This window comes from Oncorhynchus clarkii, chromosome 8 (assembly GCF_045791955.1).
Source record: "Oncorhynchus clarkii lewisi isolate Uvic-CL-2024 chromosome 8, UVic_Ocla_1.0, whole genome shotgun sequence".
Taxonomy (NCBI): Eukaryota; Metazoa; Chordata; class Actinopteri; order Salmoniformes; family Salmonidae; genus Oncorhynchus; species Oncorhynchus clarkii.
In genome coordinates this window covers 19,358,587-19,480,482 of record NC_092154.1, presented here as the reverse complement: position 1 = coordinate 19,480,482, position 121,896 = coordinate 19,358,587, and the positions used below count along the sequence as shown (strand labels likewise).

Below are 121,896 nucleotides of genomic sequence, written 5' to 3'. Positions count from 1 at the left end.
TGGACAGTTCTGACTTAGAATATGTGCACAACTACAAATACCTAGGCTTCTGGTTAGACTGTAAACTCTCCTTCCATACTCACATTAAACATCTCCAATCCAAAATTAAATCTAGAATCGGCTCCCTATTTCACAACAAAGCATCCTTCACTCATGCTGCCAAACATACCCTCGTAAAACTGACCATCCTACCAATCCTCGACTTCGGCGATGTCATTTACAAAATAGCCTCTAACACTCTACTCAACAAATTGGATGCAGTCTAAAAGCCCCATATGCTACCCACCACTGCGACCTGTATGCTCTCGTTGGCTGGCCTTCGCATCATACTCATCGCCAATCCCACTGGCTCCAGGTCATCTTCAAGAACCTGCTAGGTAAAGTCCCGCCTTATCTCAGCTCACTGATCACCATAGCAGCACCCACCCATAGCATGCGCTCCAGCAGGTATATATCACTGGTCATCCCCAACGCCAATTCTTACTTTGGCCGCCTCTCCTTCCAGTTCTCTGCTGCCAATGACTGGAACGAACTGCAAAAATCTCTGAAGCTGGAGACTCTTACGTCCCTCACTAGCTTTTAAGCACTGGCTTTCAAAGCAGCTCACAGATCACTGCACCTGTACATAGCTCATCTGTAAATAGCCCATCCAATCTACCTCATGCCCATACTGTATTTATTTATTTTTCTTGCTCCTTTGCACCCCAGTATCTCTATCCTACCGTTATTGTAATGTGAGAGGTTAGCATGTCTTGGGGGTATGATATTTGTGTGTTTGTAACTTTCTCATACATTAGTAAGAACCGAAAACCATCAGGCTCTAGACCTCGTAGGGCAGCGTTTCCAAAACTCTGTCCAGGGGATCCCAAATGGTGCACTTTGTAGTTTTTGCTAGATGATAAGTTGATTATTTGAATCAGCTATGTAGTGCTAGTGCAAGAAACAAAATGTGCACCTCTTGGGGTCCCCAGGACCGAGTTTGGGAAACCATGTCATAGGGTAAGAGCTGAATACCCCTGCTGTACACTCATGCTTGAGCAGAGAATATCACTTCTGTAAAAAAAAAAATCACATATACTGTCTCAATATAGAGCATGTGTGTAGTGTAAACAAACATGTTCATCTAAAATGTGTCAGTGGGTTCAAATCAGTTTTAACCGTACAAAGTTTAAGAATAAAGCACAGATGAATCTAATGTGAATGTGCTAGTGTTAGGCAATAGATCTACAGACTTGGGGATAAACAAGTGATCTGGGCTTGGAGGTCTAAGAGCAAGCCAGCGGTTATGTAGATAAATATTTTCCTTCGGATCAAGTAAGCTACAGAAAGGTGTGTTTGGAGAGGAGACAGAGGGGCGCTTTACGCCCCTCTCTGCCAGGTCAGCTTCCTCGATCACTCTTCCCCATTCCCCCTCCCTCTCTCTCACTTGTTATCCTTCCTTCCCACTTTTTCTTTCACAAGCTCCCAGAGCTCACATCAACCTGAGTACTTAAAAGATGCTATTTCTGCTCTGCTCTTCGCTCTTGGTCATTCTAGCTCAACAGGTGAGAGCTGCGACTTTCCGTTTCTCTTGCCTCACAATAATGATGAGTTGTGTCTCTGATAGGACGGGGCTTGATGTGATACTCAACACCTGCTTTCTAGGGAGAACCAGGAAAAAGGTGATGACAGGAAGTCACAGAGAAAGATGGTAGGGTTGGTATTAGAGTAAGGCCTTGGTTGTATATATGTTATTCATACCTTACAATATGTTGAACTTGCAATGGTTACTTTCTAGGTTATTTTATTTGAGTGAAAGTATTTTATTGTCCTTAGCCAATTCTTCAGTTGCAGGAAATTACTATTGAGCCTTGTTGAGTGAGAGGTAATGTTGTAGTAAAGTTGCAGTAAAAAGGGTTCCCTTTGCATCCCTTTTTAATCTCCTAGAGTCGATTGACACACCGGTCTGTCAATCTAAGTTACATACCCAAATATTCCCCATCAATATATGTCCGTTTAAGCTAGAGATATCAGGTTGCTTGCATTGGATGCTTCTGAATCCACTGCATCCGCCAGTCTCACATTTCCACATCTGCAGTGAGCTGTGTTTGTCAGACCATGAGACATCCTGACTTCAGACCATGAGACATCTTGAAAATTGGTCTTCTCGCGAAAAAGAATGGTTTGACCTACAAAACTATTGACTATGACCACTCTATGGAAAGAGGAAACTCTCACGAAGACGATGGTGTTCTCCCCCACAAGTGTCAGGAGACTCGTCTGAAGTTGTAACCATCGATGTGCCAACTGATGTTTGGTAGCGTCCAAACTCTTGGCTGATTTCTTTTGATTTTCCCATGATGAAGGTGGGCCTTGAAATACATCCACAGGTACACCTACAATTGACTCAAATTATGTCAATTAACCCATCAGAAGCTTCTAAAGCCATGACATCATTTTCTGGAATTCTCCAAGATGTTTAAAGGCACACTCAACTTAGTGTATGTAAACTTCTGACCCACTGGAATTGTGATACAGTGAATTGTAAGTGAAATAATCTGTCTGTAAACAATTGTTGGAAAAATTACTTGTGTCATGCACAAAGTAGATGTCCTAAACGACTTGCCAAAACTATAGTTTGTTAACAAGAAATTTGCGGAGTGGTTGAAAAACGAGTAATAATGACTCCAACCTAAGTGTATGTAAACTTACAATTTCAATTGTATGTTTGATAGTGAATGAAAAATTAAAAAAATCTGTAATTTACACATCAGGAATGTATGATATATTGTAAAGTGTGTACCAAAATGTTAATCAAAATTATAGCGCCTTTGACTAACATAGATTTTTCAAATTGATTTATGGAATTTGTTGATACTTTTACTAATCATACTTTGTTTTGGTGTTCTGATCTTTGTATCCTTGTTTTATCCTTTAGCCTCTTAACTGTTGTGAAATGTGAATGTTCTGAATGTTTTAACCATAGGTGACTTCTTGGTGAACTTTAAACTTTATCAAGAACTTCTATATTATGTCACATAAAGCAACACTTTCAGAACAGTAAATCCCAGGCTTTGTATAATATTATTTGCTTTAGTTTACGGGGACCTTCTGGTCTTTGTTCACCCCACCTCCCAAGCAGTGCTCGTTTACCTGTAACCATACAATAACTATGTCCTCTCCTTCCCTCCAGTCTCTATGCAGGGCTCAGAACCATGGTGGGCAGCTGTCTGCTCCACGAGGCAGCAAGGCCATGTTGGAGAGGAAACAGTTCTGCCAGTGGCCCTGTAAGTGCAGGGTTAAGCCCCAGTGTGCCCCTGGGGTCAGCTCTGTGCTGGACGGCTGCGGCTGCTGTAAGAGCTGTGCCCAGCAGATCAGAGAGGCCTGCAATGAGTGGGACATCTGTGATCCCCACAAGGGTATGTACTGTGATTTCTCTAACGACCAGCTGCGATATGAGGCCGGAGTCTGCGCTTGTGAGTGAACGTGTCAAATCTAGCCCATGGGCTATCAACAGAGTTAAGTCAATGTACAATTGAATGTCTCAAGGTCAATTACTTATTTTCAAAGGGGGAAGGAGTTGTACTGTGTAATAGGACTCTGCTACTTCAAAGAACTGGCTAGAAACGTTAGTACATGAAAATACTTCAATCCCATGCGATTCACTCAGGATTGGAGATTTGCATAAACCTGTAGTTCCACAGGACTGGTTTACTCATTTACCCATGATCTCTTTGATCATCAAAGGACCCCATTAGGTCAAACACACATTTCAATCAGGCAAATACCCCAAGGCTGACCACTCTTAGAGACACGCTAACACCACAAGAATGTGGCAAGCACTGCACAGGCCAGTCAACTGAGTTGAGTGTTGTTTCCCTTATCTCCTGCTTCTAGACTTGATGGCAGTGGGCTGTGACTTGAACGGGGTCCACTATGAGAACGGCGAGGCCTTTCAGCCCAGATCACTGTATAAGTGCACATGCACTATCGTCTGCACCCTGGCCTTCATACCCTGGCCTGCTGTTATCCTGGGTCCTGCCCCTCTGAGGAGCAACACACCCCTGCCAGCCGTCCTCCAGAGCTCCCCCGGTGCTTCTAGGAAGCACCAGCAGGATACGATCTACATGGCCGCCATGCCAGGTGTGTGTTAGTAGAGAAAACCAGGGCCAGAATTGCCAGCTTGTCTGCCCTGGAGTGCTAATTGCTGTGAAAGTAAGCTGGATGGAAAGAGGGAGGCAGAGGGCTTTTAATGACTGTGGTTGGGAAGTAGAGAGAGGATGGAGTGTGCCTGACTGGCTGTTAGGGAGTAGGGTGGATGGTTCCAGTCATGAACGAATGTCCATAGAGAGCTGGAGCTCACTTTCCATCAAAAGCAACAAGGCCTCTTTTAAGTATGCTTTGATATATTTGAATAAAGGTCTGCTTTGCTTGGCTTGAAAAACAAGAAACATCCTGCTTTCAAGTGAATCTGAAAGGTTAGCAGCCACTTGGTCTTGATGTTTTTGATATTGCCATTACACAACTCGAATACAGTATGTCTTCAATCGCTGAATTCAAACCATACAAATAGGCAATTGAAACTATCTTGGCATCATGGCCTGCCTAAAGATTTATCTCCACCTGGGTTATGCAATAGTCTTTAGCAGGCAGGATGATTGAGGACTGAGGGCTCTTGATTCTCTCTGAACAGCATGTGCTCTGTGGCAGAATGGCAGGTGCAGGCGGGTTTCTTCCTCTAGCCGTCTGGGTGTTCACCCGGTGCCCTTTAATACTGAAAGCTTACAGGGATCCTCCCTTAGTCTGGAAGAAGAACTGCCTGATCCAGACGACTCCATGGAGTCCCTGCTCCAAGACCTGCGGCCTGGGTATCTCAGTCCGGGTCAACAACGACAACGGCAAGTGTGAGATGAGGAAGGACCGCTGCCTCAGCCTGCTGCGGCCGTGTGAGAGAAGAGCATCATGAAGAACGTCAAGTTGACCGACCACCAGCCAGACTCTCTAGGGGTTGATGATGGGTGAAATGTAAAAATAATTCCCCCTTTGCCCACAACACCCCAAATATGACAGTGGTCTTGGATCGAATGTATACATTCACATTCACAGGTTCCTATGTGAATCTTAAGTAATCATTTGGTGGGTGCTTACATTTGTCTTATTTCAGGTGTGTATTAATATGCATGTGTGAATTGGATATGTGTTTTTTTGCATATCCCAACTCTCCTTAAGATACCCTTGGAGTGTGGGATCACAGCCAGGTTCAATCTAACTATGTCCTTTTCCCCTCTAGATGCAGAGAGGAAAGATGAGTAAGTCCAAGTTCCAGGCCAAGAAAGCTGACCTTGTCTGGGTGTAGCATCACCAAGAGTGTCAAACCCACTTACTGCGGCATCTGCACCGACAAGCGCTGCTGCGTCCACAACAAATCCAAAATGGTGGCCGTCAACTTAAAGTGCAACGGCGGCTCCAACGTGCGCTGGAAGATGCAGTGGATAACGTCCTGCGTGTGCCAGAGTATGTGCGACGACCCTGGGGACATGTTCGCAGAGCTACGCTTCTTCTAGCACCTTCTCTAGCATCTATATCAACCTTTGAGCCTCATCCATATTGATGCCTACAGACTCCAACACAGGCCTTACTGCCTCTGACCGAGTCATCCATATCCCTGCCTACAGATTCCAACACAGGCCTGGCCTTACTGCCTCTGACCGAGTCATGGTGGTTAAGCGGACAGGACTTGACCTTCAGTCTGGACACCAACTGCTCCTGAACAGTGTCTGTGTTCTCTGGCTAGATGCACGTAGGCTGATATGAAAGTTGAAACACGTGGAACCTCAACTCATGAAGTGTGACTGGATAGAGACAACTAGGGTTTGGCTGATTACTTAACTTCTTGAGAATACTTGACACGCAGACGTCCCAAGTATGCCCCTGGAAATGCAAATGCGCTACGCTAAATGCTAAATGTACTCGTTACAACTCAATCTTTGATCAAAATTCACAAGCAGGGTATTGAATTAAAGCTTCAATGAAACACACGATCTGTTATAGTCACAGCCGTGATTTAACCAGTTTTATAAACTTCAGAGTGTTTTCTATCCACACATACTAATCATATGCATATACTATATTCCTGGCATGAGTAGCAGGACGCTGAAAAGTTGCGCGATTTTTAACAGAATTTTCAAAAAAGGAGGGGGTAGAAGTAAGAGGTTAACAATTAACATGAAGGGAAACGTAATGTAAGTAATGACAATTTGGAGTTGAACCTCAAATGCTATGGTTTTTACAGTACCTCATTAACAGTAGGACTGTCCCTGAGGCCAATAGTGGTAACAGGGAAAGATAGAGCATACATGTTCTGGGTCAGTTATCTTCTTAAACCTTTTTTATGATCTAGAGAACAACTGATCGTAACCCCTTATCAATACCAAACACAGTGTTATACCAGCTGGATAAAAAATGAATCTTTCTACCAGTTAATTCTCAACCAAGTTAGCTCCAAAATATCTTACAATCTCACATCCACTTTGATTCACTACAGATTTGGATTGTTAGTTTGAATTGTTAGTTTGGTATAAATGTTTATTTGTATTGTTGACATGATAACCTTCTGTGTCAAGGTATACATACTCACTTACTCAGCAATCCATTGTCATTTATTTTGACGGATGAGGAATATAATTTAAACACAAAAGTGTACGAAATCGTTTGAAACTTGTAAACAAGAAATAAACCAGTTATTTATAAAATGACAGTACTATTTTCTTCTAGTAAAATACTAAATTGCTTTGCACGTATGCACCAACACAGTACCACACACGGTCCACTGTGTGTACAGTCTGCTAGTGCTAACACACTCACACAGAGAGAACCTTCAAGTGGCAATGTTGAGTCTGGCAGTGTCAGGCATTAGTCTGTCCTTGGTGGCATCCAGCTGACTGTAGTCCTCTAGCACGGAGGAGAGGGAGGAGATGGGCCCCGTGAAGCAGCCCTGCTCCATCCTGTCCATCAGGTAGGCGAAGGAGGATATGGCCTCGGTGAAGCAGCCCTGCTCCATCCCGTCCATCAGAGAGAAGATGGCTTCGGTGAAGCAACCCTTCTCCATCCCGTCCATCAGGGAGGAGATGGCCTTATTGAAGCAGCCCTGCTGCATCCTGTCCACAAACAGGTAGTGATGCAAGTGAGCCTGCCAAAACAATACATTATGTCAGATAGGGATGTACTCTACACTGATCACAGGGAAAATCCTGATGCCTACAGCCTTGCTTAGAGAACCGCATCTCCTTCTTTAACAGAACTCTGCTATTGTCCTCTGTGAAATGGAAATGGTCTTGTTGCTGTCTTTACCTCTCAATCTTCTGGACCCTAAACACTTCTTTTGCAACAGAGTTTAAGGTTGTTGTGATTGAAGATTAGGTTAGGATCCACCTTCTTCCTGTAGAGCTTGGTGATGCGGTCTCAGAGCTCTATGAAGGTAGGCTTGGCGCAGGTGTTGTTGGTCAGGGCCAGTAAGGAGTGATCCACAGGGGGCATAGAACACAGCCCTGTCTTCCATCCCTCCTGGTTCCACGACACAAAGGGCAGTGTGGGCCTCAGTCTGAGATGAAGAAGAAGAGAGAATAAATATGGGGCTACCATTGGTCAACCTGCTTTTTGATGAAAACATATAGGGTCGATTTCTCATTCTCAAAGGAGAAGTTTAGGCGCCTGGAAATGAGCCCATAGGTTACCAGACACGGAATCAGCCCACATTTCCAGGGTTTACTTTAAATCACATCTAGATGTACAGTCTAATTGAACAACCAAAGTATATAATACTGTCGCTATCCAAAGTCACCTAAATGTGCCACAAGGTGTCTGTGCTCCAGGAGATTTCTCCTCCAGATTTACATGGTGGTCATCCACAGGTATGTGCTCTCATAAAACCTCCTGTTTCTGCTCTTGACAACATGCCACATGAAAAAGATCTCGGCATGGAGAGGAGAAGGTGGGAGCTGAATTGATCAGTCATGATTCAGAGGCATCTGTAGTGGAACACAAACACACAGCGGTGAATAGGAACACTATTTGAGAGTGAGCAGCTGGGAAGGTAATCTCTGGGCCTTACGAGTATGGATGAGTCTGGGTGAACAGGCAGTTTGTCACGACTTCCGGGCGACTAGCCGCCATCGATCCCTTTTTCCTTTTCTGTTAGTTTAGTCTTATTAGTTGCACCTGTTCCTTTTTGTGTTTCTTGATTTTTGGTCTATTTAAGCCTGTTAGGCCCGCTTAGGTTTGTGCGGGATTCATTTTGTTCTCTGTCGGTTGAGGATGTGTTCTCATTTTCTCCGGACCATTTGTCCTGTGTTTTGGGCTGGTCAGTGTTATGCCCTGTATTTGGCGTGACCGTTTTGTGCTGGAGAATAAATACAACAAATCACCGAACCCTCTGCGCCTGACTCCTACCCACCACTCCTTGTAACCTGTGACACAGTTGCAGTCCTTTTTATTAGAGATTGGAAACAGGAATGGGGAGGGGAGGATAGCTGAAGTCAGACACCTGCATGTTGCCCCAGAACCTGAGGGCACAGGCCAGGTATTGGTCTTTACTGGAGGCATCAGTGAACATCTGGTCCAGCCTGAGGTAGGATAGACACAGACAGTATTGAATGCATACATTTTCATACTGGTCCCTCTTGGGAATCAAACCCACAACCCTGGTGTTGCAAGCGCCATGCTCTACCAACTGAGCCACACAAGACTGCAATGTATCGTAACTAAATGTTGATTTTTTTCTATTTTTCTTGGGTCACTATAACTATACAGTATATATTTTGCCAATTGGATTGATCCCCTCTACCACACGGAACCCCACTAATCTACCGACGGAAACGCACGAAGTGGCTAAAAACAGACCTCCATCCTATGCTAGCTTGCCACCGATGGCCCGGCTAGCTGTCTGAATCGCCATCACCCCAACCAACCTCACTACTCACTGGACCCTTATGATCACTCGACTAAGCATGCCTCTCCTTAATGTCAATATGCATTGTCCATTGCTGTTCTGGTTAGTGTTTATTGGCTTATTTCACTGTAGAGCCTCTAGCCCTGCTCACTATACCTTATCCAAACTTTCAATTCCACCACCCACACATGTGATGACATCACCTGGTTTCAATGATGTTTCTAGAGACAATATCTCTCTCATCATCATTCAATACCTAGGTTTACCTCCACTGTATTCACATCCTACCATAGCTTTGTCTGTACATTATACCTTGAAGCTATTTTATCGCCCCCAGAAACTTCCTTTTACTCTCTGTTCCGGATGTTCTAGACGACCAATTCTCATAGCTTTTAGCCGTACCCTTATCCTACTCCTACTCTGTTCCTCTGGTGATGTAGAGGTGAATCCAGGCCCTGCAGTGCCTAGCTCCAGTCCTATTCCCCAGGCGCTCACTTTTGATGACTTCTGTAACCGTAATTGCCTTGGTTTTATGCATGTTAGCATTAGAAGCCTCCTCCCTAAGTTTGTTTTATTCACTGCTTTAGCACACTCTGCTAACCCGGATGTTCTAGCCGTGTCTGAATCTTGGCTTAGGACGACCACCAAAAATTCTGAAATTTTCATCCCTAACTACAACATTTTCAGACAAGATAGAACGGCCAAAGGGGGCGTTGTGGTGCAATCTACTGCAAAGATAGCCTGCAGAGTTCTGTCCTACTATCAAGGTCTGTACCCAAACAATTTGAACTTCTACTTTAAAAAATCCACCTCTCTAAAAACAAGGTTCTCACTGTTGCCACCTGCTATAGACCACTCTCTGCCCCCAGCTGTGCTCTGGACACCATATGTGAACTGATTGCCCACCATCTATCTTCAGAGCTTGTGCTGCTAGGCGACCTAAACTGGAATATGCTTAACACCCCAGCCATCCTACAATCAAAGCTTGATGCCCTCAATCTCACACAAATTATCAATAAACCTACCAGGTACCACCCCAAAGCCGTAAACACGGGCACCCTCATAGATATCATCCTAACCAACTTGCCCTCTAAATACACCTCTGCTGTTTTCAACCAAGATCTCAGCGATCACTGCCTCATTGCCTGCATCCGTAATGGGTCAGCGGTCAAACAACCTCCACTCATCACTGTCAAACACTCCCTGAAACACTTCAGCAAGCAGGCCTTTCTAATCGACCTGGCCGGGGTATCCTGGAAGGATATTGATCTCATCCCGTCAGTAGAGGACGCCTGTTTTTTTTAATGCCTTCCTCACCATCATAAATAAGCATGCCCCATTCAAGAAATGTAGAACCAGGAACATATATAGCCCTTGGTTCTCTCCAGACCTGACTGCCCTTAACCAACACAAAAACATCCTATGGCGTTCTGCATTAGCATCGAACAACCCCCGTGATATGCAACTTTTCAGGGAAGCTAGAAAGTTAGAAAAGCCAAGGCTAGCTTTTTCAAGCAGAAATTTGCTTCCTGCAACACAAACTGAAAAACGTTCTGGGACACTATAAAGTCCATGGAGAATAAGAACACATCCTCCCAGCTGCCCACTGCACTGAAGATAGGAAACACTGCCAACACCGATAAATCTACTACAATTGAGAATTTCAATAAGCATTTTTCTACGGCTGGCCATACTTTCCACCTGGCTACCCCTACCCCGGTCAACAGCACTGCACCCCCCACAGCAACTCGCCCAAGCCTTCCCCATTTCTCCTTCTCCCAAATCCAGTCATGTAACTGCTTTCCTCCTCCTCTTCTTCTGAGGAGTAGCAAGGATCGGACCAATGCGCAGCGTGGTAAGTGTCCATGATACTTTAATAATAACTGAACACGAATCAATACAAAAATAACAAAGTGAATGGAAACGAAAACCGAAACAGTCCTGAATGGTGACACAAACAACAAAACAGGAAACAATCACCCACGAAACACAGGTGGGAAAAGGCTACCTAAGTATGATTCTCAATCAGAGACAACTAACGACACCTGCCTCTGATTGAGAACCATACCAGGCCAAACACAAAACAACATAGAAAAACGAACATAGACAACCCACCCAACTCACACCCTGACCATACTAAAACAAAGACATAACAAAAGAACTAAGGTCAGAACATGACAGTATCCCCCCCCCCCCCCCCCCCCAAAGGTGCGGACTCCAGCCGCAAAACCTGAACCTATAGGGGAGGGTCTGGGTGGGTGTCTGTCTGCGGGTCTGGGTGGGTGTCTGGCGCGGGACGTGGACCCCACTCCATCATAGTCTTTACCCGCTTCTTAACCCGCCTCCGTGGCGCCTTTCGAGCGGCGATCCTCGCCGCCGATCCCGGATTGGGGACCCTAGCAAGGGGTCCCAAATGGATGGGAGATTCCGGCAGCACTGGACAGGCGGGAGACTCCGGCAGCGTCGGAGTGAAGGGCGACTCCGGCAGCATCGGACCGGCGGGAAACTCTGGCAGCTCCGACGTGAAGGGCGACTCCGACAGCACTGGAGTCATGGGCGATTCAGGCAGCTCCTGGCTGATGGACGGCTCTGGCAGCTCCTGACTGACGGGCGGCTCTGGCAGCTCCTGACTGACGGGCGTCTCTGGCAGCTCCTGACTGACGGACGGCTTTGGCAGCTCCTGACTGACGGACGGCTCTGGCAGCTCAGGACAGACGGGTGGCTCTGGCAGCTCAGGACAGACGGGCGACTCTGGAAGCTCCTGGCTGACAGACGGCTCTGGCAGCTCAGGACAGACGGGAGACTCTGGCAGCGCTGGACAGGCGGGAGACTCTGGCAACGCTGGACAGGCTGGAGACTCTGGCAGCGCTGGACAGGCGGGAGACTCTGGCAGCGCTGGACAGGCGGGAGCACCTGGAGGAAGGAGACGGAGAGACAGCCTGGGGCTGCCACCGGAGGCCTGGTGCGTGGAGGAGGTACCGTATTGACTGGACCGTGGAGGCGCACTGGAGGTCTCGAGCACCGAGCCTGCAAAATCCTACCTGGCTGGATACTCCCCGTAGCCAGACCAGTGTGGCGAGGTGGAACAGACCGCACTGGGCTGTGCTGGCGAACCGGGGACACCGTGCGTAGGGCTGGTGCCACGCACTGGAGACCAGATGCGCTGAGCCGGCTTCATGGCACCTGGCTCGACCGATACGAGGAGCTGCGATGCAACGCACCGGGCTATGCCTGCGCACTGGGGACACCGTGCGCCTCACGGCATAACACGGTGCCTGCCCGGTCCACCTCTCTCAATGGTAAGCACGGGGAGTTGGCTCAGGTCTCCTAGCCACTCCCCCCCCAATCCAGCCGCACTGCCGTGCTGCCTCCTCATATCGCCGCCTCTCAGCGATATTCCCCAGCCTGTGCCCAGGGTCCTTCTCTGTCCAGAATCTCCTCCCATGTCCATGAGTCCCGGGATTTCTGCTGCTGCCCGATACCACGCTGCTTGGTCCTTTGTGGTGGGTGATTCTGTAACGTCTTTCCTCCTCCTCTTCTGAGGAGAACTAAGATCAGAACGTGACAAGTCAGCCGATGTTCTGAAAGAGCTGCAAAATCTGGACCCCTACAAATCAGCGGGGCTAGACAATCTGGACCCTTTCTAAAATGATCTGCCAAAATTGTTGCCACCCCTATTACTAGCCTGTTCAACCTCTCTTTCGTGTCGTCTGAGATTCCCAAAGATTGGAAAGCAGCTGCGGTCATCCCCCTCTTCAAAGGGGGTGACGTTCTTGACCCAAACTGCTACAGACCTGTATCTATCCTACCCTGCCTTTCTAAGGTCTTCGAAAGCCAAGTCAACAAACAGATTTCCGACCATTTTGAATCCCACCATACCTTCTCCACTATGCAATCTGGTTTCAGAGCCGGTCATGGCTGTACCTCAGCCACGCTCAAGGTCCTAAATGATATCTTAACCGCCATCGATAAGAAACAATACTGTGCAGCCGTATTCATTGACCTGGCAAAGGCTTTTGACTCTGTCAATCACCACATCCTCATCGGCAGACTCGACAGCTTTGGTTTCTCAAATGATTGCCTCGTCTGGTTCACCAACTACTTCTCTGATAGAGTTCAGTGTGTCAAATCGGAGGCTCTGTTGTCCGGGCCTCTGGCAGTCTCTATATGGGTGCCAAAGGCTTCAATTCTTGGACCGACTCTCTTCTCTGTATACATCAATGATGTCGCTCTTGCTGCTGGTGAGTCTCTGATCCACCTCTACGCAGATGACACCGTTCTGTATACTTCTGGCCCTTCTTTGGACACTGTGCTAACAACCCTCCAGGCAAGCTTCAATGCCATACAACTCTCATTCCATGGCCTCCAATTGCTATTAAATACAAGTAAAACTAAATGCATGCTCTTCAACCGATCACTGCCTGCACCTGCCCGCCTGTCTAACATCACAACTCTGGACGGCTCTGACTTAGAATATGTGGACAACTACAAATACGTAGGTGTCTGGTTAGACTGTAAACTCTCCTTCCAGACTCACATCAAACATCTCCAATCCAAAGGTAATTCTAGAATTGGCTTCCTATTTCTCAACAAAGCATCCTTCACTCATGCTGCCAAACATACCATTGTAAAACTGACCATCCTACCAATCCTCGACTTCGACGATGTCATTTACAAAATAGCCTCCAATACCCTACTCAATAAATTGGATGCAGTCTATCACAGTGCCATCCGTTTTGTCACCAAAGCCCCATATACAACCCACCACTGCGACCTGTACACTCTTATTGGCTGGCCCTCGCTTCATACTCGTCGCCAAACCCACTGGCTCCAGGTCATCTACAAGACCCTGCTAGGTAAAGTCCCCCTTTATCTCAGCTCACTGGTCACCATAGCAGCACCCACCGTACGCGCTCCAGCAGGTATTTCTCTCTGGTCACCCCCAAAACCAATTCCTCCTTTGGCCGCCTCTCCTTCCAGTTCTCTGCTGCCAATGACTGGAACGAACCAGAAAAATCTCTGAAACTGGAAACACTTCTAGCTTTAAGCACCAGCTGTCAGAGCAGCTCACAGATTACTGCACCTGTACTTAGCCCATCTATAATTAACTACCTCTTTCCCTACTGTATTTTTTTTTTGTTGCTCCTTTGCATCCCATTATTTCTATCTCTACTTTGCACTTTCTTCCACTGCAAATCTACCATTCCAGTGTTTTACTTGCTATATTGTATTTACTTTGCCACCATGGCCTTTTTTTTTTTGCCTTTACCTCCTGTATCTCACCTCACTTGCTCACATTGTATATAGACTTATTTCTCTACTGTATTATTGACTGTATGTTTGTTTTACTCCATGTGTAACTCTGTGTTGTTTTATGTGTCGAACTGCTTTGCTTTATCTTGGCCAGGTCGCTATTGTAAATGAGAACTTGTTCTCAACTTTATTTACCTGGTTAAATAAAGGTGAAAAAAATTCAACTAACAGAGATAATACACTACTGTATAGCACTTACTTTCACACTACACTATACATGCCAGGACACACCACTGGCATAATGGGCTATTCATAGGTCTCTCTAGTATTCCTGGTTTACTGTGAGATTCCACTTTGAGACACCAGAATATATAATGAGTGCTTGATATCATGGTATCACTATCACGTCACTATCACTCACTGTTTTTGTTATAAAGTGATAAATGATGCTGGCTCATCTAACCAATAGGCGGCGCTATCACCGGTCCTAGGTTGGTAACCGTTCTGTGAGCAATAGAGATAGTTGAGTATTGGTCTCCGTGATAGATGGTGTTGTAAATCAGTTCCTAATAAATGACAAGTAAAGATTACATCCAGTGTCCTCCAATTATATGTTGGTCTATTCAAGATACTACAATTTTATATAGCATAGAACAGAGTAGACAGCATCAGTGAGACGCAGCTTTGCTATTCACTGAGTGTCAACAAAGGGCACTTGTACAGAGGGCAGTGGGCAATGTAATATCCTGAGTTCCAGAGAAGTCTATGGGTACAAAATAGCTGTTGGGACAGGAGAGCAGATATCCTAGTGGGGAAGTTAACATCAGCCAGGGTGTAGAGAGGGGTAACACTGGGCACCAGGTAGTACAGTCGAGGGAAGGGAACTAGGTCCATGTTATTCAGGTCCATGTTGAGCGATCCTTCAAAACGAGCCGAACTACAGCAGCAGAGAAACATAAACAGTGAATTGGTAGCACATCAGACATGTAAGAATCAAGCAGACAGATGCTAATACCTCAGACAAACAAACATGATTCTTTATTGACACAAATAACCCCCAATTAACAGTGTAATGACTGCACTGCGCAATTACGTTGTTGGTAGTGGGGTGGTTCTTTTGTAATTCTATTATAGCACTTTTATAACTCAGAATTTCCTCTCAATTTTCTTAAAAATTGCTTTTTTATGTTTTTTTTAATCCAAAAACAGATGTTGGTTTTTACAATGGCAGTAAAATGCACTGGAGGAGACCGGACTGCAAACACCTGGGAGGCTCAATGAAGAGGCCTTGTGCCACAGACAGCAGCCTGTCTACCTCCAATAGTCTACCTGGTGATATTGAGCAGCAGGTTGGCTACGACATTGTTCATGGCATTCTCCGTTCCACTGACCCCTCCCTGGCCTGAGATGATGGCAGTGTCCTTCTTGATCACAGAACCTACCTTTCCACTGTGGGGCATGTGCTTTATCTTGTTCACTATGCCTACCAATGACTGGAAGAAGAATAACAAAAATGGACAAAAGAAGTAAATCACTGCGGTTTAACTTTAACTGTCAGAAACAGAATGGAGGACATGCATAATGAGGAAAGACCTGAGCACTGAATCAAAGTCTAAGATTACACTTTAACCCTGACACACAGGCAGTAACACACACACACAGACAGATACACACCTGATTCTCCACGAGGAGGACACAAGTCGGCATGCCCGGTGAGCTACTGCATGGTCAAGACACTGTTGTAGGAGGAGGTGATGAAGTCAAGTTTTAACACACAGTTGCCCAGTCCCTGGCCATCACAGCATAGGACACAACACATTATGCTCATCCAAAACTTTACACTGGAAAAAAAATTGAAAGCACCAATGCTGTTCATGCAGTTATAATGTGTTTATTAATGTGGTTCAGTAGTTATGAGACTATGAATGCATTTGTACACACCGAGTCCTCACCTCCAACCATTGAGTGAATGAGAAAGCATTTACAGCCAGTCACAATGCTCTGCTGCCCTCTTCAACTGGTCCACAATCTGTTCCCTGTAGGCTGAGCCAAACGTCCAGCGGCCCACTGCACTGCAGATAAATTAATGAGGTTTGCACACTTGCTGTACAGAATAAGTTTGGCATTGTTTGACCACAGAATTACCTCGATAATTAGAAGTTTATTGACTAGTCCTAATGTTCAGGTTTTAGCCAGAAACCTATCGTCAGTGTCAGTGGTGCTTGACAATTAGTGCTGAGCGATTAACCAACGATGTCGGTTTAAATATCTGAATGCCAGTTAGTTTTTTTTTCTTTCCGTGAGCTAGATGTGCAGTTTCTTTAGAGATAAATTAGGTCAAGCCTGAACTGTGCGATGTAGTAGGTAGTTGTAGTTTCCAGCAGGACAATATTCTACATAGTTTAGCGCAGAGAACGTTGTAATTAACTACAATAACCATAATACATTGCGAGTCAGCTTAAACTTGTCCGGTCTGTGCGGAACACATGACCGAGAGGGTTAGAAAGCAGGTGCTTAGTGAGCCGAAGATGCATGATCTATGTGACTGATAGTTGGTATTCAGCAGTCATAAAAGTAAGCCTTATTTACTTTGAAGAACTACTAAATAGTGATTTTTGTCAGACATCATAGGCAGCAGCTCTATAGAGATGATGACTTGGAATGAAACAATACAGTCATCAACTAAAACAAATATTTTATTAAAGTAAAGTGAATAAATTATGGTTAATGAGTGATAAGCAATAATGGGCAGTGCCCACCATCAAGGGACTTTTGTGAATTGTTTTATTCTGTGTTGTTACAGCATTAAACCCACATAATGCATAATGCATTTAATGTCTAAAAAACCATGATAATTTTTTATAATCGAACCGAAACCGAACAGACATAAAAAAGCACTAATCACTACCACCAAACTACTGACAATGCTATCTCCACTGAAATAGTATATTTATGTGCCATATAATGAAGCGATTACCATGTAAAGCTCAGGGGTACTAAACTCTTTACCCCTACAAGGTAAGAAGCGTGCTGTTTTTCTGTTATACCTGATAATTAATTGCACCCACCTCGAGTCCTACTGTAGGTCTAAGTCAGTCCCTGATTAGGTGAGAACAATGGAAAAGCACATTGAAACTAACGTTGAGGTCTAGAGTTGAGTTTGAGGTGCCTAGCCTATACAGAACTTTTACAAAAAAATGAGTTTCATAATCTGCATATGGGCATGTGAGATGGCATGCCTGAGGCAGGCAGAGGCAGGCATGCAGACAGAGAGACAGTCAGTCACTCAGTTAGTCACTCAGTCCCTCACCAGGACACGTCAATGAGCAGGACACGTCAATGATGAGCTGAGTGCTGTCAAACATCTCTCGCATGCGGGCCCTGTAGGATCTCATTTACCATGCCCTCCTCCACTCCTCCATGTCTACCAACACCGCCTGTAGAGAGGGCATTCCTCTTGTCACACACACACACACACACACACACACACACACACACACACACACACACACACACACACACACACACACACACACACACACACACACACACACACACACACACACACACACACAAATCAAGCAGAGACATTAAATCATCACTGGAATTTACCCTGGGATCATATCCTCCCACCAGTGATGTCACAAGCTCCTCCATTGCTTCTGCTGGAAATACATACATAGCAGGGAACAACAATGGTCATTTGAGAAGGTGAGTAAAGGTTGACTGACTGACTGAGCATGCACATTTCACAGGCAATGGGTCACAGCAAAAGATGGGCGGGATGGAATTACCTTGGGACAACATTCTGGAAAAAGCTGCTCAGAGCCTCATTGTAGATGACTTTCTAAATGACAAAGAAAATAGGAAAGAAATGTGAGAGATACTGTAGCCCAGTTATGAATATGTCAAATGAGAACATACCACTAGCCTTACTTCCTGTCCCATTTTACACAACAGGGGATAAAAACCACAGGTGACTGGCATTCATCTAGAATACATTGTTAAACATTATGAAATATTTTCTCCACTACTGGTAGCCTTGACCTTTTCCCATCAAATCAAATCAAATAGATGTACCTTTTAATAACTACAATTATTTTTAAGGAAAAGTTTACTTACCTTGTTGACATATGAATACTCCCGCAAAGCAAGATCCCATAACCTGCAGCCCACCTGGTCACCACACTGTCCAACTGCAGAACACAGATAACCCATGTTACATAAATATTAGCTAGCTGTTCCATTTTAAAGCAATGCTATATTGCTACCTTACTCAACATCAGACGTCAGCATGCCTGAGTGTACAAAACATTAGGAACATCTGCTCTTTCCTTAACATAGACTGACCTGGTGATCCCTTATTGATGTCACCTGTTAAATCCACTTCAATCAGTGTCGATTAGGGTTCATAATAAATTATTTATATGAACAGCATAGCGTGAAATGGAAAATTAAATTATATGCTATGTCTAAATCTTCTCTACGGCCTCTGCATGATAAATCAGCGCTCAGGGCAGGGACAGACAGCCCAGCTCAGTACGGAAAGCAGTATTTGCCCAATTATATTTAAAAGTTCAAATCAAATTCGCTAGCCTACAGCATACCTGAAACTTTGTGGGCCGCATGTGCGGCACTAGAATCGCATGTTCTCTTCTGCTTTATTATGGGTTGAAAGATGTGCATAATTCCATTCCATATAATACACTATATTACAATACAGGACAGTAATACAGTTCACACTAAAAAAGATTAGGCTACTGGAGCTAGTTTAATTTATCTACCCAAGATAGAATATAGTTAGCTACCTCTATGGGCTTTATGCTTTTCTGTCATGTGTAATGTGCAGTAGCCTATATCATATATGAAATGGATAACAGCACAATCATTTGGGCTAATTAAAAATCCTTAATGCAGGGCTCATAAAGTGTATTTAATATATGGCTCATCAGCAGGGTTGGGTAGGTTACTTTCTAAATGTAATCTGTTACAGTTACAAGTTACCTGTCCAAAATGGTCATCAGTAAGGTAACTTTTGGATTACCCAAACTCAGTAACGTAATCTGATTTCATTCTGTTACTTTTAGATGACTTTCCCCTTAAGAGGCATTAGAAGAAGGCAATGTCATGGATCCCTCTGGAACTTTTTTTTATGCACACCTGGCCCCTATTCCCAGTGATTAGTAATTGTATAAGTGTGCCCTGTCCTGTCGATTATTGTTACAATGTCCGTTGGTTCGTGTGAGTACCTGTGCTGTGTGTTTTGGCTTTCGTGCCATTGTGGATTGCGCAGATGATTACGGGTCTCATCCCGTGTGATAATCATTGTGCTCTTGTGTTATTTATTCGAGTTACACCTCACTCTTTTGTTTGGGTTTCTAACCTGTTTGTATAGTGTTTTTTTGGTCTTTGTCCCCATGCCTTTACACGGCACGCTGTAATTTGGGTGTAATAAAAACACCTATTACGCATTCCTGCGTCTGTCTCCCGAATCATTCATTCCAGCGTGACAGACAAATGTATGTTACCAATTGAACAACATCTATTGCAGGATAAATCAATGTTAAAGTTTACATAGCTGGACATATACAGATGTTAAATTTTACCTTATGGCTTGGTTATGTATGCTTCTATCCCATCACTTTCTACTACATATAATAATATGATTAAATTATATCATTCCAATAAATGTTAGAACCCTTGATCTTCAAGAATAGGACTTGGAAATATGGAAGTATAGATTAGCCAAATTGTTTTACCTGAGCACGACTATGGACTTATTAGCCACCTCTACTCTGTTGTTTATGATTTTGTTGTCATGGAGCTCATTGATTTGAGTTGAAAAATAAATGCAGCGCTCATGGAATGGCATGTTTTGCCAAGAGTGTGCAAAATGTATTAAACCCTAGTGTAGATGAAGAGGAGACAGGTTAATTACATTTTTTTAAGCCTTCAGACAAAGATTGTGTATGTGTGCCATTTAGAAGACAAAATATTTAAGTGCCTTTGAACAGAGTATGGTGGTCGGTGCCGTTTAAGTGTGTCAAGAACTGCAAAGCTTCTGGGTCAACATGGCACCCCACAGCACCCCTGTGGAACACTTTTGACACCTCCTAGAGTCCATGTCCCGACGAATTGAGACTGTTATGAGAGGACGGTGTTCCTAATGTTTTGTACACTCAGTGTATATAAACACTGGATTGTTGCTATGTATTGGCCCTTGAGAAGCTTGGAAACCACCTGTTGGCCATATTGTCATTCCCTAGTAGGAGCAGTCCTCCATATGAATGAATGGAATTGTACAGTACTTCAATTAAATGTTTGAAGGACAAAATGACATGTATTTAAGTATTTTTGTTGTTGTAGTGAGAACAGTAACATTAGTAATCTCAAACAATGATACTTTAAGGAATTCATTTTGTTTTTGTTTAGAGCACCTAATATAATTTACAAGTATGCAGTAAGGTGTTTGTAATAGAATAAACTTGCCAAAAACGAATGGAGACATTTAACTTGTTATGGCTGGGGGCAGTATTGAGTTGCTTGGATGAATAAGGTGCCCAGAGTAAACTGCCTGCTACTCAGGCCCAGTTGCTAATATATGCACATTATTAGTAGATTTGGATAGAAAACTCTGAAGTTTCTAAAACTGTTTGAATGATGTCTGTGAGTATAACAGAACTCATATGGCAGGCAAAAACCTGTGGAAAAAAACCAAACCAGGAAGTAGGAAATCTGAGGTTTGTAGTTGTTCAACTCTTTGCCTATCAAATACACAGTGTCTATGGGGTCAAATTGCACTTCCTAAGGCTTTCACTAGATGTCAACAGTCTTTAGAACCTTGTCTGATGTTTCTACTGTAAAGGAGGGGGGAATGAGAGGGGATTGGGTCAGTGGTCTGCCAGAGAGGCATGAGCTTACCACGTGCGTTCACGTGAGAGTTAGCTTGAATTTCATTGCATTTCTGAAGACAAAGGAATTCTCCGGTTGGAACAATATTGAAGATTTATGATAAAAACATCCTAAAGATTGATTCTATACATCGTTTGACATGTTTCTACGAACTGTAATATAACTTTTTTGACTTTTCGTCTGAACTAAGCGATCGCGCATTGAGCATTTGGATTACTGGGCTAAACGCCCGAACAAAAAGGAGGTATTTGGACATAAAGTACATAATTTATCGAACAAATCAAACATTTATTGTGGAACTGGGATTCCTGGGAGTGCATTCTGATGAAGATGATCAAAGGTAAGTTAATATTTATAACGCTATTTCTGACTTCTGTTGACTCCAACATGGCGGATATCTGTATGGCTTGATTTGTTGTCTGAGCGCCGTACTCAGATTATTGCATGGTTTGCTTTTTCCATAAAGTTTTTTTTAAATCTGACACTGCGGTTGCATTAAGGAGAAGTGTATCTATAATTCCATGCATGATAGTTGTATCTTTTATCAATGTTTATTATGAGTATTTCTGGAAATTGATGTGGCTCACTGCAAAATCACCGGATGTTTTAGAACTACTAAACATAACGCGTCAATGTAAACTCAGGTTTTTGTATATAAATATGAACTTTATCGAACAAAACATACATGTATTGTGTAACATAAAGTCCTATGAGTGTCATCTGATGAAGATCATCAAAGGTTAGTGATTAATTTTATTTCTATCTGATTTTTGTGACTCCTCTCTTTGGCTGGAAAATGGCTGTGTGTGTTTTTGTGACTAGGCTCTGACCTAACATAATCAATCATATGTTGTGCTTTCGCTGTAAAGCCTATTTTAAAACGGACACTGTGGTGGGATTAAAAACAAGATTATCTTTAAAATGGCGTTAAATACTTCTATGTTTGAGGAATTTTAATTATGAGATTTCTGTTGTTTTGAATTTGGTGCCCTGCACTTTCACTGGCTGTTGTCATATCGATCCCATTAGCGGGATTCAAGCCATAAGAAATAACATTTCTATAGCTTCCAAAATATTTTTTACACTGTTGGGGGAGTGACAAGATGGAGGCACAATGGCTTCAACACAGCACCCCCTTTGCAAGGTGTTGCAGCCATAGACATTAAAACAGTTAGAGCAGGTAGAGCAAACAGATATAAGAAAGTATCAAGCTCACATTGTACACCAACGGATTGTCATTTCTTCATAGAGTATCAGACGATAACTTCTTGGAACATTATAATTTACAGAACTTCATATATCAAACTTTCAGACCAATGTACAAAGGAGATTGAGAATTTGAGCACAGTGTTTCTAAACCCAAAGGCGCAACATTGTCTACTTGGTCAGCGATGCAGACCAAGTAGACAGGGCAGGGGTCTGTGGTTTGAGAAATCAATAAGAGAAGTGAAAAATTATTCTTCAGTTGTTCATTTTCTCAAAATCTGAAGGCACAACTTATTCTGAATGAAAATGTAATGCAACATGTAAAGTATTGAGTAAAAGCATTGTACGGGACTTGACTTACCCCTAACCAATAGAACTATAAAAGCTTAGAAGATTTCCTGCACCTTGGTAATGGATTGTGAAATAAGCCCAAACCCTGTTCAAAAGAACCAATGAATGTTGAACATTTCTTCAGGATCGTTGGGTCTCCCCCCACGGGACGGTTGAGCTAACGTGGGCTAATGTGATTAGCATGAGTTTGTAAGTAACAAGAACATTTCCCAGGACATAGACATATCTGATATTGACAGAAAGCTTAAATTCTTCTTAATCTAACTGCACTGTCCAATTTACAGTAGCTATTACAGTGAAAGAATACCATGCAATTGTTTGAGGAACTTGAACTAGAAAAGTTATTAATATACCAATTAGGCACATTTGGGCAGTCTTGAAACAAAATGTTGAACAGAAATGCAAAATGATTCATTGGATCAGTCTAAAACATTACACATACACTGCTACCATCTAGTGGCCAAAATCTAAGTTGCGCCTGGACTGGAATAGTACATTACGGCCTTTCTCTTGTATTTCAAAGATGATGGCACAAAAAATACAAAAAAACTGTGTTTTTTTCCTTTATATTTTCTTTTACCAGATCTAATGTGTTATATTCTCTTACATTAATTTCATATTAACACAAACTTCAAAGTGTTTTCTTTCAAATGTTATGAAGAATATGGATATCTTTGCTTCAATGCCTGAGCTACAGGCAGTTAGATTTGGGTTTGTCATATTAGGTGAAAATTGAAGAAAAGGGGTGGATCCTTAATTATTAAGAGGTTTTAACTAAACTTAAAAGGCTACAATTTATTGTACTCCCGATGGAGTTGTAGTTGATATCTCAAATAATGACGTTATAAAGCCATTTGTAAGTAGGCAAAATGGAGACTGCGTCTGTTTCACTGTTGTCTCAGGTGCCAGACTTATTATGGACAGAGAGTGACATCTGCTGGGCACTAAGACAATGCAACCCAGTTACAGTTTTTCTCAGTCGCTTTGGTGCATTTTTCACATCATCCCTAACATGTGCAAAATAATAAGTGCATTTCTCAGAACAATTTGTACAAACTGCAATATACAATAGATATGTTTCTAAAGCTAGTCAGTCACTAAAAATCCTTAGTACATCTCTCAAAAGTAAATATTCATGCCAATGATCATGTCAGTGTCATCAGAATGAACAAGGTCGTCAAAATGTTTAGGCATGTTGTCAATGTAACTGTACTTTGACAGTATTACCTGATGTAAACTTAGGCTACAGTTTGGATGACAGTTACTGTATTGAAAATGCACAAGGCGGCACTTCTATGGCATATATCAATTTCAACAGTACTATTTACATATGCGTATTACGTATGTGGGTTATTGATTGAAAGAGACTGGACAACCCAAGGGGCACAAAGGGAAAAAAACTAAATTAGAAAGAAACACAGGAACCCACCCCTAAGACACAACTTTGCCCGCAGCACTGTTGTGCTGTCTCTACACATCCAGACGTTCCTGTCTGTCGGCCCACATATTCTCATCCACATCACACCGGATATTTTCCCTTCCAATGCAACGTGGAAATAATCTTTTGGAATGCCTTATCCATCCTCTGCAGGCGTCTACTGTGATGTCCTCACATGCTGCATCCATTGCAGCCAGCAGGGTCATCTGTGTGTGTGGCTGACGATCGTACACCTTCCACCTCCATGCTGAAAATAACTCCTCAATTGGGTTAAGGAATGGTGAATAAGGTGGGAGGAATTCTATGAGCATCCTCGGGTGGGTCACAAACCATTGCCTTATGATGTTTGATCGATGGAAACTCACATTATCACAAATGACCACATACTTTGGCAAATCCTCTCTAAACAGACCCCTCTCATCATCAGGGATGAGAGCCCTGTAGAGAGTCTCTAAAAAGTTGAGTAGATGCTGGGTGTTGTATGGCCCTATAAGGGGGATATGGGTTAGGACACCATGCTCCGAAATAGCAGCACACATGGTGATATTTCCTCCCCGTTGGCCTGGCAAATCCACAGTAGCTCTGTGACCGATGATATTCCGACCCCACCTTCTGCATTTGGTCAGGTTGAAGCCAGCCTCATCCACATATACAAAGTTGTGAGAGGGTTCACTTGATTCCAACTCCATTATACGCTATATCCCAGAATACACGGTTGAATTTGTTTTGGTAAGGAAGAGTGACATAAAATGTACATATATTGCATGTTCCTTCCACAGCAATGGAAATGTGTGCAGTTTATGCTTACTGTACTATGTATCACTATAAAATGTTGCTGTAAAGTAGTTACATAGATATACGTTTTACCTGTACATACTGGTACCGTAGCTCCTTAACTCTGTCCTCATTCCTTTGGAATGGTACACGGTACAGCTGTTTCATACTCATCTGGTTTCTATGCAGCACCCTGTCGATGGTTGAGATGTTAACCGTATGGATGTTTTCAAAGACATCGTCGTCACATCTGTTTCACCTGTCTTTGTGCTTGTCTCCACCCCCCACCACCCCCACCAGGTGTCTCCCATCTCCCTCATTATCCCCTGTGTATTTATACCTGTGTTCTCTGTTTGTCTGTTGCCAGTTCGTTTTATCCATCAAGCCTACCAGTGGTTTTCCCCTGGCTCCTGTCTTTTTCTATAATTCCTGTTTTCTAGTTTTCCCGGTTTTGACCATTCTGCCTGCCCTGACCCTGAGCCAGCTTGCCGTTCTGTACCTTGTCATACCGCCCTGGATTATTTACCTCTGCCTGCCCTGACCCTGAGACTGCCTGCTGTTCTGTACCTTTAGACTCTGATCTGGATTACTGACCTGTCTGCCATTGGCCTCTCGTTTTGCCTGCCCCTGTTCTAGTAATAACTTTTGTTACTTCGACACTGTCTGCATCTGGGTCTTCCCTAAACCGTGATAGTACGAATTGGCCATGACCGACCCAGCAAACACAGACCAGCTCCACAATGCCATCTCCCTGCAAGGAGCCACCATTGGACGACACAAGGAGTTACTGCAATTTCTTATGGAGGCACAATACCCTGGCAGAATGCCATGACCAGGCGTCCGAGACTTTTCTGGAGCAATTCCGTGGATTCCCCACTGGGCAGCGGGTCACACCTGTAATCTCCCAGCCTATCCCAGTGTCCTGAGAAGTCCGCTTACCTCCTCCGGAGCGCAATGCTGGAGATTCTGGAACCTGCCAGGCATTTATCTCCCAGTGCTTCCTCATTTTCAAGCTGCAGCCTTCTTTGTTCCCCTTGGACCCAACGAGGATAGCGTACATCATAACGCTGATGTCCGAGAGGGCACTTGCCTGGGCTACGGCGGTGTGGGAGCAATAGTCCACTGTCTGCCTCAGTCTAGAGGAGTTTGTGGCGGATTCTCCTTTGTCCGGGAGAGAGGCTCCCACTGCTTCAGCTACGTCAAGACTACCGTAGTGTGGCAGACTACGCAGTGGATTTCCGTACGTTGGCGGCTGAGAGTGCCTGGAATCCGGAAGCACTGTTCAACATTTTCCTTCACAGATTATCGGAGGTGGTCAAAGATGAGCATGCAGCCCGGAAGCTGTCGATGGATCTTGACTCCCTCATAGCCTTGACCATCCGGATTGATGAGCGGATTCGAGAACATAGTAGAGAGAATCTGTGCCCTGTCACCCTCGTTCGTCCTCGATTTCTACCTCGCCTCCAAAAAATCGCGAGCAACCCCCAAAGTCTACATGTTCGAGTGAACCCAACGACACCCGGGTTCTCTGAGGAATCACAGAGGGCTGTCGACTCGACTCTTTCAGATTCCAGGCACCTGGGCAGGGCTAGATTGAGACCGACTGACCGCTTAAGCCGACTCCACACCCAGAGCTTTCTATATTATGGAGGGACGGGACATTTCGTAGCTACCTGCCCATCAAAAAACCAGGCTCATCAAGAAGGGGCGAGTACTCTGATGGGCCTTATCTTTTTTGGGATAGGTGGCAGCATTTTCACTTTTGGATGAATAGCATGCCCAAACTGATCTGCCTCCTACTCTGTCCCAGATGCTAATATATGCATATTATTATTAGTATTGGATAGAAAACACTCTCAAGTTTCTAAAACTGTTTGAATGATGTCTGTGAGTATAACAGACCTCATATGGCAGACAAACAGGAAGTGAGAAATCGATTTTCAAAACAGTGCTTATTCAAATCCCTGATAGTTATGGATATGCTTGTACTTCCGAGGGCTTCCACTAGATGTCACCGTCTTTAGATCCTAGTTTTAGGATTCTAATATAAAGGAGGGGCTTATAGGAGCTCTTTTAGTGAGTGGTCTGGCAGAGAGCCTCCGTCTCATGACGCGCGGTCACGAGAGAGTATGCTCTGTTCCAATGCTTTTCTTCAGACAAAGGAATTCTCCGGTTGGAACATTATTGAAGATTTACGTTAAAAACATCCTAAAGATTGATTCTATACATCGTTTGACTTGTTTCTACGACCTGTAACGGAACCTTTTGAGGTTGTCTGTAGGAAGTGCTCGCTCCTCATGAAGATGGATTACTGGGCTGAACACGCTAACAACAAGTGGCTAAATGATGGGCTTTATGGAACTTTATGGAACAAATTAGTCATTCATTGTCGATCTGGGATTCCTGGGAGTGCCTTCTGATGAAGATCATCAAAAGTAAGTGAAAATTTATAGTGTTTTTTCTAACTAATGTTGACACCAAAATGGGGGCTATTTCTTTGGCTGAATTGGGTACTGAGCGCCGTACTCAGATTATGTTTTTTTTTAAAAATCTGACACAGCGGTTGCATAGAGGATAAGTCTATCTTTAATTCTGTGAATAACACTTGTATCTTTTGTCAATGTTTATTATGAGTATTTCTGCAAAATCATTGGATGTTTTGGAATCAAAACATTACTGCACGTAACATGCAAAAACTGAGATTTTTGGATATAAATATGTACATTATCGAACAAAACATACATGTATTGTGTAACATGATGTCCTATGAGTGTCATCTGATGAAGATCATCAAAGGTTAGTGATTAATTTTATCTACAGTGGGGAGAACATGTATTTGATACACTGCCGTTTTTGCAGGTTTTCCCACTTATAAAGCATGTAGAGGTCTGTATTTTTTTTATCATAGGTACACTTCAACTGTGAGAGACGGAATCTAAAACAAAAATCCAGAAAATCACACTGTATGATTTTTAAGTACTGGACGCCGTGCCTGGACTGGACATTGACGCAGAGGAAGACTCTGGCCTTGGAGCGGGACTGGACTCCATGCCTGGACGCCATGCCTGGACTTGGCACCTGCGCAGAGGAAGGCTCCCGCCTTGGAGCTGGACTGGACGCCGTGCATGGACTAGGCCCCGGTGAAGAAGAAGGCTCCGGCCATGTAGCAGAAATGGACGCCTTGCCGGGAAGTTCCGGACCGCTGACCCTTGCTGGAGGTTCCTGAACATGGACCATCGCTGGAGGTTCAAGACTGTGGAGCGTCGCAGGAGGTTCCAGAACGTGGACCGTCGTAGAAGGTTCCGGGACCGTGGACCGTCGCAGGAGGTTCCGGACCGTGGACCGTCGCCGGAGGCTCCGGACCGTGAACCGTCGCCGGAGGCTCCGGACCGTGAACCGTCGCCGGAGGCTCCGGACCGTGAACCATCGCCGGAGGCTCCGGCCCGGGACCGTCACCGGAGGCTCCGGACCGGGACCGTCACCGGAATCTCCGGACTGGGGTCCGTCGCCGGAAGCTCTAGACTGGTGACACGCACTTCAGGGCGCGTCCGAGGAGCAGACACAGGACGTATCGGACAGGGGAGGCGCACTGGAGGCCTAATGTGTGGGGCCGGCACAGGTTGCACCGGACTGGTGACACGCTCTTCAGGGCGAGTGCGGGGATCAGGCACAGGACGTCCCGGACTGGGGAGGCACATTGGAGGCCTAATGCATGGGTTGCACCCGACTGGTGACACACTCTTCAGGGCTAGTGCGGAGAGCTGGCACAGGACGTATCAGACTGGGGAGGCGCACTGGAGGCCAGATGCGTGAAACCGGTGCAGACTGGTGTCACGTTACTCAGCACGCCTGTGCTGCAGCACTCTCATCGCTACCACCTCTCTCCGAAATCTCTCATCGAATTCCTCCTTCGACTCCCTGACTGGCTCTGGCTCTGCCAACCACCCCATGTGCCCCTTCCAAAAAAATGGGCATCGGCATCTTCGCTGTCCTCCCTTCTCTCCTTGAGTCGGTTTCCACCGAAGGCTTTCGTCTTCTGCCATAATCTCCTCCCAGGTCCAGGATGTCTTCACCTCCTTTATCTCCTCCCAAGCCCAGGATACCTTCTCCTCCCGGGCACGCTGCTTGGTCCTGGTGTGGTGGGATCTTCTGTCAGGATCGTAGCTGTAATCATACTCAGACCAAAGCGCAGCGTGGAATCAGTTCGACATCTCTTTATTAGAAGAGAACCGAACAATAAAACAATAAAGAATACACGACACGTGAAGCTCATGCAGTGCTCACAGGCAACTACACAGAAACAAGATCCCACAAAACACAGTGGGGAAATGGATGCCTAAATATGATCCCCAATCAGAGACAACAATAAACAGCTGCCTCTGATTGGGAACCATACCAGGCCAACATAGAAAAAACAACCTAGATTACCCACCCTAGTCACACCCTGACCTAACCAACATAGAGAATATAAAGGCTCTCTATGGTCAGGGCGTGACAGTAAGATGTTACCTCTCTCTCTCTTTCTCTTGCTGTGTCAGTTTATGGAAAATGTTGAATGAAAAGGCTATAATATTATTGTATTAGCTGCATGTATATTTTATGACCACATCTGTAAATCAGACCAGTGTCTTTCATGTGGGAGGGGAATAAATTAATAACAGCAAGGATTTTAGAAAATCCATTTTATTCAGCAGAACAAATGTAGAAAAACAACAAGGTGACAAAGCAATGAAGACTATTTTGTTACATGCTGATATAGCCCCTTCTAGTGACTGCCATTTCCTTACCACCTATTTATTTATTTTTCTTCGTTTTTAGTCTACTGTCTGTGTTGTATCATGTTATGTATTGTCTGCCTGTTTTGTTTTGTTCTCCCAAATTTGAAAAATATATACACTACCGTTCAAATGTTTGGTGTCACTTAGAAATATTCTTGTTTTTGAAAGGAAACAATTAAAATAATATCAAATTGATCAGAAATACAGTGTAGACATTGTTAATGTTGTAAATGACTATTGTAGCTGGAAACAACAGATTTTGTTAATGGAATATCTACATAGGCATACAGAGGCCCATCATCAGCAACCATCACTCCTGTGTTCCAATGGCAAGTTGTGTTAGCTAATCCAGGTTTATTATTTTAGAAGGCTAATTGATCATTAGAAAACCCTTTTGCAATTATGTTATCACAGCTGAAAACTGTTGTCCTGATTAAAGAAGCAATAAAACTGGCCTTCTTTAGACTAGTTGAGTATCTGGAGCATCAGCATTTGTGGGTTCGATTACAGGCTCATAATGGCCAGAAACAAAGAACTTTCTTCTGAAACTCGTCGGTCAATTCTTGTTCTGAGAAATGAAGGATACTGTCACGACTTCCACCGAAGTCGGCACCTCTCCATTACACACCTGGTTTTCATTCCATAATTACTGCATGTATTTAGTCCTCTGTTTCCCACCATGTCTTTGTGTGTAATTGTTTATTGTTATGTGGATTTTGTCAGGCGCTATACTTTTGCTATGTTCCGTGTTTTTGGCACGTTATTGTTCTTATGTGCTATGATTTTGGGACCGGAATTAAAGTCCGCCTGTTTATTACACTCTGCTCTCCTGCACCTGACTTTCTTCTCCCGTACACACCCCTGACAGCTATTCTATTCATTGGCCATTCTCAACGTCAACAATGAAGAGGCGACTCCAGGATGCTGGCCTTCTAGGCAGAGCTGCAAAAGATAAAGCCATATCTCAGACTGGCCAATAAAAAGAAAAGATTCAAAATGGGCAAAAGCCTTAATTTCTCAGAACAAGAATAGACTGACGAGTTTCAGAATGGTGATGGTTGCTGATAATGGGCCTCTGTACACCTATGTAGATATTCCATAAAAAAATCTGCCGTTTCCAGCTACAATAGTCATTTACAACATTAACAATGTCTACACTGTATTTCTGATCAATTTTATGTTATTTTAATGGACAAACAATGTGTTTTTCTTTCGAAAACCTAGGACATTTCTAAGTGACCCCAAACTTTTGAATGGCAGTGTATATATATTATTTGAAATAAAATTATACATTAAATGAATAAAAACATAGAAAAGACAAAGATGTGGCTACATTGAGATTACAAAATAGGGTAGTGGAAGCATTGTCTGGAACTGGAGTTGGTTGCACTTCTACAGTACATCACAGCTCTCTTAGACTAAACAAACCCGTCCCTTTGGAGTGGGAGTGTGATTTATGAGTACTGTCAATGTAGATTAAGAGAATGAAGATGCATTTACAAGCCTTTTTCAGTTGGCTATAATATGAGCACTGGAAATGCACTGGTCCTTAATCACAACATGTTGCAGTCCTTCGAAGAAACACTGAGACTCTTTGATAAACAGTTTTTTCTCATGTGAAATTAGACTAATTCATAGGGAGGGTGGTTTACATTTCTGGGTCATTCTCTTACCAAAGAACAACAAATGTTGCGTTGGTGAACAAGGATAGATAGTTATGAAGCAGCATTTGGTCAGTCTTGTTGTTGGAGAGCTGGCCTGTATTGGTTATGACAGGCCCTTTAGGCAGCTGGACAGGAGCCCACACTGACGGCCCCGCTGACCAGGGCAGCTTTACTGAAGCTCACTTGGCTCTCATTCACAGTCAGCTTCCTCATACAGCCTGTGTAGGCCCTCCTAGTCGCAATGCCCTCTGGAAGAAGAGATTCTAGGACGATAGATAATAAATAACATTATAAACACATTCATTACTACTTACAGCTACTACTTAAAGACACAGCATAAAAAGTAATTGGATGAAACTACTCTAGCTGTAATGTAGTTCATATGATTTTTTTGTATAGCATCCTTTTTTTCTTAATTTCACCCCCCAGCAACCTATACAAAGTTGTTACAGTTTGGATGTGATTTGTGGATGGGTTCTCAGGAATTAGGTGTTATAAGTAGTGTTTAACCACTAGTATGAGAGTTGAGTAGTCTAGAGATGCATGTCCTTGCTACTGACCTGGAGCTCCACCAATGAACACAGGGGTCCTGGCACTCTTGGTGCTGGGGTTGAGTGGTCCCACCACGTGATTGACCTCTGAGTCCACATCCAGCTGGACAACATTGGCATCTCGAATCACTGTGAACCAGAGGAGGCAGGAAGGAACTGCACATATCAGTCACCGCACATAACATTAGGGCCGGATGATACCAGTATCGCGATACTCATTAGTATCATGGCAAGAAAACAAAACGTGAAGCGGATTTAACTTCTTTAGGAAAACAGCCCTAATGTTGGAAACAAATCATTATGTTGTCATCAGTCACATTCGTTTTTTTCCCAAGCTATATCACACAATATTTTATTTACAGCAGATTTTTTAAGGAACCAAATAATAAAGTCTGCTTCATCTTTTCTTTTTTGACATGGAAAAAACATCGCAATACTGGTATCGTCATGGACCTACATAACATGGACCAATCAGTGTAAATAAATCATGGTCCCATCCTGTTTAAATCAGGGCAGTCAGTGAAGGGAAGCCTCTTACCTGTGATCCTGTGCCAGCTCCCATCACACAGGCCTAGTCTAGGAGTGACCTGAGTGAAGAACTCACGAACTCCGTTGTTCACCAGCACAATCACCTGTGAGCATAGAACAACACTTGCATTGATGACAAGTCCAAGATCTAAAAATAGAAAATCAGCAAATTAATACAGATGACTTTGTATTAGTGGCTTACTGCTCCTTGATGGATGTACATGGTGAGGTACTCCTCGGCTGCTGTGTACACATGCAGTAGCACCCCTGATGCCACACGGGGGCGCACCTCTACCACCAGCTCAAACTTCAGCCCCAGGTTGAACGTGTCATCTGAATGAGACAGATGGAAAAATAAGTTCAAGCAAAGTCTGCTTTACAACCCCCTCGTATTCTGAACCTCCCCTTTAACGTCTGTAACCTGGAATATTTCACTGCCCTTTGGCCCAATGAGGTATGTCCACGAGTGAAACTTAGCCGGCCACAGTAGGGTGTGAAATTGCTCTGTCCTCATTCAAACAGCTGCAGCTCGGCTCCCAAGAGTTTTGGGTCTGCAACTGTCCTCCGTGCCCTCGAATTTTCCGCCAGGCCCAATTTTCACCACAGCTGCACTGGGGATATTGTATTCCTCTATCCTGACTACAGTTTCTCTGCTTCACTGTCTGTGTGGGGATTGGTGAGCGGCCCAAAGGTTTTGTCTGCTTTCCAGAGGAAATATAAAATGGCGTGTGATATAATTGACTCATTGTTTCCAAACAGTTCCAGACCCTGCCAAAACTATTAGTGTACAACGATACGATGTCCTGAAGATTGCAGCAAATCAATGTTTCACAAGCTTTTCCTTTGGTTTCATGCTTCAAATTAATCTGGAATGGTTCAACCACAGTATGAAGCCAGAAGGGCTTTGAGAGGAATAATATGTGTTTGTGTATTACCCAAAACAACATATCCACCCTCTTCGGAGAAGTATGTCCCCGGCTCGGAGAGTCCCTCGAAACACGGCGTCACGCCAAAGGTCTGGGACATGGAGGACAGCCATTGGCCATTCAGCTGGAGGTTCTTCACACAGCCAGTGAAGCTGTATGCAGAGTTTCTCTATAGGAGACAAATACAGCACATGGAAGCGTAAATGAGTAGCACTAGACTGGTCCTATCATGGTAGTAGAGTAGAGTGGTAATGTCTGGAAAATATGTTCCACTAACAAATACGGTCTTGCAGAGAGGGGTCCCGTTGGTGGTTTCCTGTTCTCTGTGGGAACCGTATCATCTGAAGACAGCAGTCTGAAGTGAAAATACTTGGATGGCACCCAGTGTGAACATATAATGCCAGAAAAGACTAGAGGACCATAAATCACCCAAACATCTCTTGCAATGCTCTGTTTGGAGAGGTCAGGATCTTAACTATTTTATCCTACTTCAACATTATTGGCCAGGCTTTGTGTTTCCAGAATTCCACTGTAAAAACTTTGGAACATTCTGCTCCATTTGCCTTCAGTAGGCTACTAGGCTACAAATGGCACCCTATTCCCTATATAGTAAGTGCACTACTTTGACTGGTACTAGCCCTGGGTGCTAAGAGGTGTATCTTACCTGTATGTTCCTCTGGGCCCTCCCTGGGGGCACCCCCCCCAAGTAGAGTTGGCTGCTGACGTGCCAGGAAACGTTGGAGCCCTGAGCTCTGTCCTCCAGCACTGTCAGCCCATCAATGACTAATCGGCCTAGATTCCCATCACGGATAAAAATAACCTGCAGGAGAGACAGAACAGAGCTGCCACACTGAAGTGTTGGAGTATTTTACTGCTAAAAACTAGTGGTTTATCTTAATATAGAATTATATATTTCTGTAGGGGAGAGTGGAGTAAGTTGAGCCAAAGCGGTAAATTGAGCCATCCTTGTTTCTATACACAAATGAATAATTTGACAAAATATTTTGGAAGTCATTATTTTATGGAGTATATGAAGAAAGAAACCACACAGAAAAAGTGGTTAGGTCCAAGAAACAGATTTTTCACCAAGTCAAATAAATGTATTGTGTTAGAGGTTTCATGATGCTCGTATCTAAACAAAAGTAGATACTTTTAAGATTGTTCAATTGAGGTCTGTATAAGCTTCAATATGAGGTCTTAAACCTAGCATGAAAGTGCATCCTTGTAGCTGTGTGGGTTAATACAGTCAAATGTTTTGCCATTGGGTAAGTTGAGCAGATGGTTGAGCCAATGTGTTGTCTTCACAGGCATAATGCAAGGCATTATTGCTGGGACATGAGGTAACAACAGGGCCTGGCCTATGTTAAAAGTGTTTTAAAAAGTTCAAAGTGTTGTTAGGTGTTAAAAGACCCCCCTAGGGGAAGTTACCTGTAACTATTTCCATGTAATTTCCTGTCCTAGAGATGAAACGTGCCTTTGGAGGACTCCCGAGTGGCGCAGCGGTCTAAGGAGTCACTACAGACACCCTGGATCACAGCGGTCTAAGACACTGCATCTCAGTGCTAGCGGAGTCACTCCAGACACCCTGGATCACAGCAGTCTAAGACACTGCATCTCAGTGCTAGAGGAGTCACTACAGACACCCTGGATCACAGCAGTCTAAGACACTGCATCTCAGTGCTAGAGGAGTCACTACAGACACCCCGGTTCCATTCCAGGCTGTATCACAGCAGTCTAAGACACTGCATCTCAGTGCTAGAGGAGTCACTACAGACACCCTGGTTCCATTCCAGGCTGTATCACAGCGGTCTAAGACAATGCATCTCAGTGCTAGAGGAGTCACTACAGACACCCCGGTTCCATTCCAGGCTGCATCACAACGGTCTAAGACACTGCATCTCAGTGCTAGAGGCGTCACTACAGACACCCTGGTTCCATTCCAGGCTGTATCACAGCGGTCTAAGACACTGCATCTCAGTGCTAGAGGAGTCACTACAGACACCCTGGTTCCATTCCAGGCTGTATCACAGCGGTCTAAGACACTGCATCTCAGTACTAGAGGAGTCACTCCAGACACCCTGTATCACAGCGGTCTAAGACACTGCATCTCAGTGCTAGAGGCGTCACTACAGACACCCTGGTTCCATTCCAGGCTGCATCACAACGGTCTAAGACACTGCATCTCAGTGCTAGAGGAGTCACTACAGACACCCTGGTTTCATTCCAGGCTGTATCACAGCAGTCTAAGACACTGCATCTCAGTACTAGAGGAGTCACTACAGACACCCTGGTTTCATTCCAGGCTGTATCACAGCAGTCTAAGACACTGCATCTCAGTGCTAGAGGAGTCACTACAGACACCCCGGTTCCATTCCAGGCTGTATCACAGCAGTCTAAGACACTGCATCTCAGTGCTAGAGGAGTCACTACAGACACCCTGGTTCCATTCCAGGCTGTATCACAGCGGTCTAAGACACTGCATCTCAGTACTAGAGGAGTCACTACAGACACCCTGGATCACAGCGGTCTAAGACACTGCATCTCAGTACTAGAGGTGTCACTACAGACACCCTGTATCACAGCGGTCTAAGACACTGCATCTCAGTGCTAGAGGAGTCACTACAGACACCCTGGTTTCATTCCAGGCTGTATCACAGCAGTCTAAGACACTGCATCTCAGTACTAGAGGAGTCACTACAGACACCCTGGTTTCATTCCAGGCTGTATCACAGCAGTCTAAGACACTGCATCTCAGTGCTAGAGGAGTCACTACAGACACCCCGGTTCCATTCCAGGCTGTATCACAGCAGTCTAAGACACTGCATCTCAGTGCTAGAGGCGTCACTACAGACACCCTGGTTTCATTCCAGGCTGTATCACAGCAGTCTAAGACACTGCATCTCAGTACTAGAGGAGTCACTACAGACACCCTGGTTTCATTCCAGGCTGTATCACAGCAGTCTAAGACACTGCATCTCAGTGCTAGAGGCGTCACTACAGACACCATGGTTCCATTCCAGGCTGTATCACAGCAGTCTAAGACAATGCATCTCAGTGCTAGAGGCGTCACTACAGACACCCTGGTTCCATTCCAGGTTGTATCACAACCGGCCGTGATTGTGCGCTTCCCTATGGGACTCACAATTGGCCCATCATTGCCCGGGTTTGGCCGGTGTAAAAGGTCATTGTAAATAAGAATACAGTATATATTTGTTTTTATAAAGACTAGCTAAAAAATAAGTGAAAATTGACAAATTATCAAATGGATTAAGATAAAAAAAAAATATTATTTTTATTTTTTTACCCCTTTTTCTCCCCAATTTCGTAGTATCCAATTGTTGTAGTAGCTACTATCTTGTCTCATCGCTACAACTCCCGTACGGGCTCGGGAGAGACGAAGGTTGAAAGTCATGCGTCCTCCGATACACAACCAACCAAGCCGCTGCTTCTTTAACACAGCGCACATCCAACCCGGAAGCCAGCCGCACCAATGCGCCGGAGGAAACACCGTGCACCTGGCCACCTTGGTTAGCGCACACTGCGCCCAGCCCGCCACAGGAGTCGCTGGTGCGCGATGAGACAAGGACACCCCTACCGACCAAGCCCTCCCTAACCCGGGCGACGCTAGGCCAATTGTGCGTCGCCCCACAGACCTCCCGGTCGCGGCCGGTTACGACAGAGCCTGGGCGCGAACCCAGAGACTCTGATGGCACAGCTGGCGCTGCAGTACAGCGCCCTTAACCACTGCGCCACCCGGGAGGCCCGGATTAAGATAATTTTCAGTTAAAAAAAGTACAGGGGCACAGATCTGTATTTAATAGTTTACAAAAGTAGTTACCTTCTGAAATCTGTATTCAATTAGTTTTAAAAAGTAGTCCGTTTTTAGGATCTGTATTCAAATAGTTGTAGTCAACTATTTGTTCCCCTGTTTTTTATATTTTTTATAAAGCATAGTTAAAACTATAGTTATCCCAGGTCTGGTATACTGTATGTGACTGTCAGAGGTCAAAGTAAAGTATTTTTGTATGGATAGTGGGGAATAAGTACATCCACTTACATTGTGCCATGCTCCATCATTGTACTTCTCCAGGCTCTTGATCTTGACCCTCTGCTGACCCAGGTTGAATGTGTACACCAGCTTGCCATGGGCCAGGAAGAGAGCCATGAAGTTGTCCTCCGCCTCATCTGATGTATAAAAGATTAGGCCAAAGGAGGACTGGGTCTTCAGGGACAGGGAGAAGTGAGACCTGGGGGAGTATGGTGCATAAGAACTAGTACTTAGACCAGAGAGCACGTGACTAGTACTTAGACCAAGAAACCAAAGTGGAGTTCATGTGTTCAGGATTGACCTCTGGTTGACTTCTGGTCAACCTATGTACCCACAATGTTTTCCTAGTCCCGGCATTACCTCTTAGAGAGGGACCCTGAGATGTCTGTGAACTCCTGCCTGCTGTTGGCAGTGCCCCCATAGTGATGGGCATGGCGGGTGGCACGGGGCCTGGGGGACAGGTAGCAGGGCGTGTCCTCTGTCTCTCCTGGCTTCTGGTCATCACTATTCAGTCCCAACAGGCCTTTTGGGAGGTTGGACTTATCTCTGCCCACCTTTGAGAGACAAAGGAAGTCACTTGACTGTTAGTAGTGGTTCAATGCATGCATGCCTCTAGTTCAATATCCACTGATTAATTCTGTACTCCTTCCGCATTGATTATACCAAGATGGGCATGAATAAAAATGAAAATTGACATTTCGTAGCAAACTGTGTTCACTGACATGTATGGAAATTAATGAATGTCTTTATACCTTCCTTGTATGGCCCTGCTTGGGTTTGGCAGAGTTTTTACTTTGCTTCAAGAACAGGGCAGCGGGTGGTCGCTTCACAGGGCAGTCCTGCAGAGAGGTCTGGACATTCTCAGTGTACTTTTGAAAGTCCTCTGGCTCAATGTCTCTGTCTTGTCTGAAGAGAAAGAGAGAGAGGGGGAATAACATCTAAGTGCCAAAGACATAAGAGCCATAGAGATACTCACACACACAACTGTCTCCATGGAAACACACTCCTTGTCCTCCCACTCGGCTCTCAACAGCAGCTCTATTTGTGAGCCTGGCTTTCCTCCTCTCATAGATAAAGCTAGGCAGCTAGGTTTTCACCAACCAACCTAAGCCAAATGATCAATTAGCATGCTCTCATAACAGCAGTCCCTGGAGAAAGGAAACAGGCTCAATAACAGTGTGCAAACTTGGACTTGTTCACTCGCTAATAAAATGCTCTTTACAGAAACACATTCAGCATTGACTGGTGGTGGACGAGGTCAGCTCACCCATAAAATTGCTTTATTTTAAATTGTTTAAATGTAACCTTTATTTAACTCGGCAAGTCAGTTAAGAACAAATTCTTATTTACAATGGCGGTCTACACCAGCCAAACCCGGACGACGGTGGGCCAATTGTGCGCCGCCCCATGGGACTCCCAATCAGTTAAGTGACTTCTCTATATAGATGCAATCCATGACAATCCATTTCATCAAATGCATTAGGCTACGGGGCCACTTGAGTTGCAATCCTGTCTATGTCTTTCTAATGTGATCTGAGTGCTGTGGCAGGGAGAGAGTGTGACCTGCTGATGTAGGCATAGCTGATGCAGCCAGTGAAGTTCTTGATGCTGCTGCTGGGAGAGCCCCCGAAGTAGAAGTTCCTCACTGTGGATGCTGACGGGGCAGCAGTCGGACGTTTCTTCTCATGCTTGTCTTTGTCATCCACTACCAACTCATACCTAGGATAGCATTATATGGTTCATAAGCCAATTAGTGCAATGAATAATGATAACCTATTCTATATTCAAAGAAACCTTTCAAAAATGAAGAAATCTCAAAGTGCCTTAATTAACAGCAGGGCAATCCGTAAAAGCACATTGTACATGGGAGCCATACATTGGATTCTTACTTGTTATTATTCACTGAAGCTACCAGGAAATGGGTAATTCCATCATTGTACTGCTTCTTCTGTGATTTGACTCTGGTGCCTCTGGAGTTCAATACCACTGCTCCATTCTCAAGGGTGATGGTAAACTCATCAGACTGGAGGAGAAAGACAGAGGAGAGTTTATAACAGTTATATTTCCTTTGTAGTTCCTTTTGGAACTCATATTAAAAAGAGAGCATTCTTGATTTAAGAATAAACCAGTATACCCCTTTGCTGTGGTAGAACAGGAGACCAGTAGGCTGCAGTGTCCTGAAGTTAAGGCCTCCCTCGAAGGAGTCGAAAGGAGATATCTTTGCCGCAGACCCTAGGTAGCTCTCTCCAGTGAAATAGGCTTTACGGGACATCTGTGACAATCCATGACACAACAGGGATATTGTCAACTATTGTAGTTCAGTTGATTCTGTATATGCTTTGTCTAGTAGAGTTTAATGTGGACTACAGTACATACAAAGTACTCCTCAGGACAACCGCTGCTGATGCCAATAGTGCCAGGTTCTTCCAGGAGGTTGAAGTCTTTCTTCTGGAACTGGAAGCCTTTCACACAGCCCTTCAGCCCAACCAGGGAGGACAGATCAGGCCTGGGGGAGAGGGAACAGGCTCATAGTTTCATAGGACATAGCTGTCTAATGCCAATGTTATAATCTGTTGATATTGTGTTACAATTGTCAATTGCTTTTAAGGTTATACCTCTGTCAAAGTCCTTGGATTTTGTGTGAGAAAGTGCATGATTGTGGTGTTGGTTGGACAACTCACCTGGAGAGGACAATGTGCGAGGGGGCTCCTCCTATGTAGATATCAGAGAAGGGCAGAGTTTTTTTCTCGTTCTCCATGGACTTCACGTGACTCTTGTCCACCAATAGAATGAACTTCTTGGAGTAATGGTAGATCACTGACACCTATAAAAAAACAGCGTAGGTTGGATTACTGTTGAGGACATTTATTTTATTCTCACAGTTGTAGAATGCACACCCCTGCAGACACAAAGGGAGTGGGCTGATTTAGATTTACCTCATGGTATCTTGCGTCGTTGATTTGTAGTTTGGGTGAGTTACTCTCCATGACGATCGGGCCTCCACTGAAGCCAAAGTCATACATGAGACGTAGGAAGCCATTCTTCAACTCCAACATGAAGAAGTTGTCCTGGAAAGATAGAAGAATTACAAAAAAAAATGTTCACATGATGAAGAAAAATTATTGGTAAATCTCTATGCTCTCTGAAGTATTACAAGGCATAACATTGCATCACGGACTGACTGTGTTGCTTGGTCAAATATAAAGGTGACATTTTTGTTGCTATATTTACCCCATTGACCATGAGTAACAGGATGCCGTTGTTTGCCACTGTCCGAACAGCAATGTCAAACCGGGTGACGATGCCAAATTTACCCCTCCTCTCCATGTTGTTGATGAGGGCATATCCAGTTCCGTCAAACAGGTAGCTGGCGATACGACTTTGTGAGAATGCCAGCTTATACCTGATAGGGCAAAGAAAACAATGTTCGATTTAAGTCAACATTAAGTGGCTTGTCTGAACAAGCCTCAGATGTAGACGTGGACTCTTTAAAGGCAGAGGTAATATCGAAAGTTCCCAACAAAAATGTTTGGACAAGATGCAGTATATCATACCTGGGACAAGGTGTTGAAGCAACTACATCCATCTTGTGGGTCTGTTTGAAATTGTACATACTGATGACATCGTTATTCAAAGAGGCCAACTCGATGCAGCCCACAAAAGGAGCTAGGCTGAGTGCAGGTGGAAGCTACAAGAAAAACAACTAAACAACATTCAGAATCTTATCTTGGAAGGGAAGCGTAAATACAGAATCATTGCAATACTGATTCAATCATGCTGTGTCAATGGGTCTTGTGTGAAGTACAGGTTACATCAACACTGTTTGATGAAAACGGTCTGCTATGCATTCGCCAATGCCTCAGAACTCTGATCAGAGGCTGGTGTCATATCCTGTTAGAAAGTAATACTGTACCCTGACATCAGCGGGGACGCCACCCACAAAGAAGACAGTGTCTTCAGGATCCAGGTCGAACAGGGAGTCGGTGCCAAAGGCCTCTCCCTTCTGGATGAATTTCTGCTCGTCTGTGGCTGTCTGACTGGGTACGGTCAAGAACACTTTGCCATGTCTGCCCAACCTGTCAAAATAGAGACACAAAGCAGCGTGAATAATCAGTCACATCAACACCATTACCTCCTGCATGGGCAGATCAGCCTCCTAGCTCCCTGTGAGTAGTTAGACTAGACAGATGTATTGACTGTGTGAATGGATGGACGACCTTTAGCCTGGTCGCAGATCTGTACTCAGTGGTGTAAAGTACATAAGTAAAAATACTACTTAAGTAGTTTTTGGGGGTATCTGTACTTTACTATTTACAATTTTTGACAACTTTACTTTTACTTCACTACATTCCTAAAGAAAATAATGTACTTTCTAACTCCATACATACACCCAAAAGTACTCATTACAATTTGAACGCTTAGCTGTCACGTTCTGACCTTAGTTATTTTGTTATGTCTTTGTTTTAGGTTGGTCAGGGCGTGAGTTGGGGTGGGTTGTCTATGTTTGTTTTTCTATGTTGTGTTTTGCGTTTGGCCTGGTATGGTTCTCAATCAGAGGCAGGTGTCATTAGTTGTCTCTGATTGAGAATCATACTTAGGCAGCCTTTTCCCACCTGTGTTTCGTGGGTGATTGTTTTATGTCTTTGTGTATGTCATCAGACAGGACTGTTTCATTTCGTGTCATTCTCTTTGTTGTTATAGTGTTCTGTGTTTAATAAGTTCATCATGAACACGTACCATGCTGTGCATTGGTCCTCCGATCCTTCATACTCCTCAGACGAGGACGACAAACGTTACATTAGCAGTACAGGAAAATGGTCCAATTCACAGACTTATCAAGAGAACGTCCCTGGTCATCCCTACTGCCTCTGATCTGGCAGAGTCACTTAATTTACAAACTAAGAATTTGTATTATGTCTGAGTGGTGGAGTGTGCCCCTGGCTTTCAAAAAAATATAATAATAATAATAATAATAATAATAATAAGGAAATCGTGTCGTTTGGTTTGCTTAATATAAGGAATTTGATGTATAGCATTTACTTTTACTCAAGTATGATAGTTGAGTTATTTTTCCACCACTGTACTTAAGTACATTTAATACCAGATACTTTTAGACTTTTACTCAAGTAGTATTTTACTGGGTGACTTTCACTTTTACTTGAGTCATTTTATATTAAGGTATCTTTATTTTTATTCAAGTATGACAATTCAGTACTTTTTCCAGCTCTGTCTGTACTGTATGTGCTTTAGCCAAGTCCTTTGTCATTGGTTGTCAGTCATGATGCCAAACATGTATGGCCTGACAGCAGACACGACAGAAGTCTTGTCTATCAAGCATTAACTGATCTGCTTCCAGAATATGAGAGTCAATCTGTGTGGATCTGTTTCTTAGGAAATACTCTACTGTACCTCTCCACTTTGATGAGGTTGAAGACTGGAGGCCATTGGCTGACAGGCTTTGAACCAAGTGGGATCTCGACATCTTCCTGTCCCAGGTTGTAGACGTACACCAGGTTGTCATTCTTGATTGCCAGACCCATGTAGTCCTTCCTACCCTACATGATATATAGGACAAAAACCAAGGTTACAGGTTTTATACAACATATAATGCATGTACTGTAATATGGAATCCCTGCCTGTGCTCTTTTCAGGAAAAGCAAAGCATTCAAATCTTTGGTTTCATAAAACCAACGAATGGTCACTGAGAGTGCCATTTCTAAGGAAACACCACTGCCTAATTTACAGCAGTGGCAGATTCACCAGGGTAAGCAGCATCGTTAATGAGAACAGAGAGCCCCAGAGAGGAGAGATCTGCCCTGCTGTCAATAAGCCCCTATGGGTGGGGGTTAACGCCATTTATGTAAAGGATCCCCGACTTTGAAGGCAGTGGCACACACTATTGTTAACAGGGGTTTCCTGGACACCTTTCAAAAATGGCAACCGTCTGCTTTCAAAGGCATCTCCTGCTCACATAATGACAACAAACCATTCATCTGCACACAAGCTGCTCTCCCTTTCATCTCAGGCTGTCCTCAGGGTCCAAGTCTGGGAAGTTTCAATAGCAGATCTGGGTCATTCTGCACCCCTCTCCTCCCACCCACCCACTTCTTGCACACAACAGAACAATGCCTCAGTCAGATCACAGGAGCCATTGTGTTCTATGCTGCTATCCTGATCCCAGATGTGTTTATGCTGTATGGCAAACTCCCATGGTAGTGACATCACAACAGCATGAGTTGGCTATACAGGACAAACATATCTGCTTTATAGAAGAGCCAAGCTGCTGAACCCAGCACCAGCCCTGCTCCCTGTCCCTCCTCTCCCCCAAGCATCCTCACGTTTCTGTCTCCCAGATAGAAGATGAAGCGGTCCTCGATAGGGTCCTTATCTGGGTCCACCCTGATGAACAGGCTGATGGTGGTCACTGTCTTCAGGTCCTCAAGGTTGGTGTGGGGCTGCACCTGAACTGATGACTGACCGTTGAACTTCATGGACACTTGGACCTATGGTGTGACAAAACATGATATATCCATGTCATACGACCTTGATTATGAACAAGACTTGGGATTATAGTAACGTGAGACTAAATATAATTTTACTCATCATAGGTGGATGAAAGTACATTTCGGTTGTGATATAGTGATTGTTAAGATGATAATATTGACCTTCTTGGCCACACTCCTGGCCTGTGCAATGAGCTCTCTGATCCTCATGATGTTAGTGGTCACATTGTTCACTTGGTTCTTCTCCTCCACCACACGCAGCTTATCCAGCAGTTCAGGGACCAGCTCAGACAGGTTCTCCACTAAAAACACCACCATAGATGGAGAGGAAGATGACAATTTACAACAATAATTCAACTACTTTTTTCTATTGAGCCACCACAACCACAGAGCATTTTTTTCTAAGAATCTCTGTTCAGTTTTACACTTACTAGTTTCAGTGTAATGCTTAGTCATGAAGTCTTCTCTGTTGAGGATTGAAATGCTGTTGTCTGTATGGGTGTACTGTACCTGCTTCCCCAGCAGAGACTACAGCGTGGTCAAAGGCTGCAGCAGAGTAATCTTGGTTCTTCATGTTGGTGGCCCACTCCTCCACCTTCTCGTGGATGGGGGTGATGGTCTGCAGGACCTCCACTGACCGGTTCAGGGTGCCTTCAGCCACCTCCTCGGTGAGCTCCAGACGCTTGGTGGTTCTGCCTGGAAGGTCAGAGTGGAATTCAGAACAAACAAAAAAAATTCACTAAAGAGATGAGAGCAACCTTGGAAGGGAAGTGAATACAATGATGTGTATGTCAGAGACCATAGATAGGCTACGGGCCAGAAAAATAATGTGTTTTACCTGGCTCAATTCCCTTGATATCTTTCAGTACTACCGCTAGTTTTTTGGTGTAATCCCCCATGGTCTCCTTGGTCTCCTCAATGTATTTCATCTTGTCCAGAACCTCAGCTTCAACCTCTGTGGAGATAATTCACACATGCATCATCACTGAGGATAACCTGTACAAGCTAGTCTCTAACAATAATCAAACAGTGCTGAACCAGAAAATGTGTTATACCGAAATGCTCAGAGCGCAATGAAACAGATTCCTTGAAGACATTCTCACTCTGGGTCTTCAGAAACCCCAGCTGGGTGTTGATCCCATCGCTGGCCTGACATAGACAGCACAGTTTTAGGTTACCAAGCGAAAATCACTGTACAGTAGCCTAAATATATGATATGTAGCTAATTGCGGATTTCAGACAACCTACATCCTCAGCTCTTGTTGCTAAATCCATTGTTGTCAGTCCAGTGATGTTGGCCTCTTCGATGTACTGGACTATGTTGTTATACACATTGGCTGTAACCAGAGCCTTCTGCACGAAGCCGTTGGCATCACTGCGTTTCAGATTACTAGGTGAAAAGAAACAACCCACAAAATCAATGTCTGGTTAGAATGTTTGTAAAGCATTGAGGATAGGGAACATAGCTGAAGTGCTGGCCTACTTTTAACTGGTGCTACTACTGTACATTAAAGGGTGGCCTTTCAATGGTGCTTTTATCCCGTGTTGGATAAACATGTTCAGTGGGGATTTTGTATCTTGAATGTGGTGTCCATTATCATGGAGTAGAGGATATTCAAGTGTAGTCGTACTTAGTAGTTGGTTCTACAATGTGATGTGCATTTATAATGGACTAGGGAGGAGTGTTTAGAGTGATGCAATGATTAGATCACTACTATGTAACATCGCTACTGCTCACTACTCCAGCTCCTCCGCTTGACCCTGGAGGTCCTCTGCGTGGTCCTGGGCTCTCAGGACCAGGTCTCTGTCTGTCAGGGGCAGCACCTCAGTCTTCTCCTGCAGCCCATTGCTGGCGCCGTCGATCGCAGCGTGGTATTCAGTCACGTTCTACACAGACAAAGACCCCATTCCAGGACTTAACTAACAATATTACCTCTGAATTATTATATTTCCCTACTGAGTAACCCAATAGAGAGGCAATTGACTTAAAGGGGAATTGTTCAAAGAAGCAGTGGCTTTTTCGATCCCAATCAATTCCAAAAATGAGTCTCTCATTTTGTCTGCCTGTTAAATTTGTTATGGATTGCATAGACCAGTACATGGGACTCTCCCTGTCAGTCCATATTCAACACATGAACTGAAACATTACATGACGACCTCATTGAGGGGGTCCAAAACACAAAGCTTTCAGGCATAGCAGGTTAATAGTGACTATGGTGTGTACACTCTTAGCCTTTTTTTTCTATCTAGAACCTAAAAGTGTTCTTCGGCTGTCCTCATAGGAGAACCCTTTGAAGAACCCTTTTTGGTTACAGGTAGAATACTTTTGTGTTCCATGTAGAACCATTTCCACAGAGGATTCTAAAAGGAACCCAAAAGGGTTCTACCTAGAACCAAAAAAGGTTATCCTATGGGGACAGCCGAAGAACCCTTTTGGAAGCCTTTTTCCTAAGAGTATACAGGCCGAGAACAGGCCTTACCTGCACCAGGAGATGCATCTCGGCCACAGTATTTTCAGTGTCCATGATAAGGTCTTTAGCCATCTGCAAGGTGTCATTCACAGCTTCGTAGTTCTCTATCAGTTGCTGCTGCTTGGCCTGGGAGAGAGAGTGGACAGGTTTAGTGAATACTCTGACTACTGTAGAGATCCGAGAATATACATTGTGTAGAGAGTACAGGTTATGTATCTCTCCCATATGAACACTTGTATCATAAAAGTACATAAATCATAGGTAGAATAATTTCAAATGTCAAATGAAAGCTGCAAGCCTAATCGATGCAGAACATCAACATTTAATTCATAGAACACCCTTTAACAACTTGTATTTTGCCCTAAAGAGGCAAGAGAGAGATATGTGTTGACAGCAGTTATGAGTATGGTACAGTAACATTCGCTTTCCCCCATAGTAACCCTGGCTGTGTTTCTCCTGCCACGACTTGTGTTGACTAATCTGTTTATGGGAAGGACGAGCCCCAGATTATGGTCTGCCTCCTGTTTGGACAGTACACCATTCACGGAATAGATTTGAAGCCGAGGCCCAGATCAAGGAGATAACACACACATACAGCCCTGCACCAGCTGGTTGTCCTATCTCCAGCCTTCACTGCAGCAGCTGGTTGCTCCTCGCATCAGCCTTCACTGCAGCAGCTGGTTGCTCCTCACTCCAGCTTTCACTGCAGCAGCTGGTTGCTCCTAGCTCCAGCCTTCACTGCAACAGCTGGTTGCTCCCAGCTCCAGCCTTCACTACAGCACAACCACAATAGGCCCATAATGTCAATTTGTACATGACAACAGGGCCAGTCTCTGGTATAAATTAGAATCACAATCCCTCAGGATTTCACACCATAATGAATAGGAACAACAGGCCTGTTGTATTGTATTTTGGATATATTATTTAAAATCTTTCAGTTGTCTAACCAGCCTCATGCCTCAGACGGAGGAAACGTTAAGGAGCTGTACAAAATGACTGTACACATTCAAGTAGCTGTGGGCATTCAACTCTAAGGGGCATATCCTCTTTATATGGGCTATGGGGTTACGCTTGTGTTGTACAATAATGTATCTACCCCCCACTTTGTGCCTCCTAACAATCCCTAACAGCTGTTTCTGTCTTATTGTTCTCTACTACTAAATACCATGGGTAACTGAGTTCTCTGGCAGATGTTGGGAACAACTACAATCCCCATACTGTATGGCAGAGAGGGAATATCTGGTCTATTCCTTGGAAGGAGATGAACTGTTGCTTTCCAGTGATAAAGTCAAGCTGAATTCCTGCAACAGTCAGAGGGAAGATAAAGGCAAATGGCACTTATGCACCTCAGAGCAGGCTGGAGCTGCACTGATCTCTTTAGCTGGGCGCTATCAAATCAAATCAATTGTTATTGGTCACATACACATGGTTAGCAGATGTTAATGCGGGTGAATCGAAATGCTTGTGCTTCTGGTTCCGACAGTGCAGTAATATCTAACAAGTAACCTTTCAATTCCCCAACAACTACCTAATGCACACAAATCAAAAAGGGGTGAATGAGAATATGTACATATAAATATATGGATGAGCGATGGCCGAGCGGCATCGGCAAGGTGCAATAGATGGTATAAAATACAGTATATACATATGATATGAGTAATGTAAGACATGTAAACATTATTAAAATGGCATTATTTAAAGTGGCATTGTTTAAGTGACTAGCGATCAGAGTGAGCTGTGGTAACGAAACCATGCTGACAAACACAGGGAGCCAGGGAGTCAGGCAAGCAGAGATACAGGGAGTCAGGCAAGCAGAGAGCCAAGGAGTCGGGCAGCCAGTAGGGAAGGCATAAAGTCAGTCAGGCAGCCAGTCAGTCGGCTAGAGGCATTTGGGGAGGCAGGAGGAGAGAGGCTCCAGACGGCACGCTCTGGTCCAAGCTGACCCCGGGGTCGTGGGAAGTTACCTCACTCTTCTGGAATTTGACGGTGTTGGCTTTGTTCATGTCTTCCGTCTCCTGGACAGTGTTGGCAGCCTTCTGGAGGATCTCCTGGGCCTCAGAGAGCTTGTTGGTGAAGCGGGAGAGCACCTCCCGTACCGGGGCCACGCGGCTGTCTGTACTGATCAGCTTCTTCTCCAGCTGACGCATGCGTCTAAGGACTGGACAACACAAACATTTGTAAATACACAAGACCACAAAGCTTGTCTCTACCTCTCCATTATAACACGCATGTGTGTTTCTTTGTGTAGATGTGTCTATGTGTGAGTGTGTGTGTTTTTTCTCACGGTCGTGGGCCTCGGTTGACTCATCGGTGGCGATGGGCTCTTGTGGGGAAAGGTCCAGTTTCTTCATCCAGGCCACCATGCCCTCGGCAACAGCTGTCTTTTGAATGATGATCTCTGGGTCCAGATCCTGATGGACACTGTACAGCTTCCAGTCACTGATCATCTCTGTGAGACACAGACACGACACAGAGCACAGGGGGAAGGAAGGCTGGGATATGGCTATGGGACATGGCAGAGGCTCCATTACCAAAAGCACCCTCATAAACAAGTGCTGATCAATGGATGGCAGTAGGAAATACAGCAAAGGTGATTTGGATTTAAATCTTAAGGCAAGGCGGGCTTAAAAAGTAATTGGATGTCATATCAACATTTATAACTTACCTAGAAGCATTATGAATAATGGGGAGGTGTACCGTGCTCAGAGAGGCATAGCAGTGTATCTTTAGCAGGCTTAACAATACCTTTAATTAGCACTTTGAGGGCGGTAAGGTTAGTTGTCAGCTCATCAGCCAGAGTGAAGCTCTGTAGTGTGTCGTCATCCACTCTGTCCCCCAAGGACTTCACTACACTCTCCTGGCCCACAGCAAACACCACACAGATCAATTACATAGTCAAGACATGAAAAACACCACAGAACACAAAAATCAATGACACATTCTGGACACCACCACTACAAGCTCAACTAAAACAGAATTGATGGCTCAGAGATAACTGAACTGTATAACCTTAGTCTCTCGTGACAGACGTTAACATTAAAATGTTAAATCGAGTAGTGGGAGATTTGGTTCTGGAACCAACAGGACCCTGAACAGCTTCTACCCCCAAGCCAGAAGACTGCTAAATAGTTAACATTTTTAGTCTACACTAGTTGTTTACGAAGCATGCAACAAAAACATTTGAGTTAGTATGAATTAACTCCATGTTGGTTTTTGTATTTGGACATTATTTCACCTCCAGAGCAATGTCAACTATGAAAGGAGGAAGGAGGAGGAGTGTGAGTGAGTTAGATGAGTGATGAAGGTGTCCTCTTACCGTCTCTGCAAGATGGTTCATGTCTAAGAGTAGAACAGCGCTGGCCTCCTCCAGCTGCCCAGTCTGGGTCCTCATCAGAGCTGACTTATTCCTCCAGTTCACAAACTGTGTCTGGAAACAAAACATAGGGGTAATGGGATACACTTACACAATACTATTACAATACAGTAAATTTATGTTAGGATTGTGAGAAGAAAATGATGTGATTCACACAGTACAATGGTTGTTAGAAAGGCTGGTTAGTTGGTTGGTTGGTGTATGATATATGCCAAACTTTATTTTTAGAAAAACTCTGCTAGTTGAGCTGCTTATTTGTCTTGTTTAAATCAAAATGAACTGACAATATAGGTGTGTATAAACATCTTGAGTCCCAACTATATCAGCCTGAGCAGAGAGAAAGGCTGTACGTGGTGTGAACATAACAACATACAGGAACTCAAGTTCTTTTGTTCACCTGACCTAGAATTCCTTACAATCAAATGCCGACCGCATTATCTACCAAGAGAATTCTCTTCGATCATAATCACAGTCGTGTATATCCCGCCCCAATCAGACACGTCGACGGCCCTGAAAGAACTTGTTTTGACTCTATGTAAACTAGAAACCACATATCCTAAGGCTGCATTTATTGTAGCTGGGGATTTAAACAAGGCTAATCTGAAAACAAGGCTCCCTAAATTTTATCAGCATATCTAATGCGTGACCTGGGCTGGCAAAACCCTGGATCGTTGTTATTCTAACTTCAGCAACGCATATAAAGCCCTTCCCCACCCTCCTTTTGGGAAATCTGACCACAACTCATTTTTGTTGCTCCCAGCCTACAGACAGAAACTAAAACAGGAAGCGCCTGTGCTCAGGTCTGTTCATCGCTGGTCCGAACAATCGGATTCCACTCTTCAAGATTGCTTCGGTCACGTGAACTGGGATATGTTCTGCATAGCGTCGGACAATAACATTGATGAATACGCTGATTTGGTGAGCGAGTTAAGTTAGCAAGTGCATCGGTGATGTTGTACCCACAGCGTCCATTAAAACATTCCCCAACCAGAAGCCGTGGATTGATGGCAGCATCCGCGCAAAAATGAAAGCGCGAACCACTGCTTTTAATCAGGGCAAGGTGACCGGAAACATGACCGAATACAAACAGTGTAGCTATTCCCTCCGCAAGGCAATCAAACAAGCTAAGTGTCAGTATAGAGACAAAGTAGTCGCAATTCAACGGCTCAGACACGAGAGGTATGTGGCAGGGTCTACAGTCAATCATGGACTACAAAAGGAAAACCAGCCCATCGCGGACCACGATGTCTTGCTCCCAGGCAAACTAAACAACTTCTTTGCTCGCTTTGAGGACAACACAGTGCCACTGACACAGCCCGCTACCAAAACCTGCAGGCTCTCCTTCACTGCAGCCAACATGAGTAAAACATTTAGACGTGTTAACCCTCGCAAGGCTGCCGGCCCAGAAGGCATCCCCAGCTGCGTCCTCAGAGCATGTGCAGACCAGCTGGCTGGTGTGTTTACGGACATATTCAATCAATCTTTAACCCAGTCTGCTGGTCCCACATGCTTCAAGAGGGCCACCATTGTTCCTGTTCCCAAGAAAGCAAAGGTAACTGAGCTAAACGACTACCGCCCCGTAGCACTCTGTAAAGACATTCTTCCTGGGAAGGAGAGGCGGACCAAAACGCAGCGTGGTTATAGTTCATGGTAATTTAATAAGGTAACTCAAACATGAACAGGAATACAATACAATAAACGTGAAAACCGAAACAGCCCTCTCTGGTGCAGAAAACACAAAGACAGGAAACAACCACCCACAAAACCAAACACAAAACAGGCTACCTAAATATGGTTCCCAATCAGAGACAATGACTAACACCTGCCTCTGATTGAGAACCATCTCAGACCAAACATAGAAATAGACAAACCAGACACACAACATAGAATGCCCACCCAGCTCACGTCCTGACCAACACTAAAACAAGGTCTCAACCCCGCTCTGTGCAACTGGGTCCTGGACTTCCTGACGGGCCGCCCCCAGGTGGTGAGGGTAGGAAACAACATCTCCACCCCGCTGATCCTCAACACTGGGGCCCCACAAGGGTGCGTTCTCAGCCCTCACCTTGTACTCCCTGTTCACCCATGACTGCATGGCCATGCATGCCTCCAACTCAATCATCAAGTTCGCAGACGACACTATAGTGGTAGGCTTGATTAACAACAACGACGAGACGGCCTACAGGGAGGAGGTGAGGGAGTGTGGAGTGTGGTGTCAGGAAAATAACCTCACACTCAATGTCAACAAGACAAAGGAGATGATTGGGGACTTCAGAAAACAGCAAAGGGAGCAGCCCCCTATCCACATCGATAGGACAGTAGTGGAGAAGGTGGAAAGTTTTAAGTTCCTCGGCATACACATCACGGACAAACTGAAATGGTCCACCCACACAGACAGCGTATACCACCTACTGCATCTTGCCTATGCCGTCCGGCCATCGCTCATTCATATATTATTATGTACGTATTCTTATTCATTCCTTTACACTTTTGTGTATAAGGTAGTTGTTGTGAAATTGTTAGGTTAGATTACTTGTTAGATATTACTGCATGGTCAGAACTAGAAGCACAAGCATTTCGCTACACTCGCATTAACATCTGCTAACCATGTGTATGAGACAAATTAAATTTGATTTGATTTGAAAATGGACTATACCTTCAGACGTTGGGCGGTGTAGTTGTAGTACTTGAGCCTGTCGTTGGCTGCAGCCCCAGTGGAGATGTTCAACACACTGACCTTCACCTGGTCCAGGGTCTTATTGGACAGCCTCAGGTCACCAATCAGGTGCCAGATACACTCATCACAACCTGGTGGTAGGGAGGAGACAAATTATTTGTGTGTAATTTCCCCAACATCACATCATGTTAAAATCCAACACAAAGGGTTGTTTAAGATAATAATAAAAATGAATGTTTCAGTTTAACTAGACACTCTTACTGATGTTGCAGAGGTTGACCGTGGTGGATTCAGGGAGGCACTCCCCAGTGTGCATATCACAGTGGCTGCTAGCACAGTCACATTCTGGATGGAAGAAACAGACATACACATTTCATATAGTTGATTACATGTCGAGTTCCATTTATTGAGTTGAAGGCTTTATCATCCGGACATAGGAGAGTCAGTCGGAGTACAAATACCAAATATATAATGGAACCCATGGTGGGTCTTTTGGCTGGGAAGGAGTGCTGCTGCACATCTGTAGTGTGGTTCTGGTTCTCTATAGTGAAGCTGTGGAATGGATGATGGTTCCGGCAGCTGGGCAGATAAATTAGGACTGGGCGGGCGGTGATGTCAGAGGAACGTCGGCTGCCAGCTGCAGTTAGTGTCTGTGGTCATGTGCAGATGCGTACGGATGATCCCGGTGTTTTAGATCGCAGCAGATGCCTCCAAGACATCATGTATGAGTGGGTGTGAGAATGGTGGACTGGCTTGCTAGCTACAGATAATGTTATCTGTTCTTAATGTTTGACCAACTGGTCTGGGTGGTTCGCAAGATTAGACAGACACAGTACTTACTCTGACACCCTGAGGGGCCGTAGTTCCAGTAGTCTGGGAGGCAACGCTCGCAGTATCGGCCTCCGGCCCCTGGTTTGCACTGGCAGCTGTGGGTCAGAGGATGACAGGTGGGCCGGAGACCGGCAGGTCCGCAGTCACAACTATGGCAGCCCTGGCAGTTATTGAAACCTGTGTGGCCCTTCTAAAGTACACAATGGATATACAGTATGTTAGACATCTGGTTGTTATTTTTGTTATTCACAGTAGCCTTAATTATTTTGTCTGCTTTACTGAGCATATCTGTTGTCAGGAAAATCTGTCCAACAGTGTTATTGTGTGACCACATGGTTGTAAGGCTGTCTCCTTGACAAGGCCCTTGAGCGTCTCACCTCACATTGGTCACAGAGTTGGCCGGTGACACCAGGCTTACAGTGACATGTCCCTGTCCTGTCATCACACGAAGCTGTCCCACACTTACTACACTCACACACTGTAACACAGGACACACTCATAGTTAATACAGTGGGTCAAAAAAGCATGACATGGCCACAATGAAAATGGTTATTTCTGCCCTAAAATACAAATGAAAATCCTTCATACTTTTCTACAAGTGAGTTAGAGCTGGACTTATCTCATCCAAACAGCAACAGTCCGTGTAGACCCAAATTGGTCTACACGGACAAGTTCTGGCCTTGTTTAGATCTTATTTATCTGAATGATATCAGTTTGTCTCTGTGAATGGTTTGTCCTCTGACAAATCAACTGTAAATGTTGGTGTTCCTCAAGGTTCCGTTTAGGACCACTATTGTTTCCACTATATATTTTACCTCTTGGGGATGACATTCGAAAACATAATGTTAACTTTCACTGCTATGCGGATGACACACAGCTGTACATTTCAATGAAACATGGTGAAGCCCCAAAATTGCACACGCTAGAAGCCTGTGTTTCAGACATAAGGAAGTGGATGGCTGCAAACTTTCTACTTTTAAACTCGGACAAAACCGAGATGCTTGTTCTAGGTCCCAAGAAACAAAGAGATCTTCTGTTGAATCTGACAATTAATCTTAATGGTTGTACAGTCGTCTCAAATAAAACTGTGAAGGACCTCGGCGTTACTCTGGACCCTGATCTCTCTTTTGACGAACATATCAAGACTGTTTCAAGGACAGCTTTTTTCCATCCACGTAACATTGCAAAAATCAGAAACTTTCTGTCCAAAAATTATGCAGAAAAATTAATCCATGCTTTTGTTACTTCTAGGTTAGACTACTGCAATGCTCTACTAGACTCCTGCTACCTGGAGACTCCTGCTACCTGTTAGACTAAATAAACTTCAGTTAGTGATAAATACAGCTGCTAGAATCCTTACTAGAACCAACAAATTTGATATTATTACTCGAGTGCTAGCCTCCCTACACTGGCAAGGGCTGCTTTCAAGGTTTTACTGCTAACCTACAAAGCATTACATGGGCTTGCTCCTAACTATCTTTCCGATTTGGTCCTGCTGTACATACCTACACGTACGCTACGGTCACAAGACCCAGGTCTCCTAATTGTCCCTAGAATTTCTAAGCAAGCAGCTGGAGGCAGGGCTTTCTCCTATAGAGCTCCATTTTTATGGAATGGTCTGCCTACCCATGTGAGAGACGTAGACTCGGTCTCAACCTTTAAGTCTTTACTGAAGACTCATCTCTTCAGTAGGTCATATGATTGACTGAATCCACTGGGATTCTCTGCCTCTAACCCTATTACAGGGGCTGAGTCACTGGTTTACTGGTGCTCTTACATGCCGTCCCTAGGAGGGGTGTGTCACTTGAGTGGGTTGAGTCACTGACGTGATCTTCCTGTCTGGGTTGGCGCCCCCCTTGGGTTGTGCCATAACGGAGATCTCTGTGGGCTACACTCGGCCTTGTCTCAGGATGGTAAGTTGGTGGTTGAAGATATCCCTCTAGTGGTGTGGGGGCTGTGCTTTGGCAAAGTGGGTGGGGTTATATCCTGCCTGTTTGGCCCTGTCCGGGGCATCATCGGATGGGGCCACAGTGTATCCTGACCCCTCCTGTCTCAGCCTCCAGTATTTATGCTGCAGTAGTTTATATGTCGGGGGGCTAGGGTCAGTCTGTTATATCTGGAGTACTTCTCCTGTCTTATCCGGTGTCCTGTGTGAATTTAAGTATGCTCTCTCTAATTCTCCATTTCTCTCTTTCTTTCTCTCTCTCAGAGGACCTGAGGCATAGGACCATGCCTCAAGACTACCTGGCATGATGACTCCTTGCTGTCCCCAGTCCATCTGGCCGTGCTGCTGCTCCAGTTTCAACTGTTCTGCCTGCGGCTATGGAACCCTGACCTGTTCACCGGACGTGTTACCTGTCCCAGATCTGCTGTTTTCAACTCTCTAGAGACAGCAGGAGCGGTAGAGATACTCTTTATGATCGGCTATGAAAAGCCAACTGACATTTACTCCTGAGGTGCAACCTCGACAACTACTGTGATTATTATTATTTGACCATGCTGGTAATTTATGAACATTTGAACATCTTGGCAATGTTCTGTTATAATCTCCATTCGGCACAGCCAGAAGAGGACTGGCCACCCCTCATAGCCTGGTTCCTCTCTAGGTTTCTTCCAAGGTTTTGGCCTTTCTAGGGAGTTTTTCCTAGCCACCGTGCTTCTACACCTGCATTGCTTGCTGTTTGGGGTTTTAGGCTGGGTTTCTGTACAGCACTTTGATATATCAGATGATGTAAGAAGGGCTATATAAATACATTTGATTAGATTTGATTTGAACTACAAGTTAATATTTGGTGAACATGAAGCACTTTTCCATGATACTATTCTTACACGGATGTGCACATGGCATTAGATAATACACAGGCCAGGGTTGTCTGAATTGTACTGTACTGTCTCTGAGGCCTTGTGTCATTAGAGCATGGCAGGAATTCTCACTACCCAGCCTGCCCAACTGTGTAAACACACAAAATAGACCTCCCCGTATTTTGTTTCAGATTGAGCCTTGTGATTGACTTATGACTTATATGAGCAAAACAATGGGAAATTGTTAAAGCTCTATTGAAGACAAATCCATAGTAAGTCTTTAACCCCAAGAGCAACGTCAAAGCAGCTTTCAAATCCAGAATTGTGCAAATGACTGTATATAGCTTCACTATTGTCAGACATCAAATTGATATCTATTTTTCCCTTGGATATTTTTCCATGGGTAGTCTACATTGACAGTAAAGTTGACCTGTGTCACGCCCTGATCTGTTTCACCTGTCCTTGTGATTGTCTCCACCCCCTCCAAGTGTTGCTTATTTTCCCCAGTGTATTTATCCCTGTGTTTCCGGTCTCTCTATGCCAGTTCGTCAACCAGCGTGTTTTTCCCGTGCTCCTACTTTTTATAGTCTCTTTTGCTAGTCCTCCCGGTTTTGACCCTTGCCTGTTTCTGGACTCTGTACCTGCCTCTCTGACCATTCTGCCTGCCCTGACCTTGAGCCTGCCTGCCACTCTGTACCTCCTGGACTCTGAACTGGTTTTGACCTTTTGCCTGTCCATGACCATTCTCTTGCCTACCGTTTTGGATTATAATAAATATCAAAGACTCAAACCATCTGCCTCCTGTTTCTGCATCTGGGTCTCACCTTGTGCCCTTATAACCTGACTTATTCCCTTTAGCTCCTATTGGAGCAAAGGGCCTCAGTAGGGTAAGTAATGTCTAACAGTACTCTTGGCAAGCACCTCTGCAGTTCTTGGCACTGATGGCGTCGCCGTAGAAACCTGGGGCACACCGTTCACAGTTGGCTCCGGCCGTGTCCCCCCAGCAATTCTGACAGAAGCCGGTCACATTGTGGCACTCATTGAAGATGTGGTTGGGGTCCGAGTTACCATTACAGTCACAACTCTTACAGGAGTCACCGATCACCATGGGGTTGCCATAGAAACCTGGAGCACATCTGGGTGAGGAAGATGCAAGGTGGTTGCCAATAATTGTTTGATTTAGAATGACTTCACTTACAGTGAAACATCATTGTTATATGAAAGCATTTCCAAATATTTATTGTTCAGGCCCTGAAAAAATAAATAGTGAAATTGTAAGAGCTTTACATGTGTCTATATGAGCCGATTTAGGATAATAAGTGTAATTGCTCCCACGGTGGTGTTAACTCATGGTGTTGGCCAAGGTTCTGTCAGCACTGACCTCTCACAGTAATGTCCAGCATAGCCCTCTTGGCAGTTGCATCGTAGGATGTTACTGCTTCTGTCACAGTGCTCTGCAAAGCTGGCCAGACACACAGCGGAAAGAATGTCAGTCAGTGAGCTCTGCCCGCCAACACACAGGCCTCTCTCTGCACGGCCTGCACAACAGTAGGGTCTGGATGGACGGACGCTATAGCTTACTTGTTGGAGGGGCTGGACAGGGGACAGGCGCACGGCTGGCAGGAGTGACGTCCGTGGTTGGCAACGTCAGGCATGTATCCATCCTCACATATTTCACAGAAATTCCCAGTGGTGTGGTCCTGACATGACTGCATGGTAAAGAGTGGAATATAGTTGAAATATATTACTGATATGACAGTAGATAGTAATCTAGAGACTAGAAGTATTCCCCATGGTGTAATTTAACAATAAGGCACAAGGGGGTGTGGTATATAGCCAATATACCACGGCTTAGGGATGTTCTTATGCATGACGCAATGAGGAGTGCCTGGATACAGCCCTTAGCCGTGGTATATTAGCCATATGCCACAAACCCCTGAGGTACCTTATTGCTATTATAAACTGGTTACCAATGTAATTAGAGCAGTAACAAGAAATGTTTTGTCATACCTTCGGTAAATGGACTGATTTACCACAACTTTCAGCCAATCAGCATTCAGGGCTCGAACCACCCAGTTTATAATAAGTATTAATAGATGGGATGGATGGCATACTTACTGTACAAACACCTGTGATATCTTCACATGTTTCTGAATGGCCTTTGCAGTTACATGGTAGGCATTTTTTCTGGTTACTGAGAAAATATAGTTTTGCACACACCTAGGGAGAGGGAACATGAACGAGCTCTTTAAAACAGAGTACAACCTCAGTTTCACACACAACAGTTTTCCCCTGAATCTGATCTAGGATTAGAAATACATTTGACCAGTGATATGGTTCCTGACATTAATGCCAAGTTGCTTGCGGGGCACTTTATCATTCTACCTTATGTTATTTTGAGTATTAAATTGTTATTGATTACTGCACTGTTAGGTTTAGAGCTTGCAAGAAAGGCATTTCTCTGTACTTGTGCACGTGACATTAAAACTTGAAACAGCAATTTCAGAAAGTACGTAGAGCACCTGGAATCGTTTTGGCAAGGCTGGATTAAGTTGTGCGTCATCAATGGGATACAACGTTCCCCTACTTTTCACAATATCTCTTATCAAACACACTCACGTTCCGTCATGAAAAAAAGGTGCTCTCTTATTTAGCTACTCTAATATGTGACAATAAAGCATAGTACGTGACTAAGACAAAATTCTGACATTATTGGATTACTTGCATACTGCTAATAATGGTTCTCTCATTCACAGAATGTTACTTACAAAACTCTCATGGCCAATTCACTCTGCCACTTGTTCTGTAAGGCAGTTTCCCAATGTAGTGTGAAATCAGAGTTCAGCAACACCTCTCCTCACTCCCCCTCCACAGATCCCTTTGATCTTCAGTCACCCCATTCAAAGATGGTTATGATCCTACAACACTACTGTTCATATTGGCCTGTTGTAAGAGTGCAGTGTTTTCCCCCCTTGTTTCATCCAGTCAATGGAACACGTATGTTGTGTCCAGAGTGGCAGGCACCAATACATCTCAAACATCTCACACAACTGCATAATTCCCCTTGATTTATTCGGTAGCAGGCCGTGAGGTCCGGAGTAGAACATGAGTAGCTTCCGTTCAACTGGCAATCATTGGAAAATAAAATAAACGACCTACGAGGAAGATTAAACTACCAACAGGACTGTCACGCCCCGACCGTAGAGAGCTTTTTATATCTCGATTTTTGGTTTGGTCAGGGTGTGATTTGGGTGGGCATTCTATGTTCATGTTTCTATGTTTTCTATTTCTTTATGTTTGGCCAGGTGTGGATTGGGAATCATACTTAGGCAGCTTTTTCCCTCCTGCTGTGTGGGATCTTGTTCTTCGTTTGTGACCAGGTAGTTTGCACTACGAAGCTGGTCGGTTGTTGTTTTCTTTATTGTTTTGTTTTGTCTAAAAGTTTCACTTCAACAATAAATATTATGTGGAACTCAAGGAACGCTGCACCTTGGTCTCATCCTTCCGACGACAGCCTTTACAAGGACATTAAAAACTGTAACATGTTAGTATTAAATTATCAACATACTGTACAGCTGGCTGGTTATACGCTGCATCGGCAGGATAGAACAGCGGCGTCTGGTAAGACAAGGGGTCGGGGACTATGCATATATAAAAACAACAGCTGGTGCACGATATTTAAGGAAGTCTCAAGTATCTCATGATAAGCTGTAGACCACATTATCTACCGCACTCAATGAACAGTATTCCGCCATAAGCAAATAGGAAAACACTCATCCAGAGGCGGTGCCCCTAGTGGACGGGGACTTTAACTTCTTCGATATAGGGGGCGCTCAACGTCAACAAAACGAAGGAACTGATCATGGACTCTAGGAGACAGCAAAGCGAGCACGCCCCATCCACATCGACAGGGCCGCAGTGGAGAGGGTGAAAAGCCTCGGTGTGCACATCACTGACAACCTGAAATGGTCCATGCAAACGGTGTGGTGAAGAAGGAGGAACAGCGTCTCATTAACCTCAAGAGGCTGAAGAAATTCGGCTTGGCCCCTCTGACCCTCACAAACCTCTATAGATGCACCATTGAGAGCATCCTGTCAGGCTGTATCACTGCCTGGTATGGCATTTGCACTATCCGCAACCGCAGGGCTCTCCAGAGGGTGGTGCGGTCAGCCCAAGCATCATTGGGGCCACACTGCCTGCGCTCCAGGATATCTACAGCACCTGTTATCACAGACAGCCCAAGAAGATCATCAATGACCTCAGCCATCTGAGCCATGGCCTGTTCACCCCGCTACCACCTAGAAGGCAACTTAGTCACTGTTACTGGCCGGCTACCACCCGGTACTCTACCCTGTACATAGTCATTGAACACTGCTCACTTTAATAATGTTTACATACTGTTTTTACCCTCTTCATATGTATATACTGTATTCTAGCCAAGCCTCATCCTATTAAACTACTGCTGTACACACCTTTTCTATTCATATACTGTCCATAATGTCTATACACAACATCATATACATATGTATATTGCTCGTTCTGATATTTCTTAATTATTTTGTTTGTTGGATTTGTGTGTATTGTTTTGAATTATTGCACTGTTTGAGCTAGGAAAAACATTAGCATTTCGCTGCACCTGCGATAACATCTGCAAAATATGTGTACTTGACCAATAAAATGTGATTTGATTTAACTACCCTATGGTGAACTACTTTTGACCACCAGGGTCAATACAGTAGGGCTCTGGTCAAAAGTAGTACACTATATACTGTATAACAGGGAATAGGGTGCCATTTGGGATGTAGACTTTAGAAGTGTAAAGTATAGGGGCCTCCCGGGTGGCGCAGTGGTTAAGGGCGCTGTACTGCAGCGCCAGCTGTGCCATCAGATTCCTGGGTTCGCGCCCAGGCTCTGTCGTAACCGGCCGCGACCGGGAGGTCCGTGGGGCGACGCACAATTGGCCTAGCGTCGCCCGGGTTAGGGAGGGCTTGGTCGGTAGGGGTTTCCTTGTCTCATCGCGCACCAGCGACTCCTGTGGCGGGCTGGGCGCAGTGTACGCTAGCCAAGGTGTCCAGGTGCACGGTGTTTCCTCTGGCGCATTGGTGCGGCTGGCTTCCGGGTTGGATGTGCGCTGTGTTAAAGAAGCAGCGGCTTGGTTGGTTGTGTATCGGAGGACGCATGACTTTCAACCTTCGTCTCTCCTGAGCCCGTACGGGAGTTGTAGCGATGAGACAACAATTGGAGCTACTACAACAATTGGATACTACGAAATTGGGGAGAAAAAGGGGTAAAATTCAAAAAAAAAAAGAAGTGTAAAGTATATAACACAGCAGACGTTTCACATGTAATATCTAACTACATTAGTTCCTGTTCGTTTGGACCAGAATGAGTCTCATTCAAATATCCTTTAGTTCAGAATACCATTTAATTAAAACACCAAACCCCAACTTCCTGGTACTGTTTCCCCTGGGTATAGGGAGTAATCCTGTGATACAGAAAACAAACCCCTCAAGAATATTTTACAGCATGGTAAATGCTCTAATCCGCTCCCAAATGGCATGAACATTGAAACAATTCACATCTGTAGCCTTCTGGTCCACTCTGAATGTCCTCTGTAAAGTGAGCTATTTCTGAACTATTTCTCTGTGCTCCCACTGCCGTAGAGAACAAAGATGACATTCACCATGTAGTGTAGCCTTTCTCTGTTTCATGTGCAGCAGCATGTCCCAAAGACTATGTCACTGTGCTCCACTTCTAAAAGGTGGAACCTCAAATAAATGTTAAGGGAAATTCCACGTTAACAGAGACTCAGATATTTCACACTCCTTGTGCACAGAGTTTAATGGTTTGTTTAACTTTGCAATCATTGTTATTTTTTGTTGGCATACAATTTAAAGTGACAAATCTGAATCTCAACATCACTCTGTTATCGGGGAATTGCCAGTATGCATTTATCATTAGCTGTTCATATCATGTGTTCGGAAGTGCTATAAGTTATTTAGCCTACATGAGACTAAGCATGAGTCTGGCTCTATCTCTGCCTCTGGGACAGGGATAAATAAATACGGTGGGTCTCAGCTCAGGCAGAAAAACAAGAATTGGCTCCAAACAAGAGTTCAGTCCAAAGTCAACATCTTCTCAGGTCTGAGGCTGTGGCAGACTCTCTCTCTCTCTGAAATAGGAACAACAAACCCGGTGCCCCCCTCTCCCTCCCTGCCTGCACCCACTCCTCACAATAAGAGGCAGATAGTTTATTGACTTTGGGCCTAGTGAAGGCTTCACTCTCTGACTTAGTGGTGAACTCCTCGGAAGATACTGAGGATGGGAAAGGGGTATGGCTTAGTAATGTGAATCTCGTCATAATCCAATAACAGAGCAGAGACGATATGTCTGCAGTGGAGAGGCCTCTATATATGGGTCTCTGCTATTAGAATGCTCATGTACACAGAAGAAGTAAACAATTTCACAAGAGGCGGAAGATCGTCAATTTTAAATTTAGACACTGGGGGATCTGCTCCCTGCCCTCTACCCTTCCCCCCACCCCATCAAAATTCTCTCTAAAGCCTTAAATTTAGCAAACAAAAAATAAATATAGTTATTAAATTCATTGTTCTGTGACTCTCTGTGACCTCTTACACAATGCAAAGTAGGCTTGTGTCACATTTACATTAGTCTTGCTCTGGGCACATTGTTTTGCCTGTGTGTCCCTGAGATATAAGGTCTCTCTCTAAGATAGATGCCCATTCTTTGGGCCCCCGTTGGCCCCAAAACAGGAAATATCTGCATGCGCTCAGTCTACCCACTATAAATGTGTGAGCAGCACGTCCTGTATTGTTTCTCATGCCATTTCTGCTTGCTATGTTCCCTCTATGTGTGTTGCTCAACACTTGGCAGCTGGTTTCCATTAGGGCTCCACCGGTGGCCAATGGAGAGTGATATGTCCCTCATCAGGGTCTCGGCTGGAGCTCCTCCACAAACATCCCGACGCCAGGCAGAACACAGAGAGGGTTGAGACGCAGCACTGAGCGGCCAGAGTGCTGCCACAGAGATCCACACAGCAAGATCCTCTCACACCCAAACCACCCCAGCATTTCACAAAAAAGATCTAAGAAGCATACTGACTGACTTACAAACCTGCCTCTCTTGCAGTGACTATCTAACCCCATTAGAGTTTAGCTATAGAAGCATTCAGCACAGTTCATGGGCATAATATCCAATGTGACAGTCTGATTCAGTCATGTGGAAAAAGTGATGTCGAAAAGTTTGCAATAACAACAGGTCCTCTGTATTTAGCTGTGATAAGGAACTGGACGCCTGCTGTGCATCCTGTACCAGCCAAGCAGAGAAAAAACGAAATGTCTGGTCTTACTTTCATCACAGACTGCTGTTCCCAATGTAAACCAATGGAAGTCGCTGGGCAGACGATCCCTGAGAGGACGATGGAGAGTAGAAGGCAGAGGCAGGGCAGAGCTTTAGTAGCAGACATGTCTGTGTGTAAGTCCAGTGGAGCGCTGCTCCCTCTCGCTCTCTGTCTCACTGTCCTGCCTGTAGTGAAGTCTTTCTGCAACACAGGCAGCTCTCTCTCTCCCTCTTTCTGCAGCACCCGTTGGTTAACTTTTCCACTGGTCCGACCTTGCGGTGCAAGCCCCAGCTCAGTCCAGCCGCAAGTCCTATAAAACAAATAGTGTGTACTTCCTCCTCTCCTTTCCTTTCAACTCCCGCCTATGCCTCCCCCAGTGGACCTGCCTCCCCAGAGCCTGATCATAAATCACATTCAGATGAGAAGTCTGGAGAGGGAGAGAGAAGAGGAGAGAGAGGGGGGAGCAATAAAAAGGGAGAAAAAATGAGAGAGCAACGGGGTGCACTAGACTAGTGTGTATTTCAGACAGGCAGACAGTGCAGTCATCCAGGTGGCATATCTCCCTCTGACTGGCAGAGTCACATTGAGTGTTGTTGGTCAGCAGCTGTCTCCGTCTGCAGGGTCCCTCCATGGTACCCTTGGTACTGTGGTAGCAGACTGAGCAGCAGACACAACCTCCAACCCTTCTCAGAGCCCTCCCTCCCCCCTCTGGTCGTACAGGTAGAGAGAGGGGCCGGGATAAGCCTGAGTTCTGAAAAGATCAAAAAGCTGCCCCCCCCACCCCACCTCTTCACACTTCTCCCCCATCCCCCTCCCTGGCTGGCGCTGCCCCTCTGTTTTTCTAAACACAGGTCAGACTGTCAAAGAAGGTGATACATTTATGAAAACTATGTTAGTCAGGATGCTTCCCCACCAGGAAGGAGGCCAGTGACTATGGCTGAAAGTAGCACTCAGTCAGGCAAAGGAAGTATTGTCAAAGTTCAACGCTGTGTACTCTAGGATCAAAGTATGGTGTCCGTGTCGGTGCATGTGCTTTATTCGTGTCGGAAATGTTCAATGCAGAAACACATGACAATAAAGAGACGTCTCATGCCAGACATTAGATTGTGACAGGGTGATGTTGTTCTCTCTCCATCTCTCTGCCTATAAAGAGTGTGTTGTAAGTCGTTTCAAATGTGGCGTCTGAGTTATGTGCCATTGGTCCTGACTGGACCATGTGGAAGTTCTACACTGCTCGTCGAACATCTCATTCCAAAATCAGCCTCTACTCTTCTGGGAAAGCTTTCTACTAGATGTTAAAAAACATGGCTGTGGGGACGTGCTTGCATTCAGCCACAAGAGCATTAGTGAGGTAGGGCACTGATGTTGGGTGATTAGACCTGGATCACAGTCGGTGTTCCAATTCATCCCATAAGGTGTTCAATGGGGTTGAGGTCATAGCTCTGTGCAGGCCAGTCAAATTCTTCCACACCGATCTCCCAAAAATATTTTGCTTTGTGCACAGGGGCATTGTCATGCTGAAAGAGGAAAGGGCCTTCCCGAAACGGTGGCCACAAAGTTGGAAGCACAGAATAATCTAGAATGTCATTGTATTACTGTAGAATTAAGATTTCCCTTCACTGGAACTAAGGGGCCTAGCCTGAACCATGAAAAACAGCCCCAGACCATATTTCCTACTCCACCAAACTTTACAGTTGGCACTATGCATTGGGGCAGGTAGCATTTTCCTAGCATCCGCCAACCCAGATTCGTCCGTCGGACTGTCAGATGGTGAAGTGTGATTGATCACTCCAGAGAACGCGTTTCCTCTGCTCCAGAGCTTTACACCACTCCAGCCGACGCTTGGCATTGCGCACAGTGATCTTAGGCTTGTGTGCGGCTGCTCGGCCATGGAAACCCATTTCATGAAGCTCCCGACAAACAGTTATTGTGCTGACATTGATTCCAGAGGCCGTTTGGAACTCGGTAGTGATTGTTGCAATTGAGGACAGACGATTTTTACACGCTACGCGCTTCAGCACTCGGCGGTCACGTTCTGCGTGCTTGTGTGGCCTACCACTTCACGGCTCAGCCATGGTTGCTTCTAGACGTTTCCACTTCACAACAACAGCATTTACAGTTGACCGGGGCAGCTCTAGCAGGGCAGAAATGTGATGAACTGACTTGCTGGAAAGGTGGCAAGTCACTGAGCTCTTCAGTAAGGCCATTCTACTGCCAATGCTAGTCTATGGAGTACACATGGCTGTGTGCTCAATTTTATACACCTGTCAGCAACCGATGTGGCTGAAATAGCTAAATCCACTAATTTGACTGGGTATCCACATACTTTTGTATATATAGTGTATGTCTCGAATGATCAATAAACAGGCCGTCACATTCCACTGATGCATGTTAGGGATGTTTCTTTTAATCCTGCCTTTCTTCCATGCAAGAGCAAAACAAGACACAACATGTCCGTTACCACGCATCAGAGGAGATCAAACGTCAGCCTTTATAATATGATAGGAATTATCTCTCTCACACACGAACACACAGCACACACATTGCCTTATGTAAAGCCTGGCCTCCATAAGAAACATCCTGTGGTGTTTACAGTTTCCCAATCTTATAGCTTTACTAGGTTAAATAACAAACGGACGGAAAGGGAAATACGGTTAATGCCCACAGGTGTTTTACTGTTACACTGCACGGGGTAACGGGGAGCTGCACAAAACCAACAAACCTAGCCTGAACTAGCTAGCCATACCTCCCACTGGACTGTGACAACTGTGCGGCCACGGGGTGCTAGCCTCTCCCGGTATATCACCACTCCAACCTGGCCAACTACGTAGCAGGGACCCACCCAGTTGCTGTCCAGTTTGGGGCTCCTGCTTTTCACTCTCTTGGGGCCGTACTCCAACACCAGGTCTCCTGATGTAAAATGTTGCCCCTCACATGCACATCGTACAATGTGTATGTGAGGGGGCAACATTTTACATCAGGAGGCAGATTTTCTTCATAGTCTTGGTAAAATGAGATATTTCTGTATCTCATTTTCAATACATTTGCAAATGTCACGTTCTGACCTTTATTTCCTTTGTTTTGTCTTTATTAGTATGGTCAGGGCGTGAGTTGGGGTGGGCAGTCTATGTGTGTTTTTCTATGTTGGGGTTTTGAGTTCAGGCTAGTATGGTTCTCAATCAGAGGCAGGTGTCGTTAGTTGTCTCTGATTGAGAATCATACTTAGGTAGCCTGGGTTTCACTTTTGAGTTGTGGATGTTTGTTTTCCGTGTGTGTGTTTGTTGCCACACGGTACAGTTTCGGTTTCGTTCATGTTCACGTTTATTGTTTTGTATTTCATAGTGTTCAGTTTATGTCTTAAAATAAACGTTATGGACACTTACCACGCTGCACATTGGTCCTCCGATCCTTCTCGCTACTCCTTTTCAGAAGAGGAGGAAGAATGCCGTTACAGAAACACCCACCAACAAAGGACCAAGCAGCGTGATAACAGGCAGTAGCAGCAGCGGCAAGGAACACAGGACTCCTGGACATGGGAGGAGATTCTGGACGGCAAAGGACCCTGGGCACAGCCAGGGGAATATCGCCGCCCAAAAGCAGAGCTGGAGGCAGCGAAGGCAGAGAGGCGCTGGTATGAGGAGGCAGCACGGCAGCGCGGCTGGGAGCCCAAGAGGGAGCCCCAAAAATATATTGGGAGGGCACACAGGGATTGTGGCGAAGCCAGGTAGGAGACCTGCGTCAACTTCCCGTGCTTACCGGAGAGAGAGAGGGACCGGGCAGGCACCGTGCTATGCGGTGGAGCACACAGTTTCCCCAGTGCATGTGCATAGCCAGGTGCGGTACATTCCAGCTCCTCGCATCGGCCGGGCTAGAGTGGGCATCGAGCCAGGTGCGATGAAGCCGGCTCTACACATCTGGTCTCCAGTGCGTCTCCTCGGGCCGGCGTACATGGCACCAGCCTTACGCATGGTGTCCCCGGTTCGCCAGCACAGCCCAGTGCGGGCTATTCCACCTCACCGCACTGGCCTGGCTATGGGGAGCATTCAACCAGGTAAGGTTGGGCAGGCTCGGTGCTCAAGAGCTCCAGTGCGCCTGCACGGTCTGGTCTACCCAGTGCCACCTCCACGCACCAGCGCTCCGGTGGCAGCCCCCCACACCAGGCTGTCTCTCCGTCTTCTGCCTACAGGTGTTCCCGCCTGTCCAGCGCTGCTAGAGCCTTCTTCCTCTCCAGCGCTGCCAGAGTCTCCCGTCTGTCCTGAGCCGTTAGAGTCTCCCGTCTGTCCTGAGCCGCCAGAGTCTCCCGTCTGTCCTGAGCCACCAGAGTCTCCCGTCTGTCCTGAGCCGCCAGAGTCTCCCGTCTGTCCTGAGCCGCCAGAGTCTCCTGTCTGTCCTGAGCTGCCAGAGTCTCCCGTCTGTCCTGAACCGCCAGAGCCGGCAGCCAGCCAAGAGCCGCCAGAGCCACCAGCCAGCCAGGAGCCGCCAGAGCCGCCAGTCTGTCCGGAGCCGCCAGTCTGTCCTGAGCCGCCAGAGCCGCCAGTCAGCCAGGAGCCGCCAGAGCCGCCAGCCAGCCAGGAGCCGCCAGAGCCGCCAGCCAGCCAGGAGCCGCCAGAGCCGCCAGTCAGCCAGGAGCCGCCAGAATCGCCCTTCACTCCGGAGCTGCCAGAGTCTCCCGCTTGTCCGGCGCTGCCGGAGTCTCCTGTCCATTCGGGACCCATTCCTAGGGTCCCCAGTCCGAGGTCGGCGGCGAATGAGGAGGAGAAAAACTGTGGTGAAGTGGGGTCCATGTCCCGAGCCAGAGCCGCCACCGCGGACAGACGCCCACCCAGACCCTCCTCTATAGGTTCGGGCTTGAGAGTCCGCACGTTTGTTGCCACACGGTACTGTTTCGGTTTCGTTCATGTTCACGTTTATTGTTTTGTATTTCATAGTGTTCAGTTTATGTCTTAAAATAAACATTATGGACACTTACCACGCTGCGCATTGGTCCTCCGATCCTTCTCGCTACTCCTCCTCAGAAGAGGAGGAAGAATGCCGTTACAGCAAACACTTTTCACTTCATCATTATGAGTTATTGTGTTTTTCAGAAATAAATGTAATCAATTTTGAATTCAGGCTGTAACACAACAAAAATGTTAATAGGTCATGGGGTGTGAATACTTTCTGAAGGCACTGTAAATTATTTATACACTTTACGTACATGGTACTTTTAGTTTTATTTTTTTGCTCCTTATTCTCCCCAATTTCATGATATCCAATTACGGTCTCATCAATGTAACTCCCCACTGGACTCGGGAGAGATGAAGGTCGAGTCATGCGTCCTCCAAAACATGACATGCCAAACCGCACTTCTTTAAACCTCTTAAGGTTCGGCACCTTTTTTTCAATTTTAGCCTAAAATGACATACCCAAATCTAACTGTCTGTAGCTCAGGACCTGAAGGAAGGATATGCATATTCTTGGTACCATTTGAAAGGAAACACTTTGAAGTTTGTGGAAATGTCAAAGGAATATAGGAGAATATAACACATTAGATCTGGTAAAAGAAAATATTAAGAAAAAAACAACCATTCTTTTTTTGTACCATCATCTTTGAAATGCAAGAGAAAGGCCATAATGTATTATTCCAGCCCAGGTGCAATTTAGATTTTAGCCACTAGATAGCAGCAGTGTGTGTGCAAAGTTTTAGACTGATCCAATGAACCGTTGTATTTCTGTTCAAAATGTTGTCTCAAGACTGCCCAAATGTGCCTAATTTGTTTATTAATAACTTTTCATGTTCAAAACGGTGCACTCTCCTCAAACAATAGCATGGTATTCTTTCACTGCAATAGCTACATCACCGGCCTCTAGACATCACTGAAGTGTTTCATTACGTACACCTGGTTCCAATTTCCCCTGATTAATAATTGTACATATATATGTGCCCTCTGTCCACCTTTGTTTTGTCGGTTATTGTTTCCATGTCTGTTGGATTTGTGAGTACCTGTACTTTGTTGTTTCGGCTTTTGTGCTGCGTGTATTGTATACTCGTTATTGCGGGTCTGGTCCTGTGTATTGTTGTGCACTTTTGTTTGGGTTACAATACTGTGTTTTTGTAAACGTGTTTGTTTTGGGCTTCGTCATTCACCTAGAGGCGTTCATACATATTTGTGCCCATAACTTGAAAAGGAACACCATTGAATGGGAGACTTTTATTCCCCAAACTACATTTTATCCTGCAAAAGGCTGTGCATCTGTTGAAGGTCAAAAATATGATAAATTACTATTAGAATGAAAGCCTTGTAGGGAATCTAATAATGTTGCTCTATCAAATAGAATACATATTCTGGGCTTGGAATGGAATCCCTTATGCTAGCTGGCTTGCTAATTTTAGATGAGAGTAGCAAAAGTTAGTTACTAGTTATCTCAAAAAGAAAAGACAATTCACCCTTTCCCCAAACGTTTGTCCTTTCTCAATGTTATGAATTTTAGTGACAATTCTTGTTCCAGAATGTATTTAGTTATTTGGTCCTCAAACTTGAACTCGAGATATGCCATTTAGAAAGCACCAGTGACTCGGTCAATAAGAAAGAGGTTAGATGAAGCTGATGCTACAGTAAGCTACAGGACTGTTTTGCTAGCACAGACTGGAATATGTTCCGAGATTCTTCCGATGACCCGAACCTACAAGACGATCTAAATTACTTCTATGCTCACTTCGAGGCAAATAACACTGAAACATGTATAAGAGCACCAGCTGTTCCGGACGACTGTGTGATCACGCTCGCCGTAGCCAATGTGAGTAAGACCTTTAAACAGGTCCACATTCACAAGGCCGCAGGGCCAGATGGATTACCAGGACATGGACTCTGAGCATGCGCTGACTAACTGGCAAGTGTCTTCACTGACATTTTCAACCTCTCCCTGACTGAGTCTGTAATACAAACATGTTTCAAGCAGACCACCATAATCCCTGTGCCCAAGAACACTAAGGTAACCTGCTTTTAAGGACTATCGACCCATAGGACTCACGTCTGTAGCCATTAAGTGTTTTGAAAGACTGGTCATGGCTCACATCAACACAATTATCGCAGAAACCTTAGACCCACTCCAATTTGCATACCGCCCCAACAGATACACAGATGATGCAATCTATATTGCACTCAACACTGCCCTTTCCCACCTGGACAAAAGGAACACCTATGTGAGAATGCTATTCCTTGACTACAGCTCAGCGTTCAACACCATAGCGCCCTCAAAGCTCATCCATTAGCTAAGAACCATGGGGCTAAACACCTCCCTCTGCAACTGGATCCTGGACTTCCTTAAGGGCTGCCCCTAGGTGATAAGTGCAGGGAACAACACATCCGCCACACTGATTCTCAACACGGGGGCCCCTCAGGGGTGCGTGCTCAGTCCCCTCCTGTACTCCTTGGTCACGCATGACTGCATGGCCAGGCATGACTCTAACACCATCATCAAGTTTGCCGATGACAAAACAGTGGTAGGCCTGATCATCGACAAAGTAGGTCAGCCTATAGGGAGGAGGTCAGAGACCTGGTCGTGTGGTACCAGGACAAACAAACTCTCCCTCAACGTGATCAAGACAAAGGAGATGATTGTGGACTACAAGAAAAGGAGGACCGAGCACGCCCCAATTCTCATCGACCTGGCTGTAGTGGAACAGGTTGAGAGCTTCAAGGTCCTTGGTGTCCTCGTCCCCAACAAACTATCATGGTCCAAACTCACTAAGACAGTCATGAAGCGGGCACGACAAAGCCTATTCCCCCTTAGGAGACTGAAAAGATTTGCATGGGTCCTCAGATCCTCAAAAGGTTCTGCAGCTGCACCATCGAGAGCATCACTGCCTGGTATGATAACTGCTCGGCCTCTGACCTCAAGGCACTACAGAAGGTAATGCGTACGGCCCAGTGCATCACTGGGGGCCAAGCTTCCTGCCATCCAGAACCTCTATTTCAGGCGGTGTCAGAGGAAGGCCCTAAAATGGCCACCCTAGTCATAGACTGTTCTCTCTGCTACTGCATTGCAAGTGGTACCGGAGAGCCAAGTTCAAAAGGCTTCTAAACAGCTTCTACTCCTAAGACATACAACTCCTGAACAGCTAATCAAAGGGCTACCCAGACCCCTCTTTTACGCTGCTGATACTCTCTGTTTATGATCTATGCATAGTCACTTTAACTCTACCTACATGTACACTAGCGTTCAAAAGTTTGGAGTCACTTAGAAATGTCCTTATTTTTTAAAGAAAAGCACATGTTTTGTCCATTAAAATGACATAAAATTGATCAGAAATACAGTGTAGACACTGTTAATGTTCTAAATGACTAGTGTAGCTGGATTTTTTTAATGGAATATCTACATATGCGTACAGAGGCCCATTATCAGCAACCATCACTCCTGTGTTCCAATGGCACGTTGTGTTAGCTAATCCAACTTTGTCATTTTAAAAGGCTAACTGATCATTAGCCTTTTGCAATTATGTTATCACAGCTGAAAACTGTTGTCCTGATTAAAGAAGCAATACAACTGGCCTTCTTTAGACTGGTTGAGTCTGGAACATCAGAATTTATGGGTTCGATTACATAATGGCCAGAAACAAAGAACTTTCATGTGAAACTCGTCAGTCTATTCTTGTTCTGAGAAATGAAGGTTATTCTATACTATAAATTGCCAAGAAACTTGAAGATCTCGTACAGCGCTGTATACTACTCCCTTCACAGATCAGCACAAACTGGCTCTAACCAGAATAGAAAGAGGAGTGGGAGGCCCCGGGGCAAAACTGAGCAAGAGGACAAGTACATTAGAGTGTCTAGTTTGAGAAACAGACTCCTCACAAGTCCTCAAGTGGCAGCTTCATTAAATTGTACCTGCAAAACACCATTCTCAATGTCAACAGTGAAGATGTGACTCCGGGATGCTGGCCTTCTAGGCAGAGTTCCACTGTGCGGTGTCTGTGTTATTTTGCCCATCTTAATCTTTTCCTTTTATTGGCCAGTCTGAGATATGGCTTTTTATTTGCATCTCTGCCTAAAAGGCCATTGCCCCAGGGGACATTGCCCTGTGTAGGGTGCTGTCTTTCGGATGGGAAGTTAAACAAGCGTTCTGACACTGCGGCCACTTAAGATCCCATGGCACTTATAGTAAGAGTAGGGGTGTTAACCCTGTCGTCCTGCCTAAATTCCCAATCTGACTCTCATGCCATTATGGCCACCTAATCATCCCTAGGTTCCAATTAGCTCATTCATCCCCTCTCCCCTGGAACTATTCCCCAGGTTCTTGCTGTAAATGAGAATGTGTTCTCAGTCATCTTCCCCATTAAAAGAAGGGTTAAAAAACATTAATAAAATATTCATTGTGTAAAACCATTACAATAATAAGGACAGTTGGTGGATTATCATAACACTGCCTGAGTGTCCTGGGGCAGGAGTTTGGTCCATTAGTTCTGATTATTTTCCATTGTTTAGCCATTGTTACAGCACCACCTCTCCCAGTCTCTGGATCAGTTGCTTTAACACTCTTAGCACCTTTAAAATGTAATTGTTGGGACTAATTATACGTTTTCACAGCCATCAGTGCTGAAAACAGGGAGGTATGATAGCTAGTGGTGTTCATTTACATTTCAACAGGTCCCTTGTCAAGCTGCTACAGCTAGAGTGGAATGATATGCTAATATCGGCTACCTTTTGTAAGGTGTGTGTGTGTGTGTGTGTGTGTGTGTGTGTGTGTGTGTGTGTGTGTGTGTGTGTGTGTGTGTGTGTGTGTGTGTGTGTGTGTGTGTGTGTGTGTGTGTGTGTGTGTGTGTGTGTGTGTGTGTGTGTGTGTGTGTGTGTGTGTGTGTGTGTGTGTGTGTGTGTGTGTGTGTCCATCCCTCCTAAGAGAGTGTGGTTAAATGAAAAGGACAAAAGAGATAGAAGCCTAGTATTTACAGTCCTTGACTTGGGCAGGAGCTCACCGGAGCTAAGTACCAGCACCAACATTTGTCTACTGCTTGAGTTCCTGCACCTGTTAAAGAATATTAACTCAAAAGTGTTGGAGGTCCTGCACCTAAATATTAACAGTACCAGCACTCAAAATGAGTACCTGTACTTATTTCAGTCCAAGTCAAGCACTGAATATATGCCTATAGCTGTAACTTACTTGTAATATGATAAGTTATATTGCAACACAGGATCTTATTTTATCCACTTTTTTATTTCTACATTGATATATAATTATATATATCATTTCTGGTGATACAAGATATTTTTTCCCAAAAAAGTTTTCCCTTAACCGAACCCCCCCTAGTCGAGGGCTATTTTCCTGGTCAACACCACCCCGTCTCTAAGCAGACCAATTAGGTGCGTTTCTCTAGCGCGCCCGAGTCACGTGATAGGACAGATTTGCTCATAAGGACCAATGGAAAGGTTTTACTTTCACAAACTCTGCCCACTCAGAACTCGCGGGACAGATGAATGCACACTGAAGGAGCACGAACAGCACTACTCGTCCTGTTTTAGTTTAGTAGATGTTTGACTCGACCTACTTTGTATTATACCAAGGATGGACCGCAAACGGAGCAAGTCACAGGCTGAGGCTATGGCTGCAGATCTCAGTGACATCACTTCAATGAATCTGCTTGGCATAGCCAATATAAATCAGTGGACAGAACTTGTGAAAGATTATTCGGTGGCTGGAGATCACACATATGTCCTCCCTGAATCTGAAGATGGTGACGGTGATGACGATTATGACATGGATCACCCAGTTATCATAGATGAAGTTGAGATGATTATGATTAGAGTGCGCAACGCGATGGAACCGGGTTATGACAAGGAGATGGACAAAATCTGTCAATTTGATTGCAAATGTGGAGAGGGGCGAAAGAAACACTCCAACGAAGGATTGTGCACAAAAAAGTTGTACCCAGACCGTATCTACAAATACAGGCGTAATATGGCATCCTTAACACAGAGGTTGAGAGACATTGCCATTCTCAGAGTATTAAATACCATCGCACCTATACTTACCGTAGGTGCGAAACCCCAGTGTTCCAAGACAGGTGAGCAGACTCAACCCTCTTGTAGGTTCTCTCCAACCCTGTTCCTGGAGAGCTACCCTCCTGTAGGTTCTCTCCAACCATGTTCCTGGAGAGCTACCCTCCTGTAGGTTCTCTCCAACCCTGTTCTTGGAGAGCTACCCTCCTGTAGGTTCTCTCCAACCCCAGTTTAATTAATCTGATTTATTTTATCAACCAGCTAATTATTAGAATCAGGTGCTCTCTTATTTCCCTCAGCATCAGCAGAGAGCCTCTAACATTCCTCCACCGATCCTACCAGGAGAACGGTACAAAGCCACCTCACCAACTACCGCTGGTTGTCCACACAATCCTATTGCGGCTGTCACTGGCCGGCCATGCAAGCCCCGTGCTGCTCCTGCGAAGAAGAAATAGCAGGTCTACAGATTATTTTATGCGAATACAGGTATTTTCGCCTCTAGTTTTACATATGACCTGCTTTGTGTAGACCAGCACTCCTAATCTGGGAAGGCCCCGGTTTCAGCTGCAATCAGTAGTCCAATTTTATTCTACAAATGTTTCTTATCCCCAATTAGTTTTGCACTGTATACTGGGGTATACACCCTCTACTGGAGGGTCTGATATTGGCAGTTCTGCCACTAGTTCACTAGTTTTTAAATGACTGCTTCCATGCAGTTACTCTGCATTGATTGTATTGAAGCACTAATGTGAAGTCACCACACTTAAGTTGCAGTAGCCTAGTTTTATTGTAGCCCAGGCCAATGAAGCACTGTTGGCCAACTGGTAAAATATTGAGGTTATTACAACCTAGTGAAAATGACATTTTAGCCTACAGTCTGGTTTATAGTTGGTTTGTAGACAGTTGTCGCAGTGACATGAACATTCTGTTGTCCAACATCAAACTTGCATGACAACAGCATGGCGTTCCAAATAACATAACTGCTGTATTTGAACCCCAATAAACCAATTTGTTTAATATTTAATTTAGTATATGATTTTAATTGTCTACACTAAACATATCCTTAGACCAAGTATACAGTGCATTCGGGAAAGTTCAGACCACTTTTTCCACATTTTTTTATGATTGAGAATTATTATTATTTTTATATACACGCAATACTCCATAATGACAAAGCAAAAACAGGTTACATTTTGGCAAATGTATAAAAAATGTAAACAAACTGATATCCTATTTACATAAGTATTCAGACCCTTTGCTATGAGACTCAAAATTGAACTCAGGTGCATCTTGTTTCAAATGACAATCCTTGAGCTGTTTCTACAAGTTGATTGGAGTCCACCTGTGATAAAGTCAATTGATTGGACATGATTTGGAAAGGTACACACCTGTCAATTTAAGGTCCCACAGTTGACAGTGCATGTCAGAGCAACAACCAAGCCATGAGGTTGAAAGAATTGTCCGTAGAGCTAAGAGGCAGGATTGTGTCGCAGCACAGATCTGGGGAAGGACACCAAAACATTTCTGCAGCATAGAAGATCTCCAAGAACACAGTGGCCTCCATTCTTAAATGGAAGAAGTTTGGTTAAATGGAAGAAGTTTGGAACCACCAAGACTCTTCCTAGAGCTGGCTGCCTGGCCAAATTGAGCAATCGGGGGAGAAGGGCCTTCATCAGGGAGGTGACCAAGAACATGATAGTCACTGACAGAGCTCCAGAGTTCCTCTGTGGAGGTTGGCGAACCTTCCAGAAGGACAACCATCTCTGCAGCACTCTACCAATCAGGCCAGGCGAGTGGCCAGACGGAAGCTGCTCCTCAGTAAAAGACACGTGACAGTCTGCTTGGAGTTTGTCAAAAGGCACCTAAAGGATTCTAAGACCATGAGAAACAAGATTCTCTGGTTTGATGAAATCAAGATTGAACTCTTTGGCCTGAATGTCAAGGGTCACGTCTGGAGGAAACCTGGCACCATCCCTACAGTGAAGCATGGTGGTGGCAGCATGCTGTGGAGATTTTTTTCAGTGGCAGGGACTGGGAGTCAGGTTTGAGGGAAAGATGAAAAGTGCAAAGTACAGAGAGAAGCTCTCAGGACCTCAGACTGGGGCAAAGTTTCACCTTCCAACAGGGACAATGACCTGAAGCACACAGACAAGACAACACAGGAGTGGGTTTGGGTCCTGTTTTTGCTTTGTCATTTTGGGTTATTGCATGTAGATCAGGCTGTAATGTGACAAAATGTGGAAAAAGTCAAGGGACCTGAATACTTTCTGAATGCACTGAACGTTCCTCTCCCCTTGCAGCTGGCTATCAAAGGAATTTAGAAAGTCTGATTTTACTTCATGATAATAACACTCTTTTCGGTGACTGTCAGTATCCGATGCTATGCGACTCAAACATGAGCAATAAGAGATCAGCACAATGGACAGTGTTTGATTAATTCACCACATTTTATTAAGAAACTTCTCTGATTTAAAAAAAAATGTTTTGACAATGTTTATTTTGTTTCTTGTTGGTGTGGTTACAGGTACATTATCCGTTTCAAATAATATGTTTATTGAATATGTACTCGTAGGCTGTTACTAAAAACAAAGAAAATGGTAAGTGATAAATAGGAAAATAAAAAACACAAATTGGGCCTCCTCCCTCAACCTCCCATTCCCTCAACCCCACCAAGGCAACATGTCTCCATCCACCCCCCACTCCTGGAAACCATGTTTCACCTTGCAACTAGGGTTGCTCATCAGTTACCCCCACCGTTCCTCTTCAGGCGATCAAAAAAACAACAACCTCTCCATACCACCCCTTCCCCGTTGGCCTGAAAGTTAAGATTAAAGTAGGTATGTACACTATCGGTCAAAAGGTTTAGAACACCTACTCGTTCAAGGGTTTTTCTTTATTTTTTCCTATTTTCTACATTGTAGAATAATTGTGAAGACATCAAAACTATGAAAAACACATATGGAAGTAACCAAAAATAAATAAATAAATAAATAAAAAAATTCAAATAGCCACCCTTTGCCTTGATGACAGCTTTGCACACTCTTGGCATTCTCTCAACCAGTTCCACCTGGAATTATTTTCCAACAGTCTTGAAGGAGTTGCCACATGCTGAGTACTTGTTGGCTGCTTTTCTTTCACTTTGTGGTCTGACTCATCCCAAACCATCTCAATTTGGTTGAGGTCGGGGGATTGTGGAAGCCAGGTCATCTGATGCAGCACTCCATCACTCCTACTTGGTCAAATATCCCTTACACAGCCTGGAGGTGTGATAGGTCATTGCCCTGTTGAAAAACAAATGATAGTGAGACTATGCGCAAACCAGATGGGAAGGCGTATCGCTGCAGAATGCAGTGGTAGCCATGCTGGTTAAGTGTGCCTTGAATTCTACATAAATCACAGACCGTGTCACCAGCAAAGCACCATCACACCTCCTACTCCATTCCTTACGGTGGTAAATACACATGCAGAGATCATCCGTTCACCCACACCGTGTCTCACAAAGACATGGTGGTTGGAACCAAAAATCTGAAATTTGGAGTCATCTGACCCAATGACAGATTTCCACCGGTCTAATTCTTGTGTTTCTTGGCCCAAGCAAGTATCTTCTTCTTATTGGTGTCCTTTAGTAGTGGTTTCTTTGCAGAAATCCAACCACGAAGGCCTGATTCACAGAGTCTCCTCTGAACAGTTGATGTTGAGATGTGTCTGTTACTTGAACTCTGAAGCATTTATTTGTGCTTCAATTTCTGAGGCTGGAAACTCTAATGAACTTATCCTCTGCAGCAGAAGTAACTCTACGTCTTCCTTTCCTGTGGCGGTCCTCGTGAGAGCCAGTTTCATCATAGCACTTGATGTTTTTTGCGACTGCACTTGAAGAAACTTTCAAAGTTCTTAATGTTCCGGATTGACTGACCTTCATGTTTTAAAGTAATGATGAACTGTCGTTTCTCTTTGCTTATTTGAGCTGTTCTTGCCATAATATGGACTTGGTCTTTTACCAAATATGGCTATCTTCTGTATAACAACCCTACCTTGTCACGACACAACTAATTGGATCAAATGCAATAATTAGGATATCAATTCCACAAATTAACTTAAGGCACACCTGTTAATTGAAATGCATTCCAGGTGACTATCTCCATGAAGCTAGTTGAGAGAATGCCAAGAGTGTGCAAAGCTGTCGAGGCAAAGGTTGGATATTTTGAAGAATCTCAAACAAACAAATCAAAATATATTTTAACACTTTTGGTTACTACATGATTCCATATGTGTTAGTTCATTGTTGATGTCTTCCCTATTATACTACAATGTAGAAACATTGAATTAGTAGGTGTGTACACACTTTTGACTGGTATGTCTTGACTCATATTGTCAGCCAGTCCAAGCAGATTAGTTTGGAACAATCTCACACACTCACACACTCACACACACACACATTGTTTGAAGTTGATAACACAGCTTCAGGAGAGTTCAAAGCAATGAGGCGACACATTCATATATGAACGCTGACCTTTCTTGGACTAGGGACTTGATTAGCAGGAAATGGCTGTGACTAATGTTGTAAAATCCTGGGATACTTCACAGTAAATTCTCCCTATTGTATTGCTTGACTACATTCCTACTGAATGGTTGGAAGAGAGATTGACTTCATCATTACTTGTTTTTGTAAGAGGTGTTGACAAGCTGAATTTACTGAGCTGTCTGTTTAAAATACTTTTACTGAACATTTGTTTCCTCATCTCGCACCTAATTATATAAAACACACATCAGAATTGGGTCAGATTGATACAAGAACCTCTATACCTGAATTAGATTAGAAATAATGGCAGATATTTTGATACTTCAAACACCACACACATTAATATAACCTACCACTCACCACTTTTCTCAGTGTTTTATTCCCACTAGTGCACCTTGCTTTAAAGTGTGCATCTTCAGTTTATAGTCTTATGCATCCCTGGTGGTCAGCATCGATTAGAAGCAGATTGTCACGTTCTGACCTTTATTTCCGTTGTTTTGTATTTATTTAGTATGGTCAGGGCGTGAGTTGGGTGGGCAGTCTATGTTTGTTTTTCTATGTTTTGGGGCATTTCTATGTTTTCGGCCTAGTATGGTTCTCAATCAGAGGCAGGTGTCATTAGTTGTCTCTGATTGAGAATCATACTTAGGTAGCCTGGGTTGCACTGTTTGGTTGTGGGTGATTGTCTATGTTGATGGCTTGTTTCAGCACAGTCCATATGATTAGCTTCACGGTTATTATTTTGTTTACTGGTTTTGTATAGTTTTCAGTGTTCACTACTTTCTTTATTAAAGATTGACCATGGACACTTACCACGCCGCGTATTGGTCCTCAGATCCTTTTCGCCTCTCCTCTTCAGATGAAGAGGAGGACGGCCGTGACACAGATGGGGGTGTGTGAGAGGAGGGATAGAGAGGAGAGGTCTGAGTTTGTGGGGAAATTAGTCACACATTAAAGACTGGTTTCACATAAATTGCTCCTGTCTACGGCGAAGAGATACAATCCGACAAAGTGAGTGAACATGTTCTGCAGTGCATTCATTCTGGCATGTCTCTTATCCAGCCTGTGACTTTGGAATGTGGAACTTATATTTAATTATGAAATGCACAAAATTAAGAACTGCAGCTGTCACAATTCCACTCATTCCAAGGGAAAACAGATGGCATCATGTATGTGGTCAGATGAAACCCCATATCCTAGGCCCTGTCTTTAACTGGACATCACTTTTTTTAAACCAACCAAAATAAGTGTAGAGCTTTCACAGGAGGTTGGTAGCACCTTTAATTGGGGAGGAAAGGCTCATGTTAATGGCTGGTGCGGAATATGTGGAATGGTATCAAAACTCATAGTTGCCATGTGCTAATATCATTCCATTTACTCTGTTCCAGCCATTATTATGAGCCCTCCTCCCCTCAGCAGCCTCCACTGAAAGCTATGTACTGTATGCCTCAGCTGGTGGAGCAGTGGTGAATGTATCCTTTCATAGTGCCTGCCTGCTTGCTTGCCGTGGGTACAGCTGTTGGGCCTACAGACCTCAGAAACATTACTCCACTCCAATGTTAGTCAGTTACTAGGTAGGCAAAATGTCACTTAGTTACAAGGTACAGTATACAGTGGGGCAAAAAAGTATCTAGTCAGCCACCAATTGTGCAAGTTCTCCCACTTAAAAAGATGAGAGAGGCCTGTAATTTTCATCATAGGTTCACTTCAACTATGACAGACAAAATGAGAAATCCAGAAAATCACATTGTAGGATTTATGAATTTATTTGCAAATTATGGTGGAAAATAAGTATTTGGTCAATAACAAAAGTGTATCTCAATACTTTGTTAAATACCCTTGGCAATGACAGAGGTCAAATGTTTTCTGTAAGTCTTCACAAGGTTTTCACACACTGTTGCTGGTATTTTGGCCCATTCCTCCATGCAGATATCCTCTAGAGCAGTGATGTTTTGGGGCTGTTGCTGGGCAACACGGACTTTCAACTCCCTCCAAAGATTTTCTATGGGGTTGAGATCTGGAGACTGACTAGGCCACTCCAGGACCTTGAAATGCTTCTTACGAAGCCACTCCTTCGTTGCCAGGGCGGTGTGTTTGGGATCATTGTCATGCTGAAAGACCCAGCCACGTTTCATCTTCAATTCCCTTGCTGATGGAAGGAGGTTTTCACTCAAAATCTCATGATACATCTTTCATTTACACGGATCAGTCGTCCTGGTCCCTTTGCAGAAAAACAGCCCCAAAGCATGATGTTTCCACCCCCATGCTTCACAGTAGGTATGGTGTTCTTTGGATGCAACTCAGCATTCTTTGTCCTCCAAACAAGACGAGTTGAGTTTTTACCAAAAAGTTATATTTTGGTTTCATCTGACCATCTGACATTCTCCCAATCTTCTTCTGGATCATCCAAATGCTCTATAGCAAACTTCAGATGGGCCTGGACATGTACTGGCTTAAGCAGGGGGACACGTCTGGCACTGCAGGATTTGAGTCCCTGGCGGCGTAGTGTGTTACTGATGGTAGGCTTTGTTACTTTGGTCCCAGCTCTCTGCAGGTCATTCACTAGCTCCCCCCGTGTGGTTCTGGGATTTTTGCTCACCGTTCTTGTGATCATTTTGACCCCACAGGGTGAGATCTTGCGTGGAGCCCCAGATCGAGGGAGATTATCAGTGGTCTTGTATGTCTTCCATTTCCTAATAATTTCTCCCACAGTTGATTTCTTCAAACCAAGCTGCTTACCTTTTGCAGATTCAGTCTTCCCAGCCTGGTGCAGGTCTACAATTTGGTTTCTGGTGTCCTTTGACAGTTCTTTGGTCTTGGCCATAGTGGAGTTTGGAGTGTGACTGTTTGAGGTTGTGGACAGGTGTCTTTTATACTGATAACAAGTTCAAACAGGTGCCATTAATACAGGTAACGAGTGGAGGACAGAGGAGCCTCTTAAAGAAGAAGTTACAGGTCTGTGAGAGCCAGAAATCTTGCTTGTTTGTAGGTGACCAAATACTTATTTTCCACCATAATTTGCAAATAAATTCATTAAAAATCCTACAATGTGATTTTCTGGAATTTTTTTCTCATTTTGTCTGTCATTGTTGAAGTGTACCTATGATGAAAATTACAGGCCTCTCTCATCTTTTTAAGTGGGAGAACTTGCACAATTGGTGAATGGCTAAATACTTTTTTGCCCCACTGTATATGCTATGTATCATATTCCTAATGGTTGACAAGCACACTAATTATTGTTACTGTCATGGCCCGGATCAGGGTACAATGCTTCCCCAACAATAAGCAGGAGAAGCACATCAACAGGAAGTGTTAGTCTGGATGTGCATTCCTCCACTATCTCAGTGTGAAGAGGGACATTGCAGATAGCAACCAGTCTGGATACTAGCAGTGACACAGGACTTAGGACTCCCTCCTGTCCTACTCTGTGTTCACACTGCTGTATCGTCCTGTTATCAGAGACAATGGCTGACAAGGACATGTTTCATATCCCGTCCTGTCACCTTACCATGCACTCACACTCCCACACCAAGATCCACGGAGTTCTGTTAGTCCATCCCAAAATCCTTAGCAGGAGTAAGCTGTTGCATGATGTAAATTCAGTACAACGTCTGGGTAGAAGGCCGTCTAATTTCTACTGTATCTTGTGTCAAGCTTGATCATCTTTTAATGACACATGCTTGAGTGTATTCAAAAGTGTTTCTCTCGTAATGTTAAATGTCATGAAGTTAATTTAAAATAGACATCACCTTTTTGTACTGTACTCAACTGAGCTGGACTAGTATTTTAGCTACATGAGTGCCCCCCAGTGTTGACAAACTAAACTACAGTTAATTTATCCCCAGTAGAAGCAGCAGTCCCCTCTTGGGAATCACCACCCTCATTCTTGCTCAGAGAGAAGCATGTTTTTGACAAAAGGCATCGAGGATCTTCACACTGGATATAAAATGCTTCAAATACTGAATACTGTGTGATCCATGGTTGAGGGTTTCTAAAATCGAATGTATAAATATTGAATATACTCCCAACCATATTTTCCAAAGCAGAAAAATGAAACACTCCCACACGTGGTCGTTTCAAAATCTACTGAAAATCCTGCTGCATCTGTCGGCCCCAATTATCATGAAAAATGATGGAGCGATCTTCAGAGGGACGGTCAAAGTGTCCAGTTGATATTGATCCCTTCCCTTCCTCTAGTGAGGTACTGGTGCTGCTGAGCAGGTCTGTGGAGGAGGTGTAATCCCACTATACCTGACAGAGCTCGTTCCCACAGACAAACCCTATCCATCACCCCCACGAGCTTCACCTACACACACCACAGAAAGACGACAAATTACATTGAATTACTTTTGGAACAGAGCTACCGCCACGCTGAGGTTGCCTCTCTTCAAAGTGATTGTGTTTTTGGGTGGACCAGTGCAGCGGTGTGTGTGTCTAATTGTGTCTAATTGGTGAGCTGGCTTGATCAAAGCAGCCCACTCTCCGGAACAGTCAGTGCCCAGCCTTCCGTAGGCAGCTCAGCTCAGCCTGCATTCTGGAGGAGGGAGAAAGTAAATTACTTTTTCTTCATGAGGCCAGGCAGACAATAATAAGCGTGTTGTGATGCTGTCAGACTAATGAAAAATACCCGGAGGGGAGTTATTGTCTTTTTAATAACTTCTTTATGTTTCTTTAATTCATTAAATGAAAACCTTTGTTCTCTCCGAGGAGTTTCAACCCTCTGACTGGCTATTACAGGCTTATTGTATTGAGCTGTCCTCTTGTTCTTTAAATGAGCACAAAGTAAACTGTGTTTTCTCACTCAGTATATTAGAAAATAAGTACCATAGTACCATAGCAACATTTTCCTCAGAGGTTACCTCTGTATGCCTGTTGATTCAAAATTGATTTCTGTAGAATGATACTTCTTCATATGCTAATAATGGAACCCTGTTTCAATCTGAAATGCACAAATGATAAATATGTGAAACATTTGCTTATAATTGTATGAAAAGAGATGGCTGGTGTCCATACTAAAGCACACTATTCATATTCAATATCAATTAAGCCTTGCATCAAATCCCCACACATAGAAACAGGCACTACTATATCAAAATCTGCATGGATAAACAACACACTAAATCAGTCCCTAGGATAAACAATCGGATTCGTCACCATCAGCAAACACAACACAGTACAGCACTGTTAGCCCTGATTCAGAGGCGTTGGGTTAAATGCCAAAGACACATTTCAGTTGAATGCATTCAGTTGTACAACTAACTAGGTATCCCACTTTCCTTTTCCTTTCCCATCTCTAAGAGTCAGGTTGGTTAGATGACTGGATGTCTGGACCACATTTTCCCCCGGCCTGCAGTACCCTGCCAGACACTCTAGAGGGCAATACTGCTCACAGATTCAGGCCTGGAACTACCGCAACATCTCCCCAAGGTCTCCCAGAGAAAAGAGAAAAACGTCCTCCATTGTTTCCCAGTTGCTGCAGGATGGGACCCCTGCCAGCCTCCTCCTAAATATTACACACCCGGAGAAGAATAAGTGAAAACTCTATGGAGCAGAAAATACAGGCCATAAACATTCAGACTTGGCATGGGCCATTTAATGTTATGGTCTTGGGGAGTGGATTTTGAGGGATGTTTTTTCTACTTCAGTAGATAACATAGCCACTATAATTTGACAGAATTGCACAGAGTTGCAGCCAATTTGTCTGGTTTATTAAAAACAATACTGATGTAATTCAGAAGAGAGCCAAGCTATAGAAAGCCATAAAGCACTGCTTTCAATAAATCCACCAAGAGCATTCATATTGTGATGTGAAAATGTATCTTTTGAAAGAACAAAATATTCCAAGATGAAGGAAAGACCATAACATGAGATGTCTCTTTACAACTGGAATGCTTTTGTCAAAGACGTCAAGCAGGACGTCAGACAGCTATCAAAGGTTACCAAAGGAAATGTAAATACAGACAACATTCTTCTCTCTGGTCTCCAAAGCATTGTGGGGGTGTAGTCAATGTCAGTGGGGACGCAGGCAGGAGGGGTGGTTGTGGGAGAGCTGTGTTATCCTCCTGTGATTGGGGTGACATTTCCTCTCTAACCCACACAGAACGTCAGTCCTGTCAGTCTCCACAGGCGCTTAGCTGTAAATCAAACACATCCAGCAGCTCCCAGACCCATTTCTGACACATAATGACAAAAACATATTTCAAAGTCACTCCTGTCTAATCCTTATTCGAATATCTCAGGGGAGACGAGGAGAAAGGTCAAGGTTGAGGTGAAAGCAACCAGGCACAGAGACGTCTTTGAAATAATGATCAGAATGTCTCATTCTGAATCATCAATCATGTTTGGTCAGATATGTCCTGTTTGAATATAAAAGATCTTTTGAGGGTGCAAAAAAACAACAAACAAAATGTGGGGAATTGTAAATGAAACGTCCGGGCACTCACACCCATAGCATTGTTGTATACGCTTCTATTTCCGGCATTAAACATGCAGGAGCGGATTAAATCAGATGAGTCCTTTCCCTGGATTGGTGATTTTCCAGGTGATTTCTGTGACCATACTGGTTATATGCACTGATATGATGATTATAGACATGCTCTATGCCTATACACTCACACAAACATAATAGTTTAAGATGTTATGTTTTAATTGTCACATACACCGGACAGGTGCAGTGAAATGTTTTGTTTTACAGGGTCAGCCATAGTAGTACGATGCCGCTGGATCAAATTAGGGTTAAGTGCCTTGCTCAAGGGCACATCCACATACATTTGACGTTGTCGGCTCGGTATGTACAGTATGTATGAGATACAGTACATACAAGAACCTCCAACCTGCTTGCTTGATAACAGTCAGAGTAACCACGTTCTTATCTGTAAAAACAAACAAACATTGAAATCTGAAGAGTATGATCACAAAGTATGTAGCAGTGTGTGTAGCAGTCAACCTCAGAGTTAGGAGTTGGAGGGAGGGCTGTAGAATAGAGAGCGAATGGATGGCCAGACATCTGCTGCCTGCCATACTTGTCAATATTTGCTCTAATAATTGCCAGGGTGGCACTTTGTTATCCTCAGAAACCCCCTCTAATAATGGTCAGAGTTCCTCAAATAAGTAGACGAGTGCAAAGCCACTTAGTTTTTTATTTGAACCACCTGTAACATTTCCACGTTAATCTCTCTTCCAAGCTTATTTTTGAGGAGTGAGACAGATTTCTTTTCCTAGAAGCTTGTTTTCTACGAAAGAGTGTTCAGGGGCTCCAACAGGACATCGAGAGGGAGAAGTGTGCGGCAGTAGTCACAGAATAGATTCAGGGTCGTCACTGCTAATGTACAGGACAGAGAGGGAGAAGTGTGCAGCGGTAGTCACAGAATAGCAGTGACGACCCTGAAGCTAATGTACAGGACAGAGAGGGAGAAGCGTGCAACGGTAGTCACAGAATAGCTTCAGGGTCGTCACTGCTAATGTACAGGACAGAGAGGGAGAAGCGTGCAGCGGTAGTCACAGAATAGCTTCAGGGTCGTCACTGCTAATGTACAGGACAGAGAGGGAGAAGCGTGCAGCAGTAATCACAGACTAGCTTCAGGGTTGTCACTACAGCAGGTAGCCTAGTGGTTAGAGCGCAAGGTTGCTGGATCGAATCCCCGAGCTGACAAGGTAAAAAAAATAATATGCCATTCTGCCCCACAAGGCAGTTAACCCACTGTTCCCCAGTAGGCCATCATTGTAAATTATAATGTATTCTTAAATGACTTGCCTATAGTTAAATCAAGGTTAAATAAAATCAAAATGTACAGGACACAGAACAAACACTGCACAGGAAAGAAAATGGGTCACTTGGAGGCAGAGATGTTACCCTCCTGCACTTACAGGTTTGGTGACCACTGGAGGTGCCTTGTCTGCTAAAACAGTCTTTGGCTGAGGTGTCATTTGGTGGAACGTGTGCTTTGCACTACTTCAAAGGGGGAGTGTTTAATGTGAGAATAAACACATACAGTAGTTCCGAGTCCCCCTTGGCCCCCATAGTCTACACAAAAACACAGCTCTCACATGAGTCATTATCCATGAATTTCACAGAGTGTAGTATTTAAAATACACATTTTGATTTTGATTTCCCCCAAGTGACCACAGCTCCTTATGATTATTCTCTGACTGAGAGCACGAATGTACCCATTGCTCTCTGGGTGCAGCAGAGGCAGTTGTGGTAGACCTTAACCATTGATTTATTATTCCCCAGCACATTCTATTACATTGTGCCATTACACCGTTTTGTTTGTGCCCCAGAGCGTTGCACATGATCTCAAAAGGAGACACGTCCTAAAATACAGTAAACACAGCATTGACATTACAAAAAGTGGCTTAGCGATTTATGAAAGCATCATTCAATTAAGTACGTTTTGAAAAGTGGCCCAACTCCCCTAAACCTTGCTGCTTTGGCCAGTCAGCCTTTAACTTCTCACTTCACAGAACTCTCCACTTCTATCTTCCAGAGATATTGATGAATTATGCCTCCATTACACTCCTTGGCTTGTGTAGAGAGATAGGACACATTTTTTCCATCTGTTTCTCCATCAAAACAGAAAATCCATAAATCTTTACCTCATCTGTTATGTGTAGAATTCATGCAATTGACTAATACGTTATACGTGTAATACGTTATAATGGGAACTGACATTTAAATGCCCAGATGTTAGTCATAAGACATCTATCTCCATGCTCCACATTACGCTCCACATTCCAATGTCTCTGTATGTTCTAGTTTCACCATGCGAGGCTTGCTTTAAAAAAAAAGAAGAAAAGCCTCCATGTGAGTGCTCCTGTTCAATGTTAGTGACCGTAAATAAAGTGTGTTTGGAGTGAGTGGCCTAGGAATAGGCCCAAACTGCACCCTATTCCCTATGTAGTGCAATACTTTTGACCAGGGCCAATAGGGAATAGGGTGTCTTTTGTGACTGGGCCATTGTATTAAGCTGATGTTGTGCAGCATGAACCAGACCAGAGGCTGCATGGTGCTGTGAGCTGTGTCAGGGAGGCTCAGCCAGCAGGACTCTATCCACCAGAGCATGATCAACTCATACACAGCAGTTGGTTATTAAACACATCAGTCTTTAGACAAACATTGTTGTTAAAACACATTTTATGGGTGCACTCTTAACGAAACAAATATTCACCCCAACTTATTATTTCGGCAACATATAAAAAAGAGAACTGTGAATGATTTATGCTTATTCATATTCTAGGCACCCCACCCGTTTCTTCTCTCTTCACTCACATCAACCTCACATTGTCGACACCCTGTCTCCTTTGCTGTTACTGACAACTAACCCCAGGAACATGGCGGTGCTACCTGAATCTAAATCTGCCCAACAAGAGGGAAATGACATTATAGAAGCAGTCAGATACAGAAAGCCCTGGTGACTTTCCAACAAGATCCACTTGTGATTAGTCAGTGTGAAGGACTCCTGCTCCACCAGTTCCTTGGCTCACTGGCTTTCTAATGGGATTAAACTACTACCTCAGCCAGATAAACTGGATTCCCATATCCCTCCTGGCAGGAGGGCCTAGGTTACAATCACTGGAGGATGTACTGAGTGGAGGAGAGGTGAGGGAGAGAGGAAGAAGAGGAGAGAATTAAAGATGGAATGTGATTAGGCTAGTTTAGGGGCCCTGGTGTCTACATCTCAGCTCTAATCAGTCCAGGAGGAGGAGGAGAGGAGAGAGGAAGGAAGGAAGAGACAGGATTCTAATCAAAATGATGAGCCCAAAAAAGCAGCGTTGTCCTACAGAGAGGGAAGAGAGGAGTAACTACGGTAATCAGTCCAGTCTCCTATGAAATGGACAGTAGAATGGCAGAACAGCTGCAAGGACAGCCTTCATAGGACTGGACAGAAGTTCTGCAGTCTTATTCCCACCATTATTGTCATAAGCTTAAGTCTCAACTAATGTAAACAGAAACATTTACAACTAACTAAGGACCAAAAATAATGCTTGAGCTAAATAGCAACCTACAGTATTTTTTTTTGTTGTATTTTATTAATTTAAACTTTATTTAATTATATAACACAGTGGTTTGCTTGGTAACAGGCTGTATACAATGACACCCCTCTGGCCCTTACAGTAATAATTCAGCACTATTCCTCATTTGCATGATACAGTATCACCATGACAATGGTTCTCTTTCAGGGCTTTTGGAAGAAAAATGCTTCTCCTATAGAATTAAACAGGTCTAATTCTATTGCTTCTCCCCCTCCCCCTTCCTTCAGTAGTGTGTACTGTAGCAGTTTGCATTGTAGCATACAGTATACTGAAGGTGGCAGTTGGTGCCGACCCTCCGGGACTGCAAGCAGTGTAGTAGGAGTGATGGTTGGTGATGCCAGACCACATGTGAATAAAGAGAACCCTGTATGCTGGCCCAGCTGCTCCTGGTTGGCCTCTGCACAGTCAAAGGCAAACAGCGGGCCTCTTACAGTTTACACTCCACACAGATAACACGCTCTGCTCTGTCACTGGCCGGTCATAGGCCAGTATAGGCACACAGCCAATCACAGCTGAGCATGGCATGTGGCGATATCTCAGGCCCCTGCCCATCTGCTTCCTGGCCTGGGTGACCTTGGCAGTGACCTCTCTTGAAGGATTTGAGAGTCCTAGGATGAAGACTGTAGTCTGAGTGCAGGACTGACCCCTGGCTAAGACACAACCTGCATTCAGAGGGAACATCTGAAACATGGACTTGTATAAAGGTTATTGTGTTACATCGTTTTTTTTTTCAGATCAGCATGCATATATGTACAACACACCAATAACTCCCTCCTGTTTGGATCTCACTCTCCTTCCTCTGTTGAAAACCAGAGGCCTGTGTCTGAAACAGTCTTCCGATGGGGAGACTCAGCCCGTGAGACAAAACAGAAACACCTTCTGACAGTCAAAAGACAGCTATTGACCTGGCGTGATAAAGCCAGAGCTTCACTGCTCCCCTGTCAACGTGTGAACGGCGCAGAGCAGACTGACGGACATTTCACCTGTGCAACATAGCTGCAGTGTGCATAGAGCAAATCAATGGAACGTCAACCAATAAGTCAAGTAAAAACTGAGCAAAGGTGACAAACGATAAAACACAAAAAGCGGCGCGCTGGGAAACAGGAGGAGAGGAGAGGCCCTAGCTTAGGGGGAATGCTTACCAAACACATAGATCAATCACAGAGTCTAGGCACAGAGCAGAAACATGCCTCACACAGGTGTGGTGGCTGTGATGAGAAGTGCATGATCATTCCCTTGCAGGCTAAGTTTAACCCATGGTGCACAGAGGAATGGCCTGGGATCTGGGACGTGGGAAGGGTGTCTGGGGGGTGGATGACAGGAAGCAGGGGCACCACGTTTTCCCTGGGCCCAGGCCTGAGGGGTAGAGGGGCGGTGGGATCACACCCCTGAGGGGAAGGTAGGCAGTTTGTGGAGGGGGTGGATGAAGGGAAAATGGTGGGTGGATGAAGTGATAGATTTATGATGTGAGACGGGTGGGTGGGTGGTGGTTGGGTGAATGTGAGGGAACTGAGTGGTAGGTCTAAGGAACTAAGTATGGTGGGTGGTACTGTAGAAAGGTGGTTTATGGAGGGTTCAGTCAGCACACTGTCCAGCAGCTGGAAGTGGACCACACCACACCACATTGCTGTGGCTCCACTCTCAGGAAGTAAGTCTTCTCTGTCCCCACATTCCTCCAACAGATGTTTGACAAAGAAAATATTTTCACAGCTGGGAGGGAAGGGAGGGAAAATATGTGTTTCACACTGGAGTTGGCAAAGAAGAAGAAGAAAAAACAGATACACAAGATGGTCTGTTACTGTTCTCGCAGCGTCTTCACAGGTTTGGGCCAGAACGCTGTGTGTCCATTCAGAGTTTCTTCAATCTTTAGCAGGTTTCACTGTGTCACTGCTCTGGTGTGTAGTCCAGCTGATTTGGCCCATCCATCCTTCATACATCAGCCTTGTGAAAGTAGTGTATCCCAAATGGCACCCTTTTCACTATATAGCGCACTACTTTTCACCAGAGCCTTATGGGCCCTCGTCAAAAGTAGCGCACTACGAAGGAAACATGGTGCCATTTGGATTTCAGCCCATGTCTAATGATGAATCCACTCTACCGCAGCAACCTCTGGTCTGTCTACCAATGATGATGATGATGATGATGATGGAGGATTTTACAGCAGACAACTAAATAGATGATTACCATACAATAATAAAAACCATACATTTAGGAAGATGCATGAATGACCTAATATGGATTTGGAACTAAATGATTCTGTAGGACTATTGCATCGGAAGTAAAACCATGCCATATCAATGCACCTTCTGCAAAGCAGTTGGATGTAATTGTGTGCAGTAATTGGATGACTTTATGTTTTCTTTAGAATCATGTCAGATGGGAGAAGCTAAGTGGTCTTTATCTTCTTATGGGCAAGTGGGATGGTTTGTCCTCGGGGTTTCGCCTGCCATATCAGTTCTGTTATACTCACAGACACAGTTTTAGAAACTTTAGTGTTTTCTATCCAAATCTACCAGTTATATGCATATCCTAGCTTGTGGGCCTGAGTAACAGGCAGTTTACTTTGGGCACGCTTTTCATCCGGAAGTCAAAATACTTCCCCCTACCCAAGAGAGGTTATCAGAAAGACTAAGAGTGACAGCCAGTCAGCCCAGTACAGGGTGCTTTAGAACGTAGAATGACGCCGGAGAGGATGGCTGACGTTTTTCATGCTCCTAACCAACTGTTATTTTTTTCATTTAAAAAAAATTGTTTGTAATGTGACAAACATCTTCAAGGTTAGGAGAGTTTGTCACAAATTAAGTGGGAGACCGTCACCAAAATCACCCCAGTATGAGAGCTCTTTCGAACATGTTGGTTTCTCCGTCCTGATTTGCCCAGGCCGCAGGCACAGTCAAGGATTGTAGGGTTCGTAACACAAATCGGGTTCTCGGTAGGTCCAGGTCCAAATGCCAACAGGTCATACACTGTAAATCCAGCTGATATATATTGTCACGTTCTCTATGGTTCACATATCCCCCAGCCCCTTCCTCTCTCTCGTCCTGGTTTGTCTTGACCCCTTATCTGTGGGTCGGCCCCACCTTCCTAGTGTTCCCGTTACTTCTGGGGATTGTAGTTTTTGGCGGTTGTAAATTTTGTGATCTGTAGTTCTGGTCAGGGTGGCCATTTTAGTAAGAGGGCAGAGCCCGTTTATTAGTTCTGCCATCACATTTCTGCCATTTATGACTTGGCCCCCGTCTTTGCCACATATCTGCACCCTAGCTTCAACCTCCTAGGTCAGGCTACTGCAGCAAAATAGGCATGCATGCAGGATAACCCATCCACATTTCTCATTTCCTTCCTTGTTCTGTTTCAAGACCCAAAAAAACACAGCATCACCCGATCATTCTTCACTTTAGCCCTATGCATCCAGGTGAGTGGGGCATGGTCACTGATGAGGGTGAAGTGGCGGGTAGCAGGTAGTATTTCAGGCCTTCTACAGCCCACTACTGCCAGCGTCTCTTTCACAATGACTGGGTAGTTGTTCTTCCGTGGGTTCCAGTTTCCTGCTTAAAAACAGGATGGGGTGTTCCACCCCTTCTACCTCTTGGGAGAGCACCGCTCCCAAGCCGATCTCTGAGGCATCCGTCTGAACAACGAACTGGCTGGCGCTCAAAGTCTGGTACCACCAGCACTGGATTACAGCAGAGAGCCTCCTGTAATGTTCTAAATGCTTTGGGATGCTTTTCATCCCATTTTACCATGTTTGGCCCTCTGGCTCTAGTCATGTCGGTGAGTGGGGCGGCCACTGTGGCATAACTTGGGATGAACTTCCGGTGGTAACCAGTCAACCCTAGGAAGGCTCGAACCTGCTTCTTATTTACTGGTTTTCGGCCATCCTCTAATTGCCTCGACCTTATTAAGTTGGGGTTTGATTAACCCTCTTCCCACGGTGTATCCCAGATACTCGATTTCCTTTAAGACTTGGCAGGGTTCGCCGTGAGCCCTGCTTTTCTAAAGGCGTCTAACACTGCCTGTACACGAGGTAATTGGGATTCCCAATCTGGGCTGTAGATCCCCACGTCATCTAAATAGGCTGCTTTATAAGCTCAGTACGGTGTTGGGACCTGGTCCATTAGCCGTTGAAGGGTGGCTGGGGCCCCGCGTAAGCCGAATGGCATGACGGTGTATTGAAACAAACTGTCAGGGGTTGCAAAGACTGTCTCTTCTTTGGCTCTGGGGGTCAGAAGAATTTTCCAGTAACCTTTGGCTAGGTCCAGGGTCGTAATGTACTGAGCTTTACCAATTTTCTCCAACAGTTAATCTACTCAGGGCATGGGGTAGGCATCAAACTAGGATATTTAATTTACCCTCCTGAAAATCATTACAAAACTGCAGACCCATCGGGCTTGGAGACCATCACAATTAGGCTAGACCACTCACTATGTGACTTTTCAAACACTCCATCTGCCAACATTTTCTCCATCTCTGATTTTTCTGGATCAGGGTCTTTACTTCCTGTACTTGTGCTGGGTACAGAGTGGGTGAAATATGCACTTCAGCTGCCTCCTGAGTGGGTGTGGGGTACGTGGCAATTAGTGTTTCTCTCTCTGTCCATGCTTTTAACAGGTTTATGTGATAGATCTGTTCCGGAGGACGACAACCTGGCTGTCGGGATCCGATAATTTACTTCTCCTATTCTCTCCAGCACTTCATATGGTCCTTTTCATGTGGCTAATAGTTTACACTCTACCGTGGGGACCAGCGCTAACACCTTATCTCCCGGTTGAAATTCCCTCAGGCTATCCTGCTGGTTATGTGTTTCGCTGGTGCTCTTGTGCTTGACTCATGTGCTCTCTGACGACGGGTGTGACTGTGGATATCCTGTATTGCATTGCCGTGACATGCTCTATAACACTAGTATAAGGGGTCGATTGGTGCTCCCGGGTTTCCCGGGCGATGTCTAAGATTTCCCAGTGGTGCCTCCCATATACCGTCTCAAAGGATCCTGGATCCCGCAACTGGATCCTGGACTTCCTGACGGGCCACCCCCAGGTGGTAAGGATAGGTAACAACACATCCGCCATCCTCAACATGGGGGCCTCTCAGGGGTGCGTGCTCAGTCCCCTCCTGTACACTCATGACTGCACGGCCATGCACAACTCCAACACCATTATTAAGTTTGCCAATGACACAACAGTGATCACCGACAACAACGAGACAGACTATAAGGAGGTCAGAGACCTGGCCGTGTGGTGCCACAACAACCTCTCGCTCAACGTGATCAAGACAAAAGAAGATGATTATGGACTATAGGAAAAGGAGGACCGAGCACGCCCCCTTCTCATCGATGGGGCTGTAGTGGAGCAGGTGGAGAGATACAAGTTCCTTGGTGTCCACATCACCAACAAACTAACATGGTCCAAGCACACCAAGACAGTCGTGAAGAGGGCACAACAAAACCTATCCCCCTCAGGAGACTGAAAAGATTTGGCATGGGTACTCAGATCCTCAAAAGGTCTACAGCTGCACCTTCGAGAGCATCCTGACAGGTTGCATCACTGCCTGGTATGGCAACTGCTCGGCCTCCGACCACAAGGCACTACAGAGGGTAGTGTGTACGGCCCAGTACATCACTGGGTCTAAGCTTCCTGCCACCCAGGACCTCTATACCAGGCAGTGTCAGAGGAAGGCCCTAAAAATTGTCAACGACTCCAGTCATGGACTGTTCTCTCTGCTACCGCATGGTAAGCAGTACCGGAACGCCAACTCTAGGTACAAGAGGCTTCTAAACAGCTTCTACCCCCAAGCCTTAAGACCCCTGAACATCTAATAAAATGGCTACCCAGACTTTTTGTATTGCCCCCCTCTTTTACGCTGCTGCTACTCTCTGTTATTATCTATGCATAGTCACGTTAATAACTCTACTTACATGTACAGTTGAAGTCAGACGTTTACATACACCTTAGCCAAATACATATAAACCAGTTTTTCACAATTCCTGACATTTAATCCTAGTAAAAATTCCCTGTCGTAGGTCAGTTAGGAGCACCACTTTATTTTAAGAATGTGAAATATCAGAATAATAGTAGAGAGAATTATTTTTTTCAGCTTTTATTTCTTTCATCACATTCCCAGTGGGTCAGAAGTTTACATACACTCAATTAGTATTTGGTAGCATTGCCTTTAAATTGTTTAACTTGGGTCAAATGTTTCAGGTAGCCTTCCACAAGCTTCCCACAATAAGTTGGGTGAATTTTGGCCCAGTCCTCCTGACAGAGCTGGTGTATTTTTTCAGTTCTGACAACAAATCTTCTATAGGTTTGAGGTCATGGCTTTGTGATGGCCATTCCAATACCTTGGCTTTGTTGTCCTTAAGCCATTTTACCACAACTTTGGAAGTATGCTTGGGGTCATTGTCCATTTGGAAGACCCATTTGCGACCAAGCTTTAACTTCCTGACTGATGTCTTGAGATGTTGCTTCAATATATCCTCAAAAATGTCCTCCCTCATGAGGCCATTTGTTTTGTGAAGTGCATCAGTCCCTCCTGCAGCAAAGCATCCCCAGAACATGATTCTGCCACCCCCGTGCTTCACAGTTGGGATGGTGTTCTTCAGATTGTAAGCCTCCTCCTTTTTCCTCCAAACATAACGATGGTCATTATGGCCAAACAGTTCTATTTTTGTTTCCTCAGACTAGAGGACATTTGTCCAAAAAGTATGATCTTTGTCCGCATGTGCAGTTGCAAACAATCGTCTGGCATTTTTATGGTGGTTTTGGAGCAGTGGCTTCTTCCTTGCTGAGCAGCCTTTCAGGTTATGTCAATATAGGACTCGTTTACCTGTGGATACAGCTACTTTTGTACCTGTTAGCTCCAGCATCTTCACAAGGTCCTTTGCTGTTGTTCTGGGATTGATTTGCACTTTTCGCACCAAAGTACATTAATCTCTAGGAGACAGAACGCGTCCCCTTCCTGAGCGGTTGTCACGCCCTGACCTTAGAGATCCTTTATTGTCTATTTTGGTTAGGTTGGGGTGTGACTAGGGTGGGCATTCTAGTTTCTTTATTTCTAGGTTGGCTTGGTATGGTTCCCAATCAGAGGCAGATGTCTATCGTTGTCTCTGATTGGGGATCATATTTATGCAGCCTTTGCCCACCTGTTTGTTGTGGGATCTTGTTTTTGTGTAGTGCCTGTGAGCACTGCATTTGCTTCATGTTTCGTTACTCTTTATTGTTTTTTTGTGAGTTTCATCTAATTAACATGTGGAACTCTACGCACACTGCGCCTTGGTCCGAGTATGATTACCACGACAATCGTGACAGCGGTATGACGGCTGCTTGGTCCCATGGTGTTTACACTTGCGTACTATTGTTTGTACAGATGAACGTGGTACATTCAGGCATTTGGAAATTGCTCCCAAGGATGAACCAGACTTGTGGAGGTCTACAATTTTGGTGTCAATTAGCCTACCAGAAGCTTCTAAAGCCATGACATCATTTTCTGGAATTTTCCAAGCTGTTTAAAGGCACAGTCAACTTAGTGCATGTCATCTTCTGACCCACTGGAATAGTGATACAGTGAATTATAAGTGAAATAATCTGTCTGTAAACAATTGTTGGAAAAATTACTTCTGTCATGCACGAAGTAGATGTCCTAACCGACTTGCCAAAACTATAGTTTGTTAAGAAGAACTTTGTGGAGTGGTTGAAAAACGAGTTTAAATGAATCCAACCTAAGTCTATGTAAACTTCCGACTTCAACTGTACATATAACTTCAATTACCTTGACTAACCGGTGCCCCCGCACATTGACACGGTACCTCCCTGTATTTAGCCAGGCTATTGTTATTTTACTGCAGCTCTTTAATTATTTGTTACTTGTATTTCTTATTCTTTAAAAAAATTAACTGCATTGTTGGTTAAGGGCTTGTAAAGTAAGCATTTCACTGTAAGGTGAAATGCCTGTTGTATTCGGCGCATGTGACAAGTACAATTTTACTTGATTTATATGGGAGACCTTGACACCCTATTCCCTTCATAGTGTACATTTGACCGAAGCCTAGAGACCTCTCCTCTCGTCCATTTAGGACTCAGTCGTGGTTTTATTCACCCAGAATATGAGTGCCAGCCAGCCCAGTACAGGGTATTTTATATGGGAACCTCTGTCTAGGGGGGAGGCCTCAGTGAGCTGAGCTATCTGAACAGAAACAACTAGATCACCAGGGACCAATTAAGCTCTATTTCCGGGGCTGGACGAGAGCAGTTTTGATCCAAACTGAAAGAGAACAACCTGCGCTGAGAGAACAATTTTCTCCTCAGAAAAATGTGCCCGGTCAATTATCCAACCCCTCCTTAATCATTCAGTGTTTTATCTATGAATTCAAGTCAAAACAACCGGTAACAGCACTCTGGTCCCTCTAATATCGTAAACATGCATCTGTCCAAGGGAAGGATGAGTTGTATTTGGAATGCTGTTCTTATTTAACCTTTATTTAACTAGGCAAGTCAGTTAAGAACGCATTCTTATTTACAATGACGGCCTACAATACATGACATAGTCAATTGGAGTGTTATGACATCTAAATCATAATGAACATTTACCCCCAAGTTGAACCCTCTCCTCTCTCTCCTGTCTCGTCACAGCTGTGTCTGCGAGTTTGAAGATCCTCATAGTGGAAGGAAAACATGGGCTGGGAGAGATCAATACCCATCCTGTTTTTATTGCTGCTGTGGCCTGGAGACGCTCGTGGAGCCTCTCATGGAGCTTGGCCAGAGACAGCAGGCAGTATGTCAGCCAAAGACCAGAGAGGAAAATCCTGTCTGTGAGAAACACGTTAACAAACTGGACACTCAGGACAAACAGATGTTATTGCATTCCCTATAAATTCCCTATATCCCAACTTTGATGTATAGTAACGGAGTATGCATGTTGAGGGATGATGTAAGGATGGTGATGATAATGCTGCTGCTGCTGATAATGATAATGATAATCATCATTATTAAATTGTGTTGATGTCTATGGAATTTCTTTGCTAGTACACCTACATGAATGGGGACAACATATTTGTAATCTTACTTTTTACCCTTACCCTTGAATAATATATGCCGAAGTGAAAAAGGAAAAGTGCCCCCATTTTACCACGGTTTCCTAACATGGCAGAAATGAGTTTCCTGTTGCCTCCAGCTGCTTCCATGTTAGTCCTGCCTGCTGACCGGTAGTGTCATGCCCCCGTAGTCTGTACTGGTGTCATACACCCCACTGTGTGTGCTGCTGTCCAGACTGACCAGACGCCCTCCTAGAACAGTCCTGGGTGTTTGACCTCCTGTCCAGACTGACCAGACGCCCTCCTAGAGCAGTCCTGGGTGTTTGACCTCCTGTCCAGACTGACCAGAAGCCATCCTAGAGCAGTCCTGGGTGTTTGACCTCCTGACCAGACTGCCTTGAGCCAGGATACAGTCACTAGGCTAGAGCAGTGAGGACTGGCTGGCAGTTACAGTATCAACTCTACTCTGTGTTTTACTAATACATTAAGCAGTTGTGGATCGACTACTGAGTGCATACAGTACGGCACTTATTGAATGTAATGCAATAACACAACTCCAACAGTGATTGATTCCAAGCGGAGACTCAATAGCCCCTGCTAATCACACATTTTCCAAATCACTAGAGCACATCAATCTTTGTAGTCAGATACAGCCTCTGTAAGCTAGGCATTGAGACCTGCGGGGGCAGGATTGTGAAACATGGATGGTAAATTGTGTGTTTCCTAGGATGTTGCCTGTTAGAAACTAAAGGCCCCCCACACCCCTGCCTGCCTCCGCTCAGCAGTCTGAGCATCTTAGATGTTTATTAGCCATTTTTCTAGATGGCTGGTACCATGTGTCAGGAAGAGAGGTTTATAATTTGCTTCCTTTGTATGTCCCATTCCCTGTTTTGCACACTCACATATGCTATTGAAATTTGAGACGAAGCCCTGCAAGTATTTTTTTTTAAAGTATATTTCTTTATAATTTTTTGTTGTTGTCATTTAGCAGATACTCTTATCCAGAGTGACTTTCAGAAGCAATTAGGGTTAAGTGCCTTGCTCAAGGTCATATTAACAGATTTTTCACGTAGTCGCCTTGGGGATTTGAACCAGCGATATAGGGCAAGTTGTATAGGTCAGGTTTCCATTAATCTAATGACTGCTGTCATCTGAAGTGACAGATAATGTCAATTTCAGGGGCTGCTGCTCTCTTGTTGTACTCCTCCCCCCAACAGTAGTAAAACAAAAGAAAATAGCATCTGTGAAAAGACCGATGTAATGCAATTCTCTACTTGTAATTCTCTAGTTGTTACATGAGTCAAACTATATAGTGATTGCTGTTTAGTGATACTTGGAGAATTGGAGCCATTTCCCCTTTTGATTGTCAGAGCTTGTTATAACAGGATCTCCAGCCCACCTGGGGCCAAACCGTCTCCCAGACAGCCAGGAAAATATTAATAATATTATAATATGCTGCTTCTCTCCGGAGAAGGGAACAAATCCTTACACTATGCAATATTTCAGGAGAGAGAAAGAGAAAATATGAAACAGTATGCAAGTTGGCTTACAGTTAAAGCCCAATAACCGACATTGAAGCATTGCCAGGTTCAGTTTCCTTTCAAACGTCAGAGCCGTGAAAGTAGGAGCCACATTAGTACAGGGGGTGAATAGAGTCCGGGGTCCGGCCATTTTCTTGTCCGCTTCACTCACTGTCAGGCCCTTTTCTGTGCTCCATGCACAGCCTTCCTGTGAAAAGAGCAAGGATTAAGACAGTCGAAGACAAAGACAAAGGGGACACATCTTTCCCCCGAGAGCACCCCGGCCACACAATGACCGCAGACAATGGGATGATGTGTTCTTTTGGCCAAGGCCGGATGTGTCATCTCGCACTACTGTGCAGAACTTCCCAGCATTGTGTGCGGGCCTCTGCCATTGTGCCTGGGCCATACTGACACCTTGGAGATATTTCACAGTGGATGAATGCTTTCTTTCTTTCTGCCCAGGCTGCCTGGTGTTCTCTGGCTCCCAGCTCCCAGGGCCAGGAAGCAGGGAGGCCCCTGGACTCATGAGCCAGCAGAGCTGACCGCAGCCAGTTAACCACCACTGCTGTGGGGGAGGTGGGGATCCTCTTTCTGTCTATGTCTGTCCATCCATCCATATTTCCCTCATCTATTGCTCTCTCACTCTGTCACTCCTCCCGTCGCCTCTCAGTGTTTGTCAGAACTAAAGTGTCAGGGGATCTGCCTATGCAGATGTCTGTCACATTTGGCATGGCCACAAAGCTGTGTCTAGTGAGATGTGACTGGAGGCAAGCTGAATGGGAAGTCAGAGGACAGAGGACCTGACTGACTGGGAGACTTTTTGAGAGCAGAGCAGAGCAGAGCAGTGAGTGGAGTACTGGCCACTGGAAGAGAACCTGGCCCCAGGGGGCTAAGAAAGCACATTCTTCTTCAATGTCATGGAGATTGCTGTCTCTAATGAACTGTAGCCATGGGCTATCAACTGCTGCCAAAATGCAGAGGGGTGTTGTTCTTTTGGTTAATTCAATCATGGGTAATTTTTGCAATGTCTGACGTTGTGAAATTGTTAGTGGGAATTTATTTCCATACATTCTTCTTTGATTTGATTCCATGAAAGAGCTTAATGAAAGACTGAACCCTGGATTACATGATTTGTTGAGTGCCGAAGTGGTAGGCAGCATTAACGTATTTTCACACCTGAAGTTAAGTGAGGACATGCTTTCATCAATATTGAAACTACGGTAACGCTTTATTTGGACAGTCCATTTGTAGATGCTCTACAGATGATCAGTTTCATTTCAACTATCTACTAACCCTACCCCTAACCTTAACCCTTATCTAAACCTTAACCCTAACCTTAGCAAGCAGTTGCTTATCAACAGATCGTTTGCTGATAGTATGACCATCTGTAAAGCATCTACAGATGGACAATCCAGACTATCCAAACAAAGTGTGACCGAAACTCCAACAAAGTCAGCTGCACACTCAAATGTGCCAAAATGGAACTAGCTGTTCTCATAGGATGGCTATATTCCTTCCCAACAATATTGACTGTGGCAAAACAATACCCTCAACAGAAAAGCAAATCAGACTTTACCCTATGGCACTTAACAGGATACATGATCTTTGAATAATGCTTTAGAAACCTTATACACCTCAAAGAGCTTAGGCGATGTTAGCTTCGCCCTTGGGGTAATACCTAGAGTAAATTAAATAGGTTACAGAGAGGAAGAGAAGACAGGGACATTGAAAACAGCAAGGGGCTCAGTATTATTGGTGGAAAACCACAACAGCCAGAGTAATCCCTCTCATAGTGCTGTCCCTCCACATGACAGACGTGTGATTGACAGGTAATTAGTTTGAGAACTTGGCCATCTTATCTCCCATTCATCACCTCATTCTAACAGTCTTTATTGAGGTGATCATGTATGGATTTATGTCAGTGTGGTTAGTTCAGGCAAAGTGAAGCTTTCCTTAAATCTTCACCTTCAATGCTGAAAGTTTGCACTTGTCAAAGGGTCAGTGCTATCTGGATTCCTATCCGTCCGTATCCCTAAACACTAACCATAATCTTAACCCCCTACCCTACCCTTACCTTAACCATAACCCTGACCTAACCCTAGCCTTAACCCTTACCTTAACCATTTTAAAGGTGCACTTCAACGGAGTAGGGATGTCCCAGGATCCCAGGGTTTAGGCTAGGGGATTCACCTTGGCAACCTCCATTCTACCACATTTCCTCTTCTAATAGGCCAATGAGTTTTTTTGTCTGAGAAGGCTTTGAGATTATGAAAATCATTTCTACATGAACTTTACAGCTGTTTTAACAATGAAACAGAAGTGACAATGCAACTTTTTCATGTTCAAGGCTCACCCCTCCAGATGAAAAGGTTCTTCTGTCACGGCTGTCATAAGAACGGGACCAAGGCGTAGCGGATGTTGAGTTCCACATATTTAATTCCACATATTTAATCCCACCGTACCCGGACTGGGCACCGGTGCAGAGGAAGGCTCCCGCCCTGGAGCTGGACTGGACACCGTGCCTGGAATGGGCATAGGCGCAGAGGAAGGCTCCTGCCATGGAGCGGGACTGGACGCCGTACCTGGACTGGCCACCGGCGCAGAGGAAGGCTACTGCCCTGGAGTTGGACTGGACGCCTTTCCTGGAAGCTCCGGACCGTTGACCCTCGCTGGAGGTTCCGGACCGTTGCTGGAGGTTCCGAACCGTGGACAGTTGCAGGAGCTTCGTGACCATGGACCGTGGCAGGTGGTTCCGGACCGTGGACCGTCGCAGGAGGTTCCGGACCGTGGACCGTCGCAGGAGGTTCCGGACTGTGGACCGTCGCAGGAGGTTCCGGACTGTGGACCGTCGCAGGAGGTTCCGGACTGTGGACCGTCGCAGGAGGTTCCGGACTGTGGACCGTCGCAGGAGGTTCCGGACTGTGGACCGTTGCCGGCGGTTCCGGGCTGGGAACCGTCGCCGGAGGTTCCGGGCTGGGAACCGTCGCCGGAAGCTCCGGACTGGGAACCGTCGCCGGAAGCTCCGGACTGGGAACCGTCGCCGGAAGCTCTGGACTGGGAACCGTCGCCAGAAGCTCTGGACTGGGAACCGTCGCCAGAAGCTCTGGACTGGGAACCGTCGCCGGAAGCTCTGGACTATGAATGCGCACTGGAGGCCTAGTGCGTGGAGCCGGTACAGGTGGCACCGGACTGGTGACACGCACTTCCGGGCGAGTGCTGGTAGAAGGCACAGGACGTACCGGACTGGGGAGGCGCACTGGAGTCCAGATGTGTGGAGCCGGTACAGGTTTCACCAGACTGCTAACTGGATCCTCTGGTCGAATGTTAAGCAGAACACACTTGCACAACATCTCTCTCCTCTCTCTCTCCCCCAACTTCTCCATTGCCTCCCTGACGGTCTCTGGCTCTTCAGAGAGAGTGCGGGGAGCTGTTACAGGACGTACCGGACTGGGGACACGCACTTCAGGACGAGTGTGCTGCAGCATTCTCATCTCTACCACCTCTCTCCGGAATCTTTCATCACATTCCTCCTCCAACTCCCACACAGGCTCTGGCATTCTCCGCTGCTCGACCACCAGATCCATGTGCCCCCTCTTGGGGTGTCTTAGGCAGCGGACTGACGACACACACCTCATGGCGAGTGCGAGGCACCGGCACAGGACATACCGGGCTGTGGAAGCGCACTGGAGATATGGTGCGATATGGTGAGCCGTCACATATGGCACCGGACTGATGACCCGCTCTTCAGCACGCTTGTGCTGCCGCATACTCCTAGCCAACTCCATTCTCCGGTATCCTTCCTCACACTGTTCCATCGACTCCCATGCGGGCTCTGGCACTCTCCTTGGGTCGACTGACCACTTCTCTATCGCCTGCTCCATGTGCTCTGGCTCTTCCCGCGGTTCAGCTGGCCACCCCTTGTGCCTCCCCAAAGAATATTGGGGTTGTCCTTGGGCTTTCTGTGGATGCAAACCCTGGCGTCGCCGCTGTCCTCCATTATTACCTTCCGTCTGCCGCCAAGGAAGGGTCTCGCATCCACCCATCACATCTTCCCATGTCCAAAACTCCTTTACCTCGTGAATACGCTGCTTGGTCCTCTTTTGGTGGGATATTCTGTCACGGCTGTCGTAAGAGCGGGACCAAGGCGCAGCTGATGTTGAGTTCCACATATCTAATTCAAAGAGAAACTTAAACAAGATATATCACTAAACGAACAACTAAACGTGACTACGTGGTGCACATGCACAAACACAAAACAATATCCCACAAACACAGGTGGGAAAAATAGCTACTTAAATATGATCCCCAATTAGAGACAACGATTACCAGCTGCCTCTAATTGGGAATCATACAAAACACCAACATAGAAAATATAAACTAGAACACAACATAGAAATTATAAACTAGAATACCCCCTAGTCACGCCCTGACCTACTACACCATAGAGAAACAAGGGCTCTCTATGGTCAGGGCATGACACTTTCATGGTTTTATATGCAGTAAAAATGGCCACTTGTATGCAACAGGCTGAAACTCTGGGGACATGGTTCCAGTTGGCCACAGCTGGCACACAATGGCGGTACCAGCAAACTTGTTGTGGTGTGTGTTGTTGAATTGTTTTGTGTTGGTACTGAGGAATTCTTCTCCATCAACATTATGGAGAGTTTTCTGCATGCTCCTCACACAGGTGCTTTTCATTTTTTATAACATTTAAAATCATATTAATTTACTGGTAAAATCTATTGTTCAGCTTTTAGTGGCAGTCTATAAAACAACAGACTATAAAACACAAGTATTCTCTCTGGAGAAGTTGCAGACTACTTTTTCAAAATATATAAACAACATATTTGCTTATCTTGTATGGTTTCACATTATCAAAAACCAAAAGATGGAACTATGTCAAAGTTACAGTAGTAGAATCCATTCCACTGAAGTGCCATCGCCCTGCTCAGCTAGACACCAGTGCTGTCTCAAGTTCAAAAGGCTGTGCTCTCAGACTTATCCCTTGCCTCAAGGGACCTCATTTAGGACATTCTGAGGCCTAGCATTCTGAGGCCTCATTTCCACAAATAACACTCACTCTAGATTTTTTAAGTGGAAAACTGTATTCTATTTTCCAGTATATATATATATATATTCCAGTGTTCAACTAGACCGCCCGTACAAATCCAAACACAAGCACATCTGTTCCTGGTCGCCTCTCAAAGCAGACTCCTCTGATCTGGTGTCAATATACATGTGAAGTTGTAGGAACACATTAGATCAGGATGAATGGGTAAATAGCTGTAGTGGTACACTAACCCAGCTGAATGAATGGTAGCCCAGGCTGTCTGATGTGTGTGTGTCTCTCTCTGGCGTGTGCCAAGGCAGAGCAGGGTTTGAGTTTTAGGTGCAGGCTTCTCTAACACATAAGTTACTCTGCTCTGGGTTTCCTTGACAGCAGGGCTCTTGTCAGCGCATAGCTGAAGCTGCCGGAGTAACGCCTGCATACCGGTCTTCTCTACTCCTGTCAAATAGTCTCTGGCCATCATGTAAACATAGGTAATGAGGGCATGAGAGGCTGTGCTCCTCCTCATAGAGGGGGAGTGGCCATACATTAGGGTAGTGGGGGTCTGTGCTTACAGAGAGAAGAGCTTTCACTTTCAATAGTGTTGATATCTCTAAATACTGTTAAAATATTCAGATTGGCCTCTATATACTGTACACAGATATGAACTGGGAACACTTTCCAAGTAAAACATGCTTTTGTGAATCTAAGCATCTAAGCAAATTTTATGTGAACAGCCTCTTATTTTTGTCAAGTCTGTGATGGCCAAAATATAATTTTATTGATTTGGTAAGAGCTTCAAATGAAATTACAGGTCAATAGTTTTGGCTCATCCTTAAGGTCCTTGTTTTTAGTTTTTATCTCCAATAATCTCCACATTAAAATGTTTGCTTTTAATTTCCTGTCTGTAAGAAAAAGATGACTTCTACTTCCTTTGTTTTGTCACTTAGTTACAGTGGCCATGGAAACAAGGCTCTGGACAAGTTTTGAGGAGTGCTGTATGGCTAAATATCTAGCGAGGAGATTACACATTTAATACATGCCAGAAATATCAGTAAGTTATGTTATGCTTCCTTGGAATAAAGTTAGGCTTTATCTTCAGTGTTTGAATGAAAATTTGCTCTGCAATCCAAGATCCAGTAGACAAAATGAAAGCAGAAAACAAAATGTCCTCAGCTAGCAATGCTTCTGTGGTTTAAACTCTTCATACTGCCTTTTTGAACATTCATGGCAAGTGAAAGCTCAGTCAGTTCTCTCTCTCTCTCTCTCTCTCTCTCTCTCTCTCTCTCTCTCTCTGTCAGCCATCTTAAATCCATTCAGAGATCTCAAGGGACCAGTTTTCTGCATGCTCAACATGCTTACATCTCCTTCAGCCCACATAGTCGCCATGGCAACCATGGACCACGTCTGGCTCCCAGTGCATCTGTCAGCCATCTCCAACATCCTTCCGCCCCACTACTCCCTCCGCCCATGTTCTCGGCCACCATGACTCTCCACCATGTCGCTTCTTACTACAGAGAACGTAGAGCATGGCGCTCCGTCAACCATGCATACACTTTGTGACATACTGTAGTAGTTAAACCTTCATTTGATTATGGAGACCTTAGATAGATTTATCACAAATCATGTTTAAGTGAAGTGCACTTGTCATGAGTCTTCAATGAAAATCATTGTTGGGGAATATTGTTCCTTTTATGATCACAAACCTCCATTTTAATTCTGCACCATAAATAGATACGGTGGAGATTTTACTGTAGCAGAGTGCTCTACTCTGTCTTTGCACAATTTGTGATTGGTTTTTAGGTGCCATGAGCACCACCTGAAGAGGGCAGACTTGATCCTTTCTCTTACAGCCGTGTCGATATGTTCTCACTTCCTCAACAAAACCACGCAAACCTGCTGTGTCACTTCTTTGAGCCCAAGACCACCCATCCATCACCAAAGTCCCTGGCCGTGATTTAAACCCTCATGACCCCCCCAACCAATCAAATCTCTTCAGAAACACAGGAAACTGCACTGCATGTATGTGTGTGAACGACAGAGGGGAGAAGAGAGAGAGGGAGAGAATGAGAGTGGGAGAGAGAGAGAGCAGGTCTCCCTCATCACTCTGTAATGTTTTCCGCGGGCTTTCAGTAAAAGGCAAAACAGCATTGTTCAGTCAGCTGTGCCGAATGTGTCTATTCTCTCGTAGCCCTCTTCTCTATCATGGGAGATTTCTTTCTGTTGTTGTCACCAAACCCTCCCCAATCTCTACCCTCTAAAGTCCCTCCCCCTTTCCCCAAAAAAGAGGAGGGGTGGGGGGATGTCCATGGTCTGGCATAGGCAGGTGGGGGGAGGGGCATAGATAGCACTGTTGTAATCTGCAATTGTTACTGTCTGTGGCCTAGACACGCTGTCACCATCCCAAATTGATTTAACCATCAATGGCAGCAGCCATTTACAGCTGGTAGAGGTCTGGCCAGGCTGCTCAAACTCAACTGAATGTTCAATGAGCCCCTCACCCCCATTCCCACAATCTGGTATCAAAGGCCATTGTGTCACAAGAAAGTTGAGGGGTCAACCATTCACCCCCTGGGTCAGCTACAGGCTGAGATAGAGGGAAAGTGAAAGCGAGAGAGACTGTTAAATAGGCCATCGGACTGTTAAATAGCCATCAGTAGCCGGCTCCCACCGGGTTACGCAACCCTGCACCTTAGAGTCTGCTGCCCAATATACATAGACATGGAATCACTGGCCATTTTAATAATGGGACACTAGTCACTTTAATAATGTTTAAATAATGTTTACGTACTGCTTTACTCATCTCATATGTATATACTGTATTCTATTCTACTGTATTTTAGTCAATGACACTCCGACATTGCTCAATCTAATATTGATATATTTCTGAAATCCATTATTTTACTTTTAGATATGTGTGTATTGTTGGAATTGTTTTTAGATACTACTGCACTGTTAGATACTACTGCACTGTTGGAGCTACAGTTTAAGTCGGAAGTTTACATACACCTTAGCCAAATACATTGAAACTCAGTTTTACACAATTCCTGACATTTAATCCTAGTAAAAAATCCCTGTCGTAGGTCAGTTAGGATCACCACTTTATTTTCACCACTTGTGAAATGTCAGAATAATAGTAGAGAGAATGATTTATTTCAGCATTTCACTACACCCACAAGAACATCTGCTAAATATGTGTATATGACCATTAACATTTGATTTGATTTGAGAAAGAAAAAGAGAGGGAGGAGGATATTTAAGTTTTGAGAACAGCAGCTCCATAGAACACTTCCAACTCTCTCTCGCTACAGACGGAGATGACTAGCGCCTGACGTCAATGGAGCCATTTAATCCGTCAGACTGAAAATATTTGGAATTCGAGGCATTTGTCTCGTATTATCACTGGAATGTATTTGAGTTCCTGTTTGATGTCTCCTTGTGCTTGGTTCCTCTCTGCCTCCGCCCTGCCGTCTCCTCTCACTCAGGCCGTATTTACAGGGACTCATAAGGGCATGTCAGGATCGTTTGACCCTCTCACAGGCCGGGACAAAGCACAGCTTCAAGAGGCCATACTGATAGCCTGTTTGTTCTGGCTTGATACATTGGTTTCTTTCATGTGTTGGCTGTGGTAGCGAGACGCTGATTGACAGGAGCAGAGCGTGAATATGAATGATTTCATAATATCTGCTGAGAGGCTGGTGGTGTTTATGATCAACAAGAAATGATAAGCCTGTTGTTTAGTGGGCAAGTATAGCAAGCTCAATAATATGATGTAGGGCCAAGGTAGCTAATACATACACAGTTACTCTCAGTTCCATCCCCCAGCTCAATAGATTCTAGACTAGAGCAGGATCCCAGGTTACACCAGATGTGTTCCTTGACTTGCTAGTGAAAACTCAAACCTGACAGATTCTTTGTTGTGCAGACATGTTAATGTCCTGATGCCATTTATGCTGTTTTAACTCCCCCCCGTTTCTTAACCCCAACATGATTACATAAGGAGTATATTAGAGAATAGTCCAGATGAATTACTGGTTTTACAATAAGTATCAACAATAACAGGAGTTTTTTGACCCATGGAGGAAAACAAAATATTGACTATTTCAATGTAACTTTAGGGAAATATGCTTTCTTGGAGTGAATCAAACGTAATAATACACTATACTATAAATCTCATTATTTAATGAGATGTGTCCCAGTCAGCAAGCCTGTAATATTGTCATAGTCAATAAAAACAATCAACTGATCTCAATTAAAGTTGTTGTGTTTGGCGTCGTTTTGACACTTCACTGTTTTTGTTTGTGTGCCAACAGAGGAATCTAAACTATGCAGCTCATCGTCCAATCAGATTCTTCCGATACTATAGGGCCCTAGTATCTGGCTGGTGAGTGTGCAAATGTGACTCAAATCTAGATAACAATGGCAGCCAGTCTGTGTCCATATGACAAACTCATGGCTCAGGATAATGTTGCAATTAGCTGCACAGTCACCATTCAGTAAAGCCATGTAATCACATGTAGCTGGCAAAATTAATGACTGTGGGGAGAGAGTTAGATAGTTCATTATGAGACTCAATGACTTGTATCCTACAAGCAGAGTGTGAGGGATCTGGAGGTGTCCTTTTTCAACCGACACCAGTTCTCAGGTTTATGGATGAGTCGGTTTCTCCTAATTGTCCAGGGAGACCTTCATTTGGAATGCAGTGTTGAAGTTTAAATTGAGCTGAGGGGCGGAGGGGTTTGTGGAAAGAGAGAATTCTTCTTCCTGCAAAGTAACCTTGGAGAGACAGCAATTATACATAGGATATCTTTGGGTTGGTATATGCTCCAGAATGCGGATGAGATTTCCTTTCATATCCCTTCTCTCCTTCCACAAAGATAATCACTCTCTCTCTCTGTCACCCAGAGAAGGGCTGAGCTCTTGAGTCCCTTTATTTCACTGTTTTGCTTCTCCCTGCGTTACCATGGTAACCTGGATACCGTTCAGTCCCGTCTTCAGTGAGAGGCAGGCAGGCTGCCTTTGCAGGTGGCTGTGCTTTCATGCAAAGAATGCTACAAATGCAGTTCCTTCCAAACAACTGACTGTGAGTGAGACCCTCTATTATTTGGTTAATCTGAATTGCTCCTGTAGATTCCCAATGTTTGATTCTTGAAACGCAACATGATGAGAAAAAAACACTTCCTTTTACTCTGTGAGGATGCATCTGTCAGGAGTAAATACATTAAATTAGCTTCTGGATGTAATAAATCAAAATATATTGACTCATATATTTAGACTGTCTTAATCACTCATGAATTTTTCAATAACACATTTGCACTCTGAAATGTGAGTGAGATGATGGGGGATAGAGTAATGCCATTGATGTAATGTGAGTGGACTACTATGCCACGCTTGTTGCCGAGTAACCGGTTGCCGTGGCAACACTTCACCTTCTTTCTTCTCCTTCTTCCCTGACAGCCCGCCTGCCTGCCTCTCCTTCAGTGGGTGTGTGATCTTCATTACTGGTGATATTAAAGTGGCTTTTGTTAATGGCTTAGGATAACTAGCTGGCTGGGGAAATCCATGTTCGTACACAGGTCCAGAAAAACAATCCAGGGGACTGGTGTGTCGTCCACCATACGCGCCCTCCTGGGTGGCTTGCAGGAGAGGAGACATAGCCCTGGTCATGTCATGTGACTGGCTGGGCTAATGGGTCTGCACACCGAAATGTGACTGAGTGCAGCCTGGCTGGCTGAGTAAGTGACTGGCTAGCTGGCTGTGTGGAGGTGGCCTGACGGTGTTAGCAGGTTGGCATTTATTGGGATGACTCATGTACTGGAGGCAGTGGTCACTAGCTGACACAGCTAAAAGGTCATAAAATCAGATTTTTTACCTAACCCTAACCATAACCCTGTTTAACCATACTGCTTACCCTAATGCCCAACCCTAACTTTAAATTAAGACCAAAAGGCACATTTGTATTTTCATAAATGTTTACAATATAGCCAATTTTGACTTTGCAGCTGACCCATCTAGAGAAAACTGCTCAGTTACGCCTACAGGGCAAGACTCATGGCAATAAACGTCATGGAGAGTTGAGATGACATCAAACACATTCAGTTTTTCATTAAAACTTCTTAAGGATCGGTGTTCCGTCAACGGGACAGTTGAAAATTCATACAGCGCGCTATGTCAAGATCGCAGATTTTAGAGAAACAACAAATGTCGATACATGTCGGTACATATTATATCGGCTGAAAGCGTAAATTCTTGTTAATATAACTGCACTGTCCAATTTACAGTACCTGTTACCACGAAAAAAACCTCTGAAGGTGAAATGTGTACTTACATTCTGAAATCTTGCTCTGATTTATCATCCAAAGGGTCCCAGAGATAACATGAAGTGTCGTTGTGTTAGATAAAATAATTTTTCATATCCTAAAAAGGTCCATATATAGCGTGCATGATCAATTTTGTATTTACACTCGTTCAATTTGCAAAGAAAGGAATCTGTGAAAATTTCACCCTAAACATTGTTTCAACAAGTCAAATCACGTTCGTATATATTCCTCAGAGATCCTAGAAGGAAACAAGACTTCACTATTTCATTAGGGGTGCAGTATATCCTCTAGGACACCATATGTGGTCAGAGAGCAATGCCTTCATGGCACGCCAATGACGCGGGCGGCCATCACTTGAACAACTGTATCTTTGTCAAATAAGCACCCTTCGGGGTCAAACAAAGCTAGCTAGATAGCCAATGAGCTGGGCTTTACGGGAGTATCCGGAAACCATGTATATGTCTTAAAATGTAGCTACTAACCTTGTACAACAGCATGTCTTTTCATTTTGGACAAAAATTCTAAGGATATTCAGAGTTATGAAGTTATGAAAATTGATTGTTTTGCAAATGTTGGACTTATAATATGGCTAATAATACTTGGAAAGCTAAATCAAAGCATACAGATTTGACAATATTCTTGCAGAAAAATGGAATATGAATGCGAATGTCTCCTTCACGATTTGCCCAAATGTACCGGGGGACTTCAAACTAAAAGCCTTGTTGTTCACTCATACTTCAAGTTATCCATCTGAAACTTTTGTAAAGTGTCAAACAGAATTGAGCATGTGCCAGCCGATGCCACCTTAACTTCTTAAGGTATAGGGGGCAGCATTTTCACTTTTGGATAAATAGCGTGCCCAATGTCAACTTCCTGCTACTCATGCCAAGAATATAATATATGCGTATTATTAGTAGATTTGGATAGAAAACACTCTGAAGTTTCTAAAACTGTTTGAATCATGTCTGTGAGTATAACATAACTTATGTAGCAGGCAAAATCCAGAGGACTAACCGTTCAGATTTTTTTTTTTTAGGTCTCTGACTGTTCAGTGAGTTCTCATTGGGAAACAATATTTCTTAGGCACTTGTTTTCAGTTCCTACCGCTTCCACTGGATGTCTTTGGAATTTGGTTGAGGGTATTCCTTTGTGCAATAAAGAAGTACGGCCATCTAGGAAATGGGTAACACTGTTGAGAGTTGCTCAAGACTTGAAAAGTACCGTTGGATTGTTGTCTTCCTGTATTGAACAGAGATAGACCCGTCTTCAATTTGATCGATTATTAACGTTTAAAAATACCTAAAGTTGTATTACAAAAGTAGTTTGAAATGTTTTGGCAAAGTTTACAGGCAACTTTTGAGATATTTTGTAGTGACGTTGCGCAATTTAGAAGTTGTTTTTTTCTGAATCAAACGCGCCAAATAAGTGGACATTTTGGATATGTATGGACGGAATTAATCGAACAAAAGGACCAATTGTGATGTTTATGGGACATATTGGAGTGCCAACAAAAGAAGCTTGTCAAAGGTAAGGCATGTTTTATATTTTATTTCTGCATTTTGTGTAGCGCCTGCAGGTTTGAAATATGCTACTCTCTTTGTTTATTGTTGTGCTATCATCAGATAATAGCTTCATATGCTTTCACCGAAAATCCTTTTTAAAATCTGACATGTTAGCTGGATTCACAACGAGTGTAGCTTTAATTTAGTGTCTTACATGTGTGATTTAATGAAAGTTTGATTTTTATATAATTTTATTTGAATTTGCCGCACTGCATTTTCCCTGGCTTTTGGCCAAGTGGGACGCAAGCATCCTCTATACTATAAGAAGTTAAGTAAAGCTGTTTTCTGTCACACCCTTATCTGTTTCACATGTCTTTGTGATTGTCTCCACCCCCTTCCAGGAGTCACCTCCTCTTCCTCATTATCCACAGTGTATTTATACCGGTGTTCTCTGTTTGTCTGTTGCCAGTTTGTCTGGTTTGTCAAGTCAACCAGTGTTTTTTTGTATCAGCTCCTTCTTTTCTCCAGTCTCTCTTTTCTCGTCCTCCTGCTTTTGACCCTTGCCTGTCCTGACCCCGAGCCCACCCAGGATTCAGCTGGGAATGCTGTGCCCCCAGACCTGTTTCCCTATATCCCAGCTGTTTGCCGTTGCCAGGCACGATGTATGGAAGGATGGTCTTAGGCTCCGGGGTAATAGCCGTGATGCTATAACGGCGAGACAGTGCATCCGGCTTAACATTCTAGGATCCCAGCCAATATGAGAGGGAGAAGTTGAACTGTGTGAAAAGCAGGGCCCATCTAGCTTGCCTGGAGTTGAAGGGTTTGACAGTGCGGAGATACTCCAGATTTTTGTGGGCACAACCTGGGTGCATACCTGGTTGACCGGGGCGCTGGCGGTGGAAGTCGGCAATGAGGACTGGATGTATCTAGCAAGGACCCAACACCTCTCCTCCGGGCCATAATCCTGCCAGTCAACCAGGTACGGGAAACCCCTGCCCCGCGGTTGCACACTCAGGAGGCGTCTCACCGTGTAAGCCGGTTGGACTGGGGTGGAACCCAGTGGACAGGCTGGCCGACGACTCAATGAGGGTGCAGAACATCTTCCAGAACTGGGACAAGAATTGAGGACCCCGGTCGGAGACCATGTCCACGGGCAGTCCATGGATCCGGAAGACGTGCTGCACCATGAGCTGGGCCGTCTCCTTGGCCGAGGGTAGTTTGAGGAGAGGAATGAAGTGGGTGGCCTTGGAAAACCGGTCAACCACAGTCAGGATGGCAATGTTGCCCTCAGATGGGGGCAGACCCATAACAAAATCCAGGGATATGTGGGACCAGGGACGGTGATGGACAGGCAGAGGTTGCAGAAGGCCAGCCGGAGCTTGCTGAGGAGTTTTGTTCTGAGCACACACTGTGCAAGCGGCAACGAATGTGGAGACATCTGGGACCATGGTGGGCCACCAAAAGTGTCGTTGCACAATTGCCAGGGTCTGGCACGAATCCGGGTGGCAGGCCAGTCTGGAGGAGTGGGCCCACTCCAGGACTGCGGATCGGACCACGTCAGGCATATAGAGTGGCCAGATGGAAGCCACTCCTCAGTTAAAGACACATGACAGCCCACTTGGAGTTTGCCAAAAGGCACCTATATAACTCTCAGACCATGTGAAACAAGATTCTCTGGTCTGATGAAACCAAGATTGAACTCCTTGGCCTGAATGCCAAGAGTCACGTCTGAAGGAAACTTGGCACCATCCCTACGGTGAAGCATAGTGGTGGTAGCATCATGCTGTGGGGATGTTTTTCAGTGGCAGGGACTGTGAGACTAGTCATGATCAAGGGAAAGATGAACAGTGCAAAGTACAGAGAGATCTTTGATGAAAACCTGCTCCAGAGGGCTCAGGACCTCAGATTGGGGTGAAGGTTCACCTTCCAACAGGACAACAACCCTAAGCTCACTGCCAAGGTAACGCAGAAGTGGCTTCGGGACAAGTCTCTGAATGTCCTTGAGTGGCCCTGCCAAAGCCCGGACTTGAAGCCGATCAAACATCTCTGGAGAGACCAGAAATTAGCTGATGCAACGACGCTCCCCATCCAACCCTACAGTGCGGATCTGCAGAGAAGAAATTGAGAAATGTGTAAAAAGTCAAGGGGTCTGAATAGTTTCCGAATGCACTGTACTATGACTGTAACATGTAGTTGTCTCACCAATGGATGCAATCTGGATAAGAGTGTCTGCTAAATGACTAAAATGTCAAATCAAATCAAATCAAAGTTTATTTGTCACGTGCGCCGAACACAACAGGTGTAGTAGACCTTACAGTGAAATGCTTACTTATAGGCTCTAACCAATAGTGCAAAAAATGTATTAGGTGAACAATAGGTAAGTAAAGAAATAAAAACAACAGTAAAAAGACAGTGAAAAACAGTAGCAAGGCTATAAAAGTAGAGGCTAAATACAGACACCGGTTAGTCAGGCTGATTGAGGTAGTATGTACATGTACATGTAGATATGTACATGTAAAATGTAATGAGTAATGATATTTTTGGCCCATTATGCTTTTAAGCTGTGTAGACATGCCTGTGCTGTGAGTGTTAATACCATAGCATCTATGAGAATTCCTGACATTCTTGGTACGATGATGATACATTTTGTCATACATAGCACCACAGTGTGTGATTTGAATCTACAGGAGACTACTATTCGTGTCGGAGAATGCACTGCTTGTTGACAAAGAGCAAAACATCTACTTTATATCCCCTCAACATTTTTATTTTTATTTTATTTTATTTATTTATTTATTTTTACCCCCTTTTCTCCCCAATTTCGTGGTATCCAATTGTTTTAGTAGCGACTATCTTGTCTCATCGCTGCAACTCCCGTACGGGCTCGGGAGAGACGAAGGTTGAAAGTCATGCGTCCTCCGATACACAACCCAACCAAGTGCTTCTTAACACAACGCCATCCAACCCGGAAGCCAGCCGCACCAATGTGTCGGAGGAATCCATGCACCTGGCAACCTTGGTTAGCACGCACTGTGCCAGGCCCGCCACAGGAGTCGCTGGTGCGCGATGAGACATCATCTTTCCAGACAAGAAAATAAGTCCGAACTTTGTTTGCTCCATGAAATGGCTTGTTTGTTTTCTGCAGTTGAAACATCTTGGGGGCCATGAATATTTAGGGTTCAGGGGATTGTCTTGCTGAAGGTTGCTATACTTCACTAACTAGCCTACAACTGTACTGGTAAGGATAGCGACACACATTGATGGAGAAAAATGCCTGTGTCATTCCCTTTTCACTCAGTTTATTATGATGAGCATCAGTTGTCAACCAAACCTATTAGCTTCTGAGGATACATGGGGCCAGTAGAGATCTAGTCCTCTCTGATCCACATGAATGTTCAGTCTTCTGATTGGAATAGTCAATGACTGCCCATGTCCTTCCCTCATGGCAGAGTTATACAAATAGTATTCAAGATCTCACAGCAGACGACATCAGAGGTCATTTAGTGTTTGTCATGGTGATGGGGGGCCAGATAAAAGCAGTAATTGTAACTTATCATTTCTCATCAATAAATGCCACCTCCTCCTTGCAAACCTAGTTATTTTCTCCTGTAGATGAACACATGCTGATGGAATAGGCAATAATGTGAGTAAACAGACTCACGGTTGGTGGGGGGCATTTGTATTTGTTCAGTAGTTCATCTGGAGCAGTTTGTTGTCACTGTAATGGATAAATGACATTAAAGCAGGTCTGAGGCAGGGAAGCTTGAATTAAACCGCCATTTGTCTTTATAAGGGGAAAAATGGAACTCGTCTTAATTTTACCAGAAACCATTGTCACTCCATTTCATTCTAATTCGGAATACCTTGTTAACTCACTCAAACTTCTGAAAGTGTTCTTCGGATTCACAGTTTCCAGCTAACTAAAAGGAAAAATAAAATGATCTCCTCTATTTGAAAGCACATAAGTTTCTAGGTCAAACATTTGCTTTGTGGGTCTGACTTGAGAGAGAAGAGCAACTTTGATTTCCTGATGATTTCCCTGCAACAACATGGAGCACCCCTCTGTGTCCTGTTTTGATTATGGCTGCACTTCAGAAGCCAGCCAGAGTTGCTCTGCTGCAGAGCACTGATTAATTTATTCTGGGTTTGAAAACACCTCCCGTCACAACCTGGTCTCAGAGCATTTCATTTTATTCTGCACGTAAATCTGAGACAATCCATGTAGTATGATATGTTACATTTCATATGGTACAGTGCATTTGGAAAGTATTCAGAATCCTTGACTTTTTCTACATTTTGTTACGTTACAGCTTGAATCAAAAATTGATTAAATTGTTGTTTTTTTCCTCATCAATCTACACACAATACCTCATAATGTCAAAGCAAAAACAAGTTTGTAGACATTTTTGCAAATTTATTTTAAAGAGATGTTTGATTCCCAATCAGGCCCTCATACTATCACGGTCACCTAATCATCCCCAGCTTACAATTGTCTCATTCATTCCGCCTCCTCTCCTCTGTAATTATTCCCCAGGTGGTTAATGTAAATGAGAATGGGTTCTCAGTCAACTTACCTGGTAACATAAGGGTTAAATAAATTAAAAGATTGGATTCAAGTACGGGCTCTGGCGGAATCCCTTAAGGACATTCAGAGACTTGTCCTGAAGCCACTTCTGCGTTGACTTGGCTGTGTGCTTAGGGTCGCTGTCCTGCTGGAGGTGAACCTTCGCCCCAGTCTGAGGTCCTGAGTGCTCTGGAGGAGGTTTTCACCAAGGATCTTGCTGATCTCGCTGTACAATTATTCATCTTTCCCTCGATCCTGACTAGTCTCCCAGTCCCTGCCACTGAAAAACATCCCTACAGCATGATGCTGCCACCACCATGCTTCACTGTAGGGATGGTGCCAGGTTTCCTCCAAACGTGACTCTTGGCATTCAGGCCAAGGAGTTCAATCTTGGTTTCATCAGACCAGATAATCTTGTTTCACATGGTCTGAGAGTTTTTTAGGTGCCTTTTGGCAAACTCCAAGTGGGCTGTCATGTGCCTTTTACTGAGGAGTGGCTTCCGTCTGGCCACTCTACCATAAAGTGGGACCTTATATTGACAGGTGTGTGCCTTTCAAAATCATGTCCAATCAATTGAATTTACCACAGGTGGACTCCAATCAACTTGTAGAAACATTTCAAGGATGATCAATGGAATCAGGATGCTCCTGAGCTCAATTTCGAGTCTCATAGCAAAGGGTCTGAATACTTACGTAAATAAGGTATTTCTGTTTTAGATTTTTTTATGCATTTGCAAACATTTCTAAAAGCCTGTTTTCACTTTGTCATTGTGGGGTATTGTATGTAGAGTGATGAGGGAAATGTTTTATTTAATTTATTTTAGAATAAGGCTGTAACGTAACAAAATGTGGAAAACGGAAGGGGTCTGAATACTTTCCGAATGCACTGTATGTATTCATTTGTGGATGTCCATCACCCATTTTGTATGATATGTTACGAATTACAATTCATATTATATGTTACAAATTTGCAAAACATACAATATGTTACAAATTTACTAACTTTACAATATGTTATGAATTCGCTAAATGTACAATATGTTGCCAATTTGTAAAACATACAAAATGTTTCGAATTTTCACACATATTGTATGTTACGAATTCTATCTAGGTGGCTAATGTTAGCCCTCTCGCTAACGTTAGCTAGACTAGGGTTTGGGTTAGAGTTGAGGTTAAGTTATGATTTAGGTTAAAATGTTAAGGTCAGGGGAATGATTAATTAAAAGGGTTAAGCTTAAGGTTAGGTGAAAGGTTAGCTAAAAGAGTTAAGGGTTAGAGGAAGAGGAAGAGTTAGCTAACATGCTATGTAGTTTCAAAGTAGCGAGAAAGTAGTAAGTAGTTGAACATTTGCTAATTAGTGTTATGTTTGTTCCTTATATAATGACAAACTGGGGCGTAGTTTAACTACTTTTAATGAACATATACTTCAGCTAGAAACCTCCAAGTTTAGCCATGCAAGGCATTCTTCAACCTTCCACCTCCCGCATAGCCTGCTGGGTAACGTAGTCTAAATATTATTTACACATAACAACACAATTAGCTAAATGCTAAAGTTGTATATGATGAGATTCGAACTCGCAACATTTGGGTTGCTAGACGTTTTCCTTAAATGCCCACCCATCCACCCTCCTTTCCTGTTTGCCTTAAGTAACCTTCTGTCTTATGTAACCATACCAAACATTACATACAGTATCATACTAAATGTGGTGTTTCGGATTTACGTACAGAATAATACGAAATGCTCTGAGACCTGTCAGAACTCCCACTGAATAGGCATAGAGCGCTACGATTCACGGCCCAAAATACCCCCAGCCTTCTGAGATCAATGGAGAAACTTCACAGGCATTCATGAAACAAACATTTCATGCTTTGAACACTGACTCAAGAAGTCAAAATTCTGGTTAAATTAACCCAACTTAATTCGTTTGAAATCCGTGTATGGTTGAGTCAGAAAGAACCATGTGGGTTTTGTTTTGTCTCTCAAAAAAAGCATGAGGTTCCAATAACACCTATTAGGTTCACAAAACACAGGAGGAAAGGAGGGAGAGAGAGAGAAAATGGACGTCCAGGCGACATCTTTATCTAAATCATGTATCACTAAAGCGCATTAGCTGGAATGGTCACCCTAACCCTCCATATCAATGAGTTAGTGAAAGGAATAAAACAACGTGAACGAGGTGAATCATAGCCTGAGGCTGTGTTTCCCAGTAGGCCCTGGGAGGGAGGCTCTGAATGAGGTGGTATGCGTTACTGGGCTTGGCCGACATTCCCCTGGACAAACTCTCCGCAGCTGTAGCCGAACATAGAGAAGGAGGAGAAGGAAAGCAGTGCACTGTACAGAGCACCCTGGAAAATCAGTTATGGGCATTACAAAAGCCTGCTTGTCTTCTATTTGAGGACAGCTGGGAGCCGTGATTTACTGGCCTGTACCCAGAAGTACTTGCTGCACTCATCACATGGCGCTGGAAACCACCAAGGGTTGCGGCTTCAAACATTGCTGGGGGAACGCTGGGCCCCCAAACCATAAGGTCCTGGCCCCCAACCATGAGACCCCAGAACCAGAAAACAACTATGAGCTGCACAGGCTTACCTGTGACAGGGCCGTAGAGCCTGGGGTATTGTAACTATACAGTACAGAACAGAGCTTTTTAAATCAGAGAAGAGATGTACTGTATTCAGTAAAAAAATTTGGCAATAATATTCAGTACCGTTTATTAAATTAGTACTCGGTACTTAAAATAACTAAGCCTATTTTAACTGAATACACCCATGTCCTGTATGACCTTGCTTCCCTCACCACACGGACCCTGAGATTTAATGAGGGGAAACAATGGACTAAAGAAAAACACTTAACATGTCAAATCTAGTGAATAGACTCTGAGCTGGGAGATAGGTTGGAGTCTGACCCTCCATTTGTCACATCAGAAAAATCTAGAGTTGCTTTTAGCCTCAAGTGCTGTTCGAAGAAATACTTATTGAAACTTGTTAATTTGTCATTGGCCATGCTCTAAGTGAAAGCCTTCCACTTAGCATATTAACCCTTGTTGCAGAAAACAAAGTGACAGAAGGTTGCATAATGTAAGAATGTGAGGGGGAATCAACACTTTGCACCATAAGAATGCTTCAGTATCATATGAACATACAGTATCAGTGTAGAAGTTTGCAACAATTATCAGTGACACCTTTTCAACGCTACAATGCTTGTAGCGTCATACCCAAGAAGGCACAAGGCTGTAATCGCTGCCAAAGGTGCTTCAACAAAGTACTGAGCAAAGGGTCTGAATACTTATGTAAGGAAAAATATTAATTTAATCCATTTTAGTATAAGGCTGTCACGTAACAAAATGTGGAATGCACTTTTTGAATGCATTGTAGCTAATTATTTTTTTCCATATCTCCAAAATAAAAATTTGAGTTGAATGGCTTGAGCCCTGGCCTTGCCGGCCTCATTAAATGGCTCTCCTGAAATGCCTGGACTCTACACCCTGCTACTTCATTAGTTGCTATTTATTTCTCTTGAACCCGGTCTCCAGTCCTATTCTTACTATGGCCTTGTTATTGGGAGGGTGCTCAATTAGCTTCAGTGAGAGCCAGGGTGCTGGAACAGCATTTTTTGTAAGCATGAATGATATTGGCCTCTACACTATCCTGTTCCGACCTGTCTGGGATTTTGGCTGATTTGGTTTTTAACTAGCACTCTGATATGATTATGATGTTTAGTTGTGAGGGTTCTGAGCTTCTTACACATGTTACTGTTCACATACAGTACCAGTCAAAAGTTTGGACACACCTACTCATTCAAGGGTTTTTCTTTATTTTTTACTATTTTCTACATTGTAGAATAATAGTGAAGACATCGAAGCTATGGAATAACACATATGGAATCATGTAGTAACCAAAAAAGTGTTAAACAAATCTAAATATATTTTATATTTGAGATTCTTCAAAGTAGCCACCCTTTGCCTTGATGACAGCTTTGCTCACTCTTGGCATTCTCTCAACCAGCATCATGAGGTAGTCACCTGGAATGCATTTCAATTTCAAAACAGGTGAGCCTTGTTAAAAGTTAATTTGTGGAATTCCTTTCCATTTGAGCCAATCAGTTGTGTCAAATAGAGTTGGTATACAGAAGATAGCCCTATTTGGTAAAAGACCAAGTCCATATTATGGCAAAACCAGCTCAAATAAGCTAAGATAAATGATAGTCAATCATTACTTTAAGACATGAAGGTCCGTCAATGCGGAACATTTCAAGAGCTTTGAACGTTTCTTCACGTGCAGTCGCAAAAACCATCAAGCGCTATGATGAAACTGTCTCTCACGAGGACCGCCACAAGAAAGGAAGAAACCAGAGTTACCTCTGCTGCAGAGGACAAGTTCATTAGAGTTAACTGTACCTCAGATTGCATCCCAAATAAATGCTTCACAGAGTTCAAGTTACAGACACATCTCAACATCAACTGTTCAGATGAGACTGCCTTCATGGTCATTTGCTGCAAAGAAACCACTATTATTTATTTTATTTAACTAGGCAAGGCAGTTAAGAACAAATTCTTATTTACAATGTCAGCCTAGCTGTGCCAAACCCGGAAAATGCTGGGACAATTGTGCGCCGCCCTATGGGACTCTCAATCACATCCGGATGTGCTACAGCTTGGATTCAAACCAGGGACTGTAGTGATGCCTCTTGCACTGAGATGCAATGCCTTAACCCGCTGTGCCACCCGGGAGCCCGAAGGACACCAATAATAGAAGAGACTTGCTTGGGTAAAGAAACACGAGCAATGGAAATTAGACCGGTGGAAATCTGTCCTTTGGTCTAATGAGTCCAAATTTGATGATCTCCGCATGTGTAGTTTCCACCGTGAAGCATGGAGGAGGAGGGGTGATGGTGTGGGGGGTGCTTTGCTGTTGACACTGTCTGTGATTTATTTACAAATCAAGGCCCACTTAACCAGCATGGCTACCACAGCATTCAACAGTGATAAGCCATTCCATTAGGTTTGCACTTAGTGGGAC

At 44.4% G+C, this 121,896-nt stretch overlaps 1 protein-coding gene and 2 pseudogenes across 2 annotated transcripts; 1 reads left to right on the top strand and 2 right to left on the bottom strand.

The window, feature by feature from the left end:
* Positions 1-1,496: 1,496 nt before the first annotated feature.
* Positions 1,497-5,543, top strand: LOC139415407 (cellular communication network factor 6-like; annotated as a pseudogene).
* A 1,313-nt stretch (positions 5,544-6,856) lies between these two features.
* LOC139415405 (tubulin epsilon chain-like) lies at positions 6,857-27,923 on the bottom strand (annotated as a pseudogene).
* Positions 27,924-29,527: 1,604 nt separating this feature from the next.
* On the bottom strand, positions 29,528-63,693 carry LOC139415067 (laminin subunit alpha-4-like). Of its 2 annotated transcripts, none has more exons than XM_071162831.1 (40): positions 63,382-63,693; positions 58,131-58,232; positions 57,594-57,721; positions 57,394-57,474; positions 56,934-57,148; positions 53,588-53,688; positions 53,220-53,400; positions 52,641-52,724; positions 52,359-52,510; positions 49,646-49,756; positions 49,075-49,186; positions 48,614-48,778; positions 48,294-48,487; positions 46,339-46,455; positions 45,597-45,745; positions 45,107-45,248; positions 44,914-45,007; positions 44,697-44,813; positions 44,369-44,554; positions 44,021-44,160; positions 43,694-43,858; positions 42,765-42,910; positions 41,269-41,431; positions 40,910-41,043; positions 40,587-40,758; positions 40,292-40,423; positions 40,037-40,179; positions 39,732-39,861; positions 39,490-39,627; positions 39,245-39,378; positions 38,919-39,074; positions 38,108-38,261; positions 37,716-37,909; positions 37,365-37,554; positions 33,972-34,127; positions 33,317-33,476; positions 32,584-32,714; positions 32,392-32,485; positions 31,863-31,982; positions 29,528-31,565 (listed from the first exon to the last, which is right to left on the bottom strand). In XM_071162831.1, exons 1-40 carry the CDS (start codon positions 63,496-63,498, stop codon positions 31,420-31,422), a joined length of 5,646 nt encoding a protein of 1,881 aa, XP_071018932.1. In that variant the 5' UTR covers positions 63,499-63,693; the 3' UTR covers positions 29,528-31,419. The 2 variants fall into 2 exon arrangements, with proteins under 2 accessions (XP_071018932.1, XP_071018931.1); XM_071162830.1 differs by lacking the exon at positions 63,382-63,693 and adding an exon at positions 58,781-58,833.
* Positions 63,694-121,896: the final 58,203 nt, after the last annotated feature.

Bases quoted from the DNA above. Each gene is read 5' to 3' on its own strand.
- LOC139415067 (XM_071162831.1), bottom strand. From the start codon at position 63,498: ATGTCTGCTACTAAAGCTCTGCCCTGCCTCTGCCTTCTACTCTCCATC. The intron at 44,814-44,913 runs GTATAACACATT...TTATCTCCACAG, and splicing joins ATTGCGCTCTGAGCATTTCG to AGGTTGAAGCTGAGGTTCTG. The intron at 32,486-32,583 runs GTAAGCCACTAA...CTATGCTCACAG, and splicing joins TGTACATCCATCAAGGAGCA to GTGATTGTGCTGGTGAACAA.